At 48.4% G+C, this 106089-nt stretch overlaps 2 protein-coding genes across 18 annotated transcripts; one reads left to right on the top strand and one right to left on the bottom strand.

Annotated features, from left to right (window-relative positions):
- The first annotated feature begins 7184 nt into the window (after positions 1 to 7184).
- Positions 7185 to 28453, top strand: LIG3 (DNA ligase 3). Of its 5 annotated transcripts, none has more exons than XM_069602839.1 (20): positions 7185 to 7438; positions 9757 to 10304; positions 12229 to 12372; positions 15054 to 15260; positions 15871 to 16022; positions 16833 to 16999; positions 17106 to 17183; positions 17717 to 17885; positions 19229 to 19384; positions 20736 to 20867; positions 21232 to 21311; positions 22264 to 22351; positions 23063 to 23140; positions 23395 to 23518; positions 24052 to 24194; positions 24536 to 24610; positions 25259 to 25405; positions 25864 to 26071; positions 26428 to 26510; positions 27716 to 28453. In XM_069602839.1, exons 2-20 carry the CDS (start codon positions 9761 to 9763, stop codon positions 27947 to 27949), a joined length of 3009 nt encoding a protein of 1002 aa, XP_069458940.1. In that variant the 5' UTR covers positions 7185 to 7438; positions 9757 to 9760; the 3' UTR covers positions 27950 to 28453. The 5 variants fall into 5 exon arrangements, with proteins under 5 accessions (XP_069458940.1, XP_069458941.1, XP_069458939.1 ...); XM_069602840.1 differs by having other exon boundaries at positions 7316 to 7434; XM_069602838.1 differs by having other exon boundaries at positions 7323 to 7438; positions 26689 to 28453.
- A 2080-nt stretch (positions 28454 to 30533) lies between these two features.
- On the bottom strand, positions 30534 to 105850 carry RFFL (ring finger and FYVE like domain containing E3 ubiquitin protein ligase). Of its 13 annotated transcripts, XM_069602852.1 has the most exons (9): positions 84577 to 84717; positions 83774 to 83983; positions 71058 to 71253; positions 51017 to 51204; positions 42058 to 42447; positions 37958 to 38041; positions 36870 to 37080; positions 35691 to 35714; positions 30534 to 33219 (listed from the first exon to the last, which is right to left on the bottom strand). In XM_069602852.1, the coding sequence occupies exons 4-9, from the start codon at positions 51194 to 51196 to the stop codon at positions 33038 to 33040; spliced, it is 1071 nt and encodes a 356-aa protein (XP_069458953.1). In that variant the 5' UTR covers positions 51197 to 51204; positions 71058 to 71253; positions 83774 to 83983; positions 84577 to 84717; the 3' UTR covers positions 30534 to 33037. The 13 variants fall into 13 exon arrangements, with proteins under 13 accessions (XP_069458953.1, XP_069458952.1, XP_069458944.1 ...); XM_069602851.1 differs by lacking the exon at positions 83774 to 83983; XM_069602843.1 differs by lacking the exons at positions 71058 to 71253; positions 83774 to 83983; positions 84577 to 84717 and adding an exon at positions 105582 to 105850 and having other exon boundaries at positions 42058 to 42450.
- Between the last annotated feature and the right edge of the window lie 239 nt (positions 105851 to 106089).

Raw genomic sequence — 106089 nt, 5'->3', positions numbered from 1 at the left:
GGAGAAGTAGGATCTTGCATGCTTTGGGACTCAGCCAAAAACAAAAAACAAACAAAAACAATAAATTTCAGAACACTGAACTGGTGTCACAGGATTGCTTGACATTTGCAAAACCCACACATCTGGTGTCAGAGTTAAGTAGTACTCAGAGAGTACTGTGTATAAAGCAAATGTAAACAAGAGGTTTTTCTTTTAAAATCTCAAGGCAAGACTGAAGGCAGGAGAAAGAAAGCATAGCGGGCTGCTTGGTCAGAAGGCTTCGGTAGGAGAGCTCGGGGGGAACCTTCTAGAAAAGAGGGCCTGGGGCTCTCCTGGTTTAAAGTAAATGACACAAGGAATAAGAGAGGAAGGAACCCAGCCTTCAACCTCTGCTGCACATGAGCACCGGAAAACCAGCGGTCATCAGTGCTCATCGACCAGCCCACAGTCCAGTGGAGGAGAACTTACTTCCCAAACAGTCTCTCTTGGTAAAATCAATTTTCCCCTTGAAAACTGTTAACTTACACCTCTTAAAAAACATAACCCCCATGACTTCATACTAGAACACCCAACCAAAAGTTCACGAAGGATGGTAGTAACTTTGAGTCTTCCTTGTTCTGTATCTGTGACCCCAGTCCTGCCTAGAAGCCCCGACTCTGTGCAATGGATCAACTTCCACCAAAGGCACACCTGACTCCTCTCAGCTGTCTGGCTTCAACCTGGCAGCTGCACCACAAAGATGTTCAAAGGAAAGAGGATGGGGGGGAAAGTCCTCTGGTTAAGAACCAACCTCCAGACACTTCCCTGGTGGCCCAGTGGTTAAGACTCTATGCTTCCACTGCAGGGGGCACAGGTTTGATTCCTCCCTGGTCAGGGAACTGAGATCCTGCGTGCCCCACAGTGTGGCCAAAAAAAATAAAATAACCTCCACAGTCTTTATTGAGAATGAAGAGCCATGGGCTGATATGAATTATTACATCTTTCTACAGCTGTTCCCTTTTAAATATTTATCCTGGCAAACACCACCACCGTTTTTCACAACTTATTTTAATTGTGTGACTATTAAGCAAACCAAACCGTAAAATCAGCTCTCAGTGCTGAGATTTATGTGATTCATAGACCAGAGCTTATTAAAAAGGGAATCCACAGAGTGCAAACTAGCTTCACGAGTCCCCCCAGGCTGTCTCTAGGCAGGTGTGAAGCCTTTTCCCTATTACTGCCCATGGCTTCCAAGCTTCCACAGTGGGTGGCATAAAAAAGAACACAGTCTACACAGTTCCCTGTGACTTTTTTTTTTCTTCTTCTGAACAATCCTAATGGGTGAAAACCGGAGGTCAGGGATACTACAGTCCTAAAGGGGATGGCAGAAGCTCTAAGAGACTCTCAAACAGGATCACTGGCCTGGAAGATTTAGGATCAAGGTCTCAAGGAAGGACTTAAGCATGGGATTTTGAATCACCAGCAAGCATCCTGCATATTGGGGCTTCCCATGGGGCTCAGAAGTAAAGAATCCACCCGCAATGCAGGAGATGTAGATTTGATCCCTGGGTCAAGAAGATTCCCTGGAGGAGGGCATAGCAACCCACCCCAGTATTCTTGCCCGGGGAAATCCCATGGAGAGAGGAGCCTGGCGAGCTACAGTCCATGGGGTCGCAAAGTCAGACTTGACTTAGCAACCAAACAACAACAACAATCCTACATATTTGCTACCAAGGTCCTTCTTCTTCCTCTTCTTTGACATGCTGCATAGCTTGTAGGATCTTAGTTCCCCCACCAGATATTGAACCCACGCCCTCAGCAGTGAAGGTGGAGTCCTAATCACTGGACCTCCAGGGAATTCCCCCAAAGTCCTTCTTGATTTGGATCATGGAACTGCTTTGAGACTCCAGTAGTTCTCCCTCCAAAAATGCACTACGCACAAATATTTATATAAAACTGCAAGGGGTTCAAGGACACCTGAGCCTATCCACAGATCCCGTATGGGTCCACGAGCCTTCGGTTATTACTGCTTTCACTGTTACCACCCAAGCTGCCCCCATTTCTCCCTTTCACAGCCGTCAACTAACTCATTTTCCAGTTTCTCGACACAGCAGGCAGAGTGACAGCAATGTTGTTAAAACCTAAGCAGATCATGTTACTTCCCTGCTCAATGTTACCCACTAGTCTCCCATTTCACCTGCAATAAAACAGCTTCTTTACAGTGGTTTATAGGCCAGGGTCTGTCTTCAGATCTCCTGTGGATCTCATCTCCAGTACTTCTCAGCCTTAACTCTTGCTGCTCCAGACACACCCATCTCCCTGTGATCTCTCAACAGGACAGGCACAAGCTGGCCCTGGGCCTTTACTTGCTACTCCCTCTCCACCTGGCTCCCTCCTTCATTCCTTCCGGTGTAGCCGACTGTCCGTTCGTTGGCAAGGCTTTCCAGTGCCATGAATGTATCCGGGCTGGGGAGTCAGGGGGAATGTACATCTTCTGAAATGCCTCCAAGCGCCAAGTTTGCTGTATCTGAAACACTGTATTTGAAACTGCGACCTGCAGGAACTCCCTGGCAGACTAGTGGTTAGGACTCTGTTCTTTCATTGCTGAGGGCCTTAGTTTGATCTCTGAGGCCCTAAGGTTGGAGAATGAAAATACCACAAGCCATACTTCCCTGGTGGTCCATTGGTTAAGAATCTGCCTACCAATAGAGGAGACACGAGTTCAATCCCTGGTCTGGAAAGATTCCATATGCTGTGGGGCAACTAAACCCATGGACCCCAACTACTGAGCCCACCCTCTAGAGTCTGTGCTCTGCACTAAGAGAAGCCACCACAATGAGAAGCCCCCACTCTCCGCAGTCAGAGAAAGCCCACGAGCAGCAACGAACACCCACACAGCTGGGCATATAATATTAATAACTGTTTATTAATTAAATATAATGACGACAATTTAATAATTATTGAGTAATAAAATATTGTTAAAATTAATAATAATTTCAAAAATAAAAAGTCCCACAAGCCTATGCACTGCACAGCCAAACTCAGGAATCAAACTGGGATCTCCTGCATTGCAGGTGGATTTTTTTACCAGCTGAGCCACTAGGGAAGCCCAATTTACAATATTAATAATATTGTAAATAAAAATATAATAATATATTAATTAATGGTAATTTAATAATTATTGAATAACAAGATACTGCTAAAATTATAAAACGTCCAACAAGCTGACACAGCGCAGCCAAAAAAATTAATGAAAAAAATAATAGTAATAATAAACATCCATCCCTATCCTGCCCTGCCTGACACCTCCTGTCCATCTCTTCTTTCTTTTTGTTCATAACACCCATCATCATGTCCGACTCTTGTGACCCCAGCCTGCCGGGGTCCATGGGATTCTCCAGGCAAGAATACTGGAGTGGGTTGCCATTTCCTTCTCCAGGGGATCTTCCTGACCCAGGAATCGAACCCAGGTCTCCAGCATTTTTACGGCTGAGCTACAAGCGAATATGAACGTGCCTTTTCCTTACTGTTTACTATCTATCTCCCACACTAACCAGTTAGCTCCAGGAGGGCCGAGATTTTGTCTGCTTTGTTTCAGTGCTGTATTCCAGTTCTTGGAATAGTGTCTAAGCCAGAGCAGGCACTCAATCAATACTTGACAGACTGATGACTAACTGAATGATTAAACTCTGCAGTGCATGAATGTATCCAGGCTGGGGAGTCGGGGGGAATGCATGTTTTCTGAAATCCCTCCAAGTGTCAAACAGTTTGCTAGTTAATATATGTCATTTCGTTTAATTGCCACACACAATCCTAAGAGAGAGTTTTATCCCCATTTCACCATGAAAACTGAGCCCCTGAGAAGTTAAAACAAATGAAAGTTATACACAGCCAGCAGTGGAACATAATTCAAACCTAAGTCTGTATGTCTCCAAAGTCCCACTATTCCCATCACACATCACCTCCTTCTCCTTGGTGGCAGCTCCCACTTCTCGAAGGTCAGGCAACTGCCAGCTTTCACACCTCATTCAACTGCATGGCTGGCGTCTGAGTCAAAGATCATTAAGGGGTTCCTTGGAGCTCTAATGAAGCTTAATATTTATTTTTTTAACATGTTCACATATTTATTTTTGGCTGTGCTGGGTCTACATTGCTGCCAGGGGGCTTTCCCTAGTTGCAGTGAGCAGAGGCTGCTCTCTAGTTGCAGGGCATGGGATTCTCATTGTGATGGCTTTTCCTGTTGCAGGGCATGGGCTCTAAACCTCTGCTGCTGCTGCTGCTGCTGCTGCTTAGTCACTTCAGCCATGTCCAACTCTTAGCAACCCCATGGACTGCAGCCTACCAGGCTCCTCCGTCCATGGGATTTTCCAGGCAAGAGTACTGGAGTGGGGTGCCATTGCCTTCTCCTGGGCTCTAAAGCTCAGGCTCAGTAATTGTGTAACATGGCCTGAGTTGCCCTGAGGCATGTGGGATCTTCCTGGACCAGGGATGGAACCCATGTCCCCTGCACAGGCAGGCAGATTCTTAACCACTGGAGCACCAGGGAAGTGCAAGCAGAACATTTAGAGCCTAAGTCTTTTTGCACATTTACATCCAACATTAGATACAACATAGATACAACATAATGAACATCCTCCTGAGGGAGGTTTATTACTCTCAGACTCATTCACTTATAGGTTTCATTCATGTACTCATAAACACTTGCACAGTGCCTACTATGCACCAGCTACTGTTTTAAGCACTGAGGATAAAAAGATGCATAAGGCACTGATGTCACCCTTCACAAACAGGTTTGTGAAGTCTGGGGTGGTGTTCTGTTAGATAGCACCACAGAAGTGGTGCTGGGGCCACTTGCAATTTGTTTTTGGCCACCTCATGACATCTTAGTTCCCCAGCTAGGGATCCAACCTGTGCCCCCTCCATTGGAAGTGTGTAGTCTTAACCACTGGACCGACACGAAATCCTCCTCTCTTGCAGTTTTATATTCTCTCCTCACTGCATTTTCAAAAACCTAAACCGTTAAAATTAATGTGAATAATATATTCTTATTGGACCCAACATATCGAAAATATCATTTCAACACGTAATTAACAATGTATCTTACAGTCTTTTTTGGATAATACGTCTTCAAAAATTACTGTGTGTTTTACACTTATGGCACATCTTGATTTGGATTTTCTTTTTTTTGCCACGCTGCTTGCAGGATCTTAGTTCCCTGACCAGGAATTGAACCCAGGCATAGCAGTAAAAGTGCCAAGTCCTAAGCCACTGGACTGCCAGGGAACTCCCCATGGATTTTAATTGAAGTGCAATTGATTTATGTGTTTTGTTAGTTTCAGGGGTATAGCAAAGCGACTCAGTTATAGATACGTATTTTCTCAGATTATTTTCCATTATAGTTCATTACAAGATACTGGGTATAGTTTCCTGTGCTATACAGCAGATCCTTCTTGTTTATCTATCTTATATATATTGTGGATATGTTAATGTCAAACGTCTAATTTATCGCTCCCCTCGCCCAGCACATCTCAAAAAGGACTGGCCACATTTCAAGAGCTCAACAGTGATGACAGCATCGAACAGCACAGGGACAGGGAAAAAGTCAGACGCAGTCTAGTGGACTTTCAAAACAGTGTAGTAAACTCAGTGACACTATATTCAGGATTGCTCAACCTCCAGAGTTGGACTTGAACCTCCAGGGACCTTCTAGCCCCAGACCTGTTCATGCTGCCATACACAAGAGACTTTGCCCACTTCAAACAGTGACCTCATGGCTGGCCTCAACCAACCGAAACAAAATTCATCCTCTTACTCAAAATACCTCCTGCTCTCTCATTTTCTATCTCAGTTAATGGCACCATTATCTATCTGTTCATTCAAGTCATCTATATTACATCTTTAAACAAATGAGCACTTTACCTAGAAGATAATTTAAATTTTAAATGCTTATCAAACAATGCATCCATCCCAACTAACTGAGCTTGTCCAGGGCACTTACTTTCATCTTTCACATGGGTCACTACAAGCACCTTTCTTCCTCCCCAGTTTTACTGTGAAGTAACTGACACACGTCACTGTGTAAGTCTAAAGTATACAGCATAGTGGTTTGATATGTTGCTCTTGTTTAGCCGCTAAGTCATGTCTGACTCTTTAGGGACCCCATTGTAGCCCACCAGGCTCCTCTGTCCATGGGAATTAATCAAGAATACTGGAGTGGGTTGCCATTTCCTTCTCCATGGTTTGATATAGATACCATAAAAAACAAAAACAGAAAACTTTCCTTAAAAACGTGAACCTCTTCACGAATTTTTATGGGACCCTTGTATTGTTCAGTCACTAAGTCTTTTGACTCTTTGCAACCCCATGAACTGTAACTTACCAGGCTTCCCTGTCCCTCACCACCTCCCAGAATTTACTCAAACTCATGCCCACTGAGTCAATGATGCAGCCTTGTATGGTGCCATGCTGACCTCTGTCATTCCATTTTCACGTTCTGCCCAAGCCAGCACTGGTTGACTAATTCCCTCACTGCTTCTTAAGCCCCTTAATGGCTCTCCATCCTCTACATAACAAAGGGCATGACCTTTTTTTTAAATTTTTTGGCTGCACTCCAGGGCATGCGGGATCATAGTTCCCCACCAAGGACCCAACCTGCGCCCTCTGCTGTGGAAGCCGGGAGTCTTAACGACAGGATCCTTTTCAGAGAGCACAGAATTTTCCCCAGGGTCTGACCTTTGCTTACGTAACAATGCCCAGTTGCTCTACCTTTCCTAGACCGTGAACAAGTTCTCTCACCTCCTCTGAGTCCACTATCCTTTTGTAAAAACAGCCGTTCCAATCTCTCAAAAAGTTGACCTTAAAAGCTAACCTGAGGTTTAAAATAAATACACAACACACCATCAAGGGTTTACTGTACCCATGACTCCTTAATATTGTATCTATCCAGTGCCCCTTTTCAATTCAATAATATTTACCAAATATTTACCATGCGCTAGGCACTTTGCGGGACACAGACAGAGAGAATACAGAAAAATAGAATGAATCTTTGCTTTCCCCAAGCTCATTACGATATAGTCTCTCGACCAGGACCTTTAAGGACCAGATACTCTCTAACACCAAGAGCCAATGGGGTAAATTGGGAGGGGGTGGGGTAAATTCTCAGAAGTTGAGAACAGGATGCGCCTCAGGGCGCCGCCACATCTCGGCACCTCTGCTTTCTCCAGCCGCAGTGGCACCTCGCGAACCAACCCCACGGACCAAGCCTCACTCGGAGCACCCGGGCCACCTCCCACGTGGCAGGCAAGGGGCTGGGACGCGTGGCGCGGCTGCGGGGGGGCGGGGCCTGGGCCTCTGCGCCTGCGTGCTGCGGCCAGCTCGAGGACCCGGATTTAAAGAGACAGGCACTACAACCGTCGTGGCTGCGCGCGGCCTGTGGGCGCTTGGTCCGAGGCCTGAGGCGGCGCCGGAGCCCGGAAGGCAGGTGAGGGGGCGGCGCGGCGGGGCCGGCCTGCGGGAAAGGGGGGCGGCCGAAGTGCGGGGCTCGGCGCGGCCCGGGAGCCAGCCCCGTGGTCTCCTCCCCCGCCCGCCGGCTCGCAGAGCCCGGGGGCACACCCTCCGTGACGTGGCGGCCCCCCGGGAGCCCGCGGGGGTTGGCTCCCGGGACCCCCGCGGCCCCACGCCGGGGAGGCAGGGCGCCCCCGCGGGGCTCCTCTGGCCGGGTCCGCCCAGCCGCCGCCCGAGTCGGTGCGCTGCGGACGGAGCTTAGGAGCCTTTCTCTTCCCGCCGCGTCCCCTTCAGCCCAGCCCGGGGCTGTGCTCTGGCCGCCCCTCGCCCTCCCCGCGGCCCCGGCGGGTAGCCGGTACCCCCTCCCGAAAGGGGAGGCCCCTCCGGGAGCAGCGGCCGCGGGGCTCTCACTTCCCGGCCCGGCTGCGTTCGGGCCTCAACGGCTTCCCTTCTCGGCTCCCTCAGGAAATGCTAAGTGGCGGCCGCGAGGGGCCTGTGAGCCAGGCGGGGTTCCCCAAACGGTTCCGAGCCTCCTGGTGGCCCAGCGCCTCCCGGACCCTGCGGAGGAGGGGCGCGGCTAGGTGCCTTCCCCCCCCCCCCACCCCCCCCCCCCCCCCCCCCCGGCTCCTTGGCGTCCTGGGGGCGGCTTTTCATAAATCGCTTTCCAGGAAGGTGGTGGACCCTAATTTTTTTTTTTTTTTTTTTAACTTGAGCGCCTCTTACGGGCCTGCTCTACTTTCACATACTCTGTGGTTCAGCATCTAGGGGTTACAGAGCCCTTTGTGAAGTTTCATGAAAACGTTGACTGTTTCTTCCCCAAAACGTACAAGGCTGAATGCACACCTTTTGAATACATTTGCAAGGGAGTTCAGAGCCCTACCCCCCACTCCCATTCGCCCATCCACGGACCCAGTGTCATTTCCCCCCTTCCCTTGAGGTAGATATTTTCCCTGTCTTAGGAATAAGGAAGCTGACTCGGGGAAGTTAAGGGAAATTCTCAAAAGATAACATAGTCTCTGAACTGCACGGTCACACTTGCGCTCGCGTCTCTGATTCCCAGTTACCTGCTGTTCTCTGCATCACGTTTCACTTCAGCAAGTAAAGCCTGCTTTTCATTATCATCCGCAAGCAGTTTGACGACAAAGCCTGGTGCAGGCTGAAAATAACTTCCAGTCTGTTGAAAGCTGGAACTGGGAGGATATTTTAGAAAATAAGGATAAAAGAAAGTGGGGGATACTATGTGGATATGGTCCTTGTTACCATGTGGATTGATTGAGCAGTTCCTTTGATTCTTGCTTGTCCAGTTACTTCAGCATTTTCAGATTGAAGTTGCTGAATTATAACCCGGCTAGTTGCACACAGGGAGCCTTTGCTTAAAGGATAATCGCTTCATTGACTATATAAGGGTTTTTATTCTTAGAATGACAACTCTCTGAGTTAGGTACTATTATTATCCACATTTTACAGTTGAGGAAATTGAGGAACTGAGAGATTAAGGAAATTCCCAAGGTCTTATGACCGTAAACTAGGATTTGAAACCAGGGGGTTAGGTTTTAGGCTCCATTTAATTGCCTCTCAAAATAGGGCTTCTGATTAAATCACAGATCTATATAGTGGCTTAATTATTTTCTGAGGATAACAAATATTTTATATTTCACATTAAAGGCTTCCTGAAAATAATGTCTTTTTCTTTTCTTTTTTTTAACTGCACCACTTGGCTTTCAATATCTCAGTTCCTCCTCCAGGGTTTGAACCCTGGCCATAGAAGTGAAAGCACTGAGTCCTAACCACTAGGCTACCAGGGAACTCCCGACGTAATTTTTCTTGATGTTTAAAAAGAAACTTTAGAATCTTATGCTAAAGGGTCACCATCCATTTTAAGGCTTAGGGTTTGCTGGTGGCCTGAGAAAGGGTTTTATGTTACTTGAATTCTCTTGATTGTGATTTACTAGATATACATTAGATAATATCTAAATTTTCAATTATGTAATTGAACATCCTGTTGCAGACTGAATTTTTCTGTACTGGAATTGTTCATCCTGTAGGCAATAAATCTTTCATACCTGGTCTTCCCTGGTGGTCCTGTGGTTAAGACTCCGAGCTTCCACTGCAGGAGGCGGAAGTACGATTTCTGGTCAGGGATCAGACAGCAGCCAAAAAAAAAAAAATCCTTCATACTTTGGGAGATGTTTGGTTGGTCAGCATGGATTATTGTGTTAGGATGTCAGCCTTTGAGGAAATTAGAAGCCTAGCTCCTCTGTAACTCACTTTTCTGCCTCTTCCCCTTCCATGCAGCTGTATGACTTTGGCTTTTAAGATCCTCTTCCCACCAACTCTCCGTGCACTCAGGAAAAAAGAACTGTGCCTATTCCGAGAACATCACCGGCCAGACATAAGACACTTTGGCCAGTGGTCAGAGACAGTTCTTCGTGGACACCACCACCTCCAGAGAAGAAAGCCTGTTCCGTCCTTTCGGGAAAGCAACCTAAGACCACGTGCCGCCTGCCTTGTTTTCTTGCCAGGGTCGCATGTGGGACTCTGCAGTGGTCCCTGTGAGATGGCAGAACAACGCTTCTGTGTGGACTACGCCAAGCGTGGCACCGCCGGCTGCAAAAAATGCAAGGAAAAGATTGTCAAGGGCGTATGCCGAATTGGCAAAGTGGTGCCCAATCCCTTTTCAGAGGCGGGGGACGATATGAAAGAGTGGTACCACATTAAATGTATGTTTGAGAAGCTGGAGCGGGCCCGGGCCACCACAAAAAAAATTGAGGACCTCACCGAGCTGGAAGGCTGGGAAGAGCTGGAAGAGAATGAGAAAGAGCAGATAAGTCAGCACATTGCAGGTAGGGTGGAGAATACTGCTTTCTCATCTTACTGGCTCTGAGAGGCAACGAGATGAGAGTAGAACCCAATTTCTTTCTTCCTGTCTTTAAGTTTATTGTTCAGAAATAACTTCAAACTCAGGAATGTTACAAGAATAAAAATAGTACATAGTACAAAGAATGCTCATGTCCCCCCCCCCCCTTTTTTTTTTTTTTCTGGCTGTGCTGTTTTTTCATCTGGCTGTGGGATTTTAGTTCCGTGACCAGGGATTAAACCCAGGTCCTCAGCAGTGAGACTGTAGAGTCCTAACCTCTCGACCTCCAGGGAGTTCCCTCAGATTTACCTGTTAACATTTTGCTCTCTGCTTTATCATTTGTGTTCATGTTTGTGCTCACTCTTTCGCTCTCTGTTACTCTCTCCTTCCACACAAGTGACTTTTTCCCCCCAGAACCATTTGGGCATGCGTCATGGTCCTTTGCCTTTAAATACTTCAATGTGTATATCTTAAGAATAGGATATCGTGACTATAATACAGCTATCAACCAGTAAATTTATCTTTGATATAATGCTTTAATCTACCGTCTGTATTCTAGTTTTGTCAGTTGATCAGATAATTTATAACTTTTCTCTCCCTTCAGTATGGAATCCTGATACAAGATCAGGTATTGCACTGAGTTGTCGAGTCTGGCCTCCTTTAATCTGGAACATCTCTGAGGTCTTTGTTTTCTTTCATGACATTGACATTTTTGAAGAAAAGAGTACCTACACTACTCCCTTTTCTCTCTCAACTTATTTTCTGTATGGACTCAGATTACTGCTTTTTCCTGATGGCTTATCATTGTCCTGTACTTTATTAATTTGGTGCTAAATTGTCCCATATTTGGTCAGTTGGGAACCCCTTTGAGCTAATTTTTGTCCTTGATGTCCAGATCACTTTTTAAAAATTGTTTTAAAGTACTCCCTTGCTTTCTGGCCTAACAGTATGCTCGCTCTTAGCATTACCTATCTCAGCCGTGAAATCAGCCGTTTCTCTGAGGAGTCCTTGTTCCTGTTATGGGGGAAATGGCAATAGAGACAAAAATGTTGATGCTGTGTGTCCTGCGTGCTTCTGGGCCCTTTCAGCAAGCAGAACTGGAAAACACATGTTTGTATATACACAAAAACATATGTGCACACACGTGTGTGTTCAAATGCATGCAGATTTTAGAAATCTGACACTGGCAAATCCAATTAGACCTTTCCGACCTTCAATGTCATTGCAATATTCCTGTCTTCAGTTTAGTTCTAGTCAGTATAGGGGGACTAAAATGGACCTCTGTCCTTTTCCTTTGAGAGGACAGTGACTTCAGGGAGAAAACTAATACATTTTTTTTTTCCAGCTTCCCTCTTGCCCTGCCCAGCCTTAGCCATTGGCTTCACCCTTTTTTACTTCTGGACCCAGCTCATTCAGAGGAAGAAAAATACAAGGGAGAGTTAAACTGTCACACAGCTCAAATAACTCAGCAGCTGCAAGTTTTCCTGCATGTACCAGATCAACATACTCTGTTTATCCAACTTCATTTTACTTTCTTGTTTATCTTTAAATTGAGGCTAATTCCATAAGCTGAGGTCCTCACATTTTATCTGTTGACACATGATTTCTGACTTCCTCTGAATAATCTGAAGGTTATATATGAGATAAGGGGTGGAGAGTATTGATGAATATTTAAGTTACTAATAAAAGTAAAGAATAACTGGGTCTTTTGTCCCTAGAACACCCTCGCCCCAATACCCTAATACCTAGTACTTCCAGTCAAGCAGACCAGCCAGCCAACAGTCACCTTTCGGTTAATACCATGGTAGTAACTTACCTAGCCAGGCTGTAAGAGCAATTGATAGTCTTTGAAAGCTTTCTCAGGGATTTTTCACTGAAAGATATTTTCCCTTCTTTTGGGGGTCCTACAGATCTATCTTCCAAGGCAACAAGCACACCAAAGAAGAAAGCTGTTGTCCAGGCTAAGTTGACAGCCACTGGCCAAGTAGCATCTCCAGTGAAAGGTGCCTCATTTGTCACCAATTCCAATCCCCGAAAGTTTTCTGGCTTTTCAGGTAAGAGAGGTTAGGGCTACGTGAGCTGTTGCAGTCCTTTTAATTAGGTATCCTGGGAGACCAAGATTTGGTACTCTGGTTAAGAGTGACCATTCTGTGCCATCTAGCCTGCTTAATACAGTTGACTATTAAACATCCCAGGCAGTAGGGGCTCCAAATCCCCTGCACAGTTGAAATGCCAGATGTCATTTATAGTCTGCCTTCTTATCTGAGGCTCCACTTTATGCATGGTTCCACCATGCCCTCAGTTCTGCATCCCTGGGTTCAATCAATTGCAGATTGTATAGTACTTATTTGCTATTGAAAAACTCTGTGTGTAAGTGCAGTTCAAACCCATGTTGTTCAAGAGTCAACTGTAATTTGCTTTCATCTGAGCAGAGAGGTAATGGCCAGCTAATTCTCAGCGCCCCACATGTATCGCATTTTTTTGTATATTTTAATCTCTGTTGCAGCAAAAAGATGTTTGTTCTTTCAAGACTTCTTCCCCTTGAAGTAGTTTACCTGGATCAGACATTATTACAACCTGCCCTTTACTTCCTTGTTTTGGGGTTTTTGGTTTTTTAACATTTATTTATTTACCTGGCTGCACCAGGTCTTGGTTGTGGCACACGGGATCGTTCCTCTCTGCTGCGGAATGCAGCATCTTTAGTTTTGGCATTTGAACTCGTAGTTGTAGCCTGTGGGATCCAGTTCCCTGACAAGGGATCAAACCTCAGGCCCCCTGCATCGGGAGCATGGATTCTTAGCCACTGGAAAACCAGAGAAGTCCCACTTCCTTGCTTTTTGATAATGGAAGAATCGTGAGAAGTTGCATCCCCTACTTGCCCAAGTTGGAGATGAAAGTAGAGATGGAGATGTCCTGCATGTCCCTGGGTAGCAGACAGCGTTGGGCTGGGGCTTTTGCACGTGTAGTTTCATTTGTTCTTCATTTCACGGTGAGGAGTACTTTTATTAGGCCCATTTTATGAATGAGAAAACCAATGCTCAACATCATTATGGAGTTTCTAACAGTTACACTCCAATACCTGTGCTTTTTTACCCTCCAACTTGTTACCTGTTTTATTTGGAGACATTCTTGTGACTGCCTCAGCTAAAGAAAATAAAGTCAGAACTTAGGAGCTCAGAAGTTGTTCCAGGAGGTTGCTCTGTATGAGTGAAAGAAGCCTGGACTTGAGGTCAGAAGACCTGGGTCCTGGTCTGGGTCTCTGTGGCGTCATCTGTGAAGTGGGAATGGCAGCGCCTGCCTTGTGGACCCCACGGTGTCTCACAAGGAATAAAGAAGAGAAAGTTGCAAAAACAGTGCCTGACTCTACAATTTTTTATCATTTTTAAACTCTGAGGTTTGCTCGGTTTGTGCCTAGTGGTCAGCCAAAGAGAGAAATATAGAAGAGTGCAGGTGACAGTAAGGGCAGTGTATTCCTGGAAGAGCCAGTTCTCGGGAGGGAATTTCGGGGAGGGCAGGTGTTCCATTTTTTCCAAGCTGCCGAACAGTGACACTTTGGAGATTTTGTCCCTTGAAGTTCTCTTTAAATGCCAGGTCAGAGATGAGGATAGATTTCTAATTTACAAACCCCAGGCAAGAAGACGCTTACATCAGCAGACAGCATGGTAATGGCTGTCTGCTGCAAGCTTTCAGGGTGAAATTTACTTTGTAAATGGTCACAAGGAGGTAACAGAGGATCACTTGAGAGTTGTTTGGGGTGTCTGGAGAAAAGTCCTCCTTGTTGCCCACCTTTTTTAAAATTTGTATTTATTTATTTGTCTGTGTTGGTCTTAGTTGCAGCCTGTGGGATCTAGTTCCCTGGCCAGGGATCAAACCTGGGCCCCTGCACTGGGAACGTGGAGCCTTAGCCACAGGACCACCAGGGAAGTTCCAAACCTAGAACTTTTCATTATTGTTGTTAGTCGCTCCGTGTCTTAACTCTTTGTGACTCCATGGACTGTAGCCTGCCGGGCTCCTCTGTCCACAGGGATTTCCAGACAAGAACACTGGAGCGGGTTGCCATTTCCTTCTCCAGGGAGTCCCTTCTGACCCAGGGATTGAACCCATGTCTCTGGCATTGCAGGCAGATTCTTTACCACTGAGCCGCGGGGGAAGCCACCTTTCGTTTTTATAAGAAGAAAGAAAAAGAGTGGTGATGGGGGTGGTGGGGAGGGGCAGGGGGCTAGTGGCAACGACTGGGAATGCTTCTATCCTCAGGCCTTGGTCTCTTCACCGATAAGAGGAGGTTGAACTAGATCATCTTGAAGGTTTCTTCCAGTTCCAACAATCTGCAGAAGAAGTAGTTTCAGAGTAACTAAGGCGTCCCTTGATTTCTTTTTCCTTCCTGATTCCAACTTTTCTGGGTTTTTACAGTTGCTCTGAGATCGTCCTGACCACTCTTGGCTTGAAAATGGCCCTTGTTCTTCAGTAAGCACTCATATAAGAAATACACATCAGCTGGTCCTTTGCTTCAGTGTGAGGCAGTTGTTTACTCTTAATAGCTGTGAGATTTGAGGAAATCACTTGACCTCTGTTTTTTCACCGACAAAATAGTACAATGATATCTACTCCCAAAGGGCTCTTTGGGGAGATTAAGTGAAGCTACACGTAGAGAACCAGCAGAGTGCCTATTAGTTTCTCTTGCTTCCTTTTCAGCAAGGCCAAACGAATCACCTCTCCCTTTTTCTCTCCCTAACAGCCAAGCCCAACAACTCTGGGGAAGCCCACTCCAGCCCTACCCCTAAGACCCCTAAGACAAGTCTGTCCTCAAGCAAATGTGACCCGAAACACAAGGATTGTCTGCTGCGTGAGTTTCGGAAGTTGTGTGCCATGGTGGCTGAAAATCCTAGCTACAACACGAAAACCCAGATCATCCAGGACTTCCTTCAGAAAGGCTCAGCAGGAGGTGGGCCTCGAGCATCCTGGGTGGGCTTCTCGCAAGAGCTCAGAGTCACGGCCAGCCTCACGGGCACGTGAACTGTACGGTTGCGCAGGCCTCGCGCCTGGTTTGATGCTCTGCTGTATTGCTCTCTTGAAATTCAGTGTGTAGCCAGATCTGTTCCAAACACATGGGCATCTTTCTTCCTTACTCTGCCCCCTAGGAGGCCAGAAGAACCTATCCCATTTGACCAAAAGGAAAATTCACTCTCCTGTTTGATTTGGGTTTTGTGAGCCACTTGCACAGCTTGGAATAGAATCTCCCAACTGTGTTCCTTTTCATTCGTCTAAAAAATGATCATTGAACATCTGTGATGTGCCCATCACTGGGAACATGACAGTGAAAGTCATGGCTCTGCCCTGCAGGGGTTCATCCAGGGGCTACAGGGAGGCGGACGCACAGACCCCCAGCTGCCGGAGGCCATGGCCTCTGCTGCTGTGCTGAACGCACCCCCTCCCCCGAGGGCCTGTGCAGCGAGGCCAGCGATGCAGACAGCTCTTTTGGTTCTTTGGGTTTATGTATTTATTTGTTTAAGCTCCATGTCTCAAGAAAGGTTTCTTTCTTCTGTCTCCTCCAGATGGTTTCCACGGTGACGTGTACCTAACAGTGAAGCTGCTGCTGCCGGGTGTCATTAAGAGTGTTTACAACTTGAATGATAAGCAGATCGTGAAGCTTTTCAGCCGCATTTTTAACTGCAGCGCGGATGACATGACACGAGACCTGGAGCAGGTCAGAGGAAGGGGAGGGCAGGGGGGCTCCACGGGGGTTCTGCTGAGCCCGTCACCCGCACTTTTTCCTGGTGGAGCACATAGTGTTTCAGAAAACTGAAACCCACGTGAGCAAGCATTCGTTATGAGAGGAGTTGAACGGGAGGCTCCAGCTGTTAGCTTCACAAGGTTCTGAAGACTAGACTTACATTACTGCTGAGCCTCAGAGAAAGACCTAGACTGCGAGGGTGGATCTTAGACTTCCCACTCTCTCTCCAGGGGCTCTTGTCCTAGACCCTTATCTGGCCGCACCATGTGGCATGTATTAATAGGGTCCTGGTTCCCTAAAAGGGATCGAACCTGTGACCCCTGCGTTGGAAGCTTGGTGTCTTAGCCACTAGCAGGGGATTCCCTCTGGGCCCTGTGTTTTCCTAGCTTTTTTTTCCATTATAACTTGGGCTTGCCATTCAGTTTTGGTTTGTTCATGACTCCAGCCTTGACGCCTAGAAAGTTGCTGTCCAAACACCCCCATAATCTGATGACTGTGTCTGTCTTGTAGTTCAGATTCTAACAGGACTCACATTGGCTTGGCCCTGCATTAGTTCTTACATCACTTCTCAGCTGAGGCAGGGGGCCAGATCCTGTGGAGGATGGAGGTGCCCTTTCCAGGAGCTGTGGGCGGGATATAGTCTCTAAACAGTGAAGTCGATATTTGTGAGTTTCGGACAGGAGCAGTGATTGAAATCTCTAATTCACCTGTAGTCATGAGGGCTTGGGGGTTACACATGGCCACTTTGGGGTTGCTGCATGGTATTTTGGTTTTTGGAGACAGGGTGACGTGTCAGAGACAATCAGAGTCTTCTTTGAGCAGAGCAAGTCTTTCCCTCCAGCTGCCAAGAGCCTCCTTACCATCCAGGAGGTGGACGAATTCCTCCTGCGGCTCTCCAAGCTCACCAAGGAGGATGAGCAGCAACAGGCCCTGCAGGATATCGCCTCCAGGTGGGGGCACTGCCCACTGGGGATGGGCCTGGGGAGATGGAATCACTAGGGGAGGAAGGTTTGGGAGTCCAGAGCTTTGTAAGTTGAATGTGCCTCATCACTCTAGGTGTACAGCCAACGACCTTAAGTGCATCATCAGGCTGATCAAGCATGATCTGAAGATGAACTCAGGTGCAAAACACGTGTGAGTACCAAGTCGTCTGATGGTGGAAGCTGCCCACTCCCTGTGTTGTCAGCTGGTCTCAGAGACTTGGAAGCCCCGATTTGGGTTTGACCTGATTGTGCCGCCTTCCTTCCTGTGGGACCCGTCAGTTGACCTAGCTCAGCCTCCCTTTTCTCATGTTAAATGGAGATAACAGTACCCTTTTCACAGAGTTGTTAGAGTCAAACATAGCAAATATGTTCAAAGTTGCTTGCCCACTCCAGCCCCCTCTTTGCTAGGGCAGCATCCAGGTAGCATGGTATCTCAAAAGAGCTGAGTTTTCCAAGATCTCTTTCTCCTGTGACAGTCTTTAGATAATAGGACATCACCACTTCCCCATGTATTGGGATTCATGGGGTCCCAATATATGGGGAAGCTGTTAGATCCCAATATATGGGGAAGTGGTTATGTCCTGTTGTTGCCAGACATGATATGTTGCAGCATATTGCTGCTATCCAGAGCGATAAGGTCAAGAACAGTGGTGTTTGTTTCCTTGCTCCTGTCGGCCTCGGCAGGTTAGATGCCCTAGACCCCAATGCCTATGAAGCCTTCAAAGCCTCACGCAACCTGCAGGATGTGGTGGAGCGGGTCCTCCGCAACGAGCAGGAGGTGGAGAAGGAGCCAGGCCAGAGACGAGCTCTGAGTGTCCAGGCCTCTCTGATGACCCCAGTGCAGCCCATGCTGGTAAGGACGTTCCTCTTGCCCTGCTTTCTGCTCCTGTGTGAGGTTACTACCCTCCCCTTGTGAGATCTGAGAGGGTATGATGCTGAAGGCTGTGCAAGAAAGATGGCTGGAAGATTTGGGGGAAGGAAGAGTAGAGTTGCAGGGGGTGTTTCTCCTAGGAGAGTATGGCAGAGGGGGAGATAGTGTGACCAGTGGAAAGACCTGAGAACTCAGCCATCTCTGCCCTCAGCCAGCTGTGGAATCTTAGGTGAGGTCCTTAGTCTCTCTTGATTTATGTGAATGGTATCTGAAGTGTCTGCCCTATGCGGTTCATCAGTCCTCTTTCCTGAAGTCAGGTGGATGTGTGCAGTAACTCCTGAGTCTCTATGACATGCCCCAAAGTAGCTCTGAGAGTTGGTGACAGAGCCAGCCTTCCTGTGAGAGGGTACCTTAGGTCTCCTTTTTTATCTGGAAAGAGAAGAAGCTTCAGGAATGAAGACCAGCTCTCCTTGGGCCTCTGCTTCTTTCATGATAAATGGGACGTCCTTCCTGGTGTGGGTTTTCCTATGCAACAGGACAGTCCACGCCTGCTGCTGTGCCTGCTCTGAGAGCCTTTGTATTCTTTCAGTGGGGTGGACTGCTTTCTATGAAGCAATGCTTTCTATGGTGTTTTCCTGAAGTCCTGGTCTAGGGTTCTGTGTTGGGATAGCCAGCACCAAAATAGTAAGATCTCCACTTGAAGGACAGGACCAGTTACCTCCATTAGTAGACTTTCTGATTTTTATAAGAATTTTTCTTGGAATCTGTTCCACGGTCTCATTTGAACCATGGCATAGCTTATACTGGGCTTCCCTGGTGGCTCAGTGGTAAAGAATCCACCTTCCAATGCAGGAGACGCAGGTTTGATCCCTGGGTCGGAAAGATCCCCTGGAGAAGGAATTGGCAACCTACTCCAGTATTCTTGCCTGGGAAACACCATGGGCAGAGGAGCTTGGCAGGCTACAGTCCATGGGGTCACAAAAGAGTCAGATACAACTTAGTGACTAAATAGCAACAATAGGTTACACAGCTTACTGGTCAACCACCCAGGCTTTGGAGTTGGATCTAGATTCACATCTCATTCCTGCCCTTCACTATCTGTGTAATAGAAAGTAGGCACTTAACCTCTGCGAATTTCAGTTTTCTCATTCATAAAGTGAAAACAATATACCAGAATATGACGCTGCCCATCCTTTTCACTTCCTCCTGCCCTGAGGGTGTACTTTGGCTGAGGGGCCCCGGGCTTCGCGCTGTCCCTGCCGAGCCGCCTCTCCGGGAAGAGCACCTAAGACTCCAGGCTTGTCTCCCCCTCCTCTGCCCCCAAGGCTGAAGCCTGCAAGTCCATCGAGTATGCCATGAAGAAGTGTCCGAACGGCATGTTCTCTGAGATCAAGTACGACGGGGAGCGAGTCCAGGTGCATAAAAAGGGAGACCACTTCAGTTACTTCAGCCGCAGTCTCAAACCCGTCCTGCCACACAAGGTACAGACCCCTTCCTTTCTGCTGGGACTCTTCTACCTGTCTCTAAGAATCTCAAAGCCTGTGTTCCGTTGCCATTCCAGCTCTCATGCAAAATAGAATGTTTTGTATTTGTTGAATGGAAGAATGAATTGATTTATTCATTTCTGGAATCTTCTAATAATGTGGGGCTGTTCAGGAGGAACAAGAGAGTAGCTGGGGGTCAGCCATCGTGGAGCCTAGGGGCAGTGACGCCAGGACAGCGAGTTCAGCTGGTGACGACTTGCATGCTTGTCCTCTGCCTTTCTAGGTCCTGTGTGCTCCCCCTGAGATATGTCGTGGCTCGGGTACAAGGAACTGTTAGGCAGTCAGTCATTAATTTGTTCAACTTTTTTTTTTTTTGACGTTTTGTCTGTGCCACACAGCATGCAGTATGTTAGTTCCCCTACCAGGGAGCAAACCTGTGCCCCCTGCAGTGGAAGCACAGAGTCTTGGCCACCGGACTACCAGGGAAGTCCCCTGTCAACAAATATTGATCAAGGGTTTATGCTGGGCACTGTATAAGGTAGTGGGCATCCGGCATTTAATGAAAAGTTTCAAAAAAGGACGAAGTTCTGTGCCTCCAGAGGCTTACATTCAAATGTGAACACAATCCCATGGGGGCTTCTGAGACCCCAGCTCCTGCCTTTAATCAGGGGGCATTGAGAACCTCGCCCCTCGGCCCTTCTCAGCTCCCGGGGCCTCTGGGAGCCCTTGGGGGTTGTCCAGGGAAAAGCAGTGGGGACAGCTGGCTCCGGTAGCTGGGGGGTGGGTGGCCCTCTGCGCCTGCTCCCCCTTCTGTCTGCTCAGAGTCCCGGGGGAGGGGACGCATACACCCTTGCCCAGCCTCGCCTGCCTGGGCAGTCAGGCCAGGCCGTCAGTTTCAAGTGTTTCTGAAAGCTGAGCAGGACCTCCTCGCGAGTATTAGTGAAGACCCTCCTCGTGTTTTTTTGTTGCTTCTAAGGGAGTCCATTTCTCTCTTTCCATCCTTTTTCCCACTGGTGTGTTCTCCTGCACGAATCCCGCCTGCCCACCTTCCCTCCCTCTGTTCCATGTTTGTCTGCCTCCCTTCTTCCCCTCATTTTCACCTTCAATCTTTTCCTTTTTCCTGCAAATTCTCTGCAGCCAATAGAAACTGACCACGATGTGAGCTGACCTCTTCCAGGGTCTGGGCTGAGGCCCTGAAACATGGCTGATTGTTCCTGTCTGGCCAGCTGCCAAGACCTGAGTCTGTTTTGCACACCAGCTAGGCTGTGTTGGTGCTCCGTGTTCCCTCGGGGGCCCGGCTTTTGCTTTCTGTGTCCTGGCTCCCTCTGAGTGACCCTTCTGCCTCCAGGTGGCCCACTTTAAGGACTTCATCCCCCGGGCTTTTCCTGGGGGCCACAGCATGATCTTGGACTCTGAGGTGCTCCTGATTGACAACAGGACAGGCAGACCACTGCCCTTTGGGACTCTGGGAGTGCACAAGGTACCTGCTCAGGCCCAGTGAGCAAGAGTGAGTGTGTGCATGAGTGTGTGCTTTCAGTCCAGATGCAGAGGGATGTGTCGCTTACTTGGGGTCAAGCTTATCTTCATCTTTGAGCTGGTACTGACTTCAGCCCTAAGTTTAGATGTGTTTCGTTTTTGTGTTTTGCATAAAAAAACCTTATAGTGGCACCTGGCTTATAACTGGGTCAGTCTCCACTTAGGACGTGACTGCCAAGTGCCTTTATGGCCCAGGGGCTTCACAGTACAAACATGCATTATGTTCCACACGCTTCAGAGGGTCTGTGAAAGTGGACTGCTTCTCCCGTGTGTCCCTCATGTACCTACTACCTCATTTTCCCTTACAGAAAGCTGCCTTCCAGGATGCTAATGTCTGCCTGTTTGTTTTTGATTGTATCTACTTCAATGATGTCAGCTTGATGGATAGGTGAGGAATCTATTTTTGATTCCTGGGTAGGGAGGTGGGGGCTTGAGATTGGAAAGGAGAGCGGGCAAGGGCTGGCGGAAGTGCCTCTGGGCCTAGGAGCTGCAGCAGGAAGGAGCGAGAGGGAGCACAATTACTGCACAGCCGGCTCCCCATTCAGTGTTAGGAAGAGCCAGTGTGCTGACTAGGTCTCGACTCTGAAAGCTTAAGTCACAGAGGAAACCCCGCCGCCCACAGCAGAATGGACTGTTGGCGAGATACCCGACCACAAGCACTGTAGGGTTTCAGTCTCTCTCTTCAGAAGCGCCTCCAGGTGCATACGGCAGATGAATTTCAGTTCAGAGGCTTTAGTCTTGGAAGAGGCTGCCAACCAGAAGCTTGGGACTGTCAGGCTCTGTGGTTGGGACCACCTTCGGGATAACTCGCAGTCTTGACCTCTTGAGTCCCAAAAACCATTTTGGCCCCCTCTTCCCTTAGAGAAGCATCCCTGCCCCCACCCCCACCCCAGCCCCCAGCCCTGAGTGTGGAGGGGGAGGGAGATGGAAGGAGACAGAACTGCCAGGGTAGGAGCTGGGGTTTGGGCTTGAGGTCCTGAGGCCTGTCAGCCTTCTGACCCAAGCACAGCCCGCCTGGGGCCTAGAGAGTGAGACAGGATACAGCAAAGGAGAGTCAGGGTTATTTTTCAAAGGGGACCAGGGTTTACACAGGCTGTCTGGGCTGATGAGGTAGAGACAGGACCTATAACAATGAAGTAACTCTGCCACAGCTCATACCATCCGTCTTTGGTCCCGACGGAGCCCTGGTCACCCTGGGCGGGCAGAACTGATAGACACAAGGGCCCAGAGCCATGGCAGACCTCTCAGGAAACCAGTCCATCCTTATCCCGTCTCTCCTCAGAGCTCTGGGGGGTTGGAGGAGCATCCTGGCCTGACCTCAGCTCTTCTGTCCCCCTCAGGCCTCTGTGTGAGCGGCGGAAGCTTCTTTATGACAACATGGTGGAAATTCCCAACCGGATCATGTTCTCAGAAATGAAGCAAGTCACAGTGAGTGAGGATCCCACCCTCGCAGTGTCCTCATGATTTGAAAGCAGAGCAGAACCCCCCATGGGTCCAATGTGGTTGGGAGGATGAGTCTTAGTTATTTTTTTAAGAGGAAGGCTGATGTGGATACGAGCAGACCTTGGAGATACTGTGGGTTTGATTCTAGACCACCACAGTAAAGCAGTATCACAAGAAAATAAGTCACGTAACTTATGAATTCCCAGTGCACAGGAAAGCTACATTAACACTCTAGTCCATTAGGTGTGTGATAGCATTATGTCTAAAATAACATTTTTAGTTAAGGTAAAAATACTAAAAATACTACTTAACTAAAAAAACTAAACTAAAAATACTACTAAAAAATGCTTACCGTCATCTAACAACATTTTGGTGAAAAAAAAAAAGGAAAAAACAGTGAGTGCAAAAGGCGGTAAAGCAAAGCACAGTAAGACAGGCCCTGCCGGTGTTCGTGTGCGAGTCCCCACCTGCGAGGGCAGGGCGTGAAAGGCCCTTCCCAGGTGGGCGCCCAGAGTCACAGCTGAAGCAGCTCTCTGGCTGGTCCCTGCTCCGCTGGCCCTTTTGTTCCTTGTATTCAAGTCAGGGTGTTTCTAGCAGGCACTTTGCTAGTGTGTGAAAAGGAACCACCTCTCCCTCGCTTCCATAGCCCTTCTCTGTTCTCACATCAATCTCAGTGTCTCTCCTGTTCTCCCTCAGAAAGCTTCCGACTTGGTGGACATGATCAACAGGGTGATCCGAGAGGGGCTGGAAGGGCTGGTGCTGAAGGACGTGAAGGTAACATGGTCACATCCTTGGCTTTCTTCCGCCCTGACAGGACGTGGCTGTGGCAGTTGGCGGTGCTTGAGGGGGTGGTGCCTTTGCAGGATTCTGGATCGAAAGGCTGGGTTTGTGTTTGTCTCCTGAAGTGCGTTGGTGGAGTGGGAGGGCACTGCGACAGATCCAGGGTGTCTTGTGAGCAGGTGAAAAAGCCCACCCTCACAGAGCCTCCATTCGCGTTTGTGGTTTCTCTCTTGCTTGCTTCCCCTCAGGGTACATATGAGCCTGGAAAGCGGCATTGGCTGAAAGTGAAGAAAGACTATTTGAACGAGGGGGCCATGGCCGACACAGCTGACCTGGTGGTGCTTGGGGCCTTCTACGGGCAAGGGAGCAAAGGTCGGTGGCCTCTGGCCCCTGGGATGGTGCTTCTTTGAAAGGCACCACTCAAGGCATAGGCTGGCCCTTTTCCTGGCTGGACGTGCTAGCACGGCCAGTCGTGACATCGGAGCTCTGGCTTAGGGGCCCTGACCTTGCCCATGCCGCCTCAGGCCGGAACAGGGAGCGCTGCAGACCCAGGCAGGGAGTGGTCAGGTGAGAGTGCCCTGGGCTCACTGGCCCAAAAAGACTCCAGCCACTGTGTCTCCAAGGCCTGGTGGCTTTCTCCTCAGGGAAAGTCTCCCATTTCTGAACTGGAGGGGAAGCTGGGGTCTCAGGAACTAGTAGTCTTGGCATCTGTTTCTGGGCGCCAGACGCTATTCAGCTCCTTTTAGTCCAGCATTCAGTGTGATTGCCCCAAATTCACTGAAGTTGGGACTCCAAACGGTGAACGTCACACGGCTGGTGTGGGTCCAGGAGGTCGCCAGGGCTCCGACGCCGAGGCCCGGGCCCCTCCTCCGCAGGCTGCCTCCCACAGAGCCTCCTCCCCGCAGGCGGCATGATGTCCATCTTCCTCATGGGCTGCTTCGACCCGAGCAGCCAGAAGTGGTGCACCGTCACCAAGTGTGCAGGAGGCCACGACGACGCGACGCTCGCCCGCCTGCAGACCGGACTGGACATGGTGAAGATCAGCAAGGTGAGGGGGCCCTGGGGCCCTGGCCTCTGGCCCAGCCGTCACTTCTGAGACGAGCAGTGTTGTGGGGCGTGGGGGGGAAGCTGTAGGTCTCGTTTGTCTGTCTCCACAGAAAAGAGCTGCTGCTTGCATAGGAGCAGTGTTAGACCCTCAAATCCTCTGAGGACCTACCCTGTGGAAACTGGCCTTTGTGCCGTCCAGGCCACAGCCTCTCTGGGCAGGGAGGATGCCAGGGGTGAGGGGCTGCCTTTTGTGATGAGGCACCTCTTCTCACAAGCCTGTGACCAAGAGCGCGTTTAAGTCCTGTTTTGGCAACAGCCCAGGACAGCATCTTTCTCCTCTAGGATCCCAGCAAGATACCCAACTGGCTGAAAATCAATAAGATCTACTACCCTGACTTCATCGTTCCAGACCCAAAGGTATTATCCCGTGGCCTGGGGTCCTCCAGCCCCCAAAATGAGCTTGTACATTCTCTACTGCCACAGAGACATCATTTCAGCATCAGTGACAGTCCACCCAGGGATGGGGAGCCAGGTGACAGGCACGGAAAAGACCAGTCAATGCTGAGGGGCCATCCTCAGCAGACAGGAAGGGCCTCTCCTTCCTTGAGTCAGAGAGTCTGTTCGAGACGTGGCCTGGCCCAGTCCTTCCTGCACTGACAGAGAGCTGAGGCCCAGGGAAGACCCAGGACTCCCTAGGCCACACAGCATCAGCAGTGGGGCTAGAACTTGTCTCCCTGTGGTTACCCACTGCCGTTTCGCTTTTAACTGTGCTCTGTTGCTTTTAGCTGGGCTTTCAGGTAAGGCTCAGTGGTAAAGAATCTGCCTGTCAAGCAGGGACACAGGTTCAGTCCCTGGGTCAGGAAGATCCCCTGGAGGAGGAAATGGCAACCTTCTCCAGTATTCTTGCCTGGAGAATCCCATGGACAGAGGAGCCTGGCGGGCTGCAGTCTATGGGGTCACAGAGAGTCAGACACAGCTTAGCACTTGAACAGCAGCAACACTGCTTTCACCTGATTGGAAGGTGTTTTCTACTTAACCAGTGAGTGACCTGACTTCTCCTGACAGAAAGCTGCCGTGTGGGAGATCACAGGGGCTGAATTCTCAAAATCTGAGGCTCACACAGCCGATGGGATCTCCATCCGATTCCCTCGCTGCACCCGAATCCGTGATGATAAGGACTGGAAGTCTGCCACGAACCTCCCCCAACTCAAGGTGCAGGCGACTGGGCTGCGCGCGTGTCCTGTTCCCCACTCTGCCGGCACCTGACCACCTGCGTCCTCCCCTTCCCCTTTCTCCAGCATGCTGAGAGGCCAGGAGGGCAGTTACTAGAAAGGGAGAGCAGCAAATCCCCCGGGACAGAGCTCCGCCTGCATCAGGCCCCCTGGGCAGCCCTGGGCCCTGTCTCACAGCCTCCTGAGGAGGACTTGCCCCCCAGGCTTCAGTCTCCACATTGCTGAGAAGAACTGGGGAACAGAGAACAGTGATCTGTGCAGATTACTCCAGAAACAGGGCCAGAGCTAGAGAAGCACCGAGGAAGCCAGCTCCTTTGGCCTGCTGTGTGTCCTCCTCCCCTCATTTTCCTCAGCCCGGGCACCTAAAACAGACCACACAGACTGCCTGAGCCCCGAGGCTGGGAAAGGAGGGATAGCGCGGCATTCTCCCCTTCCCAGGAGCTGTACCAACTGTCCAAGGAGCGGGCGGCCTTCGCCATAACGGCCGGGGATGAGGGGAGCTCCGCCGCAGGAGGCAGCAGCGGGGAGAGCGAGGGCACCTCAGGGCCGGCTGTGCCTCACAAGGCCCCGAGAGCCTCCCCCAAGCAGCCTCCCGCCAGCGCCAAGAAGGCTGGGGGCAAGCCGGGCGGCTGCACCAGCAGAGGCGGTAAGGAGGGAGGGAGGGGTTGGGGCACTGAGGAGTGGGCGGGGAGCCCTGAGGTCCTGGGACCCCATCTACTGCCGCTGTCGATGGCTGCGTTCCTGCTCTGTGTGCATCTGATGGCCAGCCACTGATCTGTGGGTTACCCTCCTGCTCTGCACACCTGCCAGACAGGGTCCCCAAGAGCCCATGGGAGCTGAGGATGAGCCGCCTCTGAGCTCAGGGCTCAGTGGACAGCCCTTCCTGTCTCACCCATGCTGATAGCAGAGGGGCCTGCCCTTCTCTTAGCTCCCCTGACTTCAGGGACCATTATCACCGCTTCTGTCCTCTTCTTGGTTCTCACCCCAAGCTTTTGCCTGCAGGCAACTTACCAGCTGCAAAGCCCTCCCCTGTGAGAGTAGGGGTGAAGCGGAAGGCTCCTGATGTGACCCCGTGCCAAGCCAAGGTGAGGGCGAGCACCTCGCATTCCCAGCTCTTTGCACTTGGACGCTGCGCAATGGGCAGGGTGTGGTCGGGCTGACTGCCTGCCCCGCCCCCCCCTGCCCCACCCTCTTGTAGCACCCTGGCCTCAGGCAGGGCTGCAGTCCGCTGGCTCCACCCTGTGCCCTCTTGTTGCCTTGCAGAGGCGGCCAGCCAGCAAGCAGAGAGGAAGGAGAGCTGTGCCCACAGGCAGGAGATAGAACAGCGGGGAGGCTGCAAGGACCCACCCAGCTGCTGGTCCCAAATCCCAGTTGACATTAAAGGGGAGGAAGCCCAGCCTGGGTGTGGGAGTGCAGCCGTGTGAGTTTGTGAACAGGGCCAGCCAGTGAGAAGCGGGAGAGCCCTGGTTCAGTGACTGGCCTCCTCCTCTCCCCTCCTACTCCGCTGTCAGTTTAGTTTGACAACCGCTATTGAGCACTTACCAAGGCCAGTGACTGGGTTCCACCCTGGAGGCACTGATGGCTCAGAGGCAGATAGAGGTGTCGGCATCTGGTCACGACAGGGAGGCTGTGCCACCCCCACCCCCCGCCCCTGGCAGTCAGCGTGGAGGTCACGACACCCAGGTCCTGAACCCAGTCACCATGTCACCCAGAGGACCTTGCCGTGTTTCCCCTACCTGAAGCCCTGGACTCCATCAGTCACGAGCAGGGCTCCCGGCCCCTCAGCACGCACACAGGACTGCTCGTGGGTCAGGCAGCATCACTCCGGGCCCCACAGGCCCTGCCCACCAGTCCTTGGGTGGCTCTTGAGACGTGTGCTTCCCCTTTTCCAGGTCCCTTATGGGGACCCGTCCCTTCGCCCTTCTTTTCCTCTCAGCAAGGATGGAAAGGCATGTCGGTCATGCATAACCTGGAGTGGCCGGAGGATGGAGGTTTTGGGGTTTTTATCTTTACTTGGCTGTACCAAATCTTAGTTGTGGCACACAGGGCCCTTACTTGTAGGACGTGGGACCTAGTTCCCTGACCAGGGATCAAACTTGGGCCTCTTGCACTGGGAGCTCGGTGTCTTCGCCACTGGACCACCCAGGGAAGTCCCAGGATGGGGGTTTTAGGCCATTATCGTTTCTCCTGTAAACGCTCTCCCCACGTCCCAACCGCTAGTCTCCGTCTCACAGCTCTTCCCGAGCGGGGTCAGAGCCCCAGCCCAGCCCTGACTGCTGTGCGTTTGCAGGTGCTGCTGGACATCTTCACTGGTGTGCGGCTCTACCTGCCGCCCTCCACGCCAGACTTCAGCCGCCTCAGACGCTACTTTGTGGCATTCGATGGGGACCTGGTGCAGGAATTTGACGTGGCCTCAGCCACACACGTGCTGGGTGGCAGGGACAGGAACCCCGAGGCCCAGCAGGTCTCCCCGGAGTGGATCTGGGCGTGTATCCGGAAACGGAGGCTGGTGGCTCCTTGCTAGGACTGCTGCCCGCCCCTCCCTTGGGTGTACTCCCCGCCGCACTGCTTCTGGGCGGATGGGCGGTGGGCGGACCCAGGGTAGGGGCAGCTCTCTTCTCCAAGCTATGCATCTTCCAGAGCCCACCAGCCCCGCGTGCTGTCTTCCAGACTGGAGTGAGTTGCTGTGTGCCACCACTGAAGTCAGGTTCTCCTGCCAGTTTACATAGGTCTTTCAGATCTGGGTGCTGGTTTTGACCTTTTTTTTCCTTTGAAAAGCTTTTTTTAAAAAAAGAAAAATGGAACCCTTTCAGAGTTATCTGTGTCCTTCCCCAAACACCTCCTATAATTCTAGTGATTAAGGAATGGAGGGGAGGCTGGCTGTTGAAGTTCCCCTTCCACTTCCAGGCTCCTTTTAAAGTTGTATTTATAAGAGTATCCTCAGAAATGCTTATAGTGGGCAAAACTTGTATTCAGCCTGGCCATTTTTGCCAGGAATGAAATTGCATCTGAAAGAAAACAAAATGGATTTTTATGTCTCACTTTTCCATGTTCTCCTATTAAACAGTGTGTGGGTCCTGGTTTGAAGGGAGGGGACCAGGAAGGAAGGACAGGGAGCTGGTGTGGGCTCCGGGGCCACGGGCTCAGGAGGAGCTGCCCCCACCCCATCTGCAAACAAGACCGCTCTTTAGAAACCCACCTGAGGACAGATCTCCACAGCCTGCTTACAGAGAACGGCTCCTGTGCCACTTGAGATGGATTTATTTGAAGAGAAAACAATTGAGCATAGACGAGTCCAGTTCAGTAGAACTTTCTACAGCACTGGAAGAAGTGTCCTGGAAACCTCCACTGGCTGTCGGGAATCAACCACCTTCAGCTGCCGAGCATGTGAAACATGCTGGTAACATAACCGAGGGGCTGAACTTACATCTTCATCAGCTTCAGGTAGTCACGTGAGGCTAACGAAGCTCACCATGGACACTGCAGGTACAGACAGAGCCAGTTCGAAGCAAGCCCTGAAACTGAACAGCTGTAGCCCTAGAGGCGCAGACTGGAAGTGCACCTGAGTCGTAAGGCTGCTGAAGAGTGAGTGAGCCGAAGGAGCAGCTGCGCGCATGGCGATCTGGAGTTGGGAAAATCAGCCCAGCTGTGTGGGCCTGGCCTCTGCCTGCAGGGCTGCCAGACGCCACAGCCTCGCGCCCACGCGCTACTGTGAGCACTCTGGTCTGCGTGCAGGCTCCTCACCTCAGCATCTGGTGCTGAGGGTCCATCCTGTTTCTCCTTATCAACAAGTTGGCAGGCTGCTTGTCCAACCCCTGAAGTGAGGTTGCTCTGGAGCTTACCTGAGTAAGAGGCTAAGCAGGGGCCACTGCCTACCCCCTGCCCTCCAGGGTAATCAGCTAAGGTCGCTACAGCCTGTCTGACCTGGGTTCCCACCTGCTGTTTGCAGTGTTAGGGGGAAGGGGCGGGGGAGGCACCCTGACAGCAGGCCAGGACATTTGGGGTTTCTGAATGGGGACCATTCAGTCTGGCTTCACTGCTGAGAATAAGACACTTTTTATTCTATCCTCTCTGGAGACAAAAGCTGCTGCTCCTCTGAGCACTGACCTACATAAATTTTCACCCCCTCTCCAGCCTCCTCAGGCCAAGCAGTGGGACAGAGCTCTCCTCTGGGGATTTTGCCTTTGGCTTGGCTGGTCTCCCGAGGGGTGCACCTGCGCAGCAGAGGGGGTCATTTCGGTCATGAGCTCAGCCCCTCCTCACCTTGTCGGGTGTGTTACCTTCAGCTTACTGTTCAAGGTGTTGGTTTCCTTCCAGTCTTTCTGATCCATGTTTCTCTTTGCTGCTGAGATTATATATGATTTTGTATCCATGTATTTCACAGACCGTAAGCAACATCATCTTAAACCTCCCCAGCAGGGTGCTGGAGGCCTGCCCTCCTTTGAGCCTTTGTTTACTTGCTGGTTGGCAGCAGGCAAGAGGTCACCCTGGGTGCTGAACGGGTCAGCCTCCCAGAACAATGAGGACAAAGTGCTGTGGCTCAGCCTTGAGCCTCTGCGCCCTTTGGGCAAGATCCCTTCCTGCTCCAGTCACAGGGCAGATCTGCACTCAGTCCGGCTCTCCCAAAGGCTGTGCTCTCAGGAGTCCCCTCCCCTGTGCACCTGGTCTGACAGGCATACCGACCTGCACGGAGACACAGGGCACCCTGCCCTCGAGGCCGGGCCAACCTCTGAGCCACAGTCCAGCCAACACAGCTGTTTGCACAACTCCAGCCATCTCCCAGGGTCACCTGCAGACGCCGGGGCACCCCGGCTGGCCTCAGACTCCTTCCCACCCGCATCTTTAAGGTCTGCTTCTACCAGATTGGTGTCCATGGCTGAACTCAGTTGATGCTGCTATCTGGGCTTGGTCCTTTTTCCTGCCCAGCTCCCATCCTCTACTAGGCTTTCCCATGTCCAAGGCCACATGACCCAAACATCTCCAAAAATAACGCAGTCTCACAAGAGCAGGCCTGTGTGCATACCGCCTGGGATTAGCCTGTGGCTTGTGAACTCATGTCAGTCTTAACTATCAGACCTCTGGCGTCCTCACACCAGATCGGACAGGCATCTATGTTGAAACTTTATTACAAAATTATAAAGCAGAGCTCTGTAACAAAAAATACACATTTGGGTTTCGTCTAACACCCAAGTAAGTCTGAGAAAATATAAGCCACTTGAAATAACACATTCACGTCCAAAAGGTTTCAACAAATTTATACAATATACATTGAGCACTAATTCCTGTACAGCTTATTCTTTCTAGTTTGGATCCAGCTATTCCAATGTATTATGAACCAGTCAGCTGTCCTGTCTTTTAAAACAAGTCACAACTGAAATCTCAGAACAATCAGCAAAAGCCATGGGATAATGAAAGAATTAGATGTTTCCATGGTAATTAAGACCAAGGAGCCATGAGGGGCAGGAGAGAGCATCCAAGGATAAAAATCAAGTTTGCTACCTAGGTTAGATAGTAACTGAAATGGTATCTTAAGAATTCCCAGCCTTTATTTGGTGTAGTAATAAGATACAAAGTGGGAAGGGGGGGGGGGGGGGGGGCGGGGTCGCGGTTAGGGTTAGGTGGTTTTAACACCTTTTCTCCTAAATGGAAACCTTCACCAAAAGGGATTAGAAGACTTAAAGGCAAATTCTTTCTCCTAGATGAGTAAATGCCATCAGTTCTGATTCTGACTGAGGTTACAAACCAACCATCAGGACACTGTTAACTCATGTCTAAGAGGGAAACTGGGAGGTAGGGAGTGGTAAGGCCTCAGCAGAGAAAACAAGTTTTAAGCAGGGAAACAGCCAGCTTCTGCCCTGAAGTTATTGCTAGGTTGTAGCTGAGCTGCTATGTGCAGACCTGTTTGTTTCACAGTGGAACTAAGGAGTAGCTGAATTCTTTGTTAAACTGGTAGGCACCGTAAACTATAGTATTTACTGTCCAGCAGAAAGATGGTATCTTTACAGGGAAATCTCCATCCGCCACCCCCCACCTCCCACCCCCAGTTCCTACAAAGGCTGTAGCCCAGAATCAAACTATCTAGGACTTGGTATAATGTCAAGGTACGTGGTTTAGTGGTTGATGGAGAGAAAGCATTAAGCATATCCTGTACCAACCAACAGGTGCCCTTACAGGCTTTCCAAAGTCATGATTGGTTCTTCTGGTCTGAGAGAGCTCGGCTGCACAGGGTAGGGGCAGGGGTGACTGCCAAAGCCCTCAGCTGTCTGAGGGTGTGCATAGCGGTAATGTCCAACAGTAATGGCGGCACACACAGCTCTTCGGATAGTGCGCAGAACGTATGTTTGTGCTTGGCTAAGCTTCTCCAGCAAACTTGAGCTCTTCCAGTGGTGGAGAGACCCTGAGAGGGCTCAAGAACAAGACTCACTCACTGCACGGCCCTTCCTAAAGAGCCAAGGGAATGCTGCTTCCTGACCTGCCCCTAAAGCAGCAGGCTGAGAAAGGAAGTGGGAGTCGGGAGTCCCTCCCAAGCTGGGGAACAGAGACATGCAGCTGTCTGCTCAAGGGCTCATACCTCTGAGTGCTCGGTCTTACATGCTTGTCTGACTGGAGCAGAATAAGGCCCTTTGCCTAAGTCTCTGTGTCTTCAAGTAAAACCATGTTTAAAACCTCCATGGGCAAGAGGGACCTCGTGCTCAGGGGAAAATGGTTTAAGGCTGTCCACTGGAGACGTCAAAGCCAAGCAGAGAGCCACTGCTTCCACCCAACGCTTTCCCTTTTCCTCATCAACTAAAACAGGATGGCACAAAGTCAGACCCCAGGAGGAGAAGCAGAGGTGACCCACGTACTGTCTTTCAGAGACTGGAATCTCCCAGCAGTCTGAAAGCCAGATGCTTTGCTGACTCCCAAGGTCAGCTCAGGAGAGGGATAGCTTCCCATCCCAGCACTTAAGGAAGCAACTCTTAATGACTTAAGGTTTTCCAATCGCATTTGCGTTTCATTTCTCACCAGAAATAAGTTTACTGGTACAAATTTCTGTCCCTAGGAGGATCACTATGGGTCTGGTAAGCTACCATCTTTTTGGTCTAAAGAAACAAATGGATTTTAGGTAAGGTATCAGGAGACTTTAGCAAAGGTCAGTTAAAGCACAGAGAGCCACAGAGACCAGAAATGAATCCAGGTGTGCCGGGGAGGAAGAGAGCCGTTCCCACCAGGACTCATGGTGGGTGAGACCGAGGAACGCCGCTCAGGGGGGTGGGCGGGCTACAGGAGGAAGGGTGAGACTGTTTAGGTTTGCAGAGGAAGGGAGGAAGATATGGTCAAAATTCTGGAAAGTCCTCTCCACCAGTTACCATCGTCACCCCAAGATCACCACAACAGGGACTGGCCTGTGCGATCTGTACCAGTTTCCACTGGCCTGGGGCTCGGCCAGCGCACAGTGTACCTCTGAAGCAAGACAGGCATGCCCAGAGATGACACAGCATCCTTGCTCGCCCTGGTCTTGGGAACACTGCGCATGTTCTGGTTAGCTTGCCCGTCTGCAAGCTGACCAACCGTGGGCCCAGACACCTGGAGCTCTGTCCCTGTAAGGCACTGCAGAAGCTGGCACGGGCCCTCAGGATCGGAAGACGTGCACGGCTCGGATCACGTACTGCCGGCAGATGGGGCACTCGTTCATGCGCTTGCCGCACTTGGTGCAGGTGACCATGTGGCCGCACTCCAGCAGAACGCAGTCAATGGGCGAGTCCATGCAGATCCGACACAGGTTCTCCTCCAGGCTGGACGGCACTGCTCCCCCTGGACACAGAGCAGAGAGGAGAGTAAGGGGCGCAGCCCCCAGATCCACACACTCCCCTCGGGGAGAAGGAAGCACCTCCCCAGGAACTAGCTCCACCTGCTTGTTTAATCTGCACCTCCACAGGTTAGGCTATACGTTTGAAGAGTCAAGTACTTGTAGATCAAAGACTTCCCAGAACATGAGATGTTTAAGGCAAAGGCCTCAAAGCTTAAAAAGAAGTAACGTTCAGACAACTGAGGCTGTAATAAAGCCAGGGAGTGCCACGGAGGGACTCGATATTCCCTGAGGCAGAACGTGCTGAAAAGATATAAAACTGGCTGAGAAGAGTTTAAGTACCAACAGAGTTGTAATGAACGGCTCATGAAGGATCATGCGACTCCTCTGTAAACATACCCCCAACTGAATAAAGAAAGCCAAGGATTGCAGGGCCCCAGCCATGCCACGGCCTGCTGCCCTGGAGGAGACACCGTGGTGCCAGAGCCCAGCAGAGACTATGGCTCCCTCCTCTCTGCCTCCCACACACACTTCATCCACACCACCGTGACTGCTGCTCAGTGCTTTCAGAATTTGTGAGTTTGCTCCTTGTCTCCCCCACTAGGAGATGGGCTCCTAAATTCAACAAATGGAATCAATTTCTATTGAGATAATAATATACTTAGTATCTACTGTGTGCTCTGAGGGCTGATAGTCATCTTGAATGCCAGAAACCAGCCCTGAGGTGAAGGTGAACAAGGTAGTCTGACTCTTTGTGACCCCATGGACTACAGCCAGACAGGTTTCTCTGTAAATGGAATTCTCCAGGCAAGAATACTGGAGCAGGTTGTCACTTCCACCTCCAGGGGACCTTCCTGACCCAGGGATTGAACCCATGTCTCCTGCACTGGCAGGCAGATTCTTCACTACTGAGCCACTGGGAACCCCCAACAGAAACTGTGAAGTAGGTACTCTCGTTACTCGTTTTATAGGTGAGGCAAGCGAGACCAAAGGGTTAAATAGCTTGCCCAAAGATTCAAATCCAGGCAGGCTGGCTTCTAGGAAAGTGGCCTGAGGGCAGGGGCTGCGAAGACAGTACTAACTGCTCAGTGCACAGTTCTCAACAAGGCTAACTGGCTTGTGCGAGTGGGAAGACACAGTGGGCATGACCTACATCCGGGGTCAGCTGTAGGAACAGGAAAACCTTCATGTCCCCAAACCCAAGCTTCCCAGCATGTTTTAAATGGCAGCCTGAGTCAGGTAGCCATAAACAGGGAACTGGTCTTATAACAGCCGCCTCTACGGTCCCATAGGGAGCTCTCATACTCCACTGTTTCTGCACTTTCTTTACCTGTTCCTTGGATTATTCAGAAAGTCAGGCTGTGAGGCAGTGAAACCTATTTACTCCTGTGAGGAGCTGGTGGCCCTAACAGGGAACATTTGGAAACAACTGAACTATATAAACACCTATAAATATAAATAGGAATACCTATATATATAATGGGTATGAGCTATATAAATAGCTCATCCATAAATATATAGATGGGCTGGAGTAATTTACAGAATTTCATTACAGATTACTTTTGTCAAGATTAACAAATTCATTAACTCAGTTGCCAGCATTCTCCCAGGGAATCAGAAAGACCCCAAGTGGATGGTCAAACTTTGGTATCAGGTGAGGGTCTAGAACTCCAAATGCTCAACTCTTGGGAATGTATCAGCCAGAAGACCGTGCCCCATTCTGAGCAATATGGTGAGAGCTCTTCCCCAAGAAAGGATGTTCTCAGAGTAGTGTAGGGGCCTGAAAAGCACTTTAAAACTTTTTCAGAAGACACTCCAAATTTGTCACTTAGTAAAATGGCTGTATAGCCTTGAGGCTTTCAGAAAAAGGTCTAGCATGTTTTAGAGTGACTGTATCTGCAGTCAGATTCCTTCAGTGCATTCTGGGGGTGCCCAGAGACCTGTGGGTGGTCTTTAACATACAGGTTGGTACATGGCAGCTGAGTGCCACGAAACACGCTATACATACAAGGCTCTTAGCTCACCACCCCTGCTTTTCAGTTGGTACCAGAAGCTGATGAACATCCCAAGTGATTTCCCTGAAGGTACACACAGAGACCCTCCCACACAGACCAAGATGGAGTAAAAGCTATGGTGCCTGAGCCCCAGGACTATGGGCAATGACCAGAAGTGCCAGCCCTTGGCTTTGCCGAAGATTTTACACAGGCTGGCTTCTGAGCTCTGACAACCAGAGGCCTGCAGATCAGGCTGCCCGAGGTGTCCTGCCACTCCTCCCTTCGCAGGGACGGGGATGGGAATTTCGAAAGATGCTGAGGAGTCCTGGTTCCCAGGGAACATCCCCCCCAGTACCGCTCCCCCGCCAGGATGTGGATATGCTCAGAGTTCTCAGAAGGCTAACAGGAGTAAAGGCTGAAGGGGAGGAAGGAGAGGAGAGCGAAGGGCCTCAGCCTGATACCAAACAGGAACAGCCACGTACCGTTTTGGTCTTCAGCGCTGCACACTGCAAAGGGAAGGAAAGAAGGTGTCTGAATACGTGACGTCAAGGAAAGCATCCAGCCACCCTGGCTTCACTTCCAAACTCAGACTGCTCTCCTGCTGGGAACCAGGCTACCCTCCTCAGACCCTCCACACACGGGAGACTCACCCACCGCCCCTGCTGGGGTGTCTGGTCTAGTCTTAGAATAAGGGCTTCCACTGCTTTGCCGTGAACAAAAGTGCCAGGCAGGAAGGAGATTGCACAAGCTCAGTGTTCTTTTCTTCTATCACTTCGGAAGCCGGAGTTAAAGTCAAGAAAGGAGGAACAGTCTGCCCTGGTTGGACTCCCCAGAGGAGCCATCTCCTCGTCCCTCATTTGGAGGTTCTGGGGACCATCCAAAAGCGAAGAGCCTGTGATCAGGTGACCAGGCAGATGTCCCCTAACTCTGATGAATCTGAGCTCCTGGGAGAGGAGAACCTGAATCTGACTTCAACCACCGTGAGCAGGCAAGTCAGCACAACATTGACTTGCAGGAGCCCATCAGCTGGGGAGCGACTGGGTGAAGTCATTTCAGGAAATGCAGAGTTCCAGACAGCTAGACTTGTCTCTCGCCTGCAGGGCTTCTCTGCCTTGATTGGTACAGTCTTCATCTTACCACAAATCGGCAGCACGGACATAATAGCAAGTTTTTTTCTTCCCCAAACTCATTTGACCACAGACCTTGTTTTATTCTGCATCACTGAAAATGATACCATGGCAAATGCTTTGGAAAATGAGCAGCCCCGGGGCAGGCAGGACACACACAGGGTGCCAGTACCTTGTGTACAGAGTTTGAGCACGGCCAGAGGCAGTGATGAGTCTGACGGGGCGACATACGGCGGGAAGGGCCATGGACTTAGACCCAGAAATCCTCAGGGCCAATCTAGGCTCTCCAGTGAAGGGAAGATGCTAACAAGGCCTATTTCACAGGCTGCCCTGAGGATTAAATACATACACACGATGCCTGACCCCCACCCGGGCATCAGCTCCAAAGGACAGTTGTTATTAGAGGACGCAAATGCGCAGGGTGGCCCCTTCCTCGGCTGAAGCATGGGAATGGAGTGGGGTCGCTGTGGCCTCTAACGCGCGGCAGCAGGCGCCCTGCAGCTCTATGCCGCTGCCGCACGCACAGCCCCTCACCCAGGTGCTGGAGTCCCTTCTGGTCCTTGTACAGCCGCGTCACCCTCTCCATCAGTTCCCACTTCTCACAGCAGCCCTTGTAGTTGACGAAGTTGCGAGCCAGGATCTCCTTGAGCTGTCGCACGGTGAGACCTTCAATGTCCTCCAGGTCGGTCAGGTCAGACAGAGAGGCCCTCCGGCCTGGGACAAAGCTGTCCTCTGAGTCGACGGACTGAGAAGGCAAAGATGGGATGAATGGGCTCCACTCCCCCGCCCCCGCCCCGGCTCTCACTTCCAGGACCCCAGAGCTCTCATCACTCTGTGCTTTTGGTGACTGGCCTCAAGGGAAGCAGGAATGGGGGCATATAGAGGATTACATGGCGCCAGCTATGCATCGCAAGACAGACCTCCATCTCTTCCTGACCCAAGAGCTGTGCTCAGGCCCAGCCGGCCACAGCCCCACCCCCAGTGGCCGGGCAGGAGGGGCAGCACCAGCTGAGGCAAGAGGTTTTGGATCCCGATTGCTCCACTGACTGATGCTGAGCAGCACCGGGCACGATGCTCACCTCCCTGAGCCTGTCTGCCCCAGGCTTCCCATGGAGATTAAACGAGGCAGCACGAGAGACTACCGCACGTGGTCTGGGTCTTTCTCCCCTGGAGAGAGTTCTGCTTTCCCACAGAAGCCTGCTTCCTGCACAAGCATCCTCTCTGCACACTGGAGACCACAGCTCTGCGGCCTCACAGCAGTGCCCTCTCATCTTTCCCTCCTGATTATCTGACCTCCTTCCCCTGACAATGGCCACTGTGTGCTGGAAGCAGAGGAGAAGAACAAGACTGACTCAGCGGCGCCAGAAGCCTGCCCTCCAGCTGCTCTCAGCAAGTCAGCAGACTGGAAACCAACGGGCTGTGCCGCTCCGTAGCCTCCACTGGGACACAGACGCTCCCGAGGTTCACCTGGAATGCTCACACTAAACGCCGCCCCCACAGACAGGATTTCAGGACTGTCACCACAGCCTGCTCCTCCCCTCTCCCCCGTGAGGCCGCCCAGAGGGTCCTGGCGAGAACAGCGGTGAGAGCAAAGGCGGAGGCACAGACCCCACAGGGCCCACCTGGGTCTCGTCCTCAGCATGGGCTCTGGCCGTGCGCTCCAGGTAGACGGGCTCCTCTTGGTCCTGAGACACATGGCCATTGGCCTGTGGGGACAGAAAGATGCCGTCACATCCGCAGAGCTGTCCCACGGATGGCATGGGGCTCTTGCCAGCTCATGCCATATCCAAATGCATTCTCATCTCCCCGGGAACCTGGAGTCTCGCATAACAGCATTGTAGAAGCCTGACTCTGTCAGGCAGGGAAGCGACATGCATGTATTTCAACTCTAGCCAGGATGGCATTAACTGCCACTCACCGTCAGTGTCGGCTCAGCTTGCACACTCCGAGTGGAAGGAAGATCCCACGGCCGCTCCTCTGCCGGACCGCCGTCAAGCCCGTTCCTGACACTGGCGCCACAATGCCAGCCCCACAACCTCTGCCCGCTACCCCTGGTTTTGCACCCGGACCCATGTCAGCTCTTTGCTCCCCAACTGTCCAAACTATGTCTCCGCTTCTGCCACACGAAATCGCCCCGGCTTCCTCATCTGGCCCAGGTGAGGCCAAAGTTTCCAGACCCTCACCACCCCACCCCTCTCTCTTCTGGCTAGTCGCTCCTCTCATTAGAAATTCTAGAAATATGCTCCAACCAGTAGGGCAGACTATTACTAAGAGCTGTCTTGAAACCCAGTCAAAAATTATTCTAAGGCATCAAATAGTCTATTAGCCTGAGACTATATAAGACTAATTAATGCCTATGCTTAAGAAGTTTCATTCGGCTTAGAATTCTAACCTCTCAAAAGGTTTCCTCTGGTTTTGCCAGAGTAGTCAGAACTGGGAGCCACCTAATCCTATCACCATTTAAGCCACAAATCCCTTCCTAGATCCTCTCCACCCACTGCTCCCAAACAGGCGAAGGGTCTGGTGGGAGCCCAGAGCAAACAGGTGTCTGAGCTCACAGGCCTTTTCCAGCAAAGGGACAACCCGGGAAACCAGTCACTCACTGGCCCCCGCTGCTCACCTCAGGTTAGAATGCATAATATGGAGCTAATTAAGAAAAGGCACGCAACCACACAGAAACGAAGAGTAGAAATAACAACCGTCACCAAAAATGCCAAGTGACGATAAGGTCCTGTACACAGCACATGTGGGCAGAGATGCTTCCCAGACAACGTCCAGTTTTCTCTTAGCTTTACGTCAGTGTGGTACCCACCGGCCTCCTGGTGTCACCTTGGAGTTACAAGAAGCCATTCAGAGCCTAACCTTTTCCTAAGTAGACAGTTTCTGTATGTCTTCTCTTTTCCACAAAAGAGAAATTCTTTTGTGCTGCAAAGTATGCTCCTGTCTTTTCAGGATGTCCACTGGCTGAGCCCTAATCTACAGTGAGTGTCTGTCTACAGTTGGCTTTATTCCATGCACTTCCTTCACTAGCAACTACTGCCAGGGGGTTACAGGCACAGGAAGGGGCCCTGGTGAGGCGAGCGCTGCTGCCAGCAGACACACAGCCTGCGTGCCGCGCGCTGCAGAATCGTCAGGCAGCCCCGCACGAGTTACTGCGCTTGCCCTATTTTTCTGGCTGGCAAAATGCGGGCCTTGCCAGAACAGGGGACGTGAGCTGACCTGAAGGCCTTCTGGAAACATCAGAGGAGAAGCACCCAATGAGCCCTGGTACACGGTGTGACCTACGCGTGCAGTCTGCAACTTCTGATTAATGAAAGGAACCCACCTAAAGGTTCCTTCAGGGGAAAAGAGAAAATTTCCTCGAGGCACTCTCCTGACTCCCCATAAACAGAGAGAAAACCCTGGAGCAAGCAAAGGGAGGAAGTCATGGCAGGCGGCCCAGCCTGTCCAGCAGACAGAGCAGAGCCGAGGGAGAGTGAAGCCCCAGAGCGCGCTGGGGAGAAAGCCAGCTCAGGCCGATGAGGGAGCTGCGTGCGTGTCCTGCAGGTGAAGCTTGCGACCACAGCGGCCTTTCTGGCTCAGTGCTCGTCAGAGCTGAAGCAGGGGCCCCATCCCAGCAGAGGCGGGGACCAGAACAGGAGACGGCAGCCCTCCACATCCTGTGTGGGAGACGACGACACTGGTGCATGCCGGCTCTGGCGGCTCAAAGCCCTTCAGACGTGGGGTCACGCTGCCAGTCAGTCGTCCCCACATCCTGGCAGGAGCCAAAGTGGTCTGGATTACTAACCTCATCGCCTTGCTAAAGGCTCAAACCTCCCCCAAGTGACCCGAGAGTCAGTGCCCAGCTGGATGTGGAAACTGGATCTCCTAGGTCCTAATCCTCCCACTGTTGCCCAAGTCAGTGAGTAAAAGGCTCACTGAGGCACTGAAGTATAGCTACAGGACGTCAGCACGCCCCGATGATGACAGCAATCCTGGCACTTCGGGGGTGGTTAATATATGCTCACTGAATAAACGAACGCACGGAAAAATAGTTCCTAGAGACCCAGCACACGAAAGCCAGAGGCTGCCACTTTCTCCCCCAACCCTTCCCTCTCCCCACCATGGGCACCTAGTCTGCAGAGCTGGCCCTCTGCCCATGTCCTGTCGGTCCTAACCTTACAGGGTCCCCTGGGGCTACCCACAGCTTCCAGCTACTTCCCATCCTCTGTCCAGTGCCCCTCCCACTGGAGGTGGGGCACCACTTCCGCCGTCCCCACCCCAGGCCTCTGGCTGAAGCCTCCTGCCTTGCCAGTGCTGGGTCCTCCCCCGCTCCCCACCGAGTGTGTGGGTGTTTGCTTCCTATAACTTGACACAAGTCTTGCTGTCTGACACCCTATCCTTTCCTCTTTCACCCCCCTCAACCCTCTCCTCTGGAGAAGGCAATGGCACCCCACTCCAGTACCCTTGCTGGGAAAATCCCATGGGCGGAGGAGCCTGGTAGGCTGCAGTCCATGGGGTCGCCAAGAGTCGGACATGACTGAGCAACTTCACTTTCACTTTTCACTTTCATACATTGGAGAAGGAAATGGCAGCCCACTCCAGTGTTCTTGCTTGGAGAATCCCAGGGACGGGGGAGCCTGGTGGGCTGCCATCTATGGGGTCGCACATTGTCGGACACGACTGAAGTGACTTAGCAGTAGCAGTAGTAGCAACCCTCTCCTCAGTGATAATAACGATATCGTTTAGTCACTAAGTCGTGTCTGACTCTCTGCAACCCTATGGACTGTAGCCCACCAGGCTCCTCTATCCATGGAATTCTCCAGGAAAGAATACTGGAGTGGGTTGCCATTTCTTTCTCCAGGGGATCTTCCTGACGCAGGGACAGAACTCAAGTCTCCTGTATCGGTGGGTGTATTATTTACCGCTGAGTCACCTGGGAAGCCTGAGGTCCACTGGCATCACTCTAATGCAGCAGCTGGTTTCCACATCTACCTTCCCCCTCAGAGGGGCTTTCTCAGCGTAGAAGCAACATAATCCTCGATTCCGTGCTTTCCGGGCCCAGTTCATAACTCAGTCCCTGTGCTGCCCGGAGCCTTCCGTCCCCAGGCCCTGCTGGGATGCAGATAAGGCTGCCTACTGTTCAACAGCCCTGCAAGCACACCCCAGCCCAGCCAGCGCGGGCAGGAGCGGCCGGCCCCGCGCCTCGGCCACAGTGTTTCCCTCCGCTGCCTCGCCTCCACATCCTCTTTTTGGCCTCACCACGCGGCACGCAGAATTTCCCCAACCAGGGATCAAACCTGTGCCCCTTGCACTGGAAGCTCGGAGTCATAACCGCTGGACCACCAGGGAAGTCCTGCGTGGTCCTTTTTCTCCCTGGTGCCTTGTGACGATCACTGAGGGACTGAGGTCCCCGTCGGCCCAAGAAGGCCATGGGGAGAGAAAGCAGGAGGGTAATTTGATCAGAACCAAATGTGAAGACCTAACAGTGAATTTTCTCAAAATGTTTCTAGACCAACCAATTTTTTAAAACTAACTGGGATAGGAACGTATTACAAAGAAACAGAAAAACACAATAACCCAGCACCGTGCATCCGTTTCTCTAAGAAAAGCCCAAACATGAGTCTGAAGTCCAGAAAACTCCAGAAAGGCGTCCCGTCACCTGTGCAGCCCCTCTCCCGCAGCGCTGGGGGAGAGGAACCGGGGCCCACCCTGGAGAGAGGGGAGGCCGCACTGGCCGTACCTGCTGCCGGCCTTGCGCCTGGCCGGGGGGTGCGGATGGGAGGCCGGGTGAGGTAGGTGGCACGGCGCTGGTGTGGGGCCGGGTGAGGAAGGCCTGCTGCTCGGGGAAGTCGGGGCCCAAGGGGGGCACCTGAGTCCTGCCCTCCTGGGAGATGACGGGCTGCTGGCCGAGCACCAGGGACACCAGCTCCTCCTTCTCCCGGCACATGTCGGTAGAAATGTCGTGGAGGCTGAGATAGTCCCTCAGGTCCTTCACCTTCATCTTCATGAGCTCCTCCCGCCGGAAGGCCGTGGCGCGGAAGCGCTGGCAGAGAAGGCAGAGGCGGGGCCCGGCGCCCACCTGGCTCGAACAGTTCGTGCAGAAGTTCTTCTTACAGTCCAAGCAGGTCTGCTGCTTAAGAGCAAGAGACAAAGGAAACCATGTCAGGCCGTGAGGACAAGACAGAGCGCGACAAGGGCTGGGCACGACCGCCCCTGTGACTTGCCCTTTCACCGAGCTCCTCCTCTACCCAGGGGTCGGGCCGCCGGGCAGAGTTGAGGATCAAAGCCCCCGGAGGCAGCAGGGCCCCCGAGGGTCTCCGGCCGCCACAGGCAGGGCGCCGCGGGCAGGATTCCACTGGAGGCTCACGCCACTCATGCTTCTCACCAGCAGAGAAACAGAGGCTGCTAACTGACAGTGACAGCTTCAGGGTAGGAAAAGCCCTGCCTTTACGAAGTCTCCCTCCCCGTCTCTTGTGGTGTCACCTTGGGGCTGTAACTGAGCCTCTCTGGCCCTCAGTTTCCTCATCTGTAACGTAGGGGGTGATGAAAGCAACTACTTCATAGGACTGTTGTAAAGTTAAGAGATAATGCACTCAGCATATCGGACACATGAGTCTTCCATAAGTATTTAGTGTTTTAATTATTATTTCTAGGAAATACAAGCCAATGATGAGAGTCAAGATTCAAATCAGTATCGTGGAGCAACCCTCCTTCAATAATTGTATTTTGTTCTATACTTCTCAATACTGTACAATTATAATCTTTGATAATTACTACTCCAAAAATATATATATTATTAAATGACTGAGGGGCTACTATGTGCCAGAGCTGGACTTGGCTTATCATTCAGGTCTGAAAGCAGGTGTTTTCCTGCCTCCCTGCTTCCGGGACAGAGCGTCCGCGGCCTGGAGAGAGGAAGGCGCGTCCTGAAGGGCGGGCAGGGAGCAGCGGGTCTGAGGCCCACACCTGAGGGGGTCTGGGTTTGGTGCTCACACTCGCGCTCTTTCCACCAAGCCATGGGACTGACTCAGCCCCACGCCAGCCCCCAGCCGTGCTGAGCCAAGGGCCTGGCTCTCCCTCTCGGAACTCCCGGCCCAGGGCCCCGTCTGCAGGCACTGGGGCCCAGGCCCCTGCCCTACCCCGGGAAGGCCAGCTCCAAGTGCTGGGAGCGCGGGGCTGCCTGAGAGCAAACCCAAGACAAATACTTAGTGACAGGAGGCCCTCCAGACACGAAGGGGGAGCTCTCGTCTGTGGAAGTACAGGGTGTCTCAGGCGGCTGACGAGAGGGCCGGGCAGGCGAGCTGGCATCGCCTGGCAGCAGCTGCTCCCAGGATCGCGGACAACACAGGGCACGAGGGCGTGCTCAGCCCCCAGGAGGCAGCTCCTGGCCCCTCGGCCTGGAGGCTGAGTGAGCGCAGGGTCATCGATGAGCCCTACAGCCACGAGTGGGCCGCACACCACCACAGGGGTGAGCCCTGGGCCCCCAGCGCTGGTCCTGGAGGGGCACTCACTAACCCTTTAGAGAAATTAACAACTTTTCATCCCAGGGTGACTTCAGCATTAACCTAAATCTTTCTGCCCCCTCTTTTCTAAGTATAGAAAGCTGTTCAAGCAAACAAGAATGCCCAGGAGACTCACATTCCCAGAGTCGAAATCACAGGCCCTCTGGTGCAGCACTGAAGGAGAAGTCTGCAGAGTGGAGGGGGTTATATTTAGACTTTTCTAAGTGTCATTCAAGCAGTAAAGTGAAGCGAACAAAGGCTGTGACTGCTGACACTCGGAAGGACACATGTCAAGCTCCCTCACTCTCCACACAGTGCTAACCACACAATACAAAGTTCACACGGCTGCACGTGCTTTAGAACAGTTCTGGGACCAGTCGCCACTCAGATGGAAAGGAGATGTTTTGGGGTATTTGGGGGGTTCGGTCACATCTAAAGCTTTTCTAGTGGGTGATGTGATGTGTTTAGGATGACACAGTGAAATTACAAGGCTTCCATGTCATAAAGCTGTAGGTCCTGACATGGAACACTGCTTATACTGGTACAGTTTGATAAGACTTCAGTTCAGTCTCTCAGTCGTGTTCGACTCTTTGCGACCCCATGAATCGCAGCATGCTTGACACAACTGAACAGACCCAAGTTGCTCCATCAGCCAGATCTAAGCAACAGTCTTCTACGGTGCGCAGCGTACTGGATACCAGATCAGAAAGCAAAGACAGCAACCCACCCAGCTTCTCCAACCCCCCAGGGGCTCTGAAGTCCTGGCATCTGAAACACACCCGACAGGAAGCAGTAAGCCAGTGCTCACTTGAGGCTAAAACCCCAGTTTGAAGAGTCAGGAGAGAACTGACTGTCAACAAACGCTGGCAGAACAAGTAAAGGAAACACTCAAATATAAATTCCAGCAAATGGTACACACTGAGTAGTGAGGTGGCGAGAAAGACGACCTAGGGGAGCCCGGGTGGCCGCAGAGACACCCGGAGCATGGGGGCCGGCAGGGGTGCCGGCATGTGGCTCCCCCTGACAACCCACCCTTCCTCTGCCACCCCCACCCCAGCCCTGCTCCCTGGCATAGGCCAGGCCCACGTTCTCAGCTCTCTTCCTGCCGTCCTCCGAGAGGCAGCCCCTCCTGGGAGAGAAAGAGCAGCAGGGACATGCTAGGATTAAGTCCTGGCTGGCTGCGTCCCCACTGGGGGAACTTGTGCAAAACAGACAACTTCCTAGAGTCTCAGATGCTCACCTGCAAAGCCAGGTTCTCAGGACTTCCCTGGTGGCTCAGTGGCCAAGAATCTGCCTGCCAATGCAGGAGACACAGGTTCGATCCCTGGTTCAGGGAGCTCCCATATGCCGCAGAACCACTAAGCCCATGTGCCTACACTAAGCCTATGTGCCTACACTAAGCCTGCTCTCTAGAGCCTCAGGGCCTAGAGCCCGTGGTCCACAGGAGGAGCGGCCGCCATGAGGGGCCATGCACCGCAACTAGGGAAGAGCCCTCGCAGCAGCGAAGACCCAGCACAGCCCCGAATAGTAAACAAGCGACTAAAGTGAAAGTTGGATGCTGAGCCTGCCTCGAAGGGCTGCTCAGGTACCACAGGAGCTGATGCACAGTGAACCTCAGCATGCGGTAGGCACCCCACACAGTAACAGTCGCCTCTAGTTCCCTTCCCCTTGGGCCAAGACCGAGGAGGCACCCCCTCTTTCTACTCTGAGACTTGATTATCTCTCCATGTCTACAAACACAACCTCCCTGCCAGGCCACCCTATCCTCCCCTTCCTCCAGTTGGTCAACTAAAGAGGCTGGGCGCCAAACCCCCTCCAAAACCATCAGGGCTGCTGCTAAACCACATGCAGGATATGTCGCTTCCAGCCAGTCCTGTCCTGCAGTTTCCAAGACTGGAAGCTCTAGGAGGCCAGGGCTCCGTATTTTTCACGGCCTCTCTTATAAAGTCCTTAGTGCTAACTGGGCTTTGTACCAGTGAGCATTCAGCAAATACTGACCACAATGAAGAAAGGAAAAAGAGACAAGAGGATCCATGTCATCATTTCAATTCAACCACTTCAAGAAAAGACATTTTGAAAGCTTGCAGCTGTTAAATGCCAAACCCTTGAGATAAGATGCCGATCCACTTAAGCATGAAATTACAAGTGCAAAACTCTCATAGGAGAAAACATCCTTAACATTCACAGAATTCACTGTGAATTACACAAAATTAATTCGTCCCCTTGTGGCAAGAAAATATTGTACCAATAACCATCTTTTACCTTCCAACTGGAACTTCTTTTCCCCCTACAGAAGCTCTTCTTGGGACTTGCCTGTTGGTCCAGGGGTTGAGAATCTGCCTGCCAATGTAGGAGACACGAGTTCGATCCTTGCTCCAGGAAGATTCCACATGCAGTGAAGCATCTACTGAGCCCACGTGCTGCCAACTACTGAGGCCGCACTCCAGAGTCTGTGCTCCGCAACAAGAGGAGCCCAAGCAACGCAACCAGAGTAGGTAGCCCCCACTCGCCACAACTAAAGAAAGCCCAATCACAGCTGCAAAGACCAGTACAACTAAAAATAAGCAATTACTTTTTTTAAAAAAACTTCTTGGTACAGAAGCTTTCCTCCCGCCTCCTCACACAGCTGTGCCTTTGCCCTCCTCTTCCTGTCAGCCTTCGAGCTCCCTACTGTGGAGGGATGACTCTCTTCATCTTTACCTTTCCACCCCAGGCAACACCTAACACACCGTAGATACTAAATAATCTATTTTTCACTAAATAAGGGAAAAATTACTTTATTTTTTAATTTTGGCCACGCCAGGCAGCTTGCAGGATCTTAGTTCACCGACTTGGGCTCAAACCCACACCCCCTGCAGTGGAAGCGCAAAGTCTTAACCGCTGAGCCACCAGAGAAGTCCCTGGAGTTCCTTAGTTTACTCAGTGTCATGCCTTATTTTAGTCAGACTGATACCCTGCCTTCTTCAGTTCGACCTTCTCCTCCTCCATTTCATCCGTCTTCGTCAGTGGCGTGCCCTTGTATCTTAGTAGCTAAAGTGCCTTTGTGTCTGAGTCTCTTCTTTTTCATCTGTAAAATGGGTTGACAACCACTCCTTCACAGGGTTCTGGCACAAAGAGCTGATCACCAGATAGAAGCTGCCTGGATCGGTCTTGGCCTCCCCCAGACCAGGCTCTAGTAACTTCCCGCTGGTGTGCAAGAGCTGCCTTAGCGCCTCTCCTACGGCTCCAGCAAACCTCCCTCCTCGTGAAGCCATGTCCGCTCCCTGAAACAGGGTCAGCCAGGTCGCTGCTTTGTTCAGAACCCTTCAGTGCCTCCTTGTGGCCTGGTGGCTACAGGCTCCTTACTGCAGAAGCCCTGGTCCTTTACACCGAGGCCATCTTTGCTGCCCTCACTCCCCAGTCCCCTGCACCCTGGAACAGGCCACGCACTCTTCCCAGGTCCAGCCTGCATCTGCTCCACCTCTAGTGCTTTTACCTCGGCCACTGCTTTGCCAATCAACAAGCTTCCTTCGTGGCTAGAATGATCCATTTACCAACAGTGCCTGGTGCCCTAATACTTAACTTATACAACTGACTCTCGTTAGTTCTTTGTAAATGGGGGCCTCCTTAACCAGACAGTAAGCTCCCCAGGGGAACGCCCTATGTCTTGGCCCTCTCTCCACAAAAGCGTGACCTCTAGCAGCTAGCACGCTGCTGGGACAGAACCGGGCCCTCAGTGAAACTCTTCAGCGTGGAAATGCCAGCCGTAGAGTGAAAGCAGACACTCTCTGATCTACTTCCTCTTTTGCAAATTCTTCTCAACAGTCCAGTCATTCATTCATTCATTTGAAAAACTGTATTGCCCACCTACCATATCAGTCTAGATAGACACTGGGAAAAACTTGTGGACAAAACCGGCAGAATCCCTTACTCTGTGTATCATCTGAGAAGACAGGCAATCCACAAACACATGTATGCTGGGTGGTGAAAACCGCTATGAAGAAAATAAAGCACCTTCCCACCCCCACTCAACCCTCTTTCTTCTGGGGCCGGTCCCCTCATCCATCCACTCTCTCTCTCCTGCTAGATCTCCTGACTCTCCCAAGTTTGTTTGTTTGTTTGCTTAATTGGAGGACAGTTACTTTACAACATTGCGGCTGTCTTTACCGCGCCTCAGTATGAATCAGCCATAGGCATACATTTGTCTCTCCACCCTGTACCCCTCCCTTCCACACCCCAACCCTCCAGGTTGTCACAGAGCACCAGCTTTGGCCGCCCTGAGTCTCGCGTCAAACTCCCAATGGTGACCTGTTTCACATATGGTAATGTATGTTTCAATGCTATTCTCTCAGATGGAGTTCCCAAGTTATCACCACTTATCTGTGCTTTCTCTCCATTTCCACTCCAGAGAATAACTGACCTTAAAAAAAAAGCTGCAAATTCACGCTGCTGCTTTTTTTTTTGGTCTGTGTTGTATGGCTTGCAGGATCTTAGTTCCCCAACCAGGGAGTGAATGAACAGAGAAAGTGCAGAGTCCTAACCGCTGCACCACCAGGGAATTTCCCATGCTGCTTCATTCAGACAAGGGTTTTCCACATTCCTTTCCTGCCAGTTACTCTGCCACTTCTGCTGGTCGTTCCTAGCACTGCTCACAACGTAGCGATGAAAACAGCACAAGCTCTGGCCATCTAACAGACTTCTGATGTGCTGAACGACTGCTTTAGATAAGGAGGACAATTTCTTCTTCTGTTAAATGGGAAGACACAACAGTAGCATAACGTCACGGGGTGGTGTAAGGACGCAGGGACACCACGCATCTGAAATGCCTAGCTTGGTGCCAGGCACGTGAACAGGACCCCACGGCCCTCCTTCCATCACCTCCGATGCTCAGTCCACCCACAGTCTCCACCCCCAGCAGCACTGAGACCGCATGGCCCCGAGTTCCCCCTGCTCTCCACCTCAGTCTCCATTTTCGGACTGAACCCCTCAGTCCACGTGTACGAGGAGGGGCGCCCCTGCCCACGGAGCCACAGCCACCTGGCTTTGGCAGCCTCTCCCGCCAAGTTCTCAGTGACCGGGGTAGCCACGCAAATGGCAAATGGCACACAGAGCCTGGCTGTGTGCTCCCTTCCCTGCATGGCAGTGAGGCACAGGCGAAATACGACCGACAAGGCAAGCTGCCCATCCTCCACCATCTTACAGGTACAGAGGGGTGGCTGGCCAGCACTGCGAGCTGCACAAAGTCTGACACGCTGTCTTCGGCGGGAGGACTTGAGAGTCAGAGACATATGTTTGCATCCTGGCTCTGCCTTTTAATAACCACACAGTTGTGGGGCGCTACCTAAGCAGAGGGGAAAGAATGAGTATTTTCATGTCTAGGAAGCTATTTGTCAGGAACTTGACAGATACAGTTTCCTTTTACTGTTAAACTTTAAGCCTTAGTTTCTCATACGTAAAGTGGGAGGTCAGGGCCCCTGAAACCTACATCAGAGAACGTCCCTGGGGGTCCAATGGTTAAGACTCTGCGCTTCCAATGCAGCAAGTGCAGATTCAATCCTCAGGTGAATTAATATCCCAAATGCCATGTGGCATGGCAAAAAGAAACCCGAAACAAAAAATCTACATCATAGAGGTACTGCGAGGATTAAGTGAAACTAAAACTCTACAAATCACTTAAAATAGTCCCTGGCCCACAGCAGATGGTTTAGAAAGTATTTTTTCTTCTCAAATTTCCCATTATCGTCACTGGAACATCACATTCTAGGCTGCACACTTCTCATTCTGTAGAGTTCTTTCCCAGGTCAGGGCTCACCTTCTGCCCCCCGGTACACTTGCCCAGACAGAAGGGAAGCCCACACCCACGCACACCATTGGCCTGGCCAGCAATTTCACTTCCTGCCCCTACTCTGGAAACCGCAATCATGCATTTTAAATAACATGGCTACAGTAAATAAATAAGCTCCAGTCTTCACCTTGTCAGGGTCCTGGTGTATCTGAGATGTCCCTGCACTGCCTTCAATTAAAAGAACAAGTTCATCTAGAGTCAGGCTTTTACGACGGCAGCTAATGAAGAAAACAGCAAGTGCCTGCTGCACCCCAAGCATCGCGCCGGGCCCCCTGAACAGCTTGGCTCACTTTATTCCCAGGACACTGAGATGTGATTTACATACAACTATGATATCCCCACTTCACAGTTGGGAAATGAATCTCAAGAGGTGAAGTCATACAGCTAGGAAGTGGCCGAGCTGCTATCTGAATTCAGATCTGCTGCTGCTGCTGCTAAGTCACTTCAGTCATGTCCAACTCTTCGCAACCCCATGGACTACAGCCTACCAGGCTCCTCCGTCCATGGGATTTTCCAGGCAAGTGTACTGGAGTGGGGTGCCATCGCCTTCTCCGGAATTCAGATCAGCTGTGTCCAAATCTCTGCCGAGATGCTTTGCTTTTGCTTGGTTAGTTTTTTGGGGGGCATTTAGCCATACCTTACTCTTGCCTGGAAAATCCCATGGACGGAGGAGCCTGGTAGGCTGCAGTCCATGGGGTCGCTAAGAGTCAGACACGACTTCACTTTGACTTTTCACTTTCATGCACTGGAGAAGGAAATGGCACCCCACTCCAGTATTCTTGCCTAGAGAATCCCAGGGATGGTGGAGCCTGGTGGGCTGCCGTCTTTGGCGTCGCACAGTCGGACACAACTGAAGCGACTTAGCAGCAGCAGCAGCAGCAGCCATACCTTGCAGCATGTTGGATCTTAGTTCCAACTCTTTGCAAATTTCAACTTAGCTCCAACTCATTTTGGATCTTAGTGCTGACTCTTTGCAACCCCAAGGACTATACAGTCCATGGAATTCTCCAGGCCAGAATACTGGGGTAGGCAGCCATTCACTTCTCCAGGGGATCTTCACAACCCAGGGATCGAACACAGGTCTCCCACATTGCAGGCAGGTTCTTTACCAGCTGAGCCACCAGCCAGGGAAGCCCTTAGTGCCCCAACCAGGCATCAAACCCATGCCCCCTGCACTGGAAGCACACAGTCTTCACCACCGGACCTCTAGGGAAGCCCTCTGCTTAGTTAGTTCTAATACTCGTGTGGAAGGATGGGTCAGGTCTGGGTTGCCAGCTCTGCACCGCCAAAGGAAGGGCAGGCATCAAGGAGGGGAGTCCTGCCCGAGGACCCATGGCTACAGTGGCTGAGCAGGCCCAGAAGTCGACACTCACCTTCCTGGCCATGCTTGCGAAGTGGGCCCCACAGGCCTTGCAGCTTGGTTCTGAGCCCGTGGGAGAAGGGAAGGAGCTGTACCCAGGGTTGGAATAGGCCTGTGTCCTGGCTCCCTGGGGCGGTGGGGCCTCCTCAGGCTGTCCATCCAGGCAAAACCAGTTGCAGCAGGCTGCCCACATGATAAGATCTGATATGAGGGAGAGAAGGGAGAAAGGTCAGAATTAAAAAGACACACCTCGACTGGGTTCCCACCCCCAAGGGCACAGGTGAAGGGCCATATAGGTCTACACCTGCCGCCAGAGGCAAGGTGAGGACGGGCTTTCAGGGGCCACATCAGCACCTCCCCTCAGCTGCCCTTCCAGTAAAGGCACACACAGACAGCTGACCCGCCAGGACAGGCCAGCTCAAGCGGCCGAGCCAACCTGCTACCTTTGAAAGGGTGCTGATGTCTCTTTGGGTTTCATCTGAGATCTTTACTTCAAATAACATCTTTTGTCTTAGCGATTACATGTGGCCTGACAGCTCTGTCATTCAAGAACATAACCTTGCCCCTAGAGCTCAGACAGAAAGAACTCTATCCTGCATTTCCACACTCAGACTGACATGAGGCGGAGGGATCAGTATTTCCTTTACTTAGATGAGGCAACCCAGGCTCAGAGGGATCAGCGTCATACCTAATTACAGAGAACTGAGATTTGAAAAGCCCAGCTCTTCTGACCCCCCACCTAACACTCTCTCCCCTGTATTACGGTACTCCCTGGTTTCCACGCCCACCAGCCAGCAGAACTCGCTGACAGCTCTTACATGTGTGCCTCCGACTCGACATCAGCTGCCACCATGGCACCTGTAATACTTATGCTTTTTTCTACTCCTAGGCCATCCATTCTTTGAGGACAGGGACCACTTATTCACATCAGTCCTGGGCACAAAGCAGACACTCCACAGTTATCGGCTTCCTTGCTGAATCAGTGCCTCTGCGGACTTCATAAGAACTTTTGGGTTATTATTCCCATTCTAAGTATCAAATACAGGAATTAGGGGCAAGGGGGTTGATGCTTTTTTTGAGATCACCGAATAAAGCAGATCCACTCTCTCAAATGTCAGAATAAACTAAACATTACGAGGGGTTCCACTAAAATGCCAACTGCTGCTGTGATAAAGTAAGATGTGCTGTTCTCAGTAGACCGAGGCAGCCAGGGTGACCTTGTAGGCCTGAACTCTCCGCTCAAGGGGATAATGAATGAAACATGTAGCATATTCATAATCAGCTCACACAAAAGAAGGGTACTTTCAGCTCTGCCTCCTTACTCACTGAAAGTGCCTTTGTTAGACTGGAGTTCAAAGACCATAGTGAGCTGGAAGGAACTAAGAAGCCACTGGTTCCACCTTAGTTATTTTTTAAGAGGAAGGCCGAGGACAGTGAAGAGCTTCCTGGTTCACGCAGGTATGACCTTCGACCTCATGATTACTCCAGAGTCTTTCCAGCTTCCTAACACTGCCTCCAACGCATGCATTCATTTCTGCAGGCATGTCCCATTAGCACCTGTCTCGGCTGCCTGCCTGTGACCCCGAGAGCAGGGTCTATGGCGGTCATGCAGTGCCTGGCAGATGGGCGGCTCAACCAGGACTCCTGATGAATGAACTGCAGTATTTAAAGCTTCACTAGCCACACATGCATTCTGTTTCCTGCACATCAAAAACATGTCCCTCTGGCTCACTGTGACTCGTCTCAAGACTCTCAGTTCCCAGAACACAGGGACCTAACCTGCCTTGTGAATTCACATGGTATAATGCAGCCAAGAGCACTTAAATAAGCGAGCTATTTGTTGGCAAGAGACTGGAGGCAACAGCAGAGTATTAGCCCTTTGAAAGAGGAAGTCTGTAACTCTTCTAAAAAAAAAAAAATCACCTGTTGGGCTTCCCTGATGGCTCAGGGGTAAAGTCCACCGGCCAATGCAGGAGAAACAGATTCAGTCCTGATCCAGGAAGATCCCACATGCCTCAGGGCAACTAAGCCTGCGCCACACAACCACTGAGCCTGCGCTCTCGAGCCTGGGAGCTGCAACTACTGCAACCTGCACACCCTAGAGCCCGGGGTCCACAGGAGGCCCGCGCAGAGAGAAGCCCACACGCAGCAGCTGACAGCAGCCCGCGTTCGCCACAACTGCAGAAGAGCCCGCTCAGCAGTGAAAACCCAGCACAGCCAAAAATAAACACATAGCATTACTTCTTCAAAAAATATAAGAAAAACACCTTTAAAAAAATCCCAAAAAAAGATGTTGATGGAAACATCTGAAACAGTGTGGAATAATACAAAGATCATAAAACCTGGAACCAGAAGACCTGGGCTACTACCTACTGCCAACGAGTCACAGCCTTTCTGTGCTTCACTCTTCTCGGCTGGACATTCTTCAGTCTGTAACGCGCTGAATGAACCTCAGTGACCGCCACTAGCATTGCAATCATGCTTTCACTGCAATCTCTCTGGGAAGGCGCAGGTAAAAAGTAAGCCTAGAGGGACTTCTCTGGCCGTACGGCGGCTAAGACTCCACGTTCCCAACTCAGGGGGGCCCAGGTTCGATCCCCGGTCTGGGAACTAGATCCCCCATGCCGCAATGAAGACCCAGGATCCTGTGTCACAACTAAGACCCGGCACAGCCAAGTAAAATTTTTTTTTTTTTTTTTTAAGTTAAACCCTGTGATTTCACCACAATTACCATTTGGCTTTCCAGGCTTGTCCCAAATGTGGACAGATTTCTGACAGTCAGCAGGATGTGTCAATTAACAGAATGAGGTAGGGGGAGGGGAGTAGCAGAACAGCCTGGAGACAAGGCTGTGGGTGGTTCACTAAACTTGTCAGGACCTCCGCTCATTTGTGCCTGCAGCCTTTAGAGGGGCCAGTGCTTTGCTGTGGTAGGCGAGTGTGATCGAGCACCTGCCCTCATGGAGCTCATGTCTAATACGGGAATTAGAAATGTAAAACCAAACACTGAAATTTCAGGGTGCTTTAACAGAGGTCTGCGTAGTGCAAGGGGGTGTGTGCATGCTCAGTCACTTCAGCAGTGTCTAATCCCATGGACTGTAGCCCATCAGGTTCCTCTGTCCATGGGGTTCTCCAGGCAAAAATACTCAAGTGAGTTGCCATGCCCTCCTCCAGGGGATCTTCCCAACCCAGCAATCAAACCCACGTCTCCTGTATCTCCTGCAGTGCAGGCGGATTCTTCACCCACTGAGCACCTGGGAAGTTGGGGGGTGGGGGAGTGAGGGGGGTGGGGGAGTGAGGGGAGCAGGGAAAGGGTGACAAAGATGAGAACAATGATCAGCTCCTTCCTCCGGGGTGGAGGAGTGACCAGGGAAGACAGACCTTATTGAGACAAGCTGGGACATGAGACCCTTTGTCGCAATGCCTGTGCCAGGATAAACATCTCCTCGAACCACAAAATACAAAGGAAACTGTAAGGGATTAAAAATAACCTTGTGCATGTGTTGGGGCAAATTATGGGCAACAAGACACAAAAAGACCAAAGACACAACTGCCACTGCTGAAGAGCTGGGAGCAAACGCAGGGCACTGAGCCTGCCCTCTGCGCACAATGCCACCCAACGGGCGGGCAACCACCCAGGCCACCCCTCCAGCCCAGGAGGCACCCTTCCCTACTCGCACCCATTGAAGGAAGAGCTCTACATGCCCCTCAGCAAGCAGGCAAGGTAACCTGCTGCTTGGTCTCACTGCCCCCTGCTGCAGCAGGGGCCCTAATAAAGCCTTGCTTGGATTTCTTGTCTGGTCTCTGATCAACTTCTATTAAGGAGACCAAGAACCCTGCTCAGTAACACTATTACGGGCCAGAAAGTCAAGAGCAAAAAGACTTAAAACAAACAAACAAACAAACAAACAAAAAACCAACAGCATGGACCAGGACATCAAAGAAACTAAAAAATGCTTGGTTGGGTCAAAGGTAAGGGTAGGGATGGATGAGAGTACAGCAAGTAAACAAGCAGCCACTCAAAACCTTCCATTCCAGGCCTTCCCTGGTGGCCCAGTGGTTAAGAAACTGCCTGCCAATGCAAGGGATGCAGGTTCAACCCCTGGTCAGGGACGATCCCACCTGCCGCAGAGCAACTGGGCCCATGTGCCACAACTACTGCGCTTGCGCTCTAGAACCCGCAAGCGCTAACTACGGAAACCTGCCTGCCTAGAGCCCCTGCTCCGCAACGAGAAGCCCACGCGCAACGCAACTAGAGAGTAGCCCCCGATCTCTGCAACTAGAGAAAGTCCACGTGTAGCAGTAAAGACCCACAGCAGCCAAAAAAAAAAAAAAAAACCACCCACAAAACTTTGTATTCCCTGGTAAGGAGGCTGGAATTTATCCTATAGGTAGCGCGACACCATTAAAGGTTGAGGCCACAGCTGCTACAGCAGTAAGCAGTGTGGAGGACCAATCTGTGAGGGGGCGGGTGGGAAGCAAGATATGAGGATACAGGCAGAAGAGAAAGGGACAGAGATCTGCGACAGGCTTAGCAGGATATGGCCAAGAACCGAAGGGCTGGGCGGGCGGGGGGGGGGGGGGGGGGGGGGGGGCGGAGATGCGGGGGGGGGGGGGGGGAAGAGACCAGCTCTCTGAGTGACACAGCGGGAGCGAGTAGAACCCTTGATTGAGCGACAGCCCTCAGGAGGAGCACGTCTGCGGGAGGAGGGGCAGGTTAAGACTCTGAGTTGAGTTTTAGTACCTGTGGGTGCCTGCGGATGTACACGCAGCACCACGTTCGCTGAACATACAGGCTTGGGGATCCTCGCCTACTGGAAAGTACCGAAAGCCAGAGAGGGGCAGGAAGATGGTTAGACCGTCTGGGGCAGAAGAGAGGACGGGCAGGGGGAGCTCTTAGGAACATGTGATCTAATGCGCAAGCAGCGGAGAACCAACCAGCGCAAAGGAAGGAACCATTCTCAGAGGTGAGAGAACTGGAAGACTGTCTGGAATTTCAAAAAGAAATGTTCGACGCTGGCAAATGACCCAGAGAGTAGAATGCGCAGAGGAACATGATGGACCTAATTTTAGGAAACTGAGTGTGCTCCATGCCCCAGCTGTTTAGGAAGAGAGAAGCTGATGGATAACCATAGGTTGGGAAGCAAGTGAGAAATGAGGATTTGCCAGACTCCAAGGATAAATTATTCTCTCTCGAAACTTTTGACAGTGAAGGGAAGAGAGAAGGCAGCAGGTCTCAAGATGAGAGAAAGGCCGACATATTCAGAGACCACAGAGGAAACCCCACAAATACTCAAAGCTGATAGAGGAAGGGAAGGGAAGCTGGCAATAAATATGGGAACAAGGGCCATGAGGGAGAGAAAGGTGACCAAGACATGGGGGTGGACTCCCCCAGGGCAGGAGAAAGGTCACCTCTTTCCCCAGAGACTGGAGCAGGGGTGAAGACAGATGGAATCAAAGCTAAGCTGACAGCACTAGCAGAGAGAGATGAAGGATGAAATATTTAACCACAAGAAGAAAACAAAGGGCGGGACAAACTGGAGACTGAAACTTATATACACTGTTGATACTATGCATAAGATAGATACTTTGGCCACCTCATGCCAACGAGCCAATTCATTGAAAAAGACTCTGATGCTGAGAAAGAATGAAGGCAAGAGAAGGGGACAAGAGAGGATGAGATGGTTGGATGGCATCACTGACAATGGACATGAGTTTGAGCAAACTCAGGGAGACAGTAAAGGACAGGGAAGCCTGGTGTGATGCAGTTCATGGGGTCACAAAGAGTTGCACATAACTTAGCAAATGAACAACAACAATAAGATAGATAACCAAGAACTTACTGTAGGGCACAGGAAACTCCTCAATGCTCAGTGGTGACAAAGAGGGCTTGTATGTATACGGATAACCAATTCACTTTGCTATACAGCAGAAACTAACATTGTAAAGCAATTATATACTGCAATAAAAATTAATTTAAAAAAAAAGAAAGAGGTAAGGACTTGGCCACATCACAGGTAGACCCCACTGGGTAAGGTACCATTTGGGAGGGAAAAGTGGAGAGGTGGCCAGCTGTGTAGTGTTTCAATTCCTGTACTTTTACAAGTGCATGGGAAACACCAGAGGTGCTGGGCCCCAGGGAGACCAAAAGTGATTTCCACAAGGTCCTTGCCCCCCCCCCCCCCCAGGGACTCTGGCCCCATCAGGCATGATATATATAGCTCAGCTCAGCTCTCTGGGTACAATAGCTAAGAAAGCTCTTCCTTAGCTGGGAGTCAAGGGGACCTGTCTTCCTCAGCACTATTTTCATCCTCTTAACTTTGGCTCTAATCTCAACTGCCTCCTCTGAGCCCCTCTGAAAGAAAAAGCTGTCAGCCTGTCTGAGTATTTGGCTGCACTTATAAGGAACTGGTTCTGTGGGAAGATGTGAAATTTGCCCCGTGGTTACTCCACAGGCCCCATTTGTGGGTGGAGAATGTGGCCTCATTCTGGGGATGTGGGCGTGTGGGCAAGGGGTCACTGGGGAAGAGACTCCAGTGCTAAAAATAACTGAGGCCTGCCCAGCCTAACAGAACAGGTTCACCAAGGTTAGCAGACAAGGCTTCAACTCTCTGTGACGTGTATTTAAATACCAAGACACATTTCTTAATGAGAGTTGTGCCAAAATGGAAAGCCATAAGCCTACATAACAACTATGATGCTGTTGTCTACTCACTAAGTCTCATCCGACTCTGCAACCTCATGGACTGCTCTGCATGGACACCTCCCCATGGACTCTGCGACCCCGCCAGGCTCCACTGTCTGTGGGATTTCCCAGGCAAGCATTTTTTCCTCCAGGGAATCTTCTTGTCCCAGGGATCGAACCCACGTCTTCTACATCCCAGGTGGCACTGCTGCTGCTGCTGCTGCTAAGTCGCGTCAGTCGTGTCCAACTCTGTGCGACCCCATAGACGGCAGCCACCAGGCTCCCCCATCCCTGGGATTCTCCAGGCAAGAACACTGGAGTGGGTTGCCATTTCCTTCTCCAATGCATGAAAGTGAAAAGTGAAAGTGAAGTCGCTCAGTCATGTCCGACTCTTAGCAACCCCATGGACTGTAGCCTACGAGGCTCCTCTGTCCATGGGATTTCCCAGGCAAGACAACTGGAGTGGGGTACCATTACCTTCTCCAAGGTGGCGCTAGTGGTAAAGAATCCACTTGCCAATGCAGGAGACTCAAGAGATGCAGGTTTGATCCCTGGGTCAGGAAGACTCCCTGGAGGAGGAAATGGCAATCCACTCCAGTATTGTGGCCAGGAGAATTCCACAGACAGAAGACCCTGGTGAGCTGTCCACGGGGTACCAAAGAGTCAGACATGCCTAAGTACACACACACACTCCTGCGCTGGCAGGCAGATCCTTCACCGCTGAGCCATCAGGGAAGCCCAAATAACAACTATACCCAGGGTTATTTCAGGAAGGGAAAGCAAAAGGTTTATTATTTTAACACTGCCAAACGAAACCTTTACTTTTCTCTGGGGAATATGTCTCGTCCTTCAGCTCTTAACAGAGACACACATGTGGCATCCAATTATGTTCCTTAAAGACAGAAAGTGGAACCACCTGTGGGGTATACAAAGAATTTTCCCCCAAAAAATAAAAGTAAAACAGAATTCTCCCTGAATGGATACATGTATGTGGTTGGCTGAGTCCCTTCGCTGCTCCCCTAAAACTAGCACAACACTGTGAATCAGCTATACCCCCATACACAATAAAAGGAACTTTCCCTACATTGACAGCTTCGAACAATCTCCCTCTGTGATCTGCAAGCTTCCTCCTGATCTGCAAAGAAAATCTGCAAAGAACCCATGTCACCTAATCTTTGCCAAGGGCTTGAAAATTCCTTCCCCAACATCCCTCGCCCTCTTCAGAAAAAAAAAATGGACTTGGCGATTTAATTTTCAAATATAGTCTGACTGCTCTTTTACTACTAAGTTTGTTTGAAACCTACCAGGCTCTCCCCTTCCAATTTGCCTAAAGGGTAAAAAAGGTGGGAGCTGTAGGGCTGGGGTGAATAAGAAAATTTACCATTCCCTGTGGAAGAACCCTGTGGTCTGAAGCCAGAGTGGCTAGCTGGCACATGGGGTTCTGTGAGCTTGGTAGACCAAACCCTGTTGAACAGGAAAATAACAGTGCTAACAACAGGGTAAGATAAATGACCTATTCCAGGCAGACTGAGTACAGCCAGTTAGAGGTGAGAAGGCAGATCATGTGATTTGTCCCTGTGAAGTCCTAGAATCCTGAGTAATTTGAAAACAATCACATCTCCACTTGTCCGCCCACCCAACACAAACGATTTTAAGTGGGATCAGGGGTGGCCATGGACTCTCCCATGGAAGAGAGAAGGGTCAGAATGTCAGTATCCGAGGAAAATCTCCAAGTTTACAATGCAACCTCACAACCATCTTGCTAACCCACCAAAATCCAAGGCGTTACACTTGAGGTCCCCAAGGTTCTCATCCAGTTTCTTTCAAGTTTAGTTAACTGCTCTGTGAGCCAAGGTACTTCTGCAAAAACAGGCTTTACCCTGATACACCGACAGCAACATCTTCGAATTAAGATACAGTGAACCCACTGTATGTTGTCACCATTGTTTAGTCACTAAGTCGTGTACAACTCTTTGCGACTCCACAGACTGTATCCCGCAAGGCTCCTCTGTCCATGGGGTTTCCCAGGCAACAGGACTGGAGTGGGTCTTCATTTCCTCCTCCAGCGGATTTTCCTGACCCAGGGATTGAACCCATGTCTCCTCAACTGACAGATTCTTTACCACTGAACCACCAGGAAGCCCTCTCGAACGCACTATATAAGACATTGTACTGTGGCGGATTCATGTTGATGTATGGCAAAACCAATACAATATTGTAAAGTAATTAACCTCCAATTAAAATAAATAAATTTATATTTTTTAAAAAAGACATTGTAAAAACCCTCTGGAAAAAAACCTAATTAAAATGCCCCTATCCTCAAAGAAGTATTTTTTATTTTTTTAATACGTACTTTTCTGACATGATTTCCCTGGTGGGTCAGATGGTAAAGAATCCGCCTGCGATGTAGGAGACTGGGGTTCGATCCCTGGGTCAGGAAGATCCCCCAGAGAAGGAAATGGCAACGCACTCTAGTATTCTTGCCTGGAGAATTCCATGAACGGAGGAGCCTGGCGGGCTACAGTCAACAGGGTCACAGAGAGTTGGACACATCTAAGCAAACAACCGGAGAAGGCAATGGCGACCCACTCAGTACTCTAGCCTGGAAGATCCAATGGGCAGAGGAGCCAGGTAGGCTGCAGTCCATGGGGTCGCTAAGAGTCAGACACGACTGAGCGACTTCACTTTCACTCTTCACTTTCATGCATTGGAGAAGGAAATGACAACCCACTCCAGTGTTCTTGCCTGGAGAATCCCAGGGACAGAGGAGCCTGGTGGGCTGCAGTCTTTGGGGTCGCACAGAGTTGGACACAACTGAAGCGACTTAGCAGCAGCAAGCAAACGACACTTTCACTTTCAGACACAGCAAATGAGAAAATGGCTAGTTGCAAGCCTTACAGAATCATCTCCAGTTTTTTGAGGGTGGTTTGCTTGCTATTGGACTTCCCTGGTGGCTTAGACGATTAAGCGTCTGCCTACAATGAGGGGGACCTCGGTTCAATCCCTGGGTAGGGAAGATCTCCTGGAGAAGGAAATGGTAACCCACTCCAGTACTCTTGCCTGGAAAATCCCATGGACGGAGGAGCCCGGTGGGCTGCAGTCCGTGGGGTCGCGAAGAGTCGGACACGACTGAGCGACACTCACTCACTCACTCGCTCGCTTGCTGTCACTACCGTACTGCTAGAATTATCAAAAGTGTCTATGCTACTAAGTGTAGAAAGGAAAGCACCCCCAGGTTCTGCATCGTTAATATAGAATGGGCCTTGCTTCATCTTGTATATTATCCTTAAAAAGCAATTAACATAGACCCGCAATGACTTTGAAAGAAAATGCTACAAAAACCTATCAATATGGCTTAGCCATGCCTCTTTGAAATAACTGTAGAAGTAATAACATTTTCTAAGAAGTAAAGAAGAAAGTACCATTCTCCACTGGAGGACTAAGTCTCATCTCCAGGCACTGAGCTGGGTTAGGCAGCACCTGGTGTTATCTCATATGGTCCTCACAAGAGTCTGGCAAGGCAGGTTAGCTAGTCCCATTTTCAGGTAAGAAAACCAAGGAGAACATAAGTAACTTGCTTACCTAAAGGTCATACCCAGAAGATAGTAAAGCCAGAATGTGAACCTAAGTCGCTTCGACCCTAAATCCCACACTCTGTAAATCACAAGAAAAGTGTTCTCAATTCCACCCCACCCTCGCAAAAAAAAAAAAAAAAAAATCAGGGCTTCCCCGGTGGCTCAGTGGTAAAGACTCCCTCCGCCTGCCAAAGCAGGAGACAGAGGTCCGATCCCTGGTCTGGGAAGATGCCACATGCCAAGGAGCAACAAAGCCCATGCGCGACAGCTACTGGGCCTGTGCTCCAGAGCCCAGGGGCCGCAGCTACTGAGGCCCCTGAGCCCTAGGGCCCGTGCTCTGCAACAAGAGGAGCCACCACAGTGAGAAGCCTGCAGACCACAACTAGAGAAGAGCCCACTTCTTCTAGAGAAACCACTGCAAGTAAAGAAAAGCCCACAGTGATGACCCAGCACAGTCCTAAATAAATAAACTTAAAAAAAACCAGTCTGTCTGCCCTGCCGCCCATTCCCCTCTGAGCGCCTGTTTTCTACCTCTACTGGAGATCTCGCATTGGCATACAGGCACTGTCCAGGACCTCCCAGTTCAAAAGACTCTTCCCTGTCTTAAGTACAGGTTACAACCACACAGTGTTATCACTGAACACCCACTGGAATGGCTGAAATGGAAACGACAGATACCAGCAAGTGTTGACAAGGATACAGAGTAACTGGAACTCTAACACGGCTGGCAGAAAAGTGAACTGGCACCACCCCTTGGGAAACACATATTTACACACACACTGCTGCTGCTGCTGCCAAGTTGCTTCAGTCGTGTCCGACTCTGTGCATAGACAGCAGCCCACCAGGATCCCCCGTCCCTGGGATTCTCCAGGTAAGAACACTAGAGTGGGTTGCCATTGCCTTCTCCAATGCATGAAAGTGAAAATTGAAAGTGAAGTCGCTCAGTTGTGTCTGACTCATAGCGACCCCACGGACTGCAGCCCACCAGGCTCCTCCATCCATGGGATTTTCCAGGCAAGAATGCTGGAGTGGGGTGCCGTCGCCTTCTCCGATTCACACACACAGGGCTTTGCAATTCCACTTCCAGGTATACACCAAACGGAAACATGTTTCTTAAAAGAAGTATACAAGAATGTTTGTAGCAGTACTGTTGTAAGAGCCTCAAGCTGGAAAAGATCCAAACATCAATCCATAGTAGAAAGGACAAAAAGGTCTATTCAGACAGCGATGAGAATGAAACTACTGCTCTATGCAATGGGTTGGAGATGAATCTTATAATACTGACAGAAAGAAGACAGGCACAAAAGAATACACATTAAATTATTCTATTTACATAAAAGTCAAAGACAGGCCAGCCTTTCGGCTCCTCAGGGACGCCAGGCTCACTCCTGCCTCGGGACCCACACTTGCTCCCCTGCTGCTGCTACTCTCCTTCCCAACCGCAGTCTCTGCTCAGATGGCACCTGTTTGGAGGCGGCCTCCTGTCACCCACTTGCTCAGTGCCCTTTCGGTTTCCTTCAGGAGAATGATCATAATCTGTAGTTACATCTGTCTGTCTACAGCGTAAACTCCAAAGGCAGGAACCTCATCTGTCTTCACGTTTCTATCCATGTCAGCTAGCACAGGGCTACTTTATAGCAGGCCCCCAAATAACTTGCAGAATGAACAAATGGAGAAATAATCCATACTCTATCAATACAGCCTGAGACAAGGACTAGTTATCTCTCCTTAGGGCCCAAAGCATTTTGCCAATATTTATAGTGATATAAGGTGACTACAACAAAGTCCTTTATCAAAAACAAAGGTAGCTTTTGGACTTCCCTGGTGGCTCAGCTGGTAAAGAATCCGCCCACAATGCAGGAGACCTGGGTTCTATCCCTGGGTTGGGAAGATCCCCTGGAGAAGGGAACAGCTACCCACTCCAGTATTCTGGCCTGGAGAATTCCATAGACTGTATAGTCCATGGGGTTGCAAAGAGTCAGACACAACCGAGCAACTTTGACTTTCATGAGCCTTCCCTGGCAGTCCAGTGGTTAAGACACCACACTTCCAATGCAGGGGGCACGGGTTTGACCCCTGCTCAAGGAACTTAGATCCCACATGCTGCACGGTGAGGCAAAGAAATTAAAAAGCAAAAAAGAAACAGGACTTCCCTGGTTGGGGCACTGGGTAAGAATCCACCTGCCAGTGCAGGTGAGATGGGTTAGATCTCTGGTCCATGAAGATTCCACAGGCCTCAGAGCAACTAAGCCTGTACACCACAGCTACTAAAGCCCACCTGCCTAGAGTCTGTGCTTCTCAGTAAGAGAAGCCACCGTGATGAGAAGCCCACGCACACAGCTGGAGAGACGGCGCTGCTCTCCACAACAAGAGAGCGCCCGAGTGTAGCAACGAAGACCCAGTACCACCAAAAAATAAGTATTTTTTCTTAAAAAAGAAACAACAACAAAAAAGGTAGCTTGCCTTGGACAAGCTCCTTAAGTTTTCTGAGTCTGTTTTCTCACCTGTATGAGATGGGTAACACCTCCCCTGCTGGTAACTACAGGGATGAGAAATAACCAAGTGCCCAACCTACAGTACATGCTTCACAAATAGCAAATCAAAATAAATGGTCACTGAACTATACGTCATTACAAGTGTAAAATGGCAACAGCCAGGCTGTCCAATGGCGATTATTGGCTGGCAATCCCAACGTCCCTCACTCCCTCTGGTCACACAAAGCCCGAGTTCCCCACGGCCCAAGGGGCCGGGCTGGACAGGGCCTCTGACACAGCTATCACATCACCCACACAACAAAGACATGATCATCATCTAGAGAACTCACCTGAAGTTTAAAATCATCTCTCAGCTTGGAAGGCTGCTGATTTTTAAAAAAGAAGTTAGTGTGGAAAGAAACTCGAATTCCCTCGAAAACTGTTTAATGTGAAAAAAACAGGATCTTGGTGTGGCAAGTGGAATTTTCCAGGAAACCTGCCTGCCTGGGGTCCATCTCAGAAGGGGAAGATTTAAAATGCTGCTGACAACACAATGGGCATAAAATAGGGTGCTGTGCACTTGTAAGCAGGCACCCCGCGGGGCTCACCACACTAGACTGCTCTCCCTTGCTGGGCACGGGCTGGGGAAGCATGTTCTCTGTGGTACTGGGACTATCTCTGAGATGTTTATTTCAGAATGAAGAACTCAGAACACCTAAGTCACAGAGGAGACAAGTATCCTGTGCAACTTTAGAACTCCAAGACCTGAACGGGAGCAACAACTCTGCTGAGGTGGTGTACGGGCTGGACATAAACAGGAGACACTTCAAGGCTGAAACATTTCCAAAGCTAACGGGGGTCTTCCACCCTCCAAGGCAGTCCTTTAGATGTGGGTAACGGAAAATGCATTTCCTAGATAAGAATTCTCCTTTCGGGCTGAATTTTTAGAAAACAGAAGAGTAAAAGTATATATATGAGAAAAATAAACTTACCAGCTATGTTTTACTTTGGTTTTAGGCTCAGTCAGTGTGTGTGTGCATGCTCACTTGTGTCCAGCTCTTTGCGACCCCATGCACCGTAGCCCTCCAGGCTCCTCTGCCCATGGGATTTTCCAGGCAAGAATACTGGAGTGGGTTGCCATTTCCTTCTCTGGGGGTATCTTCTTGACCCAGGGATCGAACCTATGTCTCCTGCGTCTCCCACATTGGCAGGCAGATCCTTCACCACTGGACCACCTGGGAAGCCCAGACTCAGTCAGACCTGACCTTAAACCCTAGCAGTGAGGAAAGGAAGGAGCTTGAGGAAGCTGCTTCTCTGAGTGTCACTGCAATGGATACACTCACCTGAACCTCCTGGGCTGGACAGAGTAGGCGCTCAGTATGGAAGGAGCAGACCTTACTGGGCTTTCAGTTTCGCATAATGGGCGGAAGGCAGCATTAGCCGTTCATTGAACAGCGGACACTAGAATAAGGCACGGAACTAATGGGGATCGAGAGTGTGCCTGTCTCCAGACCACTTCCAGAGCCTGCATCCACACCAAGACGTCCTTCCAAGGCACCTGGGTCTGGCTCCCCTCTCCTCCAATCCCCACATTACACTTCAATACAAAAATGATCAAAGCTTCTGGTGAGGAGATTCCCTGGTTGTCCAGTGATTAGGATTGTGAGCTTTCACTGCTGAAGGCACAAGTTCAATCCCTGGTCAGGGAACTAAGATCCTGCATGCCAGCACCACACAGCAAGAAAAAAAAAAAAAAGCTTGGGTGGGAGAGAGAATTGCCTGTGCTGTTATTTGAGGCACAGGCAAGCGGAAAGCTGGAGGGAGGCATTCAGATTCGAGGGTCCTGAAGTCCCCCCTCAGATGATCCTAGAAATTTTTATTTTTTAAGGAAAAGGTAAAAACACTACAGAATACTTAACATGAGCCAAGTGAGTTGTTATATTTCCATCCCATGTCTCATTTAATACAATGCAGCCAAAAACATCAGAACTGAAATGCTCATTTTGTAAATGAACACTGGGCTCAAGAGGGACGAGGGTCGCACCAATAGAGGGCGACCGGATGTAAGTTCAGGTTCTTTGAGTCCTCTGTGGTCCTACAGAAAGCAGGGTGAGGGGCTGCTCTCACCATCCACACTCCCCACCCTGAGTACCAGGGCTTCAAGGGCCTGTGCACTGGGAGAGGGAGGTGAACCATCAGCGAACAGTCGGCCGGGAGAAGATGACGGGCAGCCTCTCAAGGGGGCGGTGGGGAGAAGTCCATCGCACCAAATGCTGCCCCGCTCCAGGGACGCCCAAAGGGGCACCTAAGCATCAAGGCAACCTTCCCCACTCGAGGGCCTTGTGAGAGGCACCGCAGACAGAAAAACCCTCCCCGGAAAGCCAGAATTTTAATTCACATGTCCAGAAAGTCATCTTCATTTCCTGCTCACTACCACTTTCGGGCACCACTGCGTCACACAGACATCCACTTCCTGAAGATAAAGCTCTTCCTTGACATTTGGAATGTGTTTCAGTTTCTACTCTTGCCTACCTGTGCTGTTCTTGTGGAGGACGGAGGGCTTTCTGACTTAATTGTCTCAAGTACAACCAATGCTCTATTAACTTTCCTTTTAAGAAGTGCTTTCACTGGTAACCACTGAATAAATGAAAACCAGTCATTGGTGCTCTGGGGCCCAGCTACCCTGCTACGCCATCAGTTCCCCAAATGCCAAGCTTACGGCCGCCTCAGGACCCTCCCCCCAGCCCCTCTCTCAGCCCCGGTGACCCTGCTCCCACCCTGCCTCCTCCAGCGGCACTTACTTCCTCAGGGGAACCTTCTGGGCCCCAACTGTGCTCTCACAGAGTCTTGAACGCCTCCTGACAACTGTCACGCATTCATCTGCTCAGCCCTCGACCAGCCGCTAGTGATCCCAAAAGGACAAAACCAGGCATGGTCCCCACGCGACACGGCGAGTGCATTCTCAGAGGGTGAGTGTTGCGGAAGCGCCGCGTAAAGCACCTGGCTGATGGTTTGTATGATTCTCTCTCGAGTGTCCGTCTCCCGTAGTTAGGGAGCAGAAAGTGAAACAGGAAACAAAAGCGAGTCACTTTATAGCTTTATTCCCAGCCTCAGTGCCAGGCAAATGTGATCATCAGGTATTTGTTGAAGTCTGACTAATGATAACAGCACCAGGGCTTTCAAAACTGGGGGGAAGGGACAAACATTTGCTCCTGAAAACTCCACCATCGTAATTCCAGGGTAGTGAGCAAATGACGGGTTTTCAACCCATAGAACCACAGCAGTCCCTTTAAGGAAAGCTCTCATGATAACGTGCCTACCCCACACATGCTGAAGATAATTTAGGCGTCTGCTAAGATTACTTGAAAAAAAGAAAAAAGAAAGGGAACAGACTGACCTTCGAAAAGTAATAGAAAAATGTTACAACTGGCAGTTATTACCACATTAAAAAACCGGAAAGGGAGAGCCTGGAAGATGGACACATTCTTCACTTCCATCCCGCCCCTGCCATCTAAAGGCAAAGAAGGCATCAGTGCCCTCCTGGAGGCTGTGGTCTGAAACAGTGCTGCAATGGAGCGGCAAAAATACACACAAAGATGAAAACAGCACACGGAGAAGATAACAGAGAAAAGAAATGAGACAGACTTTGAGCAGACACAGTCTAAGCAGACGTCTGCCTGTCGCTACTGAGCCCATAGCCTGAGCCAGGTGGGACAGAAACAGGACAAAAGGCAGGTAAGAACCAGAATAGCACAGGGTCTAAAGGGGAGAAAGGATCACAATGACAGCAAGAAGGGAAGGAGGAGAGGGGTTTCACTTTCCACCAGTAACAAATGAGTTCTTTTTCTGAAGTGGTAACTGACTGTTGTAAACAACTGAAAAACATACATAATAACCACAAGTTATAGATGTTCCTGGAAACTCCCTGGTTCCAACTAGTGGATGGCACATATCTGCGGAGGGACCTCTGCATCTGCTCTGAAGTTCAGGGGAAAGTAATTCTAACCAATGGAGCTGCGCCAAAACAGCACCCTTGGGGTCTGACCGATTAGATGGCTGCTTCTTCACCCGGCTTTCAGCAGAGATGACAGACGGAACAGTGCGACGGAGAAACCCACACATTTCATTTCAGCCCAGGCATTCTGCCCCGAAGGGCGAGTCAATCAGGGAAGAAAGCAGCGCAGAGTGAAGTCTTCAACAACACTGAAAACAGAATAAATGGATCTGCAGTTTAATTACTGAGGATGCTTCCTTCCATCAAAACTGATGAGGAAGACCATCAAGATGAAAAAGACTCTGCTTCTCCTTGTTCTCTCAGTGGGGGGGACAGAATTTACCAGATAAGCTGTTCTGCACCTTCTGACTGAAGGATTTGCTTTCACTAGATACTGGGACTGACAAACTGGTAATCAAGTTGGAAAACATTCACAGAGGGAGGGACCAGTTGAGAGGGTTTGTATCCTCCTGTGCCCTGGGGAAAGCCAGAACTTCCAGACAGGGATCCTGTCTGGTATCAAAATGATGTACTTGATGTAACCAAATGTACTGGGTGTGGAAAGAACAGACTCTAGATTCCTTGTTGCTGCTGCTAAGTCACTTCAGTCGTGTCCGACTCTGTGCAACCCCAGAGACGGCAGCCCACCAGGCTCCGCCGTCCCTGGGATTCTCCAGGCAAGAACACTTGACTGGGTTGCCGTTTCCTTCTCCAATGCATGAAAGTGAAAAGTGAAAGTGAAGTCACTCAGTCGTGTCCAACTCCTAGCAACTCCATGGAATGCAGCCTACCAGGCTCCTCTGTCCATGGGATCTTCCAGGCAAGAGTATTGGAGTGGGGTGCCATCGCCTTCTCCAAGATTCCTTGTTACTTTCTTCAAACCTTCATTTCCTCAAGAACCTACTTCACTGAAATGGTAATTGAAAGGACTAAAATAACAAGCATTTACACTGGACCCTAGTACATAATAGGTGCTCAATAAAATAATTTAAAGAAAATCTTTCTAAGGTTACTTGTGACAATTTATCTGCTATATCCCCTACTTCAAAAAACAAACTCTGATACCTTAGAACTAAATGACTCCAGTTCCCTCTCACCAGCTCTTAATTTATAATCCCTGAAGAATTGTCTCCAAGGTGGTCAGAAGTAGTTTATCAGAAGTGCCTGCCAGCCTGCTTAGTCACTGACTCTTCAAAACCCTATAGACTGTAGCCCATCAGGCTCCTCTGTCCATGGGATTTCCCAGGCAAGAATACTGGAGTGGGTTGCCATTTCCTACTCCAGGGGATCTTCCCGATTCAGGGATCAAACCCACGTCTCTTGCATCTCCTGTATTGGTAGGCAGATTCCTCACCAATGAGCTCCCTGGGAAAACCATCTAAAGTGCAGCCCTACACTGCTACATTCCTTCCAATTCAACCCAATTGCTAATGAATTTATCAATTTTCCCCAAAGCCCAGAGACAGCTTAGACTTTTCTCCCTTAGCTCCTCAACGCCTCTCAGTTAACCAAATTCAGAGAGGAATGGAAGATACACACTTCCGGTTCCCCCAACCCGGTGCTCTGCAACTGTGTGCTGCCCTCAGGTCAGACGGGATTCGGGGATAAAGGCAGAACAAATTCAGATGAACCCCTAAAGACCTTTGGGTGGTTCGATGTCTCCATCTGAAAATTATGCCGACTTTCTGAAATGTTGTCTGCTCATTCCAGGATGTGAAATGCCCAGTATCTATCTCAAGAAGCAGAAATGGAGATTTCTAGTTCACCTAGAACCACAAAGAAAACCTTGTATTCACTCCATACTATCTCCTAGTGAAGAAAACCTGTGCTTACCCGGCCTTCAAGTTTCACTCTTTGCCTATATATCCCACAACACAGTGCAAACTGCCTCATGTTCACCACTCCTTGACAGATTCAAGAAAACAGACATCCATCCCGATACCAGGAAGAGATGCTGTTTTCATGGATGTTGGGATGTACTGCTATTTTTATCCATCTGCTCCTGGAGTTATCAATACAAAGTAGCAGGACAGTATTCTTTGCAATGTGGAAAGGATACAGGTTACACAAAATAATATTACCCAAAGCTTCACCTGCCCTAAACTCATTAGTTCACCAGAATGGTGCTGTTCTAAAATAACTCAAGCATTTTTTAATAATCCACAAAGACCCCAAGAGAGACATAATAAAGCAGATTCCACATTGGAAAGCAATGAGGAATGGAGAGTCAGAAAACAGGAGTTCCGAAGATTGTTTACCAGCTGAGTGACCCCCAAGCAAATTATTCCAGAAACTTGCCGAGGTGTAAAACAGTTCAGCAGTTACAATTAGATCCAGCCTCCAAACTCAAGGAAATTTTGAAAGACTAAAAAGACCCTGGGGTTATTTGTAAACTACCTAACTCAGGAAACACTCAAAAGGAGATTTAGAAATCCTGGAATTCAATAAAAGGAACCTGTAATTTAAAAAGTGACTTAGAGGCTAAAATTTCCTATTGTTATCAAAAAATAAATAAATAACCAAATACAGCGTGAATCTTGCATCTATCAAAAGTAACAGATTAGCAGTCAATTCAGGGGTTTCATTTTGTAAAACACAGATGCAATCTGGTGTAAGCTAGGAAGAACCACATGTGCCAGGAAGAGCGACCTGATCCCCAGAAAAAAAGATCTGCACCTCTATTGAGGCAAGGGCAGTATAGGTCTTCTTGCCTTAGCTCCTTTTCAAAGCAGAAACAGAGACTCTTCAGCTAAGCTCAACTCTTGACTTATTAACCACACCAAGTTTCAAAATGCAGGCGTACAAGTCACAGTAAAGACAAGCACATCCTGTTTGCACTTGACTTCCTGTTCTGGGCCGTCTGATCGCTTTACAGGGCTGCTCCCTAGCCACTAATGGGTAACCTTTCATATCTGCCAAACCACTGGTTCACTGGACAGCATTTCAGTGACAACAGAATACACAGTTCTAGGAGTCGGGTGAAAGATGCACCTAAAAATCACCCAAAACCCATCATCAGCCTCTCAGACACTTCCTGGATTTCCCAGGCTTCTTCATACTGACATCCGACTTGGAGTAAACAATAAAAACTTAACACAAATAGTGCTGAGATAAGAAAAGTAAGCCTGGAACGAAACTTAGGATGTGAGGGCTGGGAAAAAGAACAAGAAAACTTGGAGATGTTTTCATTATTAAACGTTGGCTTCTTTTCAAATGTCAAAGGCCAGTCCCCAGTGAGCTGATTCTCAGAAGGGAACCTCGCCGAGCGATCACAACAGTTAACAGGACACTTCTAGTGAACTTGGTCCCTGATCCAACCTGCTACCAACCTCAGTCTACTTTTCAGCACTGCAGAAGCCTTCAGTTTCAGAGACCTGGAGCCTCCACTTCAAGCCAAACTTCCACTGTTTTCAAAGAGCCTGTGGTTCCCCCGAGCCACATTCAGTGTTGGGAATAAACGCTGGACAATGAATACCCCAGTGTTTATGGACGAGTCATTTAGCTTCTTTGCATCTGCTTTTCCATCTGCAAAAGAGGACAACTGCACTACATTCATCTCTAATGTCTCTTCCAGCTGTGGAAAAAATGCAGGGATTCATCAATGACAGCAGAAGATTCCGTGGCTTCCTGCATTATTCCCTTGGTCAACAAGATGCCTCTAACATCCCATACCCCGCAGTGTGAATATACACCTTGATCTACCTTCTGAGCACCCAAGGATTTTTTTTATCCCATTCCCTTGAAATGGATATCAGAAAGTTTCTCACTTGAAAGCCATATATTAACAAACCTTGAGGACACCTCTTTACACATGGTCTTTTCATTAAGATTGGAATGTAATTACCACTTGGTTCCCATGTTGGTCATAGGATTCCTGGAGAGAATCTGAAGCCACAAAGGATGGATAAAACTGACCAACAACATGTGGTACTCCCTCCCACACAGTGACTGCTAATGGGGAAAGAATGAGACAAATCTGGGTAAGAAAAGGGAGTGGTGAACACAAGTTCAGTGAGTCAGTGCAAAGAAAGAAGGAAAGCAAAGAAAGGAGAAGCAAGCAAGAGGGAAAAAAGCTATGCCAGTGAGCTTTTTTCTTAAATCTGAAATTCTGCTTATCCACTTATCCACCAGATATCCACTGCCTACCATGTGCAGGGAACAGACCTAGAGTCTAGAGGAGAAACAAAGGTCAACCAGATAGACCTGTTCAACGATGTCATGGTCTAGCAGGAGAGAGAAAGGCATGCACACAAACAACTGAAATACACGGCATAAAGTGTGCTGTGCCATAAAGGAGACATAAAAGAATCCTCCACGGTGAGGCTCAGAGGAGGAAATGATTACTCCCAGAGAGAGATAAGACAAGGCTTCATAGGAAGAATGACATTTCAAGCTGAAAACACAACAGAAACAAGGGCACACAAGTAGGAAATCAAGGACACATAGTTTCGGTGAGTAACTAGATTTGATTAGAGACGTAAGTGGCCATGAAGAGAGAGATGGTGGTAATAATAATAGCTAAAGGACCCAGAGAGCCGGGGCTCAACTGGACAGCTAGATTGGAGCCAAACTGAGTATTCCAAAATCAGATTCAGAATTTGAATTTAAACCCAGTGGAGAAGGGACGGGAGCGGGGACTAGAGCTCAAGGAATCCCATAATTTAACCCGTAAAATTAAGATAATAAAATCATCACAAAATCAATGTGTGCAGATTCCTGAAGTCCGTCCGAAGAGATGCAATGTCTTCCAAACTAAAAGCAATGAAGAAAGGAGGGTAGAAAGGCTTGGATGATGGCATTCATATATTTAAACCAAGAATGCGGTCACATCAAAGTGTGGTCAACAAATGAACCTAGAAAAAAATCGAAGGGGCCACACTGACTCAGAACCAAGCAAGGCAGAGAAATACTGCAGTAAGGTAACACACCATCCTCCCTGCAGTGGGACAAGGTTCTTTCATGAAGCTTAATGGAAACATCATATAGCAGCAGTTACAGGTATGGGTTAGATAGCATCACCTACTCAAAGGACATGAATTTGAGCAAACTCCAGGAGATAGTGAAGGACAGGGAAGCTTGGCATGCTGCAGGCTCTGGAGTAGCAAAGAATCAGACACAACTTAGCAACTGAACAACAACAGGAGGGGTTATGAGTTTTTGGAGTCAGAGGGACTTGGTTCCAATCTCAATTCAGCCTCTTACCAGTTTAAACAGAACCTTGGTTTCATCTGTAAACTGAGGATAACTGTGTCTCCTTTGCAGGAGGATCACTGAGAGAGTTAAATGTCCTCCTTCAGGCAAAGCATTTGGGGTGCTACCTAGCATATAACGTGCCATCAAGAATCTCAGCTTTTTTGTAACTGTGTTCTCTCCTACCAACTATCCTACCACATTAGTCCAGGCTCATGAAAGCAAGCATGCTATTATTAAACATCAGCTTTCAGATCTCTTGATATGAACAGCAATGTCCCAGACAAATCCAGGATCAAGTCAACAGGAAAGGAATCCACTCGAAAATAAAAATTGGCATTCCACATTTCCTCGCAGCTCAGTTGGTAAAGAATCTGCCTGTAATGCAGGAGACCCGGGTTCAATTCTCCAGGAAGGATCCCCTGGAGAAGGAAATAGCAACCCACTCCAGTATTCCTGCCTAGAGAATCCCATGGACAGAGGAGCCTGGTGGGCTACAGTCCATGGGGTCGTAAGAGTCGGACACAACTTAACGACTAAACCACCACCACCACTCTGAGCTCAGTCACTCAAGTCTGAACACAATCCTGTCTCCAAAATCCTGATCATTTCCAGGTACAAAACGAAATCCATTCAGGAGAACTAGACCTAAATTGTAACGACCAAAACCCTCAGACGGCTTCCTGAGATGCTATATGGAGCTCAGCAGGCCAGTCCTACGTGATGCCACCTCCAATCTCCAACGAGCCAACCTGGACAATATGCTTCCACACTTCTCCTTGCCTTCCACCTCTCGCACACCCTCCAGTCACACGCTGTGGCGAAACACTTTATCCATCTCCCTCTCTAACCTTCTACAGGTCACAGAGCCCATCTTATCCAATCTTATCCATCTCTGCATTCTTTTGCTCCACATCCCAAAATGCTGTGCATCAAACAGAACCACAATAAATATTTGTCATAACAATGAACTTCAAATACGACTTTCCTTAGATCCATTTTGATCTACCATTCCCATATTCTGAGGCCCTCTTCCAATTTACTGAATTCTTATTCTAGCCCTTTCTTCCCCCTCCTTTCCTCAATCTCTCCACACCTGAGCTACCAAATGTTACAGAAAAGTCAGAAGACTTTATTAACTGGGTTTCCAACAAATTCATACAACTGGGACCCAGCCATTCTTGGGCTTGGAAATCTTTATTCATCTCTATTTAATGTCTCATAGCATCTCTCTGAAGAGCAAAGCCATGCAGGATTTAGGACATGGGACCTGGAGTCAGACAGACCTCAAAGTCTTCCTGTGCGACCTCAGCTGAGGTGCTTAGCTTCCCTAAACTTCATCTTTCAGATCTGTAATGCAGGACCTAAATGAGGTAATGAACCCAAAGCCTTAACAACACAGTAAGAGCTCAAAATATGGAAACCATTACTCTTCTGCTTTGTCTAAGAATCTTCTAACCCCTGCGCCCTCTTCCACTCTTTCTTTGTCAGATAACCAGAAATCTCTTCTACTTCCCCAAAACAATTCAGCTGGGTCCCATCCACTGGAGAGGCAATGGTGGTAGAGTGGAGAACGCTGGGGTCAGGAGTTCATCTGAAGCCTCAGATTCCTCAAACTGCAGAATAGTTATTTTAATCTGTTCCTTGTAGAATCACTGTCAGCTTTAAATGGAAAAATATGAAAAAGCAGTAAGCAGAAAAAGAGCGGGGAGAATAAGAGAAGTGATAAGGCTTTCAAGTAAAACCGATCCAGTTTCACATTCCAGTCCTGTCACTGAACTTGTGTGATCCAGGGCAAGTTAATTTCTCTAGCCCTCAGTTTCCTGTCTGTAAAATAGGGGAAATAACTTCACAGGCTTCTTGAGAGGTTTAAAACACTGTGTAGCCTAACTGGCATGTTAATTTCCCATCCTTCTCTCTCCCTTTGCTTTCCTTTCCATCTCAGTTACCAGACCAGTAGAATCCACCATTTTTGACCACTAATTAAAAAAAAAAAAAATTAGCACATCTCCAATATATTTATATTTAACAGCAAATTAGACAAGAATTGCACAAAAAAGCTCTTAATGAACCAGATGTGTGGGTCTGGGTCATTGGTGTGGTCACTCACCTAGAGCCAGACATCTTGATGTGTGAAGCCAAGTGGGCCTTAGGAAGTATTACTATGTACAAAGCTATTGGAAGTGATGAATTCCAGCTGAGCTATTTAAAATCCTAAAAGATGATGCTGTAAAAGTGCTGCACTCAATATGTCAACAAATTTGGAAAACAGCAATGGCCACAGGACTGGACAAGGTCAGTTTTCATCACAATCCCAAAAAAGGGCAGTGCCAAAGAATGTTCAAACTACCGTACAAGTGTGGTCATTTCATGTGTTAGTAAGGTTATGCTCAAAAGCCTTCAAGCTAGGCTTCAGGGGTACATGAACCAAGAACCTTCAGATGTACAAGCTGAGTTTAGAAAAGGCAGAGGAACTAGAGATCAAATTGCTAACATTTGTTGGATTGTAGAGAAAGCAAGGGAATTCCAGAAAAACATCTACTTTTGCTTCATAGACTACGGTAAAGCCTTTGTGTGGATCACAACAAACTATGGAAAATTCTTAAAGAAATGGGAATACCAGACCACCTTACCTGTCTCCTAAGAAATCTGTATGCAGGTCAAGAAGCAAGAGTTAGGAACCGGACATTGAACAACTGACTGATTCCAAACTGGGAAAGCAGCACATCATGGTGTATATTGTCACCCTGTTTATTTACCTTATATGCAGAGTACATCATGGGAAATGCCAGGCTGGATGAATCACAGACTGGAATTAAGACTGCCAGAAAAAAATAACAACAACCTCAGATACGCAGATGACACCACTCTAATGGCAGAAAGTGAAGAGGAACTAAACAGCTTCTTGATGAGGGTGAAAAAGGAGAGTGAAAAAGCTGGCTTGAAACTCAATTTAAAAAAAACTAAGATCATGGCATCTGGTCCCACCACTTCATGGCAAATAGAAGAGGAAAAAGTGGAAGCAGTGACAGACTTTATTTTCTTGGGCTCCAAAATCGCTGTGGACGGTGACTGCTGCTATGAAAATAAGAGACTCTTGTTACTTGGAAGGAAAGCTTTGACAAACGTAGCAAACGTATTTATTAAAAAGCAAAGACAAAGGTATGTACAGTCAAAGCTATGGTTTCTCTATGGTCAAAGCTGACAAAGTATGGTTTCTCTAGTAGTCATGTAAACATGTGAGAGTTGGACCATAAAGAAGAATTGATGCTTTCAATTCTTTCTTTCAGTTGATCGCCAAAAAATTGATGCTTTCAAATTGTGGGGCTGGAGAAGACTCTTGAGAGTCCCTCGGACTGCAAGGAGATCAAACCAGTCAATCCTAAAGGAAATCAGTACTGAATGTTCATTGGAAGGACTGATGCTGAAGCTGAAGCTCCAATACTCTAGCCACCCGATACAAAGAGCCAATTCATTGGAAAAGAGTTTGGAAAACATCTTTCCTTGATGTTGGAAAAGATTGAAGGCAGGAAGAGAATTAGGTGGCAGAAGATGAGATGGTTGGATGCATCACTGACTCAATGGACATGAACTTGAGGCAAACTCTGAAAGATGGTGCAGTCCATGGGGTCACAAAGAGTTAGACACAACTGATAAACAACACTACACAAATAAACTGTGTTCTGTCTAAAGCATAATACTAAAAAGAAATTTCAAAGGGTAAGATAAAAACATAGAAAAACTTAGCTCTAATAATTTCTTCCCATACTCCAAAGGAAGGTTATATCTGTCCCAAGAATTTGGAAATTCATCTTGGAGATCATCATACGTCTATGGAAATTGTTTTGAGACAAAGGTAAACAGAATAGACTTGGTATAGCTCCCAGCACCGTGAATGATACAGAATACATGCTCAGTAAATACTGGTCCATCAAAGATTTTAGAAAACCTGCCTCTACACACACATTTCTCTCTACACACACGTTTGCACAAACTGAGCTCTCAGTTCAGTCTCTCTTCCTCTTCAATCCCCAGCTTCCCCCTGCTCCCCCAGAACAGATGGTGCTCCACTTCACTTCCACACCACACAGTTGTTCATGAACTCTGCTCCTCTCTGCTAAAAGCCCTTTCTCCAAGGTCATCAATGATCTTGTGATAACTAAATGCGTGGCTTTTTCCTACATCAAACCTCGACAACCTCCCAGATACCAATGACCTACCTCGTTCTTCCCTTTGGTTCACGCTGAAAACACAATAGTCTGGCTCTCCTTTGAAGAGCCATTTTCCTCCCTGTCCTTCCCTGGCTCCTCCTTTTGTCCCCTAAATGTCCCCTGGGGCTCTGCACTAACCATTCTTGCTTTCCTTCTCTAGTGAACGCTGTTGGATTTACTTTCAAAATATATCCTGCAAACATCCTGCCTGTGTCCATGGCCATACCCTGTCTTACATGTCACTATCTTTCTCAAGAACTAGAGCAAACTCCTCCTCACTGACCCCTTCATGTTGTTGTTGCTGTTTCATTTTTTTATATTTATTTATTCATTTATTTTTGGCTGCATCGAGTCTCAGTCACTACACGGGGGCTTAGTTTCCCATCGGAGTGTGAGATGTTAGTTCCTTCGTCCCCTGCATTGGCAGGCCAATTCTTAACCACTGCGCCACCAGGGGAAGACCCTAGCGCCCTCTTTGCCACTCTATTCTCCACACAGTAGTCAAAGTAAACTTCTCTTTTAAAATATGTATTCTGGAAAAATAAATCAAATACAAAATACTGTTACTCTCCTGCTTGAAGGCCACCGTGCCCTCTTGTAAAGCCTACACTCCCTATATGGCCTTCAGAGGCCCCAGGTGATCTGGGCCCTGCCTGCCTCTCCCACTTTACCCAGTGCTGCCCACTCCCATCGGGGCTTCCCTGGCGCCTCAAACTATAGAGCCTGCCTCCAGTGTGGGGGACCCGGGTTCGACCCCTGGGTCGGGAAGATTCCCTAGAGAAGGAAATGGCAGCCCACTACAGTATTCTTGCCTGGAGAATCCCATGGACGGAGGAGCAGGCTACATGGGGCTGCAGAGAGTCGGACACAACTGAGCAACTAACACACACACCCACCCTCTTCACCAGCCATCATTCCCGTTCACCTCACTCTACACCCTTGGTGGTCTCCTTTTATTTTGACTCCCTCAAAAAAAAAAAAAGTTTCATGTATTACTGTGGCTCCTCTCCTGCCAGGAGCATCCTCCAGAGCTCTTCACAAAGTCGGCTCCTTATCGGTCAGGCTTCAGCTCACCCTCCGGACAATGCTGTTGTCTGGCACACAGTGGAAGCTCACTAAGTCTGGTGAACAGATTCCTCCGTCTTAGTCAGACAACTCCAAATCTAAGTATCTGGACTCAATCTCACCCTTCAGTGTTAGCAGCAATTTCCAAATGGCTGCTCAACATCCAGACCTCAAATCTAGCACACCACGGACACTCAAAACCAAACCCTTCATCTTTCCCAAACAAGTTCCTCCAATCTTCTGAAATTATATGGGTAACATAACCCACAATTTCTGCTTCAGGAATGTGAATTTCCCATTCATTTGCTACACCTGTCCAAAAATTCTAATCACCCATGAAAACCAAATTCAAATTTCACTTCATTCATTCACGTTTTCAATCAACCACTTATTCATTCAACAAATAGTTACTGAGTACCTTTTATGAGACAGACACTATGTTAAGATACTGGAAAGCAAAGCAGACCTACTTTTATCTATTATATACCAGTCAAATAATCACACAAATATTTCATTATAAACTAGGAATTGCTATGAAGGAGAAAGTGCTATGAAGGAAAACGAACTCTGAGAAAACATAAGCGAGGCATCAAGAAACACTCCTTCGGTGCTCTATTGACTCAATGAGATGTAATTCACAGGCTCCAGCCTGGAAGGTGGAGGCTGCAAGGCAAAGGCGTCATCAGCCAAGTCCTAGAAGCATGAGGACGCCAGCAGGCCTATTTTAAGGCGCCTACCGTTCTTCTCCTTCACTTCCCTATTTAAGTGGTTGCACTAAGCCTTAGTTGTACCATGTGGGATCTTCAGTTGCAGCATGTGGGCTCCAGTTCCCAGACCAGGGATCAAACCAGGGCTCCTGCATTGGGAGCCAGACGTCTTAGCCACTGGACTATCAGGGAAGTCCCCACCTGCCGTTCTGCTTCATATGCTATACCTGCTCCATCGGTCTTGCTCCCTCCCCTCACCCCAGCCTCATTTTACTGACAGTTACCTGAGAGAAAGGACGCAGAATGTGTGAACACCCGCAGGAGATACTGAGTCACATGTGTGATGCCTAAGGAGACTGTGCTTATAAAAATCTCCCAGATGACTCTGATATGCAGCTGAGTGTGTAAAGTACACGCCCAAACCACCTACTCAATAAATATGCATTGATATAATTATCTCACTTAAAATCTCTAAGGTCAGTGTGGCCAGTTGTTTCCAGAACTGACCACAATAATCCCAAGCATGCTACATGCCCTCCTGCAGTGTGACTGACACTCTACCCTGTAAGAGGTGGCACCCACGTCCCCTCCCCTTGGATGTGGGCTACATGCGTGACTGACTTAGACCAAAAAAATGGGGCAGAAGTGTCTGTATGAAACATGGGCCTAGACCTTAAGAGGACCTGCAGCTGCACGGTGGCCCCCTGGGAAGCCCAACAGCACATGAAAAAGCTGCCCAGCCTGGATTAATGAACGATGAGAGGCCGTGAGAGACAGGGACCTCACGGAGGACAACCAAAATGTCCCAGCCAACAGCACCAAGGCCCAGACATGAGTGAAGTCATCTTGGATCCTCCAATCTAATCAACATCAATGGAGCAAAGTGGTATGTCCTCCTCCTCTGAATTACTAACACACCGAATCACAAACAAAATGTCACCTGAAGCCACCAAAAGTTTTAGGACGCTCTGTTACACAGTCATGGATAACTGACAGTCAGAAATTCAACGCTCTTTCAGCAGTCATTCAAAGGTTTCCCAACTTTGATGATCAAGAAACTCTTTCTCATATTCATTAAAAATCACTCCTCCTTCAACTGAAGCCCATTTCCTCTGAAATCTTTGAAGTACAAGAAGACCAATTAATCAAAATCCTCCCGGCAAAAACTATTCTTATACTTGAAGATGGTAATCAGCCACCCCTCAGCTCTTGCTTCTCTAAGCTAAAATCTTTTTTTTTTTTTTAACATATAACAATAAGGACTTTTTAAAAAACTTTTTAATTATTTTTATTCTTAAGTATGGGAGGACCAAAATTGGATCCCACATGCCAGTGTAGACCAGAGGTTATGTCCCTGATGGTTCCTCTTTTTATAATCAAATTCCACAGTCCCACATATGGCATGTTAGTCCCCCAAAAGTTGTGAATAAACATAATCATTTACTGGAATTAAGGTGAAACTCCTTCTGTTCTTAACACTCAGCTTATCCCATTTTGTGATGAGTCCCTTCATTCCTCAACCTGGTCTGACACTCCACTATTGAGTAGATTTTAATAACTTCTAGATATTTGAAGCACAACAGAAAAGCTTGAGGCTGGAGTGGGAGTACCATTCCTTTCGAGCAAGGTCTCCGACCACGGTCCAGGCCTCTTCAAGGCCAAGCAGGCTCTAGGCACCTCCTCCATCCGCCCTGAAGATAAAGTGACCTTACAGAAGGATAAGACCTTTAGCACTCACTTACTGAGCAAAGGCACCTTTCTGTCCGGGCTTTCTTGGTGGTGCAGTGGTAAAGAAGACACCTGCCAATACAGGAGACGGGTTCAATCCCTGGGTCAGGAAGATCCCCTGGAGAAGGAAATAGCAACCCACTCCAGTATTCTTGCCTGGGAAATCCCAAGGACAGAGGGGCCTGGCAGGCTACAGTCCCTGGAGCCACATGTATGGACATGACTTAGCAACTAAACAACCACCACCTTTTCTATAGAACACAACAAGGTATATTTAACTACAAAGAGAGAAGCCAGGTGCTTACAGCAGTGTAAAAACATGTTTTCCCTCTGAATCTTACATGAATGTATGCTTCAATGTCAGAAGTAGCTTTACAATCACCGATAAAATAGGCATAATAAAGCCTACCCAACACAGGGTCTTATAGGTATCAAATAAAATGACACAAGGGAATAATTCTGTAAGGTACTGTATTACTTAGGTGATGATCTAGAACTAGGTTTCAGGAAGTCCTATCAATCTTCAAATTAATTTTGGATGGTTACCTGAGGGTTCCAGGTGACATATACGGAACTAGCACTATGGGCTCAAGTTCATTAAACAGGAACCAAAACCACACTTTCTAACTAGAGAGCTTATGGGTTTTCTAATACTGCCAAGTCTAATAAAGATGTTTAGGCTAGTGGTTTGACCTTCAGCCACTGTCTGACGGTGCTGAGCTTTAGGCCAAGGACCAGGTTCAGTGAAGGAATTCAACAATCCAGCAGAAGAGACAGGCTTTGCTGCAGAAGTTCAAATAAGGAAAAACTCTACCAGAGGAAGTCAGGGAAGGTGTAACATATGACCTAGGTCTCCTAGGGGATGACTAACTTTGCCTGTCAGAGAAGGAAGGACCCCCTAGAAAAAGGCACTGTCCTAAAAGGACGTGGTATAATCAGGGACTGGAAAAATGGAAAGGTCAGTGAGGTTGAAGAAAGGAGAGGGAGGAAGATAAAACAAGTAAGAGTTGAGACTTCCCTGGTGGTCCAGTGGTTAAGAAAGACTCTGCCTTCTAATGCAGAGGGTATTGGTCAATCCCTGGTTGGGGAACTAAAATTCCACATGCTACAGAGTACAGCCAAAAAGTAAAAAAAGGAAAAGTAAATAAAATTTAAACATTAAAAACAGAACAAGCAAGAGTAACAGGTAGGGTATGGTCAAACTGTAAAGGATTTTACCTCTCCAGCTAAGGAGGAAACAGGGACCCAACGCCACTCTGACATCCTGACGGTAAAAAGATTAGATTTGGCCTTTAGTAACACAACTTTCATAGAAGGCGATGGCACCCCCACTCCAGTACTCTTGCCTGGAAAATCCCAGGAATGGAGGAGCCTGGTGGGCTGCAGTCCATGGGGTCGCACATGGACACAACTGAGCGACTTCACTTTCACTTTTCACTTTCATGCATTGGAGAAGGCAATGGCAACCCACTCCAGTATTCTTGCCTGGAGAATCCCAGGGATGGGGGAGCCTGGTGGGCTGCCATCTCTGGGGTCGCACAGAGTCAGACACGACTGAAGCGACTTAGCAGCAGCAGCAACACAACTTTGGCAACAAGAAATGAGAAGCACTGGAGCAGAGGAAGGTGCAGGGTGACACGACAAAAGCACCTAAGGTCTGATAAGGCTCTGAATCAGAAGGTACAAAAGCAAATCCCTAGAGGCAAAGTATGTAAAACGTGACATCTTCATTGCGTAAGACCGGGGAGTATGTGTAAGCCGGGTGGAGAGCAGGCCTTGCCTCAAAGTGTTCACACGCAAAATTTTAAGCTTCAGGGCTGGTTAAACAAAATATCTAGTTTTTGACCTCTGATAAATGAAAGCAGTACAGTGGGAATGAAGGAAAGACACACATCAAACAGCACTCTGATATAATCGAAAGGGTTGAGCAACCATAGATTTAGCATATTTAGAGATGTGAGGCACAAGGAGAATGAAGGAGGAAGATCTGGTGCATATAATCAACAGACTTCAAACACACAGCAACATGAGCAGATAACAGATACTGGGGAGGGGAGAAAAATGACTTGTTCTGCACGTGTTGAATTTAAAATGGCTTTTGAATGACCCTGGTAGCTTTGAACGACCCAGCTGGAGCATGTCAAGATTTGTCAAGCTGGTACTACTTAGTCATAAAAAGGAATGTACTTGACTCAGTAACTAATAAATAAGGTGGATGAGCCTAGAGCCTGTTATACACAGTGAAAGAAGTCAGAAAAACAACTATCGTATACTAACGCATGTATGTGGAATCTAGAAAGATGGCACTGACGAACCTATCTGCAGGGCGGCGGTGGAGATGCAGACACATAGAACAGATTTGTGGACACAAGAAGGGAAGGAGAGGGTAGGACGAACTGAGAGAAGAGCACTGAAACCTATATGTGCAAAATTAGACAGCAAGTGGAAATTTGCTATATGACACAGGGAGCTCAAAGCCAGCACCCCACGACAACCTGGAGAGATGGGATGGGTAGGAGATGGGAGGGAGGCCCAAGAGGGAGGGGACGCACGTATACCTACGGCTGATTCATGTTGGTGCATGGCAGAAACCAACACCATACTGTAAAGCAATTATCCCCCAATTAAAAATAAGTAAAAAATTCTTAAAAAGACTTGTCAAGTTGGAAGTAAGGATCTGAAGTTTGGGAGACACAACTGGGCTGGTAAGGCACACTGAGGACAGACAGCTGAATTCATGGACCTATCTGAGGTCTTTAAAGGAAGCGGGCGGGAGAAGAGGGAAAAGAAACCCAAGACAGAGCCCTGGAGCATGCCGACATTTATGGACTAACCAAAAGAAAATGAGAATAAACAACGGAAGGATGCTCTGGAGCCTCAAAGCCACAGGAAGAGGGTTGCTGGGGGCGGGATAAAAAGACCAGTTCGATAGTGCCAAATGGTAGGCAGAGATTAAGTGAGATGGAGGCTGAAATCAGGACCAGGACACTGGGTCTGGAAATTAGGAGTTTCCTTGCAATCTTCAGGAAAACAGAAGCAGGGGGATGGGGACAGAAGTCAAAGTAACGAAGAGCTTCTAACAGGATCAGAGCTGAGGAAGCTCAGTGCAGTTCATGATCATGCTCCCCTTCCTGAGAACCGAACCTATGCCAAGCACGCTGGATGTAACGCTAACAAAACTGGTGCTGCTTCTCAAACATATCCTGTGATGAGGGAAACACAGGGTTCTCCCGAGCACTCATCCAGTCTTGGTGAGGAAGAGGAGACTTCCCAGAAGTGATGTCCAGGCTAGAGCAAGTTGGCCGGCGTATGCTGGGTCAGGGTGTCTCAGAGATGGCTTGCTTGTACAAAGGCCTGAAGTAAAAGAGAACACAGACCCTACAGGGTAACTGCAAGGAGCAGGGGCAAACTTGAAAGGGCAGATGGATTACTGCCCAGTGATGAGGCTGGAGCTCTATGAAATTGAGAGGTGAAGAACAGGAAGAAAATCGGGCAGCAGTCTGAACAGAGAGCGGGAAGAAGGGGAGGTTCTTCATAACACGTCGGAAACAGCCTGCTAAGATCGTGTTCTCTGCAGTGCAGTATCACAGTCAGTGAGCAGAAAAGCAAATGTGTCCACCCCTCTCTAACAATGGGTTATTGTGACTAAACTATTTCTTACAAGACACAGAAAGAACAGAGACTACGAGAGCAAAAGACAGATAAAGCTGTAAACCTAACATTTTTTATTTCTCTGAAGTTATATAAAAAACGGTCTTATTAGGTCCAAAACCACATCCCAAACAAAATGAAACTTCCCCTCACATCCCCTCTGAAGAGCTCAAGGACTGACTTTCAGACAACCAAATCAATCTGGCGTTGACTCACGTCTGAAGACTAAGACTCACTCCAGTTTCTGCTGCAGCTCGGTCTAGCTCATGACACTCAAGAGAAGAGTCAGGGGTTACCTGATTTTGCCTATTTCAAAATATGGCCAGGGCAGACAGCCAGCTGCCTCCGGTTCCTGCCGCTGCTGAGGTCTTTTGGAGGCCCGTTGAGATGAGATCATCTCGGGAACCAACAGCAGTGGCTTTCAGGCAGTGAATGGTGCTGCCTGGGGACGTATCTTTGGTAAGCTAGATTGCAACAGAGCAGGCGGTTTACCCAGGGCAGTGCTGACTCATGCCAGGCAAGACTCTATTTCCCAAACAACTCAGCCTGAGCCAACCGCAATCAACTGCAATCCAGAAAAGAAGAGGTGCCCCACTGATTCTTTTTTAAATATGAAGCTGGTTATCAGGAGGCCGGTGGACCTATTCCCAGGCTGCTGATCATCAGGGAAGCTCCTGTGGCCAGTCACCTTCTGAAATTTCATCTGAGAGCCTCGGGGCTCTGGACAGCAAGATTACTGAAATTCTGCAGATTACCCCAAGAAGCTGATAAGGAAGTCACTTCACGTTTACAAATTGGAGCATCTGGGTCAGAGGACTGAGGGAACGTGCCCAGGCCGGGCTAGCTGGTCAAATCATTAGAGTGAATTTTGTCAGTCCCGACCAGGCTCGTGGCTCCTTCCCCACCAGGCCTTCTTTGACCTCTCTGATTCTGGAGACAACTCATGTTCTCTAATTAACGCAGATACACAGGAGGGTTGTTGTTGTTATTGTTGTTGAATCAGCTGCCACATATTCTCTATGCTAAAGCTCAATTATCCACCATCACACCTACTAGATGTTTAAGGAACCATAGGAGGCTATGAAAATCACATTGACACTTCTAAAAGAAAAAAGAATCCTTAAATTTATGGCAAGTCTCAGTTATTGGTCAGCTTATTAAAAAAAAAATCGATTCTAGAACAACTGGCTCATCAACAGCTATTAATTATTATTGAATTTGCTCTGACAGGCGAGAACTGGCAGCGGTGCCAGACAAAGAAAACAAGAGATGAAGTCCTTGCTTCCCCGGGTGTTCACTTGACAAGAAGGAAACTAGAGTTCACATCAGATCCTTCTGTTCCCTGCTCCAAATTTCCCACAGACATCAGCTATTCCTCAGCATGGACTCTCAAAGCCACCACACCTAGCCTTGTTCATCCCGTCAGGTAGGTCTCTCAAGGTGTCGGACTCTGGATGTAGCTGCCAATCCAGTCTGTCCTTTGGTAAACATTAGGATTCATTAAATTGTACATGTAGATTGTCAGAATTAGGGTTTCAAAAACTATGCTATTTAATTCAATTCCTTTTCACGGAGCTAGTTAAAAAAAAAAAAAGGTATTTATCCAACTCAATGTCCCTTAATTACATTATTCCAGCAGGATAACCATGCTGGGCTTTTAGGTTTTATAAAATGTTCCCTCCTTTATTTCCTCCTCCTCAGTGTTTTCCTTTTTTCAGAAAATAGCTGTGTTTAAAGAAGTTTTCCTACGGTATGTGTTAATTAGTCTTTCCAATGACAGAAGCATCTTTACAGCGGTCGACAGCCATTATCTCACAGACCACACTTTAAAACATATTTCTGTCATTGACGATAAGTCACAAACATCCTAAGATGGAGCAGCTTTCAAGGTACACAGAGTAGAGACAAATACGGAAACAAAGACAGAGGATTGTTAGACCCTTCTGACTCATTCTCTATTAGCAAACTTTAAATGAGGAAGATAAAGTCCAGATGGTTCTGTGCCCAGGAAATAAATGTAAACGATGTGAGGAGCAACAGAAGCATGGGAACTTCCTAATTCTGCTAAGACAAGCGCCGCTCAGCAGGTGAGGAGGGCTGTCTCAGATTACCCTTTCCCTCCGTGGGATTTTGCACAGTTCTGAACAGTTCTCCCCGCCCCCCCCACACACACACATATAACCACACTCCATCCGTGTTCCCTCTTTTAATCAGGAAAAGGCTGAGAATCACAGATGGACAGCTTTAAAAAGACGTTACATTTGAACTAATAGCTTCAGGCACTTGAGATTTTATAAGGTTAAATGGAAACTCTAAGAATGTGAGACTGGGGGACCTCCCTGGCCATCCAGTGCAGAGGGCATGGGTTCGATCCCTGGTCAGGGAGTGAAGATCCCACATGCTTCATGGTCAAGCAAACAAAACAAAACAGAAGCAATACTGTAACAAATTCAATAAAGACTTTTTAAAAATGGTCCACATTAAAAAAATATATCTTAAAAAAAACAGGAATATGAGACTGTGTGAGAAATAAACAAGATAGTCATGGCTTTGTGCTTAAGCTCTTTCAATATACTATCTTAAAACTCAGAGCAAAAAATGTATATATATAAATAAAAAAATAAAACTCAAACAAGTGATTCAGCACCCAAGGCGCTATAGGTTTACTTCTGATGTGTAGTAATGAGATATTTAATATATGCATGTATGTATGCATTTGTGTGTATGTACATATACACACACACTCACTCTCTGCAAACATCATCCCCATTGTTTTACGTGAACAGAAATATGTAGTGTCATTTATAGCCCACCTTTGGTTTTTTGTTTTTTTTTTCTGATAGATCTTAACATTTTAAACAAGCAGGTGTCAAAAGAAATTAAAATACTCATTTCTTAGGATTCTGTACTCTTCCAAATCCATAAAAAGTTACCAAATATGTACAAAAAGATATGGTGGGGAACTGAAATGGGAGCAGATCAAGGAGGTATTTTAGCTTTATCAATGTCTGAATGCTCTTTTTACAACAAGCATATATTCAAATATTCCTCAGCTGATCACCAAAGAATTGATGCTTTTGAACCGTGGTGTTGGAGAAGACTCTTGAGAGTCCCTTGGACTACAAGGAGATCAAACCAGTCAATCCTAAAGGAAATCAACTCTATTCATTGGAAGGACTGACGCTGAAGCTCTAACACTTTGGCCACCTGATGGAAGAGCCAACTCATTAGAAAAGACCCCGATGCTGGGAAAGATTGAAGGCAGGAGGAAAAGCGGAGGACAGAAGATGGGATGGTTGGATGGCATCACGGACTCAACGGACATGACTTTGAGCAAACTCTGGGAGATAGTAAAGGACAAGAAAGCATGGCATGCTGCAGTTCATGGGGTCCCAAAGAGTCAGAGATGACTGAGCAACTGAACAACAAATTTAAAATCCAGTTTAAAGTTTTAAATTGTTTACTGTTTATAAACTACTTGAATCTTTTCCCCTTCTCTTTCCTCTCCACGCACCCCTTTTACCTGCTTCCCCATTTCTGGCATCCTAAGTAATACTGCACATTTCCTCTTTTTAACAAAATTAATCTTATTTATGTCCACATCCTTCTTCTATTTTTTCCCCCACATCCTTTTACCGATTGAGAAGACAGTAAATTGATAAACCAAAATTTCCAGGAACCAGTGGCTTTCCTACTTTGTTGATAATTAGAGACACTGACAAATTATAATCCTGGATGTTTAGGAATCTCATAACTCCCCTCTTTTTTTTTTCTTTAAATTAGAGTACCTACTCTTCAAAAAAGACAATGAATGTCAACCAAATAGCAATCATCTAATAAATCACAGAAATTAAGCATGAAAATGAAGAGGACTTTAGGATACTTGAGAATCAACTCTAGGGGTACTTGAGAATCAACAGGGGTGCTTACTGAAAAGTTATCACTTCCCAATCCAGTCTCTCAGACACTGAATTAGCAGAAGTGGAAGGAGGCCCCAGAATGGGAATGTTTAATAAGCATCTCCCTTTCCTAAGTGACTCTGACACAAACAGCCATGTCATGTTTTGAGAGGCAGGTCATAGTGCTGTTCCCTAAGCGCTGTAAAATAAAGCGTGTTTCCCTTGGTAGTATTGTTACCACTCCCTCCCCCTATCCCCCACACCCACCAAAGACCCCCAAACTGAACAGGAGCCTCACAGGGCAGGTCTTAGACATTAGTCCCCTCACCCACAAGAACCATCAAGAATATAACAACTGGACTTCCCTGGTGGTACAGTGGATAATAATCTGCCTGCCAATGCAGGTGTTCCATCCCTGTTCTGGAAGATTCCACATGCCTCAGAGCAACTACTGAACCTGCACATTCTAGAGCCCATTCTCTACAAGAGAAGCCACTGCTGGGAGAAGACCATGCTGAGAGGGCAGAGAGCAGGCCCTGCTGGCCACAACTAGAGAAAACCCGTGCAGAGCAACAAAGACCCAGCACAGCGAAAAATAAATAATTGTTTTAATAAGACTATATAACAACTGAACTGTATTTATTTTGGACCGGTATTTTCTTCAAGCCTCCAGAGGCAATTATCCTAACTACTCTTAAGGATTTTCGCTGTCACCCACAGCCCTGTTAGACAGAGACGTTTTCACACCTGGGATGCAATACAAGGAGCTTATTGGAATTTTTACAGCTGTGAAAATTAAAGTTCACTTGGCTCAACAGAATAGTCAAATACAACAAAGGAGAAAACCTCCCCGAAGGCATGGGTTGAAAGGAGAGGCTTTCGATTTTCTGATGAGACCGTTTTGCCCAGAAATTCAAACCATGGGGTGCTATAGAGCTCATATGTCTTGCAAGTACCCAGATGCCAACTTATCACCACAGCATCAGCCGCCGCAGGCTTTCTGTAACGTTTGGAAGCACAACCCTGTGGGATAAGATGGCCTCTCCTGGGAGTCACAGGCTGTCGCCACAGCAGGGATCTTTCCATCTTGGGGCCAGAAGGACCAGGCAGTCGGTCCTTTTAATCTTTAACGAGCCACTTTAGTGTCTGGATATAGGGACCGACACTGAATAAGGCTCAACCTGCTTCACAGCACTGTGCTGCAAAACCACCCGCGAGCTGCAGGAGGGTGTGGATGCAAGCCAAGCCTGTCCCCGGGGGTACAGCTCCCACAACCTGTTCTATAATGCAATCTGGGCACTTTATTATCCACTGCGGCATAATACTTCAAAGGACAGAAAGGTATCCGATACCAAGGGCACTGCAACTGCCTACCTCGGGCACAGTGAAATGCCGGGAACTGAAAAAGGAGCAAGACCACAGGAAGGAGACTCCTAAGCTGACGGGACACAGTCTGACGACCTGATGACAAGTCTGGGAGAAAGGAAGTCTGCGACATGACCAAACTGCTATCCTGGACAGCTCTCTTTAGAAACCTGGCAACAGAAATCTTGGAAGTCACTGGATGGGTGTAATTTTCTATACAAAGCTATTTCTTAATTTTTTTACCCCCCTGAGCTGCTAATACAGAAGAAGGGCAGGGAGAAGGAACCTGTCATCTAACTCCATCAACCAAGCAACCCCAATAGCTTCATAATGAAGTGACTGGTAAGCTCATGTCCTATTCCCCAGGAGCCACCGTCTCAGAACAAAGATCCTGTAATTCAACTTTGAAGACTTCCTTAATTCATAACTCTTTTTTTTTTTTCCTTTTAAAGATTTTTTTAGGAACTTCCCTGCAGGTTCAGTGGCTAACACCTGGGTTCGATCCCTGGTCAGGGAATTAGACCCTACACGCCTCAAGGAAGACTGAATATCCTGCAGACCAGTACTAAAACCCAGTGCAGACGAATAAATTAAGAAAAAACAAATTATTTTGATGTGCACCATTTTCAAAGTCTCTATTGCATCTGTTACAATATTGCTTGTTTTATGGTTTCATTCCTTGGTCCTGAGGCATGTGGGATCCTAACTGCCCAAACAGGGATCAACCCCACTCCCTGCACTGGAAGGCAAAGTCTCAACCAGTGGACCTCCAGGAAAGTCCCCATATTTCTTATTTACTCTGTAGCTCTGGATTCGTCTCTTCCCCAAATACACATCCACACATTCTCTCTCTCTCTTTCCCCTCTCCATCCTCTTCTCATTTTGTCTCTCCTTGCTCATGCTCTGCCTCCAGTAAGTCAAAGTTCCTAAATTTTTCACCCGGGTTTCCACTAAGAATGCCACCAGATAAAGTTACCTTCCTTCAGCTTCCTAAGTCTAGAGGACCTTTGTTGACACGTGTTTCATCTTGATGGGTGATTGCTAAGCCATGCAGATAAAATTACCTGTTCACCTACAGTTACCCTTCATACTGGCTTCCATAGGCTATGGAAATAAAAAGGGTAAGGCTTCACAGCCAGAATGTCCCATCAAGGTAATCAAAGTAATGGAAGAGGCAGAGAAGACAGAAGGAGAGATTTCAAAATAAAAACCAAGTTGTGCATTTCAGCAGCACTTAAGAAAACACTCCATCTGACTAAGCAGCCAAAGAGTGGACAAACACCCAGAGGACTATACACTCTCTTAATGATTACTGCACTCACAGTTCTTGCTTCCTTCAAGGCTCTGCAAGAAATCACATCATAAAGTCAGACTTGCATTATATACAACAGACTGGAGAGACAGAGCCCAACACCTAGAATTCTAAGGATTTACTTGCAAATAAAGCCACACACTTATTTCAATTCAAACTCAATTAACAAGGAGTAAAAGACATTATTTGGGTCTTTTAAAGTTATCACTCTCATCTTTTTTACAATAGAGAAAGGAACCCAAAGTTTTGTGGTGGCTCAGACGTCTGTTTGCAATGAGGGAGACCAGGGTTCAATCCCTGGGTTGGGATGGTCCCCTGGAGAAGGAAAGGGCACCCCACTCCAGTATTCTTGCCTGGAAAATCCCATGGACGGAGGAGGCTGGTAGGCTACAGTCCATGGGGTCGCGAGGAGTCGGACACGACTGAGCAACTTCACTTACTTCACTTGAACATTAAAAAATGAATCACAGGGGAAAATGCCCACAATATTCCATCCATGGGGGTTGGGGCGGGGGGGGTGGTCAGTACAGGCAGCAGGTGGAAAACACACACACATACACACAGAAGACATACATACATATAGAGAGACAGAAAACATACACACAGAAGACATACATACATAGAGAGAGAGACAGAAAACATGGTTCAAAAGTCTAGAGCCGCTCAACAGCAGTTACTTTTGGTAGGGGTGAAGGTTTATTCTTTGTTTTCTACATACACGTTTGTGCTATTTTAGTACTTAAATGAGCAGTGTTAAGCTAATTAACGTTATCAGAAATGAAGTAAATAAAGTACCTAAGATCACTGGACAAAGAAAATGAAATTTGAAGGACAAATTGTCAGTTTGAAAAACTGAACAAGTTCAGAACAATTTGAACAAGTTCTTAGGGCCATTCTGGGCCAAATTTTCAGCATATTTAAGGCTGCATTCACTGAGGTAAACCTGTAAAGAATTAACCAGAATTCAGTGTTGGGACAGCAGCTGGTTCATTCAGCTGTCATTCTGAGGCAGGTGCTGAGATGTGCCAGGTCCTGCCAGGGAAGGGGGAATGTGAATCTCATGCTCAGGGTCCCTCAAGGTTAGTCTTGGTTAGTCTTCCCTCTCTCGAGGACACCAAAGTGAAAGTGAAAGTCGCTCGGTCCTGTCCAACTCTTTGTGACCACATTGGATTTTACAGTCTATGGAATTCTCCATGCCAGAATACTGGAGTGGGTAGCCTTTCCCTTCTCCAGGAATCTTCCCAACCCAGGGATTGCACCCAGGTCTCCCGCACTGCAGACGGATTCTTTACCAGCTGAGCCACCAGGGAAGCCCAAGAATACTGGAGTGGGTAGCCTGTCCCTTCTCCAGCGGATCTTCCCAACCCAGCAATCAAACTGGGGTCTCCTGCATTGCAGGTGGATTCTTCACCAGGGCAGAGGATTAAAAAGCAGGTCGACAGACCACTGACCACTGTCCTGAGACACAGCCACATGGAGGGCTAACCACAACTCAAAAATCTCTGCTCTCTGGCAATCAAATCAGTTTTACAAGTAATCTGATGAATTTAAAAACCAGATACGCTACTTGTTTTAAAAAGTTAAAAAGTGGGAACAATACCAAATGCTGGCGAGGATGCAGAGAAACTAGATCTCATACTCTGCTGGTGGGACAGACTGCAAAATGGTAGAGTGCTGGGCAAAACAGTCTGGTAGTTTCTTTAAGAGACTGAAGATATACTTACTCTGAGACTCAGCAATTACATTCCCGGGCACTTAACCCAGAGAAATTACAGCCTGCATCCACACAAATACCTGTATACAAATGTTCATAATGGCTTTACCTGTAACAGCCCCAAACTGGAAACAACTCACATGCCCTACAATAGGTAAATGGTTAAAAAACTGTGATACATCCAAGGCATAGAACACAAACTTATGGCTACCAAAGGGGAAAAGAGGTGAGGGAGAGATAAATTCAGAGTTTGGGATCAACAGATACAAACTACAACATGTAAAACAGATAAAACAAGGTCCTACTGTACAGTGCAGGGAACGATATTCAGTATCTTGTGATGAACCATAATGGAAAAGAATATGAAAAAGAATATTATATATATATATATATATATATATATATATATATATATATATATGCTGAATCACTTTGCTCTACACCAGAAATGAAAAGAACATTGTAAGCCAACTATACTACAATTTAAAAAAAATAGTGACCCATCCATACTACTTAGGCTATTTAGCAATGCTGCTACTGCTAGGTCACTTCAGTCGTGTCCGACTCTTAGTGACCCCATGGACTGCAGCCTACCAGGCTCCTCCGTCCATGGGATTTTCCAGGCAAGAGTACTGGAGTGGGTTGCCATTGCCTTCTCCTGTAACTGCATAGTGATACACCAATTCAACTTACTGCTATGGGGGGAAAACACCATTTAATGAGACATGAAGACAAAGCACAAACCCGACTAAGTGGACACACGCTGTGGACCACAGCACTGCTATGACCAGAGCAAGTGGGGGGAGGGGGGAGGGGAGAAAGCATTAATAAATACAGCTAAATACAACATGACTAAATATAACTTGGATGGAGGGCATCATGCTAAGTGGAAAATGCCAATCTCAGAATGCCACATGCTGTTACGGTTCCATTTCCATAACATTTCAGAAAGGATAAAATTATAGAGATAGAGCACAGATTACTGCCAAGGCTTAGAGATGTTGGGGGAAAGGGACGTACGTGACCATAAAGGTGCAATTACAATTACTCGTCCAAATATCCAACCACTATGGGGAAATAAGGAAGGCGAATCGTTTGTAAGGCAAGCATATTATTTCGTATTATTCTGCTGTCCCTTCGACGCCAGAAATAAAAAAGAAAAAAAGATTCTTTAAGTGTGGGTTGGTTGCTGGCTCAACCATCTGAAGTGTATCTCAGATGTTGCCTGTGCCCCATCCCTCCCGGGGCTTTATCAGAGCTTCCCCGGGGCCAGAAGCAAAGAGCCAGGACGCAGCAGAGGTAACCCATGCAGAGTGAACTCTCACCGCAATTTCAGCTCAGCATGCGGCCCAAAGTGCCCTGCTTGAACTCAAAAGCATCTGAGAACTACGGCAATTAGACAAATCAACTGTGAAAGATGTGGTTACCAGATCGGGTAGGCACCTCACATGGGACAGGCTTCTTACTACAAATAGCTTTGGCTACAAACGTCTCTAAAACAAGAGGGTGAGGTTGGTGGGAAAAATGTCAATGATGCTTCCTCTGCGATTCTCTCAGCCAGTCATCACATGTATAGAAGCAGGACACACGCCTCAAAGGACACAAGCCTCAAGCTCAAAATTTTACTTTCTATGCTCATCTGGGCTTCTTCCTGAAAGTGATCTACCTCCATTTCTCCACCATCACTTACAACACGAGAACCCTTGGGGTAAAATAAGACATAAGGAGAAGTACTGTATGGTTATAATGACCCAAGTCCTCCGTAGGTGGGCACACAGCCCAACAACATGCTATTCTACTGAACAGTCACTAACTAGGAAAGAAAAGGCCCAGGGAATCAATAGTTTCATCATAATCCCCCTCTATCCATCCCCATCCCAGTGAGAAAGACAGAGTTTGTTCTGGAGATGCTTAAAGGAAAAAAAAAAGCTGGACTTAACTTAGACACACGTAACACCATTCTCCCATTTCTTGGTCTCCCAACTAGTCCGGAACAACCATAGACATTCTGGAATCAGAAACACAAATTGTTTCCCAAAGTGTTAAACAATGCTTGTCCAAAGCCCCCAGTAGAGCTAGTAGTTTAGACAGCTGTGCTAGGAGCCACAGAAGCTGCATTTTGTAACTAGTACCGCTTCTGAACAATTGAAACTTTCTCCAGAGCAAAGTCCAAACACAGGGAGCAGTGTTCCTTGCAAACATCCAAACAGTTCCATTATTGTTTAACCACCAAAATAACAGCTCTAATAATCTATCAAGTTTGACATTTCATCCAACCAAGCAATTAAACCATGACGCAACGCATGGATGGAGAGGTTTTTCTTGCCCCCTGCTCCAAATCAACACTCATTTTTACATTATGGCCACAAACACTAATAACCCTATTTATAAAAGGGTTCTAAAAACCAAGCACTCTGAAGTGCCTCAAAGAAACGGCACACCCTTAAACATTATTTTCAGTCTCCCACCTTTAAGCATCTTTATTAACTGTAAGTCAAGTTACAGGCCAGAAAAGTTGGAAATGCTTTTCTAATATTTAGTCAAAAGAGGTAAATATCCTTTCTGATGTAGGTACCAGATGCAAGGTCTATCAACATATTCTCAAATACATTAAAAATAAGAGTCCTAGGACTCCCCAGGAGGTCCAGTGCTTAAGAATCCTCCTACCGCTGCTGGGCATTTGCGTTCAATCCCTGCAGGGAACTAAGATCCCACAAGTCTTGGGGCAACTAAGCCCGCGGGGCCACAACCACTGACGCCTGTTCGCCTAGAGCCTGTGCTTTGCAACAACAGGGGCCTGCACACCAAAACTAGAGTAGCCACAGCTCACCTCAACTAGAGAAAGCCTGCACTCAGCAACAAAGATTCACTGCAGTCAGGAAAAAATAAAAAAAAAAAGGTGTCCTCACCTTTTCTCATCTAGCAGGTCACCAAGTGGTAGAACTCTCCCCAGGTAAGGGAGTTCTTGGTTGCTTCAATTACAGGTAGCCTATCAAGTTCCTGAATATTCGTTGGAAAGATTGATGCTGAAGCTCCAATACTTTGGCCACCTGATGGGAAGAGCCTACTCACTGGAAAAAACCCAGATGCTGGGAAAAATTGAAGGCAAAAGGAGAAAGGGGCGACAGAGGATGAGATGGTTAGCCAGTATCACCAACTCACTGGACATGAATCTGAGCAAACTCCGAGGGATAATGAAGGACAGGGAGGCCTGGTGTGCCACAGACCATGGGGTCTCAAAGAGTCAGACACCACTTAGCGACTGAACAACAACAACATCAAGGTCCTAAGATGTCCTCAGAACTACCTAGAACAATGCTACTCAAAGTGTGCAGTCACACATCATCCACTGAGATCCGTAGTAAGGTAAACACAAAAAATTCATAGTAGGTATACACTGCTGTGCATCCAAGTGTATGACTTCCTGGTAATTCATTTTTGTTGTACTTTATAAAAATATTAGTTGGCGATAGACTGGATAAGCACTTCACAAAGCTGGTCCTTCACCACAGTTTCAGAAGCACTAGCTTTTCACTTATAAAAATGCCGATTGTGTTGTTTATTGTTCTGAAGGAATCAGAGCATTCTTGCCCTATCCTACAGCTTCTGATTTAAGGGCAATTAGAGAAATCAATGTGCTTTCCAGGTGGCGCTGTGGTAAAGAATCTGCTTGCCAAGCAGGAGACTCGGGTTCGATCCCTGGGTTGGGAAGATCCCCTGGAGAAGAAAAGGGCAACTCACTCCAGTATTCTTGCCTGAGAAATCCCATGGATAGAGGAGCCAGGCGGGCTACAGTCCATGGGGTTGCAGAGTCAGACAAACAGGACTGGCCATGAACATACTAGTGAGGAGAAACCAATAAGGAGATACACCCTGGTGTAATCTCATGGAAACAGTATCCGCTTAGACTCAACAGACCTCATTGCTGGTCTGCAAGGTCCAATTAACTTGGAGACTCTGGGTGAACTGGAGATTTTTTTTTTTACTTCCCTATGCCTTGAATTCCTCCTCTGCAGAATTTTTAAAGGCAACCCCCTAATATCAGCATTTCTCAACATTGTTCATTTTTTTAAATGTGTGGTTCCTTCTGACAGCAACACTGTTTTCAAGTGTGGTCTGCAGATAAGCTACATCAGAATCCCCAGCTTCATTCCCAAATTCCCAGATTCTATAGCTGTGGGCTAGCAACCAGGAAAGAGCAGTTTTTATAAGGACCCGACGGCAGTTTTTATAAGGACCCGACGGCAGTTTTTATAAGGACCCGACGGCAGTTTTTATAAGGACCCAGGAGACTCTGATACTTAAAAACTCTGATCTACTGCAATAATAATCTAATGCCTCTAAGAATTTTTTTAAAAAAGGTCACGATTTGAGTGAAATCCCAGATAAATTACTTTAGGTAAAAAGTATTTTTTAAATCAGTATATTAAAACTTACAGAAAGCGGACTTCCCTGGTGGCTCAGGGGTGAAGAAGCCACCTGCCAATGCAGAAGACACGGGTTCCAGCCCTGATCCAGGAGAATGCCACATGCCAAGGAGCAACTAAGCCCATGCGCCACAGCTACTGTGCTCTAGAGCCCAGGAACCGCAACTACTGAGCCCGTGTGCCCCAACTACTGCAGTCTTTGCACCCTAGGGCCTATGCTCCGCAACAGGGGAGGCCACTGCAATGAGAAGCCCCTGCAACCCCGCTAGACAGTGGCCCCCACTCGCAGCAACTCGCAGCCCGTGCAGTAATGAAGACCCAGCACAGTCAAAATTAAAAAAACAAAAAACTTACAGAAAGCATATTTTAACGTGCTTTTATAATATCAGTAATACGTAACAACAAATTTCAACTTTTCCCCATTAAGGGGGAAAAAAATGCTGTTTGGTTGGGAAGACCAAATGTATATTAAAATACACGTAAACATTTACAGGCTATGGTATCAAGATCTGCTTTCTTGACATGATACTCAGAACTCTCAAATTTTGTACCAGTCCCCTTCCAAACAAAACTAGTAACTTATTTTTATGTCCGTGCTGTTTCTGAAAACCCGAGAAGAGAGATTTCAGGGAGCTATTTCTGAGCATTTCCACAAATAACAGTGCAGGTGTGGATAGTTGGTATCTCAAAAACCAAATTAGATGTAAATGTCAAGATATTTTCATTTTTAATATTAGTTTTGGTAGTACAGGAGACATGGTGATGTGCTGTACAGAAAAGTTTATTCAGATAAATAAAATTTAGGAATCTGATGACGAGCATCTGGGGGTGAAGCTGCAGTGTCTGCTGCTGCTGCTAAGTCGCTTCAGTCGTATCCAACTCTGTGCGACCCCATAGATGGCAGCCCACCAGGCTGCCCCATCCCTGGGATTCTCCAGGCAAGAATACTGGAGTGGGTTGCCATTTCCTTCTCCAATGCACAAAAGTGAAAAGTGAAAGTGAAGTCACTCAGTCATGTCCAACTCTTAGTGACCCCATGGACTGCAGCCTACCAGGCTCCTCCGTCCATGGGATTTTCCAGGCAAGAGTACTGGAGCCGGGTGCCATTGCCTTCTCTGGCAGAAGTGTCTAATACCCCACTAACTGGCTGGTTCACATCACTATTCCTCAAGCTGCCAGTCTGCATCTCTGTCACCAGTCCAGGCAGTTGGGAAACACTGAACTAGATCAGTGGACGTGGGAGTGATGACTCCATATGGTGAGGGAGGTAGGGAGGGTGGCCGTGCCCTTGTTAAGCCCTCCCCACCCACTCTGCAGCAAACACTGGCCAAGGTAAACTTCAGATGTGACACAGGATGACTGCAGGTTTTTCCATCAGTATAGGACAAAATGGCCAAGAATGGCACCTAAATCTAACCACGCGCAAGAGGCAGAGAGGCAGACAGAAGTGAGAGAAGGAGGCCCAAGAATTCTCCTCGTCCCTCAGTTATTCCTTCCCACCCCACGCCCCCAGCACAAAATTTTAACCCCTAACTGCTCCTCTGCATTTCCATAAAGTCCAAACTGCCCAAACCACAGCTGCTGGTCTGCAAAAATCATTCCCAAGGCAATTCCACCCCCTTCCTGAGGGACATTCTTGACTGAAGATTCCTCAAACTGGCTGAATAAAGCTGCGCCCACTCTCTCCAAAGCCCTGGAAAACACTCCACCCTCTTTCCCCAAATCAGAACACTCCTTTCATCCAGCATTTTCAAATAAAGGCTCACCCTCTAGTGGATCTTCTTCCACGCCTTGAAGATAATTCAGCATGATCAAGAGGGGGTGTAATTCACTGGCTACGGAACCACTGACTCAAGACCCAGGAAAAGGTTGGAAGACAACATAAGATGAGGTCTGGTTATTTCTCAAGCAGATATCTTAATCAGGAAGAAAGTTGTTTGGTTTTTTTTTTAAGAGGGGAGGGGGAGGTGGAATTCACAGAAATTGCTGGAGGGACAAGAAGCTTTCTTATTGCATAAAATATACTGATTCATATGCCTTATCAGGACTAAGACTGGAAAGATTTTTCAAAGTAAATGAATAGGGGAAAACAAGAAAAAGCCAGGATGGCAGAGGAGGCTGCTCCATTTCCTTAAGAAAAGCTTTTCTTCTAAGTCTTTTAACATAATCCAGCAGTTGCAAACAAACAATGGTGCTGATTACTAACTAATTACATTTAACCACTGGGGGTGGGGGCGGGGGCAGCAGAGCCTCCAGTAGGCCTAACTTCCTGTAAATTTCAGGATGACTAGGCAGTATTTCATCAAAGTGGATCAAGACAGTTAAAATGTTTCAGCAAATCAATCTGGCTCCAAGTAGTTCAAATGGGGTGGGCTTCCCCTACCCTGAGAACTGGCCTGGTGGAAACAAACGGTTGTCCTAGGAGACCCGACCATTGGATGCACGCTCAGTTGCTCAGCCCTGTTCCTCTCTTTGCGACCCTATGGACTGTAGCCTGCCAGGCTCCTCTGTCCATGACCACTCAGTCCACAACCCAGAGATAATGAAACCGTGTTCCTACATGCCGTTCTAGAAAAACCATGTGAAGGTCAAACTAGGAGATGCAGGCTTAATCTGTAGCACTAGAGAAGAGGCAGCTTTTAAAAGTCAAGTAACACCAGCTCAAAAAAATTCTGTAAAGTTCAAATTCAGCACATGCGTGCTGAAAGCGGCTGAGAGAGCCAAAAGATTTTGCTTATCTTTTTACAGGAGAGGACAATGGAGAAATTACCAGACCAACGTCACTTTCCCTTCAGAAAAAAAAAAAAAGTTAGCAGGCTTAACCGAGATAAAAACCTTCATAGGTCATAACTCCATGAAATCAGCAGCCTAGGGAGAATCTCTCCAAGAACACTGTAGGAAATTAAGTGCGGATTAGCCTAATTAAATGTAAAGTCTCCTTGAGAGAGACTTCTGCTCCTAAAGACTACAGCCATCTCCGTGAAACGCATCACAGAAAAAAATTGTGAAGAGGATTTGCCAGGCATCACAGCCTTTTCACTTTCACATCAGGTCTGCACACGCTATGATCTAAAAAGAACAGAGTGGTGATTTGCGGAGAGAATTAAGTAATACAGCTTATCAGAGAAAACCACTCCATTCTCTAGTCTTCGCAAAAGTTCACATGCTCATGTAATATACTGTAACTGTAATATACTTAGGGGTTTCCAAAAATTACACACATTTCCTCAAAAGAGATATAGGAAAAAACAGAATCACGGGGTAAAGGCCAAACATTGTCTCTTCTGAATGCCTGAATAGCCAATTATGGGTCTTAATACATTAATTCTAAGAAAGAAAAAGAGACTATTACAGGAATGTTGAGTAAGACATCTTCAAAACTGTACCCTCGGGCCTAAGTCCATTGGACTCACAGTAAAATCACCCCTCAAAAAAGCAGTTTTATGCAAAATTTTGTATTTTAATTTCCCAGCTGCCAAGAGAAATATATAAGGAGCAGAAATTAAACTAATTATGTCAGCAGCACAGTGAACAAAACCTTAATTGTATTACACACAAGTTAGACACTGCCGAACAACACAAAGGCACGTAAGGGCAGAAACTTCTTTAGAATATAAATGGTTCCCAATCAATATGACAAAAATTAGTCTGTCTGGGCAATAAGCAGATTCACACGTGGAAAAATCCACCCAACATCCTAATTCAATATTAAAAAAATGAACGTAGAGTATAAGAAACAAATCTCCAAAATGGCTTAAAATCACTTGGTCATTGACATATATTAGATCATTAATAGGTCCTTTAAGCCAATATTGTACTTATCAGCTTTTTTAACCTCCTGCCCACAAAAGATCCTATTCATTTAGCTGGGTGGACAGGTGTTAGCAACCAGCAACCTTTTTTAGCCTCAGAGTTCCAGTGGCCTGATCTGTGATTACTGTGGCCATGATTGGCAAGTCGAAAGGAAAGGCAGTTTAAAAAGGGGGAAAAGGAGGAGAGAGGGAAAGACGGAAAAAACCAAAAAGGGAAGGGGGAGAGGAAGATGAGAAAAGAAAGGGCTGTCAGGTGCTATTTAAAGAACCCCCCTCCCCACCCAAGCCTGGGAGCCTGAGTTGAGCTCTCAGGCTACGGCCCAGACACTGGAGGCAGAATTTGGATAATGTCATGCATTTATTCCCGCAGTCATTCTGGATATATGCCTACACTCCGCTCGTTCTAAGAAAAAAATTTTTTTCAAGTATCTGTGACTCATTCCTCTTTACCATATTCTCTCCTTCTTGAGTCCTCACTCTTTCATACGTTTTCTAAAAGAGCTGACAGAGTAGATATTCCTGGAAGGAGACGGGGGAAGGCTGGATTTCGAAAGATATCTGAAGCCTACAGAATAAAAATCCCCTGAGAAGAGAACGTTCATTGAGCTCCATACAATGTACAAAGAAGAGATTTGCTCTCTCTTCATCCACTGATCAATGCCACCAGATATTATTTTCATCTGGCAGATGAAGAAAAGGAAGCTCAGCACAGAGGCTGAGTGACGTGTCTAAAGCACCCGCGGGTTTGATCCCTGGGTTGGGAAGATCCCCTGGAGAAGGAAATAGCAACCCACTCTAGTATTCCTGCCTGGCAAATCCCATGGACACAGGAGCCTGGTGGGCTGCAGTCCATGGGGTCACAAAGAGTCAGACACAATTTAGGAACTAAACAACAACGAAAGAAGCCCAGCCAGGAGGTGGAGGATTTGGGGCTCAAAGCCAGGTTTGTCTCTTTTCTAAACTTACATTTCCCCCAAATTTAATTCCCTAACATATTAAGTGCCACATTCTGCTTTAACTCAGAGGGCTCTGGATTTCACCTTTTCTTCCTTCCATGAACTCGGCAAAGGACCTGTGACTAAATTTTATTGCCTATTAAGCATCCATCATATCCAATAAGCGCTTCAGTTAATGTAGAAATGAAACATCTGGCAAACTGGCTATATTTTAAAATCTTACATACAGAGGCTGACCAGGCAGCTCTCCTATGCAACACTGGTCAGAACTAGATTTGACTACCCGTTCAGTCCTCCAGTGGTTTCCACATTATCATTCATTTGTCCACTCAGGAAATACAGGAAGCTACTCTCACCAACCCTCCCTCATGACTCCTGACAGATAATACGGCAGACAGGGCCCCTCTGGAAAGTAATTTACATAAAAGTTATAAAAGCTCTTTGTTATCTGTCATGACTCAGAAATGGACTATTCTAGCAAATCAAACATCCTGAATAACATAATGACGCTTTTAAAGGGACTACCAATTTATAAAGACTTTCAAAGCGATGCAACACTGGTTCCTAAACCCGGTTGCAGATCAGAATCACTCGGGGAGTTTTTTGTAAGTAGCTGCCCAGAGTGGCTTTTAAAATACAGATTCTCAAAAAAAAAAAAACAGATTCTCGGTCATCACTTATCCACTCAAAACAAAAACAAAAAAACACTTCAGGAAGTGGAGCTGGGAAATCTGTATTTTTAAAGAACCCCTCAGTGACAAAACCGCTTTGTAGCGAATCTTTCAAGGAGTGGCTGGCTTTGGGAACTCCTTGTAATAAAACTCACTTTTTAGTTAAAAAGGCTAAAGCTACACTGAATACAATGTGACCTTCTTTTGATGATTTGGGAGATCTTGGGTTTTCCCGTGCCTCTGGATCATCATTCACTAGTCACTGTACTGGCAAAACCAGAATAGAAGAAAAGGTTAAGAATAATCATACTGGTAAAAAGCTGGAAAAACCAGATTTTGTTTTCCTATTAGATTTTTAAAGAGCTGATTATCCCCAGAGGAAACTCAAGATTTTTATGCTTGCCTTGAAAAAGGAATATGTTTAAAAACAGGTAGATTCTCTTAACCAACCGCTCCAATTCTGAACGTTAATGGGCCCAAATGCATTAAACATGTGGAACAGTCACCCTGAACTAGAGAAAGCAGAGAAACTTCATGACAGTCTTAACAAAGATAAAGGAGGATAATGGGTTTAAGCTAAGAATGGCATCATGAGGATTAGATAAAACCACTGTCCTGACCACAGCAGATAAATCCTGGAAACTGGGAGAGCTAAAGTCTTTCAACACGTAAGGCCAATGATTCTAAACCATCTAGGACGGCTTTCATGTAAGATACAATAGGATACTCTATTAAGAGCCCAACAGGTTTTAGGGGTTTAAAACTCCAAGTAATATAAACTCACAAAACAAGAAAGGGACCACACCATCTCCCTACTGAAGGAATGGGAATTTGTGATTGCCTAGAAAAAGACTGTCCTTCAGAGTGCCAGAATCTTTCTTACAGAAACACAAGTCACACCTACCAATAATCAGTAACCAAACAAAAATAACCAGTAACCACTACCAAACAATAATGAGGAAGCTCACACCTCAAGGCTTCAGCAACAGCAATTTAAACTATGCATTCTCCTTAAACTCTAAATTATAACTCAATTCTGTATTGCAGAGGTTATGAGATTTTAAGGTGCAGAGGTTAAATCTTTCCTCTCAAAACATAAACCTATAGCCAGTACAAGTTTCATACAAAAGTCTCTAATCTTTTAAAACAACAGCAGTATTTATTAAAGGTTCTAAGAATTAAAAATTGAGGTGGAATTAGTTTCCTTAACACTCCTTGGGTTTACGAGGGTGTTTTCAGAAAGTTCTAGGCACAACACATTTTGTGTACTAAACATCACAATGGACAGGTAATTAGGGAAGAAACTGTACCCGTTCTTTGTTATTGCTGCTGTTTGTCTTTTTAAATGTTGGTCACTGAAAATGGTTTTTCCACTGCTGTCTTAAGATAGTGCTAAGCAGAGTGGTATCAACTGGCTTAGTCATGATAAAATTTTGAAAACAAATTAATTTCTAATCTTTTTGAGAACAGCTCTCTTTTTGTGTATGCTATTTCAGCAATGGGTTAAATTAAGTCAATTTCAAAGATTTACAATCCCTGACCCCAAGGTAAACAGTCTGGATAACAGCTGTCTCCCTGATCAATATGGAAGTTTCTAGTGGGCTGATCTTCCTAAACAGACATTAAAATGTGTGTGTGTGTCCAAGATTACATGGAAACCTTCTTCATGCACAATCAAGTTATTACAGTTAGGCTTTGCCACATCAAACTGTAATTGTCATACCCAATTTTCAAACTTAAGAAAATAACACCTCTAAATAAACTGTAATTTATGACTTGTACTCTGAAATCCGGAATTATCAGGAAATACGCTATAGAGTTTCAGAAATGCTTGCCATCATCTATTTCCTTGAATGTGAGGCAAAACAATCAAGAAAAAAGGATAAAGAAGTCGTCAAACCTGAAATCCCCTGAACTAGCTCCCAACCCTAGAATTCCAAACAAACTCGGCCAGCACCGTGTCCCCTGCCTGCTTCCATTCCTAGAAAAATGTGCCCGTCAGTGGACAACCTTGGCCACACTATCTTGAACCGTCACTGAGAAAACAACTACTCCCCACACAGTTGCAGCCAACAGGGGGTGACAGGAGGTGTCTGCCCTCCAAACCATGTGTAAAACGGAATGGGCAAGAAACTTACTTTCTTAGAAGGCCACATAACACCTGGGGATGTTTGTTCCTTAATTTCTGGTGGCCTTTAGCCAGGGAGCAAAGTGACAGTTGTGGGTGAAACCCTCTATCGGAGCTAACAGTTATTCCTCCCTGGGGTAGACGGGGAGGAGCATAGTGCACTCTTCCTTGATTACACAGGCAGTTTTTCCCCTAGAACAAATGACAGGCCAACAGAAAGGAAAAAGTACACTGTTGTTTCTATCTTCAGCCAGCCTGACATCAAGCTCTGAGCAGACAGAAGCCTGCGAGGCTGTGGCTCCCCGGGGCCAGCACTCTTCCCCATGTCTGGTCAAATGTCTCGTGGGCAACCCAGCTGCAGAGGCCCCACCGTTCCTCTCTGTCTTGGCCACTGGCGGCCTCATACAGGTTACCTCAGGGGAACAGAAGCCAACTTCCACCAGTGGCCCCTAGGTGGGGAGGGGGGCACGTGGGTGGGAGAAGCATATCCCCAAACTTCTCCATCGAGCCTCCGAACTCCAGCCTCCACCTTCTTCCGAGAAGCCCGCGGGGCTCCTGCCCTGGAAAGTAGGGTCAGGCTAGCTGCTGAACGCAGGCCGCCGCGCGCACCTGCCTCAGTTTCCTCTGCTTCAAAAGCCGCATCTTTCCCCCCAACCCCCACAAGTCAACTGAACCTCCCGATCGGGTAGGGCGTTTGGAAATATATGATAACACACGTCTCCCGTTAGTGCCCCCACAGGTGAAGTGCTTCCGTGAGGGGCACTTTTTAATGGGACAGGTGCGGGCTACCTTGAATGCGCAGACTTTTCAGCGACGGAGGGCTTCCCCTCATTCCCTGTGGGCAGCGAGCGTCTCAGGCCGCGCCCCGCACAGAGGAGGCGCCCCCGCCCCCACCCAGGACCACAGCCTGGCGAGACCCCGAGGCCGAGCAGCGCTCCCCGACTCCGGACTCCCCCAGAAGCCCAGCCTAGGCCGGGCGCCCCGCGGACGCCAGCGCGGGCGCCGCTGCCTCCTCACCTGTCGCGGCCGCCTGCCCGGCCCCGCACCTGGGAGGGGAAGGGGAGGGGAGGGGAGGGGCCGGATCCGGGCCGCGGGCGCCTCAGGCAGGGGCGCTGCGGGCTGCGCCGCGGCGGCGTCTCTGGGGCTGAGGGGCGCCGGGGGGCGGTCGCCACATCCTCGCGGGCGGCCCCAGGAAGTTGGCCCCCCCGCCGCCCCTCAGCCATCCCCAGCCGCCGGGGCCGGTCGCTCCCGCCCCTCGCGCAGGCCCCGCCCCTCGCGCAGGCCCCGCCCCCGGCGCGGCCCCGCCCCCTCGGGAGCGCGCCGCCGCCTCTCCTGCCGCGCCCGAGCCACCATAGAGAGGCGAGAGGAGCGGGGCAGACCAGAGGGCGGCCTCCGCGCGCGCGCGCGCCCCCTGGCGGAGCCCCGGGCCGCGGGCGGCCGACCCCGGCCCAGGAGCCTGAGCGCATGTGTGTGGCGACGCTACTCCGCTGTCGGGGCATCTGCTGCTTCCAAGTCGACGCGGGTC

The sequence above is a fragment of the Ovis canadensis genome, chromosome 11 (genome assembly GCF_042477335.2).
Source record: "Ovis canadensis isolate MfBH-ARS-UI-01 breed Bighorn chromosome 11, ARS-UI_OviCan_v2, whole genome shotgun sequence".
Lineage (NCBI taxonomy): Eukaryota > Metazoa > Chordata > Mammalia > Artiodactyla > Bovidae > Ovis > Ovis canadensis.
This window is presented reverse-complemented; position numbering and strand designations above follow the sequence as displayed.

Bases quoted from the DNA above. Each gene is read 5' to 3' on its own strand.
- RFFL (XM_069602841.1), bottom strand. From the start codon at position 105,396: ATGAGGGGAAGCCCTCCGTCGCTGAAAAGTCTGCGCATTCAAG. The intron at 38,042-42,057 runs GTACGGCCAGTG...CTGTCCCCACAG, and splicing joins AGGCGCAAGGCCGGCAGCAG to GCCAATGGCCATGTGTCTCA. The intron at 35,715-36,869 runs GTGAGGGGCTGT...TTCCCTTTGCAG, and splicing joins GAAGGGACTCCAGCACCTGG to TGTGCAGCGCTGAAGACCAA.
- LIG3 (XM_069602836.1), top strand. From the start codon at position 7,930: ATGCTAAGTGGCGGCCGCGAGGGGCCTGTGAGCCAGGCGGGGTTCCCC. The intron at 17,184-17,716 runs GTGAGTACCAAG...CGGCCTCGGCAG, and splicing joins AACTCAGGTGCAAAACACGT to GTTAGATGCCCTAGACCCCA. The intron at 23,519-24,051 runs GTCGGTGGCCTC...TCCTCCCCGCAG, and splicing joins CTACGGGCAAGGGAGCAAAG to GCGGCATGATGTCCATCTTC.